Source organism: Primulina eburnea, chromosome 1 (genome assembly GCF_022965805.1).
Source record: "Primulina eburnea isolate SZY01 chromosome 1, ASM2296580v1, whole genome shotgun sequence".
Taxonomy (NCBI): domain Eukaryota; kingdom Viridiplantae; phylum Streptophyta; class Magnoliopsida; order Lamiales; family Gesneriaceae; genus Primulina; species Primulina eburnea.
The window spans coordinates 65,339,617-65,478,349 of record NC_133101.1 but is presented as its reverse complement, the minus strand read 5'-3'; the positions used below and the strand labels follow the sequence as shown (position 1 = coordinate 65,478,349).

General features: G+C 36.6%; 17 protein-coding genes, 1 long non-coding RNA gene, 1 other non-coding gene and 1 pseudogene across 41 annotated transcripts; 10 read left to right on the top strand and 10 right to left on the bottom strand.

The window, feature by feature from the left end:
- Nucleotides 1–5,339: 5,339 nt before the first annotated feature.
- LOC140842928 (uncharacterized) lies at nucleotides 5,340–8,525 on the bottom strand. 3 transcript variants are annotated; one of them, XM_073211141.1, is made up of 8 exons: nucleotides 8,344–8,525; nucleotides 8,131–8,230; nucleotides 6,964–8,018; nucleotides 6,808–6,857; nucleotides 6,400–6,654; nucleotides 5,951–6,311; nucleotides 5,746–5,827; nucleotides 5,340–5,663 (listed from the first exon to the last, which is right to left on the bottom strand). In XM_073211141.1, the coding sequence occupies exons 3-8, from the start codon at nucleotides 7,047–7,049 to the stop codon at nucleotides 5,472–5,474; spliced, it is 1,026 nt and encodes a 341-aa protein (XP_073067242.1). In that variant the 5' UTR covers nucleotides 7,050–8,018; nucleotides 8,131–8,230; nucleotides 8,344–8,525; the 3' UTR covers nucleotides 5,340–5,471. The 3 variants fall into 3 exon arrangements, with proteins under 3 accessions (XP_073067242.1, XP_073067237.1, XP_073067245.1); XM_073211136.1 differs by having other exon boundaries at nucleotides 6,964–8,525; XM_073211144.1 differs by lacking the exon at nucleotides 6,808–6,857 and having other exon boundaries at nucleotides 5,346–5,663; nucleotides 6,964–8,521.
- Nucleotides 8,526–12,197: 3,672 nt separating this feature from the next.
- On the bottom strand, nucleotides 12,198–15,593 carry LOC140842919 (uncharacterized). The gene is made up of 3 exons (XM_073211127.1): nucleotides 15,451–15,593; nucleotides 14,004–14,148; nucleotides 12,198–13,748 (listed from the first exon to the last, which is right to left on the bottom strand). Exons 2-3 carry the CDS (start codon nucleotides 14,143–14,145, stop codon nucleotides 13,039–13,041), a joined length of 852 nt encoding a protein of 283 aa, XP_073067228.1. The 5' UTR covers nucleotides 14,146–14,148; nucleotides 15,451–15,593; the 3' UTR covers nucleotides 12,198–13,038.
- A 691-nt stretch (nucleotides 15,594–16,284) lies between these two features.
- Nucleotides 16,285–20,618, bottom strand: LOC140842913 (beta-glucosidase 6-like). The gene is given in 14 exon segments (XM_073211120.1): nucleotides 16,285–16,580; nucleotides 16,697–16,805; nucleotides 16,893–16,995; nucleotides 17,078–17,109; nucleotides 17,211–17,434; nucleotides 17,565–17,680; nucleotides 17,793–18,048; nucleotides 18,137–18,161; nucleotides 18,164–18,223; nucleotides 18,695–18,766; nucleotides 19,116–19,191; nucleotides 19,325–19,383; nucleotides 19,521–19,587; nucleotides 20,134–20,618. Coding segments are annotated over 14 exon segments (1,521 nt in total). The 5' UTR covers nucleotides 20,281–20,618; the 3' UTR covers nucleotides 16,285–16,405.
- A 10,949-nt stretch (nucleotides 20,619–31,567) lies between these two features.
- LOC140814249 (PLASMODESMATA CALLOSE-BINDING PROTEIN 2-like) lies at nucleotides 31,568–33,589 on the top strand. Its single transcript, XM_073173170.1, has 4 exons — nucleotides 31,568–31,865; nucleotides 32,220–32,456; nucleotides 32,537–32,573; nucleotides 33,130–33,589. Exons 1-4 carry the CDS (start codon nucleotides 31,811–31,813, stop codon nucleotides 33,368–33,370), a joined length of 570 nt encoding a protein of 189 aa, XP_073029271.1. The 5' UTR covers nucleotides 31,568–31,810; the 3' UTR covers nucleotides 33,371–33,589.
- Nucleotides 33,590–34,058: 469 nt separating this feature from the next.
- TRNAN-GUU (transfer RNA asparagine (anticodon GUU)) lies at nucleotides 34,059–34,132 on the bottom strand. The gene has a single exon. It is a non-coding gene; the product is annotated as a tRNA-Asn (tRNA).
- A 59-nt stretch (nucleotides 34,133–34,191) lies between these two features.
- Nucleotides 34,192–36,729, top strand: LOC140842900 (pentatricopeptide repeat-containing protein At1g69290-like). The gene has a single exon (XM_073211109.1). The coding sequence runs from the start codon at nucleotides 34,262–34,264 to the stop codon at nucleotides 36,212–36,214; it is 1,953 nt and encodes a 650-aa protein (XP_073067210.1). The 5' UTR covers nucleotides 34,192–34,261; the 3' UTR covers nucleotides 36,215–36,729.
- Nucleotides 36,730–36,926: 197 nt separating this feature from the next.
- LOC140842908 (protein SPIRAL1-like 2) lies at nucleotides 36,927–38,668 on the top strand (annotated as a pseudogene).
- A 1,341-nt stretch (nucleotides 38,669–40,009) lies between these two features.
- LOC140842871 (ubiquinone biosynthesis protein COQ4 homolog, mitochondrial) lies at nucleotides 40,010–42,237 on the bottom strand. Of its 7 annotated transcripts, none has more exons than XM_073211074.1 (4): nucleotides 42,083–42,237; nucleotides 41,691–41,781; nucleotides 41,193–41,421; nucleotides 40,010–40,562 (listed from the first exon to the last, which is right to left on the bottom strand). In XM_073211074.1, exons 3-4 carry the CDS (start codon nucleotides 41,373–41,375, stop codon nucleotides 40,053–40,055), a joined length of 693 nt encoding a protein of 230 aa, XP_073067175.1. In that variant the 5' UTR covers nucleotides 41,376–41,421; nucleotides 41,691–41,781; nucleotides 42,083–42,237; the 3' UTR covers nucleotides 40,010–40,052. The 7 variants fall into 7 exon arrangements, with proteins under 7 accessions (XP_073067175.1, XP_073067179.1, XP_073067183.1 ...); XM_073211078.1 differs by having other exon boundaries at nucleotides 41,193–41,375; XM_073211082.1 differs by having other exon boundaries at nucleotides 41,193–41,397; nucleotides 41,692–41,781.
- An 11-nt stretch (nucleotides 42,238–42,248) lies between these two features.
- On the top strand, nucleotides 42,249–52,298 carry LOC140842859 (serine/threonine-protein kinase 1-like). Of its 2 annotated transcripts, none has more exons than XM_073211067.1 (18): nucleotides 42,249–43,186; nucleotides 44,288–44,376; nucleotides 44,463–44,570; nucleotides 44,782–44,889; nucleotides 45,234–45,324; nucleotides 45,567–45,619; nucleotides 45,882–45,944; nucleotides 46,083–46,127; nucleotides 46,264–46,299; nucleotides 46,941–46,996; nucleotides 47,503–47,584; nucleotides 48,230–48,364; nucleotides 48,544–48,682; nucleotides 49,075–49,147; nucleotides 50,373–50,556; nucleotides 51,083–51,283; nucleotides 51,814–51,899; nucleotides 51,989–52,298. In XM_073211067.1, exons 1-18 carry the CDS (start codon nucleotides 42,385–42,387, stop codon nucleotides 52,086–52,088), a joined length of 2,451 nt encoding a protein of 816 aa, XP_073067168.1. In that variant the 5' UTR covers nucleotides 42,249–42,384; the 3' UTR covers nucleotides 52,089–52,298. The 2 variants fall into 2 exon arrangements, with proteins under 2 accessions (XP_073067168.1, XP_073067162.1); XM_073211061.1 differs by having other exon boundaries at nucleotides 49,075–49,228.
- A 4,962-nt stretch (nucleotides 52,299–57,260) lies between these two features.
- On the bottom strand, nucleotides 57,261–63,676 carry LOC140842854 (protein BIG GRAIN 1-like E). Its single transcript, XM_073211052.1, has 2 exons — nucleotides 62,943–63,676; nucleotides 57,261–57,664 (listed from the first exon to the last, which is right to left on the bottom strand). The coding sequence occupies exons 1-2, from the start codon at nucleotides 63,559–63,561 to the stop codon at nucleotides 57,333–57,335; spliced, it is 951 nt and encodes a 316-aa protein (XP_073067153.1). The 5' UTR covers nucleotides 63,562–63,676; the 3' UTR covers nucleotides 57,261–57,332.
- Nucleotides 63,677–65,938: 2,262 nt separating this feature from the next.
- Nucleotides 65,939–69,317, bottom strand: LOC140842843 (transcription factor BIM2-like). Of its 2 annotated transcripts, none has more exons than XM_073211037.1 (7): nucleotides 68,970–69,317; nucleotides 68,700–68,784; nucleotides 67,910–67,979; nucleotides 67,721–67,816; nucleotides 66,663–67,078; nucleotides 66,270–66,399; nucleotides 65,939–66,125 (listed from the first exon to the last, which is right to left on the bottom strand). In XM_073211037.1, exons 1-7 carry the CDS (start codon nucleotides 69,067–69,069, stop codon nucleotides 66,030–66,032), a joined length of 993 nt encoding a protein of 330 aa, XP_073067138.1. In that variant the 5' UTR covers nucleotides 69,070–69,317; the 3' UTR covers nucleotides 65,939–66,029. The 2 variants fall into 2 exon arrangements, with proteins under 2 accessions (XP_073067138.1, XP_073067143.1); XM_073211042.1 differs by having other exon boundaries at nucleotides 66,663–67,039.
- Nucleotides 69,318–77,904: 8,587 nt separating this feature from the next.
- On the top strand, nucleotides 77,905–81,312 carry LOC140842825 (N-alpha-acetyltransferase MAK3-like). 4 transcript variants are annotated; one of them, XM_073211024.1, is made up of 6 exons: nucleotides 77,906–78,103; nucleotides 78,285–78,341; nucleotides 79,871–80,062; nucleotides 80,191–80,311; nucleotides 80,700–80,755; nucleotides 80,865–81,312. In XM_073211024.1, exons 3-6 carry the CDS (start codon nucleotides 79,892–79,894, stop codon nucleotides 81,087–81,089), a joined length of 573 nt encoding a protein of 190 aa, XP_073067125.1. In that variant the 5' UTR covers nucleotides 77,906–78,103; nucleotides 78,285–78,341; nucleotides 79,871–79,891; the 3' UTR covers nucleotides 81,090–81,312. The 4 variants fall into 4 exon arrangements, with proteins under 4 accessions (XP_073067132.1, XP_073067125.1, XP_073067106.1 ...); XM_073211005.1 differs by having other exon boundaries at nucleotides 78,267–78,341; XM_073211014.1 differs by having other exon boundaries at nucleotides 77,907–78,103; nucleotides 78,210–78,341.
- Nucleotides 81,313–82,073: 761 nt separating this feature from the next.
- On the top strand, nucleotides 82,074–85,115 carry LOC140842818 (outer envelope pore protein 24B, chloroplastic-like). The gene is given in 4 exon segments (XM_073210991.1): nucleotides 82,074–82,314; nucleotides 82,316–82,453; nucleotides 82,582–82,941; nucleotides 84,773–85,115. Coding segments are annotated over 4 exon segments (642 nt in total). The 5' UTR covers nucleotides 82,074–82,251; the 3' UTR covers nucleotides 84,854–85,115.
- Nucleotides 85,116–86,019: 904 nt separating this feature from the next.
- LOC140842810 (tRNA(His) guanylyltransferase 1-like) lies at nucleotides 86,020–101,407 on the top strand. Its single transcript, XM_073210978.1, is given in 15 exon segments — nucleotides 86,020–86,148; nucleotides 86,269–90,454; nucleotides 90,527–90,658; nucleotides 90,744–90,788; nucleotides 92,574–92,743; nucleotides 92,825–92,910; nucleotides 98,734–98,844; nucleotides 99,101–99,357; nucleotides 99,820–99,951; nucleotides 100,035–100,079; nucleotides 100,268–100,375; nucleotides 100,377–100,435; nucleotides 100,579–100,664; nucleotides 100,949–101,062; nucleotides 101,232–101,407. Coding segments are annotated over 14 exon segments (1,590 nt in total). The 5' UTR covers nucleotides 86,020–86,148; nucleotides 86,269–90,350; the 3' UTR covers nucleotides 101,373–101,407.
- A 913-nt stretch (nucleotides 101,408–102,320) lies between these two features.
- On the bottom strand, nucleotides 102,321–105,805 carry LOC140842779 (protein SICKLE). Of its 7 annotated transcripts, none has more exons than XM_073210923.1 (4): nucleotides 105,649–105,779; nucleotides 105,422–105,530; nucleotides 104,044–104,360; nucleotides 102,321–103,396 (listed from the first exon to the last, which is right to left on the bottom strand). In XM_073210923.1, exons 3-4 carry the CDS (start codon nucleotides 104,315–104,317, stop codon nucleotides 102,612–102,614), a joined length of 1,059 nt encoding a protein of 352 aa, XP_073067024.1. In that variant the 5' UTR covers nucleotides 104,318–104,360; nucleotides 105,422–105,530; nucleotides 105,649–105,779; the 3' UTR covers nucleotides 102,321–102,611. The 7 variants fall into 7 exon arrangements, with proteins under 7 accessions (XP_073067024.1, XP_073067058.1, XP_073067033.1 ...); XM_073210957.1 differs by having other exon boundaries at nucleotides 104,044–104,378; nucleotides 105,441–105,530; XM_073210932.1 differs by having other exon boundaries at nucleotides 105,422–105,553; nucleotides 105,649–105,773.
- Nucleotides 105,806–106,003: 198 nt separating this feature from the next.
- On the top strand, nucleotides 106,004–107,872 carry LOC140842775 (uncharacterized). The gene is made up of 3 exons (XR_012120483.1): nucleotides 106,004–106,129; nucleotides 106,226–106,255; nucleotides 107,596–107,872. It is a non-coding gene; the product is annotated as an uncharacterized lncRNA (long non-coding RNA).
- Nucleotides 107,873–108,752: 880 nt separating this feature from the next.
- Nucleotides 108,753–110,537, top strand: LOC140842762 (ricin B-like lectin R40G3). 2 transcript variants are annotated; one of them, XM_073210899.1, is made up of 4 exons: nucleotides 108,753–109,258; nucleotides 109,342–109,464; nucleotides 109,966–110,194; nucleotides 110,386–110,537. In XM_073210899.1, coding segments are annotated over exons 1-4 (804 nt in total). In that variant the 5' UTR covers nucleotides 108,753–108,808; the 3' UTR covers nucleotides 110,388–110,537. The 2 variants fall into 2 exon arrangements, with proteins under 2 accessions (XP_073067000.1, XP_073066992.1); XM_073210891.1 differs by lacking the exon at nucleotides 110,386–110,537 and having other exon boundaries at nucleotides 109,966–110,269.
- A 408-nt stretch (nucleotides 110,538–110,945) lies between these two features.
- On the bottom strand, nucleotides 110,946–117,429 carry LOC140842750 (lysophospholipid acyltransferase LPEAT1-like). Of its 2 annotated transcripts, XM_073210879.1 has the most exons (9): nucleotides 116,752–117,429; nucleotides 115,247–115,366; nucleotides 115,106–115,143; nucleotides 114,684–114,748; nucleotides 114,099–114,167; nucleotides 112,992–113,125; nucleotides 112,435–112,575; nucleotides 111,694–111,757; nucleotides 110,946–111,330 (listed from the first exon to the last, which is right to left on the bottom strand). In XM_073210879.1, exons 1-9 carry the CDS (start codon nucleotides 117,250–117,252, stop codon nucleotides 111,311–111,313), a joined length of 1,152 nt encoding a protein of 383 aa, XP_073066980.1. In that variant the 5' UTR covers nucleotides 117,253–117,429; the 3' UTR covers nucleotides 110,946–111,310. The 2 variants fall into 2 exon arrangements, with proteins under 2 accessions (XP_073066980.1, XP_073066971.1); XM_073210870.1 differs by lacking the exon at nucleotides 110,946–111,330 and having other exon boundaries at nucleotides 111,360–111,757; nucleotides 116,752–117,424.
- A 1,143-nt stretch (nucleotides 117,430–118,572) lies between these two features.
- Nucleotides 118,573–123,130, bottom strand: LOC140842737 (NEDD8-conjugating enzyme Ubc12). 2 transcript variants are annotated; one of them, XM_073210849.1, is made up of 6 exons: nucleotides 122,958–123,130; nucleotides 120,177–120,290; nucleotides 119,432–119,540; nucleotides 119,212–119,290; nucleotides 118,988–119,104; nucleotides 118,573–118,904 (listed from the first exon to the last, which is right to left on the bottom strand). In XM_073210849.1, the coding sequence occupies exons 2-6, from the start codon at nucleotides 120,283–120,285 to the stop codon at nucleotides 118,767–118,769; spliced, it is 552 nt and encodes a 183-aa protein (XP_073066950.1). In that variant the 5' UTR covers nucleotides 120,286–120,290; nucleotides 122,958–123,130; the 3' UTR covers nucleotides 118,573–118,766. The 2 variants fall into 2 exon arrangements, with proteins under 2 accessions (XP_073066950.1, XP_073066959.1); XM_073210858.1 differs by having other exon boundaries at nucleotides 123,006–123,098.
- Nucleotides 123,131–125,016: 1,886 nt separating this feature from the next.
- LOC140814240 (uncharacterized) lies at nucleotides 125,017–126,232 on the top strand. The gene has a single exon (XM_073173161.1). It carries the CDS (start codon nucleotides 125,172–125,174, stop codon nucleotides 126,141–126,143), a length of 972 nt encoding a protein of 323 aa, XP_073029262.1. The 5' UTR covers nucleotides 125,017–125,171; the 3' UTR covers nucleotides 126,144–126,232.
- The last annotated feature ends 12,501 nt before the right edge of the window (nucleotides 126,233–138,733 follow it).

Genomic DNA, 138,733 nt, shown 5'->3' with positions numbered 1-138,733 from the left:
ACATAACATCGTCGAGAGGATTTCTGATCCCCCCCTACGACTCCTACTTCATTCCCCACAGGATATTTCAGCTTTTGATGATAGGTAGAGCTTACAGCTCGGAAGTCGGCCAGGGCAGGTCGGCCAAGTATTCCGTTGTAGGAAGAGGGGGCATCCACCACAGTAAAACATGTCATTTTTGTGATGCGGTGAGGTCCCGCCCCTAGGGATAAGGGGAGCATGATTTGCCCTACAGTTTGGACCGCATGTCCTGTGAAGCCAAATAAAGGCGTAGAGATATGATCAAACTCGAAACCTTCCACTTTCATTTGGTCCAGGGTTCTTTTGAAAATAACGTTAACTGAGCTTCCGGTGTCAACAAAGATTCTTGCGACGTCATAGTTGGCGATAGTAAGAGTGACTAATAAGGCGTCGTTATGAGGTGCCACAACACCTTTCATATCATCCGGCCCGAAGCCAATGACGGGGTCATCTTTGGGGGCAAGGTCTAACCCCAAACTTTCCAATCTCCGACCATGAGCTTTACGAGCTCTGCCCGAATCTCCGTCGGTGGCGCCGCCCGTTATCATGTGGATTATACCTCTGGTCGGATCATTAGCAATCTGCTGGACCTGAGGGCCTTGATGTCGCGGGGGGTCATCTCGACCCCCGCGGTTGGGTCGGTTCTCCCGGGGTTGTGGCCTCTGATTAACCCCAGGAGGTCCTCGATCCCTTCGATCATCTCGATATCTTCCTTCTGATCGAGCTAGGAGGTTCTTCATGTGAGGGTCTCTTTGCATGATTCTTTGGACCTCTTCCCCCAATTTCTGGCAATCATTGGTGACGTGACCGTACTCTTGATGGAACTCACAAAACTTTTCTGAGGGCGGTAAACGCGGCCCTTTCTCGGCTTGTTTCGGTCGCTCCAGCTTTCTTCTTTCTTCACAAATGGCCATAGCTCTTTCCAAGCTCATTGCCAACGGGGCATAAGGGAAAGGTCCAGAACCTCGGCTCCGTTCCTCTGTTCTTTCTGCAGGCCTCTTCCTACTTGGTTCCATTTTCTCTTTCCCCTTATTTTTATCATCGGGTCGGATATCCACTCGCCTTTGCCTTTGTGCATCCTCAAGATTCACGTATTTCTCAGCTCGGCTCAGGAGCTCATCATAACTTTGAGGGGGTTTTTTGACTAAGGAGTTGAAGAATTGTCCCCCTCGGAGCCCTTGTGTGAAAGCATTTACCAGAGTTTCCGTTGCTGCAGCTGGGACCTCCAAGGCCGCACTGTTGAATCGCCTAATGAAGTCCCTCAGTGAATCTGTATCTCCTTGTTTCAAATTGAACAGACCCAATGAGGTTTTCAAGTATTTCTTACTTGTAGCATACTGGTTTATGAATAGGGTGCTGAATTCTCGAAAGCTGGTAATGGAATGTGGCGGGAGCAAATCGAACCACCTCTGGGCGGGTCCCACTAGGGTGGTAAGGAAGACCCGGCATTTGACCCCATCTGAGTATCGGTGAAGCAAAGCAGAATTATTGAACCTTCCGAGGTGTTCTTCGGGGTCCGTACTTCCATCATAATCCTTGACGGTCGGTTGACGGAAATTAACGGGGAGGTCTTCATTTAGTATCTCGAGGGAGAGTGGGCTTTCTCTGTCCAATACGGGAGGTCGGCCCCCCATCCGCCTGCCAAGCCTCCTGACTTCCTCCCAAATGGCTTCCATATGCTCAGGAAGAGGGGGAGGAGGGGGAGGAGGAGGAGGAGGTTGTTGTGGCGGTGGTGATGGAGTACGATTTCGACGGAGGGCCTCATTCACAGACCTATTAATCAACTGGGCCAATTGGTCTAGACTAAGATCAGCCACACCTCTGCCTTGGCCACCTCCGGGACCTCGGTTGCCATCTGCATGGCCCTGGTTGCCACCTCCGGGACCTCGGTTGCCATCTGCATGGCCCTGGTTGCCACCTCCGGGACCTCGGTTACCACGCGCAGGGCCTGTTCTTATACCTGTTCGTCCCCACATGTCTACGTCTTCTCAGTATATTCCCACAGACGGCGCCAATTGATATCGCTGAAATCGGTGATGCTAGCTGGGAAGTCAGATCCCTGCTTGGAGAGCTCGGACCAAACGTTTGAACGCTATCTGGGAGGTCGGATCTTCCCCTTGGGAGCTCGGATCAGACACCTCGAAATCCAGAAACACAAACAAGAGTGTTAGAAGGGGGCCGGAAGGTTGTTCCGGCGTAGCCCCTCCGACGCTCAAGTCAGAAAACTGAGAGAGAAAACTGTGTGTGTAAAGAGAATGTGAAAAAGTATGAATTGAATAAAACAACGAACGGAACCTGGTATTTATAGGAGAACAATAGAGTCCTAGTTTTGGTAGGTTTCGATCTCCAGAATCTCCGGAAGATTTGATTAGATCTTCACCCAGATTTGATTTAGATATCTGATGGGCTTTACTTTTCTGGGCTTTGATCTCCGTGGGCTACGCACTTCGCATCTGAGGAAGGGCTATTGTAGGCATGAGCCCACGTGAAGCCAGGACCGCATGGGAGCTCGGCTCGGGAGCTCAGCCAACGCGTCTCATACCGTCCCGATATCGCAACGTATGAGGTCGGCTCGGCATCTTGCTGGGAGGTCGGCACGGGAGATCGGCATGGGACCTCGGCCACCCTCTCTAATCGACGGTCCTGCTGACATGGGAGGTCGGTTGGGATGACCTCCCGGATGACCTCCCGCGGATGACATCAAGCGCTCCTCTGAGCGCTGGGCTTCCCACGAGATGGGCTATCGGGAGTGGGCCGAGCCCATCCTCCATCCGGGGGTATCAACAGCCGACATCAGTGTCGACCCCTACCACTTGATCAGTCCAAATATACTTTTCATCGATCCTTTTTTGTCAGTGTCCAAATTTTGAATTTTAGATGCTCACCATTAAAGTTCATTTGATATCTTAAGATCGATTGGTCCCAATAGAAAATGGAGAACATATACTATGCAAGAAAACAAACATTTCCTGCAACTGACGATGTTAACAACTTTAAACTTTTGAAGTGGATTGAGACATCCATGAAATAAAATAAATCATGATCTAAAACTAATTCAGATATTCTAGTTAATATTTTCATATATTTCTCCTTTACAAAAACTTCTATAAGACTATATATTTTATAAGTCGTTTTTTTAAGACGACCTATCTATCCAGCTCATTTCAGATATGGATCGGGTAAGCCCTCACAAGAGACCTACTTTTTCTACTTTCATATCTCATGATTTACCCACCCCCCTCTTGATATCCTTGACACTCATTATGAACACATATGCGATCACAATTTACTTGACGTCTATTTATTGGATATACAATAGCGGAACCAGGAGTATAAATCTACCTATGTTATAGTTTAAATTCTGGAATCATTTATATTTTGAATCGAAAAACCAATCTAATATCAAACTAATATTTAATTTTTTTAAAAAAAATTGGGTAACCCGGATATCTATATACATGGTTGTGCTATTATATAGATATTCAATTTCATCACATCTAATACGTGAACTTCACCCCGCAAGACTCACATAAAATCCCATAATGGTACCTAACAGTCAATTATATATACTCACACTGCATATTTTCGTAAATTTGTACGAAAAATTTGTTTAGTTTCATTTTCTTCCCATGCATTAATGCCACATTATCTTGATATTGGATACAATCCATTTGTAAGGCCAATGCCACGCGATATCTACCCTCACAAAACACACAGTTGGAATATCGAAAAAATATCCATTTCCATGTGTATATATATATATATATCACTGGTTTCCTACTATTTCCACCACCTCAAAGCATACTTAAGCTTCTTCTTTCTCCACTTCGTTTCCAATTTCTATATACTAATTTCTCTTTTGTTTACCAATGGATTTCTTCTCCAAATTTCAGAAAACTGATCAAGCCAATCCAAATTCTGATGACCAGAAGCCAGACTCCTCAAGCTATGCCCCTGAAACCACCGCAGCCACTGACACTTATTCAAGTGGCCACGTTACCAAAGGAGCTGATGCAAGTGACGAGTATGAAAAGCCGGGGTCCTATGGGGATGGCACCACTGAGGTTTACTCAGACAAGCCATCAGGTGGTGGGGATGCAGTAGGAACTTACGGAAGTGAAGAGTATGATCAGTCTGGAGGGGGATATGGGGAAGATACGGAGGATGGTTATTCAAAGAAGCAGTCATACGGCGGTGCCACCACTGGAACTAATGAGTATGAGCAGCCCGAAGGGGGTTATGGGGAGGATACGGAGGAGGGTTTCTCGAAGAAGCCGTCTTACGGTGGCGCCACTACTGAAACTGATGAGCATGATCAGAAGCTTGAAGGAAGGTATGGGGAGGATACGGAGGAGAGTTTCTCTAAGAAGCCGTCATATGGCGGCTCGACCACTGGAACCGATGAGTATGAGAAGCCTAAAAGGGAATATGGGGAGGAGGCAACGGAAGACGTATCAGCGAAGCCATCGGGAACAGAAACTGATAACTATGGAAAGTATACGTCGACGGAGGATTTCTCTTACACTCCGTCAGGAGACGACGCTACCACTGGAGCTGATTCTGGAGAGGGGTATAACGCCTTCGATGCATCGGAGAGTTACTTAAAGAAGCCGTCAGGAGGCTACGGTGCTACCACTGGAAATTATGCCAGTGATGATAAGTATAACGAGTGAGAAGCTGGAAACGTCGAATTTCACAAAAATGGCTGGGGATTCCATGCTATAACATACGTATTATATATTCCAACAAAGAAAAAAGAAACAAAAATGGAGTTTTCATTAATGGTTTATGATTCTATTTTGCAAGTTTGTGTATTGCCTTGTGTGTGTGAATTTTATTTTTATATGTTTTAATTTGTGTATCGATGTTGTGTTGTGCCTATAAATAAAAAATTATCGGAATATATTTCACAGATCAATTTATTTAAGCTTCGATTTGTTAATATTATGGAGTACTGGCAAGCTTGTGAAGCACTCATGCAAAAGGCAATTAGGATGATGGTCTAAACTTCCAACAACGCTCACAGCGGCATTTAATTCCACACCCAAGTTGAGGGCTGGTGACGGTCAAATTTCCAAATATAACTTTCATTTAAAATTTAAAATATATTAAAAATTAAAGTTATCATGAATTTCTGTCACCTTATTCACATTTCCAAAACCAAGGATTTCTAGATTCGCCAATAATCGATTGTTTAAAGTAAGGCTGCAAAAATATTGAGTTTCGGTCCCAATACCTATATTTTACCACTAAAAGACTTTTGGTGTGATGAAAATATGCATGCAACCATGTCACACAGTGTCTCGTGATGAAAGTGAGAGAGTATGGTTAAAGAATGTTGTTGCATTTGGACTGAATACATATGGTTTGATGTTATATGCTCAATCAAATAAGTGTTTCTTCAGTGGTTTGGTTACACAACTGCAAGTTTTGTGAATTTCATTTAGAATTCAAAAGCACAAACAAGTAGCTGGAAGTTTCCCTGTAGATCTTATTTTATTTGCTCTCTCTTTCGCTTTGAACTCCTCGTTTCTGCGAGTCTCCTCTGCTTGTGCTTTAGCTCCTCTTGCAATCCCTTCGATTCTAGTGATTGAATCACGGTATCTTTGCATGGCTTTAAGTCTTCTCCTGTCCAATTCAGCCTGAAAATTTGTAATCTATATATTCAGCTTCTAAGTAATCTCAAGTACTAGTGAGTGGATCGAAGGGTTGAAAAGAATTAACCTCTATTCTTTCTATTTTGCGTTTAGCCTGTGCCTTCTTTTCAGTCCCCCAGTTTTCGACATTGGCCATCATCTTCTCATACCTAAAACAACTTGCATTATATGCAGGTCTAATTTGTAGTATCTGTAAGGTTTTTTTAAATGTTCACTCACACCGACACACACGAGCGTGCAATACTTGTCCTTCAAACTAGAAATAACAATACCTTTCCTTGATGCTAACCATCTCGGTCTTTTCCCAAGAATCTGCCTTAGCATTCCCAGGTCCAGGTTTTATTGCTTTCTTTATTCTGTTCTGATTAACAGGTTTAGTCATGGACGATCCTATTGGTGGATGATCAGGTATTGGCAACGAGGTCTCAGGCTTTTTCCTGTCTATCATATTCATATCCAAATTTTTATCTGCAAAAGATGGAGACCTTGCTGTGGACTGGGCACGTTCAGCTGCCCTCCCTAGTGCTGGATTTTCAGGTTTGGCAGTAATATCTTCAAAACTTACTTTCTTCTTGACGGGTGGGGCTTTCTCAGGTATCCTTTTATCTCTGAAACCTGTCTTTGGACTTTCCTCTGCGTGCATAATTTATCTCTTGATGCCAGAAGACAGAAAAATGGTAGTTCACTTGTAGCCCGGAGGTAGGTCGGATTAGAATCTTACCAGATAGTTTTAGTGAACTTTTGCGTGGTTCAGGCACAATTTCTGCAACTTCTGCTTTGCTATTCAACGAGTTTAAGGGCTTATCAGGGTCATATGTTGTCCCTTTGTGGTCCTTGGTTCTTGAATCATCAAGTGATTGAACAGCAAAAGCTGCTGCTGCAATTGCTGCGGCATAATCAGCGGTGCTATAATCGTAATCCCCACTCATTTGTCTAGCAAAAGATCTCCCAACCCAGCTCAGGGTTCTTTTCTTCTCTGCAACACATAGCACCAAGTTATGTTCATCGGTTCATGACCCATACAGAATTACTAATTTTCTTTGAAACAGCATAACTTGCGCATATATTAAACTTGAGGATAATTGGCCACATAATCCATTTTTCAGTTTCATGTTAAATACTGGAATACCTCGAAGGATTGTGGATTTCCCAATTAGTATGATGTTGTGCTGCTGATCTCTTCTGTGTTAATTTCTTGTTTACCATTAAAAGACCTTTCTCTAGAAAATGACTGTGGTGATAGAGAATTAGTTTATGAAGGCAATATATAATATAGTCGAGTTACCTTGTTTGCTCGATCAAACTCTCCGTTCTTTGCGAAGGGACATTTTTCTGATCTTTGTTAGATGAAAAAGTATAGGTTATTCCCATGGTTCGTTGGGTTATTTGAAGGACAAACAGTTTAAAGAGATTACGTAGTTGGATGAGTGCACTGCTATAACAAAGTTTTGGAGGAAAGCAACATGGAATATGTGCTTTGGATGCGAGGATTGGTTTTGAATCTTAGAACTCTTGATGAACAAGCATCCCTTTCCTCTTGCTTTCGGTCACTTGCAAGGGAAAAGCCTATCAAACTCTTTGCGCTAATTCCCAATTACGTTCTAAACAAGATTTGGTTCCAATTGAAAGCCAGTGGATTTAAGAATTAGAGAGCCAAAAAAACATTGTAAAGTATAAGTAGAATTTATTCCTTCCTTTTGTATTTCTTTAGACACATCAAACAAGGAACATCCAAAGATGATTCGTCAAGAGTGAAACATAATCTCATATGCTACAATTAGCGTAAAATGGTGTTCGAGGTTGGCACAAACCCACCCCCACACCTAATTAAGATGAATGATAATGATGATGATAATATACAAAACCAATAAGTTTTAAGAAAACCATACCTTTAAAAACTACTAATTCTATAATTAAAAAAAAAAACTTGCTAACTAGTTTCTAGAAACTTGAAAATTTAAACTGAAAAAACCTAACAAATAGTCTAAAGTGTAAACCAAAATTTTCCTAGTTAGCACATGCTGAAGCCTTGAATCCTTTAATTGTAGCAAAAACTATAGAATCAGGAGCCACAGATGGGTGGCGCATTATCGACAAGCTGCGGATTCATGTCGGGAATTTCTGATGATTCAGTGAGCTTCAGCGGTGTTCCATTCAGCAGCGACACATCACTCTGAATATTGCCATCTTGGGGAGTCGAATGGTACTCTTTCCTCTGTGTATTGTCCCCGTTATCTTCCAACTACGTCCGGTATTGAGGTGTAAGTTCATGTCATTCATCACTGAAACTTCAAAGGTTGTAGAATTTGACATGTTGATGAGCATTGTTGTGATTCCATCCTAACAAATTCAAGCACAAAAATTTAGGCCTTGCCGGAGCAAGAAAAGAATGTTCGACTCTTCTATTAGAAATTAATTAATAAATTATGGGTTGCAAGAAAATCCAGCTTACCGAGTTTTTGGAGCAATGAGTATAGGCGCGCAAGTAAGGGGAGCTGTCATGAGAGGTAGCGAGCACATTTTTTCCCATCAAGTGGTGCCACAAAAGAGCACTGCCAAAAAAAAAAAAAAAAAAAATCAGCAATCAAACGAAAATGTTAAAATTATGAAATGAATCTTTATTTTCTTAAAAGGACTATGAATCAATGCAAGCTTTATTACTCACCCATAGTAATCTGGATTAGGGATGAAAATAGTTTATGGATGGACAGTCATCAATTTAGTCTCTTATCGTGAGACATGTACATTTACAAACATAGAACAGAGAGAAATAGATGTACAAAGCAGAATCCATTAGCAAAAGTATGAGAAACATCTTTGCCACCACTGTTGTAAGCCCCTCCTGCTTCCCCGACCCATTAACATACTCTGGCAACTTTAGTTTACATTAATATTTATATGAAGTGATTGCAGAAGGATAGATAGTACGTAGAAATACTACATGGAGAAAACTAAACACTCTGTGGACATTAAATTTTATGCAAGAACCTCATGGGATTCATGACTTTCATTAATTTCAATTTCAAATTAAAAAGTGAAATGACCATAGGATAGCTAGGCACGAGAATTCGTTTATACGTACGTACATTCACATACTCGTAATTAAACAAACTAAATTAAATGCTTTGTTACAAGTGGTACTGTTACGTCGGTAGTTAGTCTGAAAAATCAACTTATATAATCTATAATTTATATAAATCAAATTTCATATCAATGTTAGATATTCCTAATATGCATTCATTAATTAAACTCCATTTATTTGTTGATGACATTAGGCATACCTTCCCTTTTTTCTTTTTTTCTTTATATATATATATATATATATATATATATACACAAAAATATTCTTTATATTTCTTTTCTGTTCGTTGCAACGAGGATTTGTGTAAATAAGTATAATGGATGTAATCGCAGACACTATCACCTCAACTTAGGTTCATGGCCATTCCTTGATTCACATACGTAAGTCAGAGATAAAAAGAAAACAAGGTAAATAAATTTACATTAGATAGATCCGACAGTTTCCAGACTATATTTTGATCTTCCGAGCTACCTGCTCCCACCTGCTAGTTTGCTTTTTCTTCGAATTATTCAAAGAATGCAAGCGCGCAAAACAGGCCTGGAACAGCAATTCCAAATGACCGTGCAATAAAAAAGAAGAAAAAGAAAGAAAGAAGCCCAAACACCACCGATATGATGAAACTTTGTGAATTCTGAGACAATATGATCTCAGAAACAGAGTCCACAATCCCCATTACGAGTCACAAGAAAAGGTCGAGAAAAGGGCACTGATTTTCTTTTCTTTTCCTTCTAAAACTGTAAGAAATGGAAAGGGCACGATCGTGATTGATGACGGGTTGACGGTTAGTTGTGAAGAGGGTTGGGGCCAGAAGGGACTAATCTTTTCTCAACACCAAATCTTGGGGCAACGTCATCTGGCGGCTGTCGTGGACAGAAGCATATTCTATGTAGGCGGTAGCATATGGATGGCGGAGGTTGGGCAGAGAGGGGGTGGCAAAAATGGTCGCGCCACCCTGCATGCAGAAGGTTGTGGTGGTTCAATTTGGATTGGGACTGGATGGAGGAGACGATGATAATTATGAAGAGAAGAAAGAGCATAAACACAAGAGTATTCTTCATGATTGACGATGTTTTGTTTGTGTAAAATGGTTGTGTGTATTTGTATGATAGTTGACAACTAGCCATTTGAAATGATCTAAGAAGATGCTATATCATAAATATATTACCTTTTTCTTTATCATAAATAATATAAAGTATTAAATCTGAAAGTTTATAATCAATAACTACCGCCCATAATCAGCTATCCTTTCTGTACTTAATTTTTTCAGTTATCTTTTTTGTATTTAATTTATGTATACTATATCAAGCATGAGGATATTATAGTTTTAACACAAGATAAAACTATATATGTTGTAGGTGAAGTGATTATTTTAAGAACTTACTCTCAATGGAAAAAATTTGGAGTTAAGCGTGGGTAGACATGAGATGCATGAAGGCATATAGTATTCCATCGTTGAGCTAATGTCAAAGAAGTAATAGAGGCACTAAAGAGGATGAAACCGGAGAAAGCAGTTGGACTGGATGAGATCAATTGAGGTATGGAAGTGTCTATGCGAAGATGAGATCCAATTGCTGACTAGCTCTTTAATAAGATTTTAGATACCGTAATAATGCCAGAATCTTGGAAAATGACATCAGAAGTCCTACTATGAGATAGAAGAATGCCTGCGACATTAAAAACAAAATGTTATAAGACTATTCAACTATGCTTTATGACTCGAAGTGTTGGGCCACTACAAGACTACATATACATAAGATGGTGATAACAAGATGTGCATGTAAAGATGTATGCGTGAGAAAACATGCAAAGATAAAATTATGAATTAAAAGATTACAAGCTATTTAGGTGTAGTCCTCATAAATGATAAGATTAGGAAAAGATGTCTAACATAGTTTGTTCATATGAAGAGGAGACCAAACACAAGCGACCCTAAACTAGAGAGTCTTGACCAATTTGAAAGATCGTTTACTGTAGTTGAAATAACTGAATTTCGATTGTTTGATCAAGTAAATGAAACTCAGTGGACCTCAATCTGACATAATATAGATTGTCATGTTATAGAAAAAAGTAGAATAAGAGGTGGATTATTGAAACTTAGATAAAAAATGCTTAAGGAGGATATCTTATATCTTAATTTAAGAGTTGTCATGTGCAAAAATAGCTTAGTTTGGATAATCAATATCAATGTAGATGGCCTCACTACTAGCGAACATGTATGATGATGATGAAACATGTGATTTCGTACCCATAAAAATAGAATTCATAATATTCTATTTCAATACGTCATTTGAAAACTATAAAAAAAAATATGATATATATAATATATGCGTTTGGGCCGGTAACCATATGTAGATATGTCCATGGAGTAGGACTGGGTCAGGCTTGCTGGTAACTATACGTGAAGGACATGGGAGTCAGGTCAAGGGCAGATTCCGAGCCTAACCAGGCCTGGGCTGCTGGCCTACCACTACAACCGACCAATTCCGGGATGGGGTTGCTGTCAATATCCAGAAAGGAATTTGACAAGTCTACATACATGCCCTTTATTATTGTCTCATAAGGGACCAAACGATGGCTTGAAGTCTTAAGTGTGTGGTGTGTGTGTTATATGATTTGAACTTTGACGAACAGCCTCCATATCTAATATAACAGAAGGGGAGAATATATATCCCACTTCCAATTCTATATAATAACTATTGCTAATAAAACTTCTCGGGTATGATATCATAACTTCACATTAATGAAGATAAAGGGAATTTAGAATCTACAAGTAAACGGAACGCAATCATGACACGTGAAAAAATGGGATGGAATTAAAACTTATAACTAAGTCCGAAGGCTTGCTGTTTAGCAATATTTCAAAGCGCATTAGCCTGAATCTTTGAAAAAACCAGCTAGAAAAGAACTGGCAATGACTATCCTCCTCACTCTCTACGGGAGCTGGAAAATTAAGATCGAGTAGCTTAGGCGTCGTTACAGGACTTTGATCGACATTTTCCATGCGACCACCGATAAAATGGGTCCTCTTGTGTCCACCTAAAAGCCTGACCATTCTTGAAAACTCTCCTGCAGAATGGACAAACATGCCCTTTGTTTTTCTGAGGATTGACAATACTCTAGGCATATTCAGATGGAACGTTACCGTTTTTTCTGAAATCAGTAGAATAATCTGGGTTCGCATTTCTTTCATATACGGATTCATTACTTCTCTTAAGGCAGGGTACGTGCCCTCGGCCGAGAGCATGGCAAGAGTTGAAGGTCTTTTTGCAGTTCAAACACGCGGATCATACTTGCATGTTTGAGATTTGTACTACTTTACTTATTATTGACTCATTTTCAAAATTTGAGAATACGCGAGATGATAGCTATATTATAGATTGTTAAATTTAGTCAGATATATTTTTATGTTGTATTGAATGAAGAGGCGAGGCAGACGCTTAATTAATTTTCTTTTTTGAGCAGAAAAATCATTAATACATTTTAATAAATTGTTACAAACGAAACTTGATACGATTTATTTTTTCGTTTTTATTTACAATGCGGGGAATTCTAAGTTTCCAAAGAAGCAAGTGACGTTTTCTTTATCTCGAGCCGAGAAGATTTGGCGAACCAAATTTGATCCACCCACGAAATAAAAATTTAAAAGAAAAAAAAAATCTACGTCAACGGCTTCTGCTATCAAATTCCAGAAACTCTTATTTATCTACATGGCCATTGCCATTCCAAGTTCCGTCGCATTGAATTAAGCTATCATCTGCACAGATATTTTCCGACTCAGACGACGTGCTTTGCCCACGGCTACAATCCAAATCTTGATTACCAGACGACTCAATTATGGAGTCATCACGTGCCCCTCCAACTTCACATAATTCTCCACAGGCTCCCACTTGTTCATCATCAGCAGCATGGTCGTCATCATCATCATCATCATCGAAGTCATCTTCATCATCCATATCTGAATCCATCAAATGCGATCGGTTCTCACACAAATCTCCTCCATGACCATCTTTCCACTCATCGTCATCACTATCTATCTCCAGCAACAAAGACCGGTTTTGTGTAGCCCGCTTCCGGAGCATGAAGACATTGAAATAATAACTAACTATTTCATTTTTCGTTCGCGTTGGGAAAGCTGCACTGAGGTGTTTCCAAAAATTTCTACCACGTGACCTGGGATTAGAGAATATGATCTCATGGAAAAGGTGCTCATCATTTGCATTCCACCTGCATGCCACTTCCTCACCCATGTCATAAAAACCCAGCTCTGAGAAACTCTCTTCACCAATGACCTCTCTGAATGTTTCTCTCGCCCCCTTCACATGTTGACGCACACATCTCAATGGATCCCACATCTGGGCAGCAACAATCTGTTCTGCCTTGTCCAACTTTAGCTCCATTTACAGTTGAATCATCAGGCATTGGAGTAACACAAGTTCCCATAAGCCTTTGCTGCCTGACATCAGAACCCAAACAATCTTTATGAAGGTTCATGTCCCATGGCAGAACTTCAGCTTGATGATCTGGTCCAACAGAAACTTCTTTACTAACAGAACTGAGTAGAGATGATTCAAAATTTGAATCATCGGGGATTGGTACAGTACATGTTCCAGTTGGTTTTTGCTGCGTACGGTTGCCAGAATTGAAGTAATGTAATGAATCAGTAACATTCACACCCCAAGGAAGACCTTCAGCTTGACGATCTGGTCCAATGGGAGTTTCTTTTCTAGGAGAACAATTGAAAAACGAAAAGTATGGATTCTCCAACTGTTCTGGGAACTGGAAAGGTATGCTGAAGTCAAAATATGGTCGAAAATAAGACCCGAACGTGGCATCCTCCAGCCCTGTATCTTCCTCGCTACTGCTGCTGGTGACCCATGATAACGGAGCACTTGTCTCTAATTCCTTGTCATCCACAGGTGCAGTATCAGTGTGGCTATCGTAGAGCCTCCTATCATGTTGTAACTTATAATAGCCGCTATCAGCTTCACCTGGCACGCAGTAAAATATGATGAGAAGATAAATAAAGATTGTTCAAATGTAGTAAGAGAAAAGATTAAAAGACAGACATCAAAAACTAGTGCAGATCAGATTTTATGCTCATAAAGCAGAAAACCACAGCCTTCTTCTAGTACAAATTAAGAGGAGCATATTCTTAAAAAGCTCCGCTATAGAGAACCGTAGCCTAATAAGCTCCGGATAAAAAAATACTAATAAAAAAAACAACGTCAAGAAGCAGACTTTACCGAAAGAGTCAGTGTTCGGAGAAGTAAAAGCAGAGGGAAAATCCTCTTCACAAAGAATTATTTTATTTTCCTGATCGAATTGTTTATGTTGCTTCAAAGAAAGCTCCGGAAATTCTTCTTCAAAAGGACGTTTCACTCCCATCCTCTGAAAAGAAAGCCAAAAGGATAAACAACTCTAGACATAGACAAATAGTCCTTGTTAAACTATGATGAAATCGGTAATTTTGTAAAAAAAATGCAAAGGTAGAAAAGATCAAGTAAAATCTCATAAATTGCGAGCATAAATGACCTATAAGAGCAAGTAATAAGAAAAACAAGCCACAATCCGACAGAGATCCAAGATATGTCCAAAACCTCAAACCATGAATTTGAATTTGGAGCAGCAACCACCAAACAATTATTCTCCGTTATATTATATCGTACAGTAAAGACAGAATAACTCAACCAGCCATATTTGGCTACAGCAATTTTATAATTTCAAGCCTTGCTGCCAATTAAAAAACACAAGGTAGCGACTCATTGTGTATACAAACGTGCTTTATTTTCTCAGCATCAGATAACAGTTAAAAAAATTGTTCTAATCATGATTCAACAACATTTGATTTCACACATTATATCAAGTGTGCAATAGCTCCCATGCAAAAAAAAAAAAAAAACCAAAAACAAAAACAAAAAGATGCACAAGGGAATGCTCCATCATTTTATGTCAAAGTAATAATGAGGCATAAAGATCAGTCACTAACAAGCAGAAAAAATAATAACAATAAAATCAATCAGTTAAACCCAGATCGGACAGCGGACAGCCAGTGTTTATAGCATGCAAACAAGGACAACCATGCTAATAACAAGCAGAATTAAAATAATTAATATTTAAATAAATAACATATATAGTTTTTAGATTAATTACAAACATAATAATAAACCCAATTATTTAGAATAAATATTACCAACAGATTAACAAGCCTTCCAATCAATTTATAGCAGAAAGAAACAGATCTTAGAACCAGCCCCAATTTCAATTTCAAAAAAAAAAAAGAAGCAGCAGCCCCAATTTCACGAAAAACCCTAACTCTAGATTAAAAAATTCGACACCGAAAACAGCAAAAAGGATATCAAAATGCAATTCAGAGACAGTCAGATCAGAACCCTAAATCAATTTACGAACATAATTAGCTATAATATCAGTAAAACAAATTGAATACGCAAACCCTAGATGGTAAAAGGTATCCGAATAAAGCTGAAACTTTTGAATCTAGTAGCAAGGGATAGCCCCTAGAATAAAGATTAGAAATGAAAAAAAAAAATCCAATTAATTGATTGATTTCGGGGATAAAGCTTACGGATCGAAGAATTGAAATCCAAAAACCTAGAATTCGCAGAATCAACGGCTTGAGCTGCAAGAGGATTCAATTGAAAGAGAATGAAATGAATTGAATTAAAAGATTACCAGATTGAAATTATAGGAACAAATTGTTCGAAATTTTAGTCGACGACGTCTAGATTGGATGGAATCGAGAGCGATTTGGGAAAAGTAAAACGCGGTCGGTGTCGTTTTGTAGATGGAGAGGATCCGAATAAGATGACCCGTTTTTAAATTCGCACATGTGGTTTATATGGGATACGGACTGTAGTCCGGATGAGACACTTGAATTTATTTATTTATTTTTAAAAGCAATTTAATTTTCTAATAAGCTTTCACTTCTAATTAAAAAGCATTAAATAACCAAAAAATAGTATAACAAAGAATTATATTATTAAATTATTTTTATTTGTTTATCTATAATTTTACATAATTTATTCGTAAATTATTTATTTCATTCTAATTTTTTTATCTCTCAATCCAATATTATCCACAATTCAAAGAAATTTATTCCACTATTATCTCCCTTGATTTATTTTATGTAATTATATTATTTATTGAATATTAAATTAAAATTTTCAAATTATAAATATTAAAAATATGATACTTATGTACACCCAATATCGCTTGTATATACTGATTAGATAGTATATATACTAAAAAGTAAAAACCAATTAATAGACTTTAAAAACAAAAACAATTGACTTTCAAATATGAGCGATCAATCAAATATGAATTTTTTTACATGAAAACATTTTTTTTTCATCTCCATCGTTTGCTAGTACTCGTTTTTGAATTTAGAAGAAAAGTCAAATGAGAGCAAAAGGTTAATATTTTTGAGTGATTTACTTTTTTGCTGTTGAAAGTACAAAATAGAAAACCTTCAAACTACATGATTAGCTAGTTGAAATACCTTTTACATCATCAGCAGGCTTATAATTATATATACAAAATGAAATATCCCACGTGCACCTTATATGTTGCATGTAGTGATGTAAAGCTAGCCATGCTTTGTTTTGTTTTTCGTTTATACTATTTATTTCTAGGAAGCCAACAAATTCTTGAACCATTTGACAGAATTCTTTGCGTATCTTTTGAGCTGCTTGTCGTGGTAATCCACGTAGTACAAACCAAACCTTGAACTAAATCCAGCTCCCCATTCCCAGTTATCCAACAAGGACCACACGAAGTAGCCTCTCACGTTGCAACCATCTTCCCTGTATACAGTACATAATATCAAATATCGATGAGCCCGCGCCTACAGACATATATGTAGAAAGAAGCAACCAGAAAAGGATTAAACAAAAATGGTCTTCACAAATAATCTTCTTACCTGATAGCTGCTAACAAGTTTGTTAAATAGTCGTTATGATACTTTATTCGCTTCTCGTCTTTGAGCGCATATTTAATGGACACGAATGGGCTGTTTCCGTCATCCATCCCTGCTAAAAAACATAAAAATATTTCATCTATGAATCTTGTTTTGCTAAGTATGAGAAGAAAACGATTTGTTTCTCAACTATAATTACCATTCTCAGTAATGATAACAAGAGGGTTCCTATATTTTTGTCTGATGTAATTCATCAAACTTCTGATCCCGTGTGGCACAATGTACAACCATATAGAATGTGCCTGCCGTACGTCAAACTTAAACGTTTAAAGATCTTCACACAGTAAAAGTAGGGTGTATAAATTTGGTTTTGCACATACATACCCTGTCAGCTATAGGTCTTCCATCTTTAAATGCTGCAAGAAAGAAATTAAAGGACACAAGAAAGTTAATTAATAAACAAAACAACCCCATTAATTAAGGCCGTATTCGAGCACACTTGTTATAACGTACGTACGTAATGTGACAGCACCAGAGTCCGCAAGGGAATCGTTCAGAAGAACCCCGATTAAATTTGTGTTGTTTATGTTGGCATACCAAGTGGTATAGTGATTGATGCCGATGAAATCAAATGAACCCTTTAACAGATTGGATTCGGCTTCAGAAAACTTTGGCAGGCGGCTTCCTACTCTCGTTCTCATTGATTGTGGATAATCTCCTTTTATTATTGGTTCGATAAACCTAAAATCGAACAATTGGAAGACATCCCACGATCAGTAACTGTACGCAGTTCCAAGCAATAGTCTGCAGAACATTTTCTCAATATGTATGTCCAGCTGTACTAAAAAAGAAAAAATTCTTAGTCTTTTACCATCCCAAGTGAAAATCCAGCGCTCTTTGTGTTGCTTCAACATCCTCTGATGAGTTTGTTGCTGGTTCATACCAGAAAGAATCCAAAGCTATCCCGATTGATCCACGTTGTTTTGGCTGAGACAAATAAGATCACACACCACACCACACCACACCACACCACATTATATTAAGATTGTTATCTTTTTGAGATCAGAACCTTATACGTACGATATGTATTTTAATTTACCCGGTATTTGTTCTTATAAATTTGTACCACAGTAGCGTGTGAAAGAAGCACGTTGTGACCGACTATATAAGGCTCGGTTGCTGAGTTTCCAGCCCTGCAAAATGATCGTAAAAGGATGGAGCAACGGCTGGGAGCCTGAAGCCCTACGTCGTAGCCTTGTACAGCAAATGTACGAGGCTCATTGAACGTGATCCAGTGCTTTACCCTGTCGCCAAATTCTTTAAAGCATGTTTCGGCATAGATTACAAAGTCTTTTCTGGTGAAAAGAGTCACAAGATGAAGTTTCGTTTTCCCGAATTTATTTGAATTTCATTGTTGGAAGAAGAAGAAAAATAATCATTTACATGCTTTGTGGGCTCAGCCATCCGTGTATCTGTCCTCTAGAGTTTGAGGAAGATCCCAATGGTAAAGTGTCACATAGGGTTCGATTCCTGCAGACACACGTGTACAATGCAGATATTTAGTTGAGAGACATATTATTTCGTATATTTTAACTGGAAATATATATTTTTTTTAGCTGGCTTGTTCAATTTTGAATTTTGATCAAAAATTTGGTTTTGGCATACTGATTTTTGGTTTTCAACTATTTTGGTCAAATTATTGTTGATGTGACACCAAAAAATGATGGGGTTACTTTAAAAAATATTGACATGATACCAGAAAATGATGAGTTACTTTTGAAAATGATGACTTGTCAAGCTGTTAAGACAATAATTAGATGAAAATAGTCGAAAATTTAAAGTTAATAATAATCAAAACTTGGAACGCTCAATCACATTTTTAAAACATATTATTTAAGTAAGATTATATTTATATAGTGTTTCAAGACTGTCCTGCTAACCTATAACTATATTATTATATATTTATCTAATAATATAGTAGCAGGATTAGGAATATATTACCATTCTCAAGTAATGCGTTGATGAGATTATTGTAATGATAGACACCGGCTTCATTTAGTCTCCCAGTTCCATCTTATAAGAACACATGTAATAAGAATTTAGTAAAAAGCTTCAAATCACATGACATGGTAAATATATATTAATTCACAGTTAATCATGTCTTCCAATTTACGGACTAAGAATCCATGCATTAAAATAATCGAAATATATAACTAAATGTCGACATGCATCAATCGAGCCAATTATCGAGATAGTTGGGAGTATTAATGAAAACATGATTTCGATATGTCGTATATTTGGATACAAATCATATAAATAAAATTTTCATTCTAAAACACAGAAGCAAGGCTAATTAATTCTTTACCCCCATTCCTACAATGATGATGTATTATATATATGCATGCATGGAATTTAATCTTACTAGGGTAAATCCTGGACCAAGCAATGGAAAACCTGTAAGCATCCATTCCCATATCTTTCATAAGCTGTATATCTTCCTGAATTTACCAAATCATAAATTGTAATTCTTTAAATCCTCGTTAGAAAATTAAATATTTTCTCTATTAATTTCACATATTAAGTTAAATTAGTTGGTTTAATAAATTTTGAAAGGGGGAAAAATTCCCTTACACGGTAGAGGTGATAGTGATCATTAGCTACATCAGCATTGCTGTAATCAAGAACTTTTCCTGCCACCGAAAATTTATAATAATTTAATTAATTTTCAAACAATTATCATGGTTTACATTAATTTTTTTCAAAATAATTTTAATAATAGCTTAATTTTCAGAATATATTAGATAAATTCTTCTGTTGTTCTTGTTACCAAAAGTGTGAGCGTATGTATCCCAGATTGTTTGACCCCTTCCATCTTCTTTGACTGCTCCTTCATACTGAAATTCAAGCCAAATATAATTAATCGAGAACATTAATAATAACGGAAACTAATTGTTGTTCAATGATAATATAATACAAAAAGCGACAGAGGGTTGTCTTGTTGGAAAACCAGCTAAGTGACTGGAATAACACACAGTAAAAGCCGACAATCCTAAAATCCAGATAACACACATTAAAGCCGACAATCCTAAAATCCAATAAGGTAATTAAAAGATAATTTATCTGTGATTTCGCACATATAATTAAACATAATATTCTCATGTTAGTTACTGCACGTAGCTCTCTGTGACACTATAACAGTAGAGGTGTCAAAAATGAAACTGACCCATTCGCCAACTCGACACTTGCCGACACAGAAAATACCGGGTTTGGGTTCTATGATTTTCGGGTTCCGGTCGAAACGTAGACCCCAATTCAAACCCACGATATTTTCAGGTGAGTTCGGTTTGACCCGACCCATCTTTTTTCAAAAAAAAAACAAAACAAAATTATATTATACACGCTCTTTCAATTTTTTTTTCGGTCTGCAACGAAATGATTACCTGATAAGCGGAAGATGCTGTCCCAAAAACAAAACCCTTTGGAAAGCTTCCTCTACTGATGTTCTTTCCACAGCATGTTTGAATCCCAAGAGCCACATTAAATGCAAATATCGAAATTAATATCCCTTCTGTCGCCATCTTCCTCATATTCAAAGTTAATTTTTCTGAATTAATACAAAATAAAAAGATGTATATATATATGGATCGAAGCTCTGGTTTTCCACACTACGGAATTATATATAATTATCGGAATTGTTGCGTACGGTAGCTGAGAAATGAGAGAGAACCTTTGTGGTGGTGATGGAGGAGTGGGGGAGTCACACTCGTCGCCAATTATATATATATATATAGAAGCACCCCACGATCGATGATTTCTTGGGATTTATGCTATTTGTTTTGTTTAAATTGTTGTCATCCCCCTTGCCGCCTCATTCTTTTTTCTTGCAAGCCTTGTTACGTCTATTTGTTTTTTTGGACTAGGTTTAGCTTAATTGGTGTGCGCTAGTATTCGATGATCTTTTCGATGTAATCTTCGGTAATTCAATTTCGTATTTAATCATTTCAAAAATGCTAAATTTCTTGTAATTAATTATTAATGAGATTACCTTATAATGAAATTCGGGTAAATGGATATGGGTCTTTTTTTTTCCCGGCACTGAATTAAGTATTATTAAGAAGTCTAGAATTAGGGATGTAAATGAGCCGAACTGTTCGCGAGTTTTTCGGATCTCGACTCGTTAAAAAGCTCGTTCGGGCTCGTTCGCTAAGCTTATCGAGCCGAGCCCGAGCCTTATCTTGGGCTCGACAATTTTGTCGAGCCGAGCTTGAGATTAATGATGTTCGATAATAGCTAGGTTCGTGAGCTCAAAATTGAGCTCGGCTCGTTATGCTGGTTCGTGAGCTCGAGCTCGAGCTCGGCTCGTTTAAGTGGTTCACGGGAGTTGCTGGTATAAAAAAAGGGATATCAGCGACGGTTTATTAAAACCCGTCGCTATTATAGCGACGATTTACATAAAACCGTCGCTATAATAGCTACTGTTATGAGTAAACCGTCGCCGATTAATATCAGCGACGGTTTTAGCAAACCGTCGCTCATAGCGACGGTTTTGGGGTTTAGGGTTTAGGGTTTAGGGTTTTAGCAAACTGTCTATAAATTGTCGCGTTTAGAGTCGTTTGTAACATTTGTACTTAGTCATCTTGAGTTTTTATTAAATGGATATATCCGTTGTCCTTACAATCGAAAAAAATGTCAGAACAAACCATATTTAGACGAAATTACAAACCATTTTTGTTTTCTAATAAAAAGTACAAAATTGTGGATGTCAATCGAAAAAAAAGTCTTGGATACTAAGAACCATTTGTGTTTCCTACGCAAGCCTCGCAAGTTGTGTATTTGACTTATTCAACAACGAAGAGAGCAGAATCAGATTGGATGCATGTGAGTACTCTACGTAGGCGAGCTTATGTCACTGATGTTGAGCCAAATACTGAGCATAATCAAATTGATGCGAACGATGCATTTCAAAACAACGAAAGTGGACCTCATGATATCTCAACTCAATTTCTTTTATCGTCTCAAAATCTAGTCGATGTTAATGTTATGTACGACAACGAAATTGATTTGAACTGAAAGTGAAATAGAAGAGGTTCAATATTCGAGCGACGATGTTCGTGACATTTATTGAATTGTACTTTGGAAAAAATATATATTTCATTAATTATAAATGTTAATGTTTTACAATTATTGAATTTATTTTAGCGAGCACGACATGGCAGAGATCCAACGTCATGGGAGCTATACGTTCACACACATCGACATGCAGATGGATCTTTCGTTGACACGCGATTCGCCTGCTCCACGTAAGTTTATTAAATTTCGTTATTCTCATCAACGTTACATTAAGAAAATTCAATTTGATTCATTTTAAATCAACATCACAGGAGGAGATGTAGCGCTACATGGCTGATTCATTTTGTATGAAACACTTGTATTATTATTTGCAGATTAATAATATGATTATATTTCTCAAATTTTGTTAATTTTTTTTCGATTATACAGCACAATATATTTTTATTTCAGATTTAAATAATTATAACATTTTAAAAAAAACATTTAGCGGCGGTTTTTTGTTCAAACCGTCGCGACATTAGCGACAGGTTTTATAAAACCCATCGCTAATGGCGACAGGTTTGACATACTATCGCTATAATAGCGATGGTCTAAAATAACCGTCGCTTTTTGGCGACGATGTCTGTAACTAGCGCTATTTGCGACAGTTGTAAAAAACGTCGCCGATCAGATCGGCGACGGTTATGCATAACAACGACGGTTTAAGAAAAACGTCGCCGATCCAAATCGGCGACGTTTTTGTAAATACCCGTCGCTATTAGCGACGTTTGTGTCAATACCCGTCGCTATTAGCGACGCTTTTAATCAAAACCCGTCGCTATTAGCGAACCCGAGCCAGGCTCATTAAACAAGATAAACGAGCCATTAACGAGCCGAGCCAGAACTTCATAAATTCCGAACGAGCCGAGCCCGAGCTTCAAACCCGAGGCTCGTAACGAGCTCGAGCCGAGAAAATAATGAAACGAGCCAAGCCCGAGCCAACTACGGCTCGGCTCGGCTCATTTACATCCCTATCTAGAATTATTGTTCTTTTAAGTGAAGTAATATTGTTATTATCTTAACGTTATAGACAAAAAATAACTTAACAAAGTTGGTGAATTTTCATGGACAAAAAATTAATCAGATCGCAATCTAGCTTTCTTTTGGTTAAAAAACAAGGAGAGCAACATATTATCTTTACGTTTTATTCAATATATATATATATATATATATATATATATATATATATATATATATATATATATATATATATATATATATATATATATATAGTGGCGGAGCCAGGAATCAAAATCTACCCGGGTTAGAATTTTAAACTCTAAAATCCTTTAATATTTTAAATTGATCTACCCGGGCTAATATCAAATTTATCCAAAATTATACCAAAATTTACCTATAATTTTTTTAAAAAAAAATTAGCACCACCCGGGCTAAAGCCCGGGTGAAGAATACATTGGCTCCGCCCTTGTATATATATATATATATGTATGTATAGAAATAATCTATAATATATTATAAAACACAAAAATTCTTTGAGATCGTCTCGTTGATCAATTATATGAGACGAATCTCCAATACGATCTGACCCATTAAAATATTATTTCTGACTATATGTATGGATCAAATCGACCGGTCTCACCAATATATATTTGTGAAATCGTCTCACGATAATTTATTCATTATAAAAAGGGAGCACTTTAAAAAAACCATATTGGTATGATCACTTCAAAATTGCAAATTCGCCCTTAACTAATAGCTTATCTAACAAATTTTCTAAATAATTAAATTAAATTTTTTAGATAAATATATGAATAACTTGCAATTTTTTTTTAAAAAAAAAAAGATTAAAAGAATATTAGATCCCTCCTGAAACAAAATATGATAATTGCCCAAAGTAAAATTTATAAAAAGCAACAGAAGGAAGATAAAGATTGGTGGATGAAGACAAAGGAGTAAAAGAAAAGACAAATTGATGTTCAAGTAAAGGAGGAGTGTGTGCATGCATGGCGTGGAATATAAACCCGACCATCATCGCAAAACCATTTATAACCTCTATGTTAACTGCTATACCAAGAAACTTACAAGGTTTTGAACGAAATCAACCAAACTTGTGAGAGTTGTAAACACACAAATATGGGAAACAGAGGCAGCCAAGAAATTTATAATCATGCGCATGCAACATTGCATAACTCAGTGACAGAAACATATGAGCGTGAACTAATAAAGAATGACTCGTATCAACAACATGATTGTTGAGACGTAAATGGTCAGGAGACCCTGTGCCAAAATTTGGAAAAATAATAGTGATAGGCAAACCTGCAGAGTCATCCCCCATTTGAATTTGCCTTCCGCCAGAGTACTCAGAACCGAGAGAGGGGTTGGCAAGATCACTGGTGACATGATGAGAAAGAACTCGAGCCCCAAGCCTCGAACGCCAGCCAACACCTGGAGTTGCCAGAAAAGAAAATTTTCGTCGTTAAGTTTAACAAAATTAATTGGATCCGCCGGATTAACAAACATAAAATTAGGATTAGGAGAAAACACAACATGAGCTTATTTCGTGATCGGAGATGGCTTCCTCCTGGCTGGGATACCAAGTTAGGAAAATTAAACAAGCTTCAGAATAAAAAAAATTGGATAAATCTTCTCTACATAATAATGTTACATTATTAATTTGATGCATGTATAATAAATAAATTTTATCATTAAATTTCACTAATATAACTTTTAGCATGCATGAAAATTTGAGTAGTCGGATAATTCAAGAGGCATGCGATAAAAAGTTAAAATGGCGGTGATATCATAATATGAGACATTAATTTTAGGATAGCCAATTAAAGAAATATTTAATATTGAATAAACATTAAAGATTCAGAATCATTAATCTATTACTCTTAAGAAATAGGAAACTTGCGCTTGGGGCATAGCATTTGCGAATGAAAGAATACATTCATTTTCTGAATATATAATATGGAAAAGCTTGCTGTACAAACTCCCTAATTGTTATATTTATACTAACCACTTTTAAGCTAAAGATCTTAATGTAAAACATGTTTTTATTTATTTACAACAAAAATTTTAATACTCCGGTCCCATCAAGCTTGGAATAAATCAAGCATTACAAGCTTGCATAATGAATATCGGTGATGGCCCTTACTCAACGCCTTTGTGAACAAGTATGCTAGTTATTGCTCCGTAGATACGTGCGCTGTCTAGATTAGCTTGTCCCGAATCTTTTCTTGAACTAGTATATGCTTCATTCTTTCGTGATACCATGGGTTTGCTGCATCCGTTGTCGTAGCCTTTAAAAACTGTTGTAACTGAGGGTGTTGTTGAAAGTTCGTTCAACGACAACGGTTTTTACCCGTTGTGGTAGGTAGCATTTGCGACGGTATATAAAACTGTCGCTAAATTCATTCACAACCGTCTACATATAATAATCGTCTCTAAATTTAGCGACGGTCTACATATAACAACCGTCGCTAAATTTAGCGATGATCAGCATATAAAAACCGTCGTCGTCGTAACATTTAGCGACGGACTTTAATAATGCATTCCGTCGCTAATTTGTTTCGAAAAATAAAAAAAATTCTTTTAATAATTTAATAAATCTAAAAGAAACTAACAATCGAAACTATAATCGTGTAAAAGAGAAAAATTTTAAGTGTTTTAAATGTAAGAGAAAAAAATTTTAAGTGTTGTGAAGAGATAAAATTGTGTATGAGAAAAAATTTAAGTGTTGTGTGAAGTGATAAAAATGTGTATGAGAGAAAAATTTAGTGTTGTGTGAAGTGATAAAAATGTGTATAGAGAAAAAATTTTAATGTGTTGTGTGAAGTGATAAAATGTGGTATGAGAGAAAAAGTTTAATGTGTTTGTGAAGTGATAAAATTGTATATGAGAGAAAAGTTTAAGTGTTGTGAAGTAGTGATAAAAATTTAAGTGTGTGAAGAATGGGAACGTGGGTATTTATATACAGTGAGTTGGCGACGGTTTGTTGTTAAACCGTTAAACCGTCGCCAAAATTTAAATTAGCGACGGTTTGGATTTTATCGTCGCGAAATTTAGCGACGGGTTTTGAAATACAGGTCGCATGTTTTAATTTGGCGACTGTTGCAATTCACACCGTCGCCAAATATTGCGACGGTGTTTTAAAAACCGTTGCTACATTTAGCGACGGATAACATTAAACTGTCGCTAATTTTAAACATGCAACGGTTTGATTTAAAACAGTCGCTATAATTAGCGACGGTTTATTCAAACCCGTCGCTGATCTTAATTGCGCGACGGTTAATGTCAAACCGTCGCTAAAATTAGCGACGGTTGTTTGAAATTCCGTCGCTAAATTTGACAACGTCTTCCCTACCGTTGTTATTTGTCCAAAAACCACACTATTCGACAACGGTTTCTTAAAACCGTTGTCTAGTTTCCAAAAAAACACGCTAATAGACAACGGTTCATAGAACCGTTGTCATTTACCCTAAAACCGTTGTCTTTGACCCCCCCAAAGACAACAGTTGTTTAAAACCGTTTTCTTTGGCCCCTCAAAGACAACGGTTTTAAAATATCGTTGTCTTTGATCCCCAAAAGACAACGGTTTTGGCTAAAACCGTTGTTAAAAACTCTACGACAACGGTTTTGCACAAAAACCGTTTTCGTATGTGTGTTGTTGTATGGCGTTTTTCTTGTAGTGACATATGTCTGGGCGTGCGTGTGACTGTAAGGTATATCAGTCTCTCAATCAACCTACGGTATGAACCAGGGTCATCGAGCGAAGGATCAAGTGAACTCTTTTGCCCAAAGCTATCATCATATTCTTTGTAGCCAACTTCAGATTCTGCTCCATGGGTGTGTCAGAGATCTTAGCACTAGCAAGTCCCTGCTTCTGAAATAAGTTCCAAAGTATACTTCTTTTTTTTCAAACAAAAGCCATTATTCGACCGAGAAACTTCAATTCCAAAGAAGTACTTCCATACTTGTTCCCAAATCTTTTATCTTTATTTTCGAATGCAAGTACTCTTTTAGGCTTGAGATGGAAGGCTAATGATTCCCTGTTATAACTACATCATCAAAATAAATCAATAAAATGGTGATAAAATCATGTTCATCTTTATGAACAAGGAATGATCGTGTTGTGATTGCTTAAAACCAGCTAGCCTCATATGTTGAGAAAATTTCATGTTCCATTGTCTCGCAACTTGCTTGAAACCATACAAAGATTTAGTTAAACGACACACTTTCTCCCCCTCACTTCGAAGGCTGCAACTCTCCCCACGCTGACTTCGAAAACCCTGAGGCCAGGGACGGAGCCACCCCAAAGGCTGAAGACGGCTCCAGCCCAGGCTAGATTTTTGGGCCTAGTAAAAAATATGGATGGATTAGCGACGGTTTTACTATATCCGTCGCTAAATTTTTTGAATTTATTAAAAACTTTAGCACATAGCCCACACTACAAAAAAAAACGGATGGATTAGCGACGGTTTTGACTAAATTCGTCGCTAAAAGTCCGACGGTTTGAACGCAACCGTCGCTTTAGCGACGGTTTTACTATATCTGTCGCTAAAATTACGACGGTTTAATTATAACTGTCGCTATATAGCGACGGTTGCTTACAAACCGTCGCCAAGATCGACGACGGTTTAATCAAAACCGTCGTCGATTTAGATCTGCGACGGTGTTCGGAAAAACCGTCGCTAGTAGCGACGATATCTGTCCGTCGCAACTAGCATTCAGCCCAGTCTCAAATTATTTCCTAGCTACGTCCCTGTCTGAGGCAAGGCCATATAAATTCCCCATCAAGATCCCCTTGGAGAAAAGCATTTGTTGTTAGAGTAGATGCCCTGCAAGCCAACGGTTGGCTAGGAAATTTATTGACTCAAGTGAAATAAACAATCTTTATTTTAATATAATTTAACTTTTAATGGTTTTGTTATACTTTATCTGTATACACATGCAAGCAGCATAGATAAAGTCCTTGATTATGCTTTAATACAAATGAATCGTAATTCGATGTTGAAACTCATTTGTAAACACTGCATATTCTAAATTCGTTCCTAGTCAATTCAGCCGCCTAAAACATGGATAAAGGTCGCTTGAGCTCGAGACTATCATCTGTGATGTTGTGTACTGCGTTTCTTGGTAAGGGCATAGAGATGTCCAAACATACAGATGGGTAGTCATATGATGATTATACCGAACAACCCTCCCTCGGACTTTCCAAGTGGTTATCATTCATCGAGAGGATAAGTTCGTGGTTATGATTGTACACCATTAGTCCTTACGACCCGGGACAACACTGAGGCTCTATATGCTAGGGCTGTGCTTTGACTCGTTTACCGGCTCCAGGAGAGTCATCAGGTGGCGAGGTTGGGTACAGTTGCGACACATATAGGAGCCAGTGCATTGTAGTCGGGGATTCACCGCTCACCTACGGGTGTGGATATCCTATGTGATCTAATGAAATAATAGTGCATGGAATCTCTGGCCAGAGTACGAGATGTACGTTGGAGAAGGAGTTCTCCAAATAGTACACGCGATGCCACTATTATAGTTATCACATAGTTATCGAATTAATATGCAACCCTCGATGAACCAATGGTTGCAGATTCGATCGAGATATATGAGATGAAGGGACCGTACTGTACGTTAATCATAATCGACTGGTTCTTGCAGGCACTATCAGTGATACCTAGGGGATCATGGGGCGATGCTACTAGACGCTCTTACCATGATCCGATGGGTGCAATCAGAAATGAGTTCTTACATTCTTAATCAAGGTGTTGATGAAAAGAATGGGGCTAACTAGGGTAAGCCCGAATAAAGGATTATGTCCTGAATCACAAAGAGTTGTGAACCCACGGCTAGCTGTATCCCTGAACCATTGAGGGTCACACAAGCACTGGATCGTTTATTTCTGTTGAGAGAATAAATTCAAGGAGTTGAATTTATATTATGATATAGTAAATTCAAGGAGTTGAATTTATGATAATTAAATTTTGAGAAAATAAATTCAAGGAGTTGAATTTATAAGATAGTAAATTCAAGAAGTTGAATTTATGAAATTTGGAGAGAATAAATTCAAGGAGTTGAATTTATAAAATTTGAGGATTTAATTTATTAAGCTCAAAAGTTGAGTTTATTAAATATTAAATTTTGGAGGTGATAAATTAAGGAGTTGAATTTATAATTTAAATATTAAATTCAAATGTTGAATTTATAAAGGAATTAAATTAAATGTAATGGGTATATGTATAATGAGCTTGTAGGAGTACAAGATCAACATACATATTATTAAGGATCTTAATTGGACTTTAAAAGATTAATTAATTAATTAAACTAGTTGGACTAGAATAATTAATTGATTAAGCCCATTAAGTATTTATTAAGTTAATGGGCCCTAAGCTTATATATATATATATTAGGCTTAGAATTTAATTTAATTAATTCATAATTTTTGAAAACCCTAGCCTCCATCTCCTAAGGATTTCGAAAACTCTCCCCTCTCCTATCAAAGAATTTCGGCCACTTTCTTTTGAAGAAAAGTTTGAGCCGTCTCTCGTTTTTATCTCAACGTAAAATATCTTCCAATTTTCTAGTGCAAATTGGAAGAGGAATAAACCATCTAGTCGTGGACCTAATTCGAAGTAGATCGAAGAACGTTCGTATGGATTCACGAAGAGCTATCTCCGTTAATCCCGGAATAGTTGGAGCCAAGTGATTTAATTCACAAAGGTATAATCTTTAACATCCTATGTATGTTTGATTATGAAAATCATACGAGCGTCCAAACATATTTTGATTGTCAAAATAAAATAAAATTTTTAAACTTCCGCTGCGTTTGGGCGTGTAGAAAACCGGGATCCAACATTTGTAACGTTCATTTGGTAAAGAGACCAATTACAAATGGCAGCAACACTAAGCAAGCAACGGACATTGGTAATCTTAACAACGTGAGAGAATGTATCATGGTAATGAACCCCTTGAAGATGTGTATAACCCTTGGCGACAAGGTGTGCTTTAAAAGGGTCTACACGCCCATCAACATGGTATTTGATTTTATAAATCCATTTGTTTCCAATAGCAATCTTACCAGGAGGCAACTGAACAATGTCCCATGTGTGGTTAGCATCCAACGCCGCTAATTCCTGGGCCATAGCTTTTTGCCAACGGGAATCAAGCATCGCCTCTTGTTATGTATGGGGTTCCTTGACTGAAGAGATATGGGACAAGAAGGTTTTATAGGAAGACGAAATATTGGAGTAACTAACATAATTCTAGATGGAATGGTGGGAACTAGATGATTGTTTCGTGCGGTAGAACAAACAAAATCTTGGGTCCAAATGGGAAGATGAGAAACACGAGATGATCTTCGAATAGGTGGCGACGAGAGAGCAACATGAGAAATATTATTCTCAGGGATGAAGGAAAGGTGAGGAGACATATCCTCATGAAGAGAAAAAGAAGGCAACGAAAGAAAAACAAATGCAGGAACTGGGGTGTAAGAAAAAAATTATAGTCTCAATTAAAAAATCTAACATCTCGTGAAATAAAAAAATTTTGAGTGGCAAGATATTGAATTCGATAACCCTTTTGTGTAAATAAGTAAGCAAGAAAAACACATGCATCAGCTTGAGGAGCAAATTTGTCACCTTGAGACATGACAGAAGCATATATAGCACAAACAACCTAGTACACACAAATGAAAATATAGTTTTTTCTGATGATAACTTAAACCAAATATTTGAAATATAAAGATATGATACTTGTAGCTCGATTGTTAGTATTTTATTATATTTAAAAAACGACTATTTGAAGGACAAGCTCATGTCATTTCATGTGCAAAAAGTAGATGACATATATTTTTTCGATCTGTATAAATAAATTAACAACATACCTGCTGTTATTCTACTTGTCGAGTCCTTCCAAATCAATGCAGAAGAGACAATCATAGTGAGCTAGTTTATAGTGACACCTCACCAAGAAATTTATAGCAGTGCAAAAGCAAAAGGCAAAAGCAAAAGCAAAAGCTTGTGTGGGCACTTTCTTCGCAAAATTAGTCTGACTTCAATTATTTTTTCGAAGAAAGAGGCAGTTAAAATGATTTACTTTGTTCATTAAAAATGATTTTTTTAGACGGATAAAATTTCAAATTACTATGCATATAACAATATCAAAAGAGACCTAAAAAAAATCAACTTTATAATTTTTATAAAATAATTATGCGTATGAAGTTAAATAAAATATTTCATCCTATATATACAACTCCAGAGAGAGGATATGGTTGAACTCGATTGATATCCCATATTTTAAAATTAATAATTTATAGTGAAATTCAAGCACAAATGAAATTTGTTTTATAATACAAAGTGAAGAACATTGATTGAGGTTTATAAATTTTTGAAACAAACAAGGGGCTGTCCGTAGGACGTGTCAGTCTGCTGGTTATCATGTGAATGTCTATCTATTACTGTTTATTTCCAGAAATTTGTTTGTCATATTCTGTTTTTATGATTAAATTAACAAAATATTAAAATTTTAATTTATGACACATGCAATTTGGTGGACAGCATACTGAAGATCCAGTTCAATTCTGGGAGGCAACATTGGTTTTCATGTTTTTTTTTAAAACTTTCATGATCTTTATTTAAATATTAATCAAATTAATTACACAAGTACATTTTTTTCCCTTTTTTGATTTATTATTTTGAAATTACTTTAACTATAATATAATTTTCATTTGAATATAAAAAAATTGATTATAAAAAGATTATACCAGAACGCAGCATGTAGAAGAAACTTCACGCACTATCTTGTATAAATCACCACTTCCCTTCCTGGGCACTCTCATACGCATACGGCATACCCGCTTGTATCTAGAAATCTCCATTCCACCATTAATATTTCACTTTTCCTCTTTACTAAAAATCTTTCCTAGCTTTTCACCCTTTCTTTGTCTCCCCTGCATTTTCTTTTTGATTTTTCCGATTAAGGTGCACGAACCATCTCGATTTAGAAATATTTTTTGTAAATTTCTCTTTGGAAGCAATCATGGCAGTTTTTGTACTTGGTTTACTGTTTCTGTTAGCCATGGGCGACCATTCAGGTTAAGTACTGTTCTTGATCTTTGGTTTATTTAATTTTTTCAAAAGCATTATTTCTTCTCTTTTATTGTTGAAATAAAAGGTTCCCGAAAGTGAAATCTTTCTCGTTCTTCGTTTCTTCCCCCCCCCCCCCCCCCCCCCCCCTTTAATCTTTCTCGTTCTTCGTTTCTTCCCCCCACCCCACCCCCCCCCCCCCTCCCCTTTTTTTATGCTGGTCACCCCAAGACTGGGACTTTGATTGAACCCCCTCACCGTTTTTACTTCCGCACATATTTTAGTGTGAAAGGAGGGCCATGAATTGTGCTGTTCCCTGGTCAGTTTTTCTAATTTTTCTTTAAATTTTTAATAATGTGCAGATGCTGCTTATTGCGTTTGTAGTAGTGGGGGTGAGAGTGCATTTCAGAAGAATATCGACTATGCTTGTGGAGCTGGAGCTGATTGTTCAGCAATCCTTCAAAATGGGGCTTGTTTTAACCCAAATACCGCGAGAGACCACTGCAGCTATGCTGTGAATAGTTATTACCAGAGAAAGGGACAAACTTCTGGGAGCTGTGATTTTGCAGGCACTGCCACAGTGTCTCCAACCGCCCCTAGTATGTATCATTTGTTCTTTAATCCGTTAATATCAGCTACTTTACCTTAATTGCTGTCTTGTTATTTGTGTAATTTGCAGATGTAGCTTCTGGCTGTGTGTATCCATCCAGTCCAAGGTTTGGGGTTTCTCTCTCTCTCTCTCTCTAAACTAATCGAGGATTCACGTCATATTTAGATCTTGCAATTCTTGAGTCGTAATTGAATTCTACTGAGTTTTTGTTTTAGTACCCAATATTCTTGTTTATCTATATCATGTTACTTGCATCTGGGAATGGATGTTCTTTGAAGAGGATATGGACAGTAATATATGAGAAATTTTCTTATCCAATTCCATACCCGATCGAGTATCTTTAATTCCCAGTGAAGCCCAAATATACCAAATTAGTCGAGTGAATTGTCTTTATGTGGATGTGTAAATGCCGTTAGCCTTGGTTTTGCGACACCTTCATAGCAATTGAACTTCCTTCTCGATCTACCCGTACGTGCATATTGACCCGATCCTCGGGTTTGTAGTTACTGCATTATAATTTGCGATCAGTGTGTAATTTTAAATGTTATGCTAGTTTCTTTAAAAGAGTCAAATTTTCTGTCAATTCAATTAACTCGTCCTCGTATCCCCTCGGTGGGATTCCGGAATTTGCTCCTGATCCTGAATGATTCAATTCATTACAGCGGAGGCAGCACAACACCAACAACCAACCCGACTTTCGGAGGAACACCAAACTCGAGTACCCGTGGCAACACAACAGGTGCAATGCCAGGCTCAAGTTTTACTCCTGGAATTGGTCTTGCACCCACAGGAACTGGATTTGGCAGCCCTGATGGTAGCTCAGCACTGTCACCTCATTTCACTACTACTATCTTTATGCTGTTGTCTTTCTCCTTCGCTCTTTTATTCAGCCCAAGAATCTAACTAAAGACAAGTTACGAAGACCGATGCCACGCGTTTCTTGAATGGACGGCAGTCGGTTGCCCAAGGGATTTGGTTGTGTAGGGATTGTTGGGGAAGATTTTGCTTTCATTTCTAGTAGGGGAGGAGAAAAGTAGAGGAATTTGGAGATGTGGTATCCGCTCTTTTTGTGTACAATATTTCCACGCACATCCTGGTAGGGAGGCAGTGCAGTTTTTTCAATATGGTTTTATTTTTCGTCACTCCACGTCTCTTGCGCACTTGGGCTAATTTGTAGTCTAATATCATATACATTTTTATCAAAGTTAACGGCTGCTTCCTAGATTTTTATACCATAAATCAAGATCTCGTCTACAGAATGAACAAAAAAAGTTCTCTACACAATGAACAATTCATTCTTATTGAGAGTGAAAATAAAAACCAACATATCAAGTTGTGATTCACTAATATAATTTTAATCGAAGATCGACCTGCCTCAAATGGTTGACCGCGTGCAGTTTCATAGAACTTGGTTTTCATCAAAATATATTTATAGTTGATTTTCTCGAGAGTTATTTTTTCTGATCAAATAAATTCCTTTACCAAAAAATACTATTAGCGAAATAAGTGCAAAAACAGTGCCAACGTTTTGATATATATTTAATAACAACACTTATTTAAAAAGATGGACGGAGTCTCGAAAATTAAATTACGCTAGAAGGAGGGCTTGAACCTCCGACCTTGTGGTTAACAGCCACACGCTCTAACCAACTGAGCTATTCCAGCTTCACGTCCAGATAATTACAATTTCTATATATGTACACATATATATATATGTTTGTGGTCATCTAATTGATCCGGAGAAAATTAATGGCATGGTCTGCCTGCTTCCTTCGGCGGCAGAGGTGAAGAGAAATGTGGAGAAGAGCCGCGTGTCTGCTTTCGAGAAGAGGCTTTTCATCGGAACAAGAAATCCCAAGCCTCTATTCCTTCCTCCAACCATCGATTTTTGCACTGAGAAGAACAGCTTCTCAACCGCAAGCTACCCTTTCAAAACCTCAAGAAAACTCCCTTTCACAAGCTCAAAGATCCAATCTTGAGACCAATCTTCAACAATTCCTTTTCGACCATTACACAGACGAGGCCTGGAAAACTTTCAAGACTTTCACCAATTGTTCTTCTTTTCCGAGTAAGTCGCTCACCAACTCGTTAATTATCCACCTGTCTTCGCTATCTGATGCCCATAATATCAAGAGAGCATTTGCGTTGGTGGTTTATTTGATGGAAAAGAATCCTTCATTGTTAGAACATGAAAGTGTGAAGAGCCTTTTGGATTCTCTGAAAATTGCCAACAGTGGCGCGCCTGCTTTTGCATTGGTGAGAAACATGCTCAAGAACAGGTTTTTCATGCCTTTCGAAATGTGGGGCGTTGTTCTTGTTGATATCTGTAGGCAAAACGGGAGCTTTGCTGCTTTTTTGAGTGTTTTCCACGAGAGTTGTAGGATTTCTATTGATGAAAAGCTGAATTTATTGAAACCTGATTTAGTTGCGTGTAACGCTGTGTTAGAATGTTACTGTCGTGAGCTTGAATCTATAAGTGATGCCGAGAAAGTGATTGAAACTATGTCGGTTTTGGGCGTTAGGCCGGACAAATTTACTTTAGGATTTCTCGGGTATTTGTATGCTCTTAAGGGGCTTCAGGAGAAGGTAATGGAGTTGGATAGTTTCATGGGTAGGTTTGGTATATCTGATAAAAAGGTTCTTTCTGATAATGTGATCCGTGGGTATGTGAAATCAGGTGATCTCCAGTCAGCATTGGCTACTATTCTCCGCTATTTGAAAGAAGGGGAAGAACAGTGTTTTAGTGAAGGAACCTGTAATGAAATCGTGGAAGGGTTTTTGCAAAATGGGAATTTAAAAGGTTTAGCGAATTTGGTCGTGGAATCTCAAAAGTTGGAACCTGCATCATTTGAAGTGGACAAGTCTGTAGGTTATGGAGTCATTACTGCCTGTATCAATCTTGGCTTATTGGACAAGGCCCAGAGCATTCTCCATGAAATGAACGTGCAGGGAGTTTCCGTTGGACTTGGGGCCTATGTACCAATTCTGAAGGCTTATTCCAGAGAGAAACGAACAGCTGAAGCTGCACAATTAGTTTCCGAAATCTGTAACTTGGGACTGCCTTTGGATGTTGTTACATATGATTCTTTAATCGAATCATCCATGTCCTGCCAAGATTTTCGGTCTGCGTTTTCTCTATACCGCGACATGAGAGAATCGAGAGTGTGCGAGTTGAAAGGCAGTTACTTGACAATCATGACAGGTCTTACAGAGCATCATAGGCCTGAGCTGATGGCTGCTTTCATGGATGAAGTTGTTCAGGACCCTCGGGTTGAAGTGGGAACACATGACTGGAATTCTATAATTCACGCCTTCTGTAAGGCCGGTAGAATGGGAGATGCTAGGCGGACCTTCAGGAGGATGATTTTCTTGCAGTTTGAACCTAATGAGCAGACATATTTATCCCTCATTAATGGATATGTCACCATGGAGAAATATTTTAGTGTTTTGTTGCTTTGGAATGAAGTTAAGAGGAAGGTTTTCGGCGAGGGGGAGAAAAGGTTGAAGTTAGATAATAGCTTGGTTGATGCATTTTTATTCGCGTTGGTCAGGGGTGGTTTCTTTGATGCTGTGATGCAAGTAGTTGAAAAATCTCAAGAAATGAAGATATTTGTTGATAAGTGGAGGTATAAGCAAGCATTTATGGAGAACCATAAGAAGCTGCGAGTGTCAAATTTGAGACGAAGAAACTTTAGAAAATTGGAATCACTTATTGCCTTCAAGAACTGGGCAGGGTTGAGCACTTGATCCAGTGTTGCAATGGTATCTAAAGGTTTGTTCTTCTCTAGTTTCTGCACGGAGATGGTTTATGTTATTGTTTGAAAGTGGCACGGTAGAGCTAAAGAATCCGAAGATGGTCGTGGAGTTGATTGAGAAGGTGGTTTGAGGACTTTGGAGTATTGAAACTTAAATATAGGTTTTGATTTTTTTATTCATCTTACCGGTCGATGTATTCAGGTAGGCTCTTGTTTAAACCAATGTGTGGTTGTTGGCCACCTCGGCCGGAGTGTTAGGTCATTCCCCATCAGGATCCATGCTTGGACTTGATCTTTCCAGCTAACAAGAACAGGAAACACAGCGCTCTATAGAAAGTTAAAATGGCTCATATTTTAGACAATTTTTATTCCTATGTAGGCTTTCAGCTGTTTAAGATTCAGACAGGATGTATGACAAATATCCGTGTTCTGTTTCTTGTTATTAAACGATATATCTACCAATGCCTTTTGATGCATTGGTGGTTTCAAAGAGTACTTTGATGCCTATTTCATGAGCTGGATTTTTTTATGCATCTAATTTTATTTTATTTTAATTTTACTATTGAAAGATCTTTTAAATTGTTATGGGGAAAAGTGATTCTTTTTCTTTTTCTTTTTCTTTTTTTTCCTTGAAGATGGTGTGATTCTTTTTAAAACATGCATGATCGTTTTTAAGTATTGAATATATTTAACCACTCGTATTCGTTCCTCTAGATTTTAGTATCTGTTGCGTTTCTCTTGAGCCATCGGGGGTTGAATCTGGTTTTTCTGTAGCTAATCCCTTTACAATCGAAGCCACGCTATTGGTTGAATTTTCATTGTGTTAATAGTAGGGGAAGAAAATAGCCCGTTTGAAGAAATTTTCTTATACTATGCTGTGCTATGGGTTTTATTTCTCATACTTAGCAGCCTACTTCGATTGGAATTTTATCAAAAATTAAAAATTTTGTTTCTCGAATTTAGCAGAGTAATTCGATTGGAATTTCATGGAAAATTAAAAGTTGGGTTGTGTTTCTCATATTTATCCTCAAATTATTGTTACTATTCTAAGAACAGGTTTTCCTAAGGAGTAACTATGATAACTATGGGGCAAGAGGGTTGAAGGAGGGATAACTGTGATATTTATTCCATATCCTGAAATGACTCCGAAATTGGCTATTTATAGTACAAGAGAATCTTCAAGTTATATGATATATATTAGCTTTCGCATTAGTTTAGTGGCATATTATGGAAATTTTTTGAATTTTTGGTTCTTGATTAAATTGTTGTACATTTGATACCCACAGCATACAGGCTAAACCGGCTAATTTTTTTGAGTATGTTTGAGCTTCCTGACAGGCCTCATATTAACCTGCAAAGAAAAAATGACATGGGTCGTGGGGTGAGCAGTGGTGGAGGACAGAGCTCGCTTGGGTACTTGTTTGGAAGTGGTGAGGTGCCAAAACCGTCACCGGAATACCGGATAATGCCAAAGACGTTGCAACTGAAAGTCGGGCTTCACATAAAGATCATGCACCAAAGCCTAATGCTGCTGATCAGCCTGTGGATGATAGTAAGCAAATTCCTGCGGGCATTCAGAGTAGCACGATGAATAAGCACTCTAGATCTGGTGGGGGCAACATTTGCAATTTCATCACGGTATGATCTAGCTCGTCAAACTATTTTTATGAGGTGCAGATTAATTTCTTTTTGTGATAACCGAAAACAAAAGGTGCATATATACAGGGACATGTTTGAAAAATACTTGTGTTTTCTAAGACTTTGAGACCTGTTTTTCTCTCATATTATTTGTTCAATGTTCTTCTCTTCGAGAATGTACAAACAGACATCCTATTTTTACCTCTCTCCAGGAATATGAGTTCACGTTTCTCTTGTTTCTTGATTTCTTGGCCTGTTAGGCTGTTACTGGTTGTAACTAGGGAGGATTTGTCTCAATTAATGAAAGAAGGGCTACGTGAGCCATTTGATATATTTTTTCCATCACAGATACACTTTCTTCAACATGTACATAATACCTTACATTTATTCCTAATTTGATATGTTGCAGGATTGGCCATCAACAAAGGTCCAGGCTGCTCCTGGTGGAGGTTCTACTCTTGGATATCTATTTGGTGGCGGCAGCAAATAAAATAAGATCGCCTGAAATCTTGAGGAAATGTTTATTCTTGTTTTGTGCTGTAAAACGTGGTTGTGTGCTGTGCCGCATGTATATGGAGGTGATTTCAATGTGCATGGCCTCTGGCCAAATAACACACAAGCTTGTGTGCTCAACCACCGATGCGGTAAACTCTGTAAAACAATTCTGTTAATTTCACTCAGGTACAGCTCGGATGTACAAGATTAACGTTGTATTTCTCAATGTAAGGACCAAATACCTTGTCATTATTTCAAATTTACTTAATCTTTTTTTTTAGATCAGGATTACAAACAAGATAGGCTTGGATGACCGCCGTTGTTGTCCTTTCGCAAATTCATTCTCACTTTCTTTTTTCCCCTCAATCTAACTTGTTAGACCAAATATCTTAGTCTTCTTTTACAATTTTTTCGATGCTTTCACTGGACTTCTCTTCCACCTCCAGCTTCGAAAATAGAAGATTTTTCACAAGCCTCTTGTGACCTGAAATCGCTCTGACCGAGTGAATTTCCTATACAAGTACCTTAAGTAAATTTACTCGTAGCTGTGGGTATCACCATGAGTGAGTTCGAAATTACGTTCTGTATTGGGTTAGATGTAAACCCCCATCTCTTCCATAGTGACGGCATTACCAGAGAACATTAGATTTTGTGCAAAGCTTTTGATTTTCTTGGGATTGTATTAAGATGAGAGAAAGGGCACAATGATAAAAAAAAAAAAAAAAAAAAAAATTATTCAATCCAAGTTACCTTGCATTTGAAGATGCATGACATGATGGGGTTAGGAGCCTTCTATCACATCAGGCTTTGTAACTTAAAAATGAGACGCACAACACACAAGGAGTGATTACAAAACCCAAACCATATCATCACATGCACCGAACATTGCCTCAGTGTTATATGCCATCGATGACGAACAAGAATATTGTTTGCCATGGCCCAAGCATCGGTGTAGGTCATAGCATAGCCTAATAATCATTATCCTTAAGGCTGCAGGTGAGGGAGCTACCCATTTCTAATAGCTCAGATACCATTCAAATAGCTGCTACCCCATTCAAATTCTAGCTAGTATCTCAGACACACTGCACTCAGCCTTGATTATGAAAAAATATATATTTTTACTAGCCGATTCTATAAAATATTGAGTTATTTTAAACTATAAAGTGTCTCAAATTTGAACATGCTTGATGCTGGTGAATAAAATAAATTGAACTCCAGTTTGAATTTGTTGAAAAATACTTGATTTGAGCTCGAGCTTTTAAACAGGACATTTGACTGGAATGCTTCGTGTATCTCTCTTTGAGATAACTTTTAGGATGAAGTCAAACTCTAGTTCATGATCTTAACATGCTATTAGAGCTCAAACTCACCGTTGTGTGTTAGACTAACTGAATAGATCACCCATTAATGTCTTGTAAACTTCTCGGTCTATTTGTTCATTCTTAGATGTGAGAGAGTGCATTAGATATCAAACACCGACTTAATTAAATTCTTGGAAGTCGTATACATAAGCTTGGATAATAGTCTCTCACCATTCATTTTTAAGTTTAATTCAATTTACCAACAATCATTTGGATAATGAAGCAATTGAAATGAACTCGTAGAGATAAAAATAAAAAAGGGAAGAAATAAAGAAAACGGGATAAAAAATGTTAAACAAGAAGTTGCAAAAGGGGACCAATGTCATAGTTTACATTTCAGATAGCCTTCGGTTGAGTGGAAGGTCGTGGAGCAGGACTGATTCCCCATCTCCTACGAACGTCTTCCAAGTCGTCTTCAAAATGACGCTCATAGTATACACACATCAAGTCTGTGGATCTCATGCCGGCTCTAATAGCCCAAGGGAAGTAATGCCGATAAAACAATTTCCTCTGCCCCTCACTGAATCTAGCTGTGCCTCCAATGACAGATAGAGCACACATTGGAAGTAGCATTTGCTCGAACTCAATAACCTTCAGTGCTGATTCGCCAATTAAATTGGTAGGAAGGTCAAAGAGGGTGTGCCAGAAATCGTGTACCTCACGAGCACGTGTTGCAACGTATGCTAGCTCTTCAGTTTCCATGAACCGGACTGGTGGTCGATCATCTGGGGAGAAACTCCGAGATCCCATAAAGTTTGCATATGCAGCACCAAATGTGTTAGATGGAAGGTCCCATGCATGTCCTACACTAGCAGAGATGACACGAGGGCGCTCCAATAGCATAGCCTGCATGGGAAATACGAATCGTGGGTTCTTACATAGAGTGAAATGATATGACATTCAAGATGGATTGTTGAACCATATGATTGAACTAAAAAACACAAGTCAATAATCAATTCTCCTTTCGAATATAAAATCATCAAACTTCCCATTACCATGAGTCTAACTATGCAAAATTTGCAAACAAGATTGCCTAGTTTCATGTACCACAAGCCAAAATTGGGACAACTGTAGGAAATCATGAGGAAAACCAACTTCAAACTGAACGTCTGTATCTTCGTAACATCCCGGTCCATGGCCAGTTATAAGCATCTTTTGGCGAACAGACTCAACTCCAATTCCCATTAACCAACAAAATGGTACATCAAAATCATGACCACATGCAAATAATCATCTCCAACTCACAATATGTATTTTTCTGATGTTTAATCAGTAACCCTCGAGTCGTGAATATTAAAACTACAGAGCGAACAAAAGTTAAAAATTCAAATTCTTGAATCAGAGTTGATAATGAGTTGGTGACGATAATGAAAAGAGTTCTAATACTGCGTGCTGTGACAGGGCCAAATTAAGAACACTGAACGCTTAAATGTTATACGTTATTGTTAGGCACTCAAGCTATGAGTAAAAGCTCACCCTGCCTTCAGGGCTTCTCTTCATCCTCTCTAGGACCCGCTCAAATGCATGCTTTCCAGTGGTCTCTCCTAATGCAGCAATCAAATCCGCCCTTCGAGGATCCAGCAATGCTCCTACAGCTGATCCAACTGCAACAGCAGTCTGTTGCCAGCCCTTCAGTCTTACGAGTGCACCTCCAATCATCTTAATAAAAATTTCCCGAATATGACAGATATTTTAAGAAAGGATGCTGTAAAGTAACAAAAAGGGCAACGGCATAAAAATAACATATCGTAAAAATTCGAAAAAACAAAACAAAATAACCAATTTTGACGATGCTGTTAACTAACACGAAGTAATAGAAATTGTAAATAAATTATGTTAAATGTAACCAAATATTAAGGACATGCATTGATAATTGTATTGGAAAATTTACCATTATAGCAAAAAAACTGATAGTATACCGTATATCATAAGAATTTTTATGTTAACATAAAACTAAGGAAAATACGATCTTACAGAGAAATGACTATGGTGGCCCGAGGAAGATAATGGCGGCGGTCGCGCGTAGAAACGGCGGTGGCGGCTGCAGTGAGAAAGAACCGATGTGCTGTATTCGAGAGGAGAATAGGTTGAAAGGGGATCCGAATCGCCGTTAAAGTTTTAACATTATTTAACAATGTATCTCTAAAGTCTAGTTGCTTTGAAATGATTAAGGACGACCACAAACAAATAGTGTTTATCCAGAAAAATCACATAATCTCGATTAACTCAAATTAACCAACACTTCGCAAAAAGTTTGACATCCACCCGCAAGTAATTACAGGAATATATTTATATATATATATATATATATATATAAATATTTTTTAGAAAAAAAAACGTACAAACCAAATTCCGTTACCACTTACCAGCCAGAAAAGAAGAACGGAGGTGAAAACGGAAACGAAAGCCCCCAACTGTTGATTCTAATCACGGTTTGAGCATCAGCGCCGAGGCGAGACGATTGGCGGCAAATCTTCGTCGCGGGTTGGAGGGGTATGCGAAGCTTAATGAATTGTTCGTCAAACCAGAAGTTGCTAAAAGACAAAGAAATCGCTGTTTGCTATAAACGTTTAGCGTTTTTAAAAAAGTAAATCCGTGGTGACTCAAGTAAAATTTAAAACTTGGAGCTCTGTTCGTCTCGCCCTTTAACAGAGTTGAAACATCAGCAATGGAGTTCACGCACAGGTCGTGGCGAGCCGGGAAGCCCCCGCCACCGAAGAATTCCGACCCTTATTCTACGATCGTGATCCATGATGGTTCCAGAGACAACGTGTCGTCAAGAGATCCCGAACCGGACTCAGATTCAACGGGTATATATGCGACAATGATATATAAAGATGATGCGAACGAGGAAGAGGAAGATTCACTCCCTCCGCTGTTGAAACGACTTCCCAAAGACTTTGGTGGAGGCGGGGATGACATCATGGGGTCCGATGATGACGACGCGTCTGCCTCTATTTCTGGGACGATGATTGTGAAGACTGACAGAAGAATGTCGAATTTTTCGGATAGAAATATGAAGGTCTCTTCGCCTTATGCAAAGGGGAGGAGCTCGGTGACGCCGTTTAGGGAGAGGAGAAGCCCTAGAGGAAGAACTGTTGATGAAGAGGAGAGTACGGGTGATTTTTCGACATTTGTGGTTAGGGGGAGAGATGAAAACGATGAAAATGGGGATGAGGATGAGATGGAGGACGGAATGGGGACGGTGGTGAGAAGGGGTGGCGGTGGTGGAGGTGAGACAATGAGGAAGGCGGTGGAGAGTATGCAAAAGGTGGGAGTAATGGGATATGACACGAGGAGGAAAAGTAGCGGCGACAGTGTTGGGGGGAGTGGCCGGGGCGTTGGCGAGGGAAGTGTTGGGGGAGGGATTAGACAGCTGAGGCACCAGGGGTACGTGTCCTCTAGCTCGATACCAGAGAGCATGACAAGGGAAGACCCCTCTACCAAGTACGAGTTGCTCCACGAACTTGGTAAAGATTGAGTTTAAGTTCAATTTGTTTGCTTGCTATCAATGAAATTATAGTTTTTTTCATCCAGTTGACCCATTTTTTTCCCATATTATTGATACGGATAATGTTCTTGTTTCTTGGCTAAATTATGTGGCGGTATTTCTTTTTCTATCTCAAAACTTCTACTGGTGTTGCTGTTGTTGAGTCAAATGTGAACATCCTGCTTAACTAGAAGTAATAGCTGATACATAACTTTTTCCTGGTTTTGAGTGTAGATTATCTTTTAAGGAATGTGAATCTGTTATTGCATTAGTATATGAATGAACTAAAAGCACGAATCATTGGTTACAGAATGTTTATTGATAGATTTAAATCATACTTTTTAGGCATTTATTTATGCCAGAAGAAATATAAATCAGTGTTGTTATCTGCTAACCTGGCTGTTGCTAAAATTTAGAACAGTAATAAGCCCTGCAGTAACTACTGACAGAGATGGAACATAAGGAAAATGATCTGAATAAATTTCAAAGTAACTCATGTTGAATCAGAACTAAACATGCGATGGTAGTGAAAACATGTACCTCATGAGGCTCTCAAAAGTGGTGGGCACCACATGTGGATGATTTCCGGAGAGCAAATCCTCCACTTAACTTAAGTACGCAAATTGGGCATCGAGTATACTAGCTAACCTGTATCATATCATAAAAAGGAAATTGATAACTTGTATAAATACCATGCACTTACGCAAAGCATGTGGGAAATCTTCTCCTTGTATTTAACAGGTTGTACTTTTTCTATTGCCAAGTTACTCTTCTTTATATGGAAGATTTGGGTATTGACTTCTTTAAAATTTAAGCATACTTGTACAAATTTTGTGGTGTCAGAGGGCACGGTTTTTGTAGCTTTATTTCGAATAGTCAAGGTATTGATATCATGGATATATTTCTTTACAATTTTTAAAAAATATGAACATGGTATTACAATCCTCATCTAGGCCACGTAATGCACCAAACAATTAGAATATGAACTTTCTGCATGGTCTTTCTTTTTTCGTCTCATTTCACATTGTTACAAATTGGCTGGTGAAATTGGGCTGACTTGTGGAGAAATTCCGGCGAACAGGGAAAGGTTCATATGGAGCAGTGTATAAAGCTCGAGATATAAGAACTTCAGAATTGGTTGCTATCAAAGTTATATCATTGTCTGAAGGGGTATGAACTCGATTAATTGTTTTTGCTACAGCCTCTGATATTTTTTTAGTGAATTATTTTCAAACATATAAAGGATGTGTTATTAGGAGGAAGGTTATGAAGAGATTCGAGGTGAAATTGAGATGTTGCAGCAGTGTAGTCATCCAAATGTTGTTCGCTATCTTGGGAGCTACCAAGGAGAGGAATATCTTTGGGTATGACAAATATTATACGTGACTATTGTATTTTTTAAATATACTCATACGATGAGCAGTAATCGTGGCCCTTTGTTTTGTTTTGTTGTTTGTTTGTTTTTTTGGTTGTTTGCTTGGATTCAGTTCTTGGATTTTACTACTATCCCCAGCCTTCAAGTGAGTGTGAATTCGATTAACCGTTTGAAGTTTGCAAATTTGGACTTGTTGGCAGATAGTGATGGAGTACTGTGGGGGTGGAAGCGTTGCTGACTTGATGAATGTTACTGATGATCCTCTCGAGGAGTATCAAATAGCTTATATTTGCAGAGAAGCATTGAAGGTGCCCTTGAATTTTATAAGATTTGGTTACTAAAGTTACTGATGGTTTATTTATATGATAGTCAATGGGATTTTTGCATTTAATGATAGAAATAAATGGTCATTTGCATATCAAATAGTTTGGCATCTGTATTAATGCATTCAATAATTGGCATGCCTAGTATAATTTGTCCTTGTATGTCTGTTGGTTCTGCCTGGCTTTTCATATCAGTGCGCTGCTTTTGGATTGAAAAAGTGAAAATGCATGTACCCATCACCATTAAAGAAAACAAAGATCTGTAGTTGTGGTTATTTAGGAATGTTCCACAATTTTTTTGGGTCTCATATTATTTCTGTATTGTGCAGGGTCTATCCTATCTGCATTCAATTTTCAAGGTGCATAGAGATATTAAAGGCGGTAATATTTTGTTGACTGACCAGGGAGAGGTCAAGTTGGGTAAGCCTTAAGATTTTCACTTCAAGTATATGTCTCTGGCAAAAACATCAACCTGATTTATATATTCTCCTTTGGATAGCCTTAAAAATTTCAATCCTAATTTGTTGGACAGTTGACATGAACTTCAATATGACTGTATTAGTGCATTAATGCTCATAAATTTGACCAATATATTTTACTTCTTTGTTGTGTGCTGGTCACTGTTTATTTCAATGGAAATTAAGGACAACTAACATCTACAGGTGATTTTGGTGTTGCTGCGCAGTTGACAAGAACCATGTCCAAGCGTAATACGGTATACCTTACTTATTCCTATTAAATTGGTACATAATCTCTTTTAATGTTGTTCCCTGATATAGACTATAATACCATAAAAAATTAATTTTTGAAACAAAATTCACCAAAATTATGATGGTCAATGCTGTTGAAGAGGCTCTTTCTCTTTCGATTTTTTGGCTAAGAGTGAATATTGAAACATTATTGTCACAATTTTTAGAAGACAAGTGTTTTGTTGATATCTGCTTACTAATTTTAGCACACCCCTGATATTTTTTCAGTTTATTGGCACCCCTCATTGGATGGCTCCTGAAGTTATCCAAGAAAGCCGTTATGACGGCAAGGTATTTGTGTTTGTTGATGATTTTTGACTGAGTGGAGCAACTAATTTGATGTTTATTCTACTTCACAATTAAAATGATGTTCTGAATAGAAGGATGTGTAGTTGCTGGCTTTCAAATTTCACATTTCATTTTTGTCAGGTAGATGTATGGGCTCTTGGAGTCTCTGCTATTGAAATGGCTGAGGTATGCTTATCAATTTGTCTAGTTGAAGAACAGCTATATTCTCTTGTTTTACTTAATGCCAACTTTATCCCCTATTTTGGAAGTAATTCAATGTTATTAATACTGCTATCTTGTTGTTCCTTGACATTTTTTCCAGGGTCTTCCTCCAAGAGCTACTGTACATCCCATGAGGGTAAATTTACAAACCGACTGTTTTACATTTATTTTGAGTTGAACCGTCATGTTGCAATTTCAGATTCAAAATATGAAGTTCTGAGTATCCAGGTTGAATCTCATTTGCTTGAGGGACAATAAAAATTAATCTCCAGGGAACACCGAGATGAATATGCATAGATTTAATGCATATGAAGATGGAAAGGCTCAGACTAGAATCCGAAGTTGTGATAGACTGCTATAGCCATTGTAGGAAAATAACTGAAACATGGAATTGCTGTGAATAAGGGACTGTGCAGTAAGATTGTTCAATTAATTAAGCCAAGAGGTTGGAAACGTAGAAAACTAAGCAATAGCAATAGTCATTATATCCTGTCCTTTGCTCTCATCGGATTTCATCTTATACAAAATAAAATATTAGCAGAATGTGAATGGCTACTTTGGGTTATCCTCTGAATGTAAATTATCCTGCACAAATAATATATACTTGATCCTTGAGGTGGACTCTGTTAAAAGGTTGTATAATTGAGCCCGGTTTTCATTCCAAAGTAGTCTTTTTTAGTATTAAACTGACTGGACATGTCCTTTATTGCAACTGTCTTCTTTCTATGATAAGATGTTCTAAATTTGGTGGTTTAACATTTTTGAAATTTGTGGTAGGTATTGTTTATGATTTCCATCGAACCTGCTCCAATGCTTGAGGATAAAGAAAAATGGTTTGTCCTGATATTTCTTTTAATTTGTGGCATCTTTACCTATAAACTTTCACCACACACCGCTGGCTTATTGCAGAAAATTATAAAGCTAAAATGCTGATTTTTTTTTATATTTGAGGCCACTGTTCTCACGTATACTGTATTATATGCCTGTTCTTTGGTTATGTTGATTAGCCAAAGAGTGGTGGCTACTTCCAAAATTGCCTTTCCTTAGAATAGATTACTTGCAGGAATATGGCCGCTCGTCTCCTATTTTCCTATGACAGTTGCTTAACTTTGCTATACTCCGAGTATTTCATTTTTGAGAATCAACATCGAAAAAACTTGCGAGTTTCAATTTTCTGCCAAACGTGCAATTATAATGATTCACAGATTAAGAGGGCACTCTATTTTATTAGTGGTTATTCCTAGGTATTCATGTATTGAAATTGATTTAAATTGTTTTTCTGTGTTGTTCCCAGTAGTTTTTTTATATCCATTGAAGCTTGAATAGCTTACTATTGCAGGTCACTCGTGTTTCATGACTTCATTGCAAAATGCCTTACTAAAGACACGAGGCTTCGACCTACAGCAACTGAGATGCTGAAGGTACTCATAATATATTGGTTTTAACTTCACACAATCCAATGAATCAATTATAAGATCCGTTGATTGTTCCGCGTTGAAATCTTTGCCAAAAAAGTTAGTTCATTGTGAAACTCTTAATATATAGGCTTCTGCAAAAGTGTATAATTCAAACATAGAATAAATTATATGTAGGCTTATATTAGGAGTATCAGTATGAATTAACTTTTCTAGTGAGTTGGGACTTGTAGTTGTACATATAATTTGTTCTATGTTTGAATCAAAGGGTTCCTGTCTATTATGTGACAAATTAACTAATTCCACGACTACATTACATCATACTTGATAGTAGAGAAATCCTGGTGATTGTAAGTATTGAGTTTTCTTTTTATCCAGGACGCAATGTTGAGATGGATGATATAGCCACTGTAAATTTCAAATTTTGCATGTTATCTCCAGTGTGTCTTCTTTGAGTTCAATTCTTCAAAAAATATGTGAATTTGACAAGAATGCTGATACAGATAGCAATCAGTGAAGCTATAGGAAAAAATTACAATTCGGATTGTTTTGGCGTTATGTAAGGTTTATAACTATAAGCCGTTATTTGCTTGAATGAATGTCGAATTTATCTTCACTTGGATCTCTCTTTTACTGCCTTTGCTCTTGTAGCACAAATTCATTGAAAAATGTAAAAGTGGAGCTTCGGCAATGCTGCCAAAGATTGAGAAGGCTAAGCAAATAAGAGCATCAATGGCTGTGCAAGCTCACGATATTGAATCAGGAACGATAGTTTCAAGAGATGGTGTATGGTTTATTTCTGTACTATTTTATTCAACGTCTATTCGTTCATATTTCTCAGTGTAGTTTTAAAAAAACTAGCGACTCTGTTCTCTTTGAAAATGTAAAACAGGAAACACCCTTGATTTTCTATTTTCTAGCGTGTAATTTACTTAATTGTATGCTTGCTATTTCTAATGCTGCAGCCTCTAGAAAATCCAACCTCTCATGAAGCCATTGTTAGTACTGTTCCATCTAGGCCTCAATATGATCAGCATACTACTCGTGCTATTAGCATAAAGGATAAAGAGTACCCATACAATGAGGTACAATCTGCTATGGAAGGTAATCATGCCGCACAACTTCTACCAAAAATGATTTTATTTTTATTACATTTTAGAGTAGAATACAAGTGTAGAACCTCATGACTTTACAATTTGGGACCTTCGGGCATGTTCCAAAAACTTGACTCGTAATTTAGTCTCTTCGTATTTAGCATTTTTGGGTTTGAGTTGGTACTAGTTGATTTAACTAGCAAAAGAGTAAAGAAAAAGTATGGTTGCACGATTACCAGGTTACGTGTACACTGGTATTTGTTTTTCCAGTTTAAAACCATATAAATTTCATATTAACTGAATTGTGTGTACGGACTGTTATTTTTCTTTTGTTAGACATTAACGTTGGCTGCTTGATGTGGTGGTATTGTAAAATGCACTGATCTGAATATGTTTGACTAGGTGATTACGGCACTGTGGTTGTTCATGATAAACTTGAGATTGATAAATTGGCTACTCAGGCAGCATTGATAAGGTCAGACGAATTCTCTGCTTTTACAAAACATGCTGGAAGTCCTTCAGTCAGTGGGCTTGGAGATAAAGCAGTCGACCCTTGGTACTCTACTGAATTAGTAAATAAATAAATCCACACACACACACACATAATTTCTTCAATCATGACACCGCGATATCCTATATTGGACTTTTTGTCACTTTTCTGTTCCTTTTCAGTTACCTACACTTGCGAGTGTGTGTTGCTCGACTGAGCTTCTCTGTAAAACTGAATCTCATTGTGGAAATACCTTCGTTTAAAGTTCTGTTATGCGCGATGTGGATGGCGGTACTTAATTTATGATCATCAATCCAAATGTTTGTCCTTGCCTTCATTTTCTGGTGTAGGATTTGGTTTGATTGGCGTGGTTTTACGAACGTCAAATTAGACTCGAAGTTTTAGTTTTACAACCAAATTAAAATATTTATTGCCATTTGCTTGAGACTGGGAAGTAAGTGATATGTGTATTTCCATATAGGGCAACAAATTTTTTTCTGGGCCTGGAAAATGAGATACCCACGTTAATAGCAGGTCTAACTCCAGCATTAAATAGATCGCCCGATAAGAATATTTGTCCATGCATTGGTAGGAATGTATGGATGACAGAATAATAGTACCATGGCATTTGTTTCCTATAAAAATAAAAATAAAAATAAAAAATAGTACTAGTGCACACTTCAAATTTTATAAGATTTCCAGTTCCCCAAAAGATATTCCTTGGTCTCCATGAGCAAGGAGCACGTGAAAGGGTTCATGTGCCACACTTGTGGGAGGAGATTTTTACTCTGGACATAAGCATACAGTAGCGCATTTCCAATCTATAGAAGCATAATGGTTGTATTTTTTTTAAGGTTTATCAGCTCATTCATCGCAATATGTTTAAGCATGATAATTTAAACATCCAAAATTTATATTTCAGCATTGCAATTTCAGTTTCCTGGAAACTTGTCTAACATAATATGTTTTATTGAAATTTCTTAACCTCACAATGGTCTTGACACTAAGAAGTGGCAGAATCGAGGGCCGGCCTTATCTCTGAGTCCTCTGATGCAAGGAATTTCATCCTTAGTTTCTATTGATCTCGTGACTGTTCATCTTTCATCTTTCCGCCTAGGCCGATTTTTAGACAGTTCTTGTGCAATATTAGTTTGGTTCCTTGTGCACGCAACATTTTATTTTATGCTACTCATGCATGTTAACCTGTCAGGATGGACATCACTACCGATATAGGAACCCCAACTGAAGAATTACAAGAACCTCTGACTTCATCTGTCTCACCTGAGCAAAACCTTAAGGGCAATAGCATTCCCCAAGCAATGGTTGGCAAAGGTGATTGCTTGAATGATGCTTCACTTACTAGTGAGGCCATCAGTAGAAAAGCATTGGATAAGGTATTTCTGACCCCGACTTCGAAATCTGTCTTTAATGCATCAAATAATGGAAATCTCATTTTTTTGGGAACCAGCTCATAGTGGACTCTGATTATTACTGAAGTAAACGAAACTTTGTTTGAGCCACAACATTGAGAAATGGGAGTTGCAAGCATTTACCTTTAGACTCACTGATTCTTCCATATTATGTACTTTTTGTAACTTTGTCGTGCCTTTCTTTTTTGTGTATTTTTCCAAATTCCAAGAGTGAATATTTTATTCCAGGTAGGGACAGGTCATGAATATGGTTTTTAAACAGGTTTTATCTCTATAAATTAGTTTAGAATGTAATTATTGCAACTTTGAATTTGTTCTCGATTTAACCTCTCATCTGGGAAGCCTTGTTCTGCCTAATATTAGCTTCAGTAACATCCCTTCTATGATGGTTGAATTTTGAGCATCACTTTGGTGGTTGCTCTAAATTGTTTTCTTTTCAAGTTACATCATTATGCAGTGTTCAGTTACTTTGGTATTAAATCTGCAACAGCTTTGGTCCATATACTCTGCTGGTAACACCGTGCCAATTCCATTTCTGAGGGCAACTGATATATCTCCCATTGCACTTCTGTCTGATAACGTGCTCGGAGGATGGCAGAGGGACAATGGTGGGAATGTAGCCATGGAAGCCATGCAAGAACTTTTTTCCAGCGATGCCCAGCCTAAAAAGGGTAGAAGCAGACAAAATGAGGTCCTCTCTGTTTTCCTGGTTCTATACTATCTTGTTAGCATTTATTCTGGGCTCACTAAACTGCTATATTATTTGCGATGCACTTAACGTTACCATTCTCATATGTTCTCAGGGGTTGTCAAAAATTACTCATTAAAGAACCAATTGTTTAGGAACTGTGAATGTGTCAAATCCATTGCAATTTTTCTGCTCCCCAGTATGTTATATTTAATGTTTTGTATCTGTAAATGGTGATGCTTTTATTAAATAATTTACAACTTTAGTTTAATCACTTATTTAATAACAGGAGAATATAGGCCACTTCCTAACAATACTATGCAAATAATCTTTTTTCTATTGCCTTATTTGAAATTGTTGTTACGATAGTGAACTCAAATTACCTATGCATATCGCGTATGCATAATGTTTACTCTCTCTCTCTCTCTCTCTCTCTCTCTCTCTCTCTCTCTCTCTATATCTGTGTGTGTGTGTGTGTTCAAGACATATTACACTCAGACATGTTTGGAGTGGCTTATGTGCGTAGTATTCAGGTTCCCCTTCCTCCCAATGTATATCAAAGGCTTACTTCAAGTCCAACTCTGATGAATCTTGCCCAGGCATTAGCTTACCACAAGATGTATGCTTTCGTAATATCCTTTCCATACTTGATTACGTTTTCTTTGAACTTCAAGAATTTTCTTCACATCTCCGAAATATTTTGTTCAGGTGCTATGAAGAAATGCCTCTTCAAGAAATTCAAGCTGCACAAGAACAACAAACCATTCAAAACCTCTCCGATACCCTTAGAACTATTTTACGATTGTAATAATCTAAATTCAACATAGTAGTTTAAGATTTCTGGTTTACTGGCATTCGAGCTTATTAATGTGTAGTGCATTTGTCTAAGTTACACTTTTCTTTTTTGACTTATTGTGCTCATGATACGGACAACACAAATATCAGCCTTAAAAAAAATGTGGACGATGGCCAATTTTGTGTTTATGTCGTGGTGACTGGTGAGCGATATATTTTTTAACCATGTTAAAATAAGAATTTTAATTTACATTGACGGCATTAGCAAAAGACATGATATCAAATCAAGTAGTAAATTAGCAATAATGTGATGGAATCTTTATTACTTTTTTACTATATTACAATAAAAACTATATATTTTAAAATTAAAAATATATAATATCTAGGGGTGGGAAAAAATACCGAAATACCGAAAAATCGTACCGAAAAAAATATCGAACTTACCGAAAAATCGGGATACCGAAAATTTCGGTTCGGTATCATACCGAACCGAAATTTTCGGTATCGGTATTGGTATGTAATATTTTTTTTTCCGGTATTTCGGTATATACCGAAATATCGAAAATAATTCTTTTTATTATTTTTTTTAAATTTAAGTTCGGTATACCGAAAAAATGTCGGTATACCGAAAATGTTTTCGGTATACCGAAAATGTTTTCGGTGTCGGTACGGTACCGGTATGAATTTTTTTCATACCGGAAATTCGGCATACCGCAAGTGCGGTATACCGAATTTCCGATATCGGTATCGGTATGGAAAAATTCCATACCGATATTTTCGATACGATATACGGTACCGTAGTTCGGTACGATATACCGTACCCACCCCTAAATTAATATCATCTGCTAGATATGTGTCAATGTCATTGGTGATGAAGCAATGGAGAGGCATCATGAGTTACTGGTTCATACCAAACACACAATTCTTTCATTGAAATAGACATTTATTTATGAGACCGGGCTTCTAGCCCAATGGTCTCACTCGTCGGATTAGCTGGCCTCCCACCCCGGGTTCGATTCCCCTCCCCTGCGTGAGTTGTAATCAAAAAAAAAAAAAAAGACATTTATCCACAAAAAAAAAAAAAAAAGACATTTATCCACCGTAAATGACAAAACCTTATTCCTTAATTTGAAGAAGGAATTTCATCCCCCTGCTAGGATATGCGTCATAGGAGAGAGCTCCAACTCCCTCTTTATGCCAGTCACTTAATATCTGATATTTAAGATTCACATAATTTTTTATAATGGCACAGGGTTCAATCAAATATGCAGCATAAGATGGTTGCCTTTCCTTTTTACTAAATGCAGCATCTTGGATAAAAACTGGAAAGTTCCGCTTGTTAAACTTTCACTTCCTTACCATGTCAGGTGCCTATTATCCACAACCACATGCATTCCATAAACGACTCTATAACGGCACGGTAGAGGACTATGAATTTGTCATTAGACAGCTCGTTAGGACACGTGTGATCAATGTTTCTGAAGTTTTCGACTGTCAAAATTTGACCTTGTCCTCCTCGGAATGGGACGTGGTGGCAATATCGCATCTTTATTTCCTAATCACCCTGCGCTACAAGAGAGAGAATTATGGGTGACTTTTATCACAGACTCCCCCAAGCCTCCACCTGAGAGAATCACTTTTACTTTGCCTGTGACTGACAAATCAAACCTCAAACCTTGAGCACTATAACTCTATAAATACGTTAGCAATACCTATACTGGTGATCATCTTCTTCATCACCAATGAACACAGAATCATCTCCCAAAAACACCATGGATTTGGTTCGATCCAGCTCTGAGCATCTTTGCTATGTCCGATGCAACTTCTGCAACTTGTTCTTGCGGTATATATAAATATATACAGCTAACTAGCCCCAGGATTTGCATAAACATATGTATTTATTCCTTTATTTAACATTTTTCTTCTGTTTTATGAGAAACATCAGTCTTCATTAGATCCACTCTTGTCTCCATCAATAGTTATTTCAATGAAGTTAGTTTCTGTTGGATGTTAAGGAATAGTGTACATGGTAGCATACAATATAAAAGAAATGTTTCGTGGCTTTTGGGGCAAGCTAGATAAGAGTTTATCCTTTGGTCCATTTTTAGCTTCATAACTGTCCGACACGAATCGAACCCAGAAATCTTTACAAATATGGTACTTTGATGGGTAAATCTTTGTTCCATAAACTTTCGTCCATGAAATTAGGTTCTCTAATGAAGTTGATCAATCCATTACTATTTAATTTGTACGTATATATTCGGGCTTCCAGAATTAGGGATTTCACATAATATGCTGCCATGTTGGGATTCCATGCAAGAGGTCGTTGGATACGGCCATCACAGTGAAATGTGGGCATTGCAGCGATCTTTCATTATATTTATATATGAGAGCACCAGGCCCCCGGCCTCTTCCAGGACAATGTTGTGATCATCAAACAACTTCTCACCAGGTAATAACGCATCATAGGAGATCGACAGAGTGAGAAAATTATACCATTTGTGATTAAGAATTGTACTTTAAGGGGAATATATATACAAGTAAGGTTCATGAAGTAAGGTTCTTATCTTATATATAAGGTTGTATTTAGAGAACAATACATGTGATCTTAAATTCATACTTATTTAATTACACAAAATATGATGAATTTTAAATAACTTCATTGTTCAGTAAAGTTGAAATCAATATTAATTAACAATATGAAATATTATACCTTTAATTTAAAGTTTATAATCTTTCTTATTTGAATTACAAATATACGTTTGAATATATTTGAAATCCATCCATCCAAACACCAACTTAAGTTTATTTCACAATAATTAGATTCACTTTCAAAACAAAATTTACCAGAAAAATCTGCGAATAAACGTTTACAGAGAGGAAAGTCAGCGCATCAAAACCGCAAAAAATGTAAGCTTAGTTTCCCTTTCTGCGCATTAATTCAAGATTTATCTTGAAAGCCAAATGTATGATAAAAACAAAATTGTAACAGTGGGCTACGTACGTACATTCCAAACACACCACGAGGCTCCATTTCAAGCAGTAACAATGTAAGCATTAAATATATATATATACACGATATCTTCAAACATGTTATATATAATAATCATGTAAATGCAATTTGTTCCCGGTCGCTCATTTCTTTTTTTTTTTTTTAAAAAGAATTTATGGTAGGCTTAACCAACGAAATGGAATAATTGCTCGAGGAAACAGAATTCGACATGGAGGTTAATTAGCTAGTTTAAATATTTCTCAAGTTTTTCCCATGGAATCTGTGCTCTAGAATCTGAAGTTATGAATTTATTAAGGAATATTAGATGTATTCTTAATTTGGTAAGTTGTAGTTTCCTTTTTTCTATTATCACTTATCAGTATATATATATGTGCGTCGAAGCCCATATTATATTTCCACCAATTCTAGGAGTACAAGAAACTAGTGCTAACATACATATCAACTTAGTCGAAGGCTTGTGAGTTAATACATGCACTGGTTATTACTTCTTTTTTTTCAACATTTATTTATACATTGAATATATGCGGCTATATATAGCACGCCCCTCGAATATTAATAATAGCTAGCTTGAGCTCGATTCGAAGGTTAATTGTGGAGACTTCCGAGAGTGTAACTTGAATTCTTGATATATGGACGAGTAGATTTAATTTTAACATGAATTTAGATTTTGTCTTTATAACAAACAAACTAAAATAGTGTCCATCATTCTTAAGTTCATATATGACAATGACGCATGCCTATTTTATTTTTATTTTTTTTGGCTATATGTGTAATGCGTGTTTTTATAGATTAACTAATATTTTATATATGCACGTTAGTTCAATTTATAATCATAGTTTTCTTATGTACTTGTACTATCCCTTCAACAGTTCAACGAATTATAGATCCACACATCTTTATTTATGAGACGAGTTAATCATACCGATATTCACAATAAAAAGTAATACTCTTAGCATAAAAAGTAATACATTTTCATAGATGACCCAAATAAAATATTTGTCTCACAAAATACGATCCGTGATATCGTCTCACACAAGTTTTTGCATCAACGAACAACAATTTTTTTTTAAAACAGATTAATTAAGGAAATTTAATTTTTTATTTGCATATATTTGTATGAGACGTTCTCACGGATCGTACTTTGTGAGACGGATTTCTTATTTGATTCATCCATGAAAAAGTATTACTTTTTATGCTAAGAGTATCATTTTTTATTGTGAATATCGGTAAGATTAACTCGTCTCACAGATAAAGATTCGTGAGACCGTCTCACAAAAGACATACTCTATAAAAATTTATAGCTGCATATAATTACATGAAAAATGAAATTGCCGTCAGAAGCTACATATCTCTGTATATCTTGATAAAAACTTATGTGAGACGGTCTCACGGGTAATATTTTGTGAGACGGATCTCTTATTTGGCTTATCTATAAAAAGGTATTATTTTTTATTATGAATATCGATAAGGTTGACCCGTCTCACAAGAGACTTATCTTTATTTGTACATGACAAACGAGATTAATTAAGATCAAAGGATGAGGTTGAATCACATCACATGCAACTCCCAAGTGTGTGTGATGACTGATGATATTTCTTTTTCTCCATTAACACAGTCATCTTGAAAAAGTGGTACCCGAAATTAACATTTCTCCAATATGTGGTCACCGTAGTTAATTTTCTTTCGTATTTCTCGACAAATTTCCTATCATACAGCTTTTTTGATCCTCATCATATTTATCACACCATGTTTTTTTTAATTCAAATTTACCAATTATCCATTTTTCACAATCATTAAAATTATATATATAATTGACTATACAGCATCCAACAAATTAAAGGATTAGATGTAATTTCCTGTTTTCCTAAAACCATATTTTTAAGAGAGAGAGAGAGGGGAAGAAGAAGAAAGAAAAAAAAAAGGTGTCCTTATCTATATATAACAAATTAAATAAGGCAAAAACTTGTGTGAGACGGTCTCACGGTCGTATTTGTGAGACAGATCTTTTATTTGGGTCATCCATGAAAAAATATTATTTTTTATGCTATAAGTATTACTTTTTATTGTGAATATGAGTAGGGTTGATCCGTCTCACAGATTAAGATCCGTGAGACGATCTCACATGAGACCTACTCATTAAATAAATAAAATTCCCCACACTCGAGCATAATAAAGGAGTTTTATATGGACCAACGATTAATAGAATTGTCAATCACTAATAATAATAATAATCCAAATAGTTGATTACGCAGTTGCAGTGCTGGAAATTAATAAACTTTTCTTGATCCTATCCATTTGAGTTGTTTCATAAACTGGCAAACCAGTGCTTGAACAAAAACCCAAATCGTAATTTGGCAAATCGAACAGATCAGAACTTGAATCACTATCTCCACCATGGCTGAATTTTCGGAATTCCTGTCCTTCAGATGAATAATTTTCAACCCAATAATTCGTTGAACATTTCTTGTGATCTGAAGCTTTGGAGCTTCCGTTTCTGACAACTTTTGTGGAAGACCCATTTCTGGAACTGGGTTTCTCATCCGACGAGGCGTAATCTGTGTTTGTTTTCACATCATGTTGGGAAAGATAGCCAAATTAAATAACTTTTCGTACAGCGGAAGTGTTGAATCTTTTCCCTTTAGCGATAATATCAGATCAAAGTATTTCCACGATATCAACAATGATAATAATTATGAAGAAAACGACACAAGGATTTTTACGTGGAAAACCCAAATTAGGGAAAAACCACGAGACCGAAGTCCAACAAAAGAAATCTCCACTATATCAATAATGGGTACAAATCGTTCCTACAACAATAGGAGATAACAACAACTCTCCCTAGAACAACTTAGGGGACACCAAGAACTTCAAGAATAATTATTCTTGGATGAAACACACGCAATCTCACTTTCAAAGTGGAACTAACACAACTCTAATCACATAGAAAATTCTTTCTGATGTGGAAGATCGGACATTGCCGCAACCACAGAGCATACTAAAATTTATCTAAATGACTAGGCTATACAACACTCAAATGCTTGTGCTTTTGGGATGTTTTTGGGATGGATTGAATGGATGCAAATGCATGGTATTTATAGGAAAAATTTTGGGGTTGGTGAAGTGTGAATGGAGGATGTGTGTTCAAAGTTTGGTAGCCAACTTTGAACCAAACTTTAAAAAAATTGTTTGAATAAAAAATGTGCTTGAAATGTCAACAATTCTCCCCCTCAAGCTTCATTTTGTAGATTCAAACAGACCTGCAATATTTCTACAGTTTTCCAGCTTTTCTTTGGACAATGACTTCGTAAACATATCGGAACCATTATCATCGGTATGTATCTTCTCAAGATGTAACAATTTCTCGTTCAACGCATCCCGGATCCAATGATACCTTACATCGATATGCTTTGACCTTGAGTGTAAACTAGAGTTCTTACTCAGATGAATTGCACTCTGACTATCACAGTAGAGCGTAAATTTGTCTTGTCTCAAACCTAACTCTTGTAGAAACTTCTTCAACCATAGTAGTTCTTTACATGCTTCAGTTGTGGCTATATACTCGGCTTCTGTTGTAGACAATGCCACGCACTTTTGAAGTTTTGATTGCCATGATACTGCTCCCCCTGCAAATGTCATCAAGTATCCGGATGTGGACTTTCTAGAATCAACATCTCCAGCCATATCTGCATCAGTATAACCTTCTAACACAGTTTGACTAGTTCCGAATCTCAAACAAAACTTAGAAGTACCTCTCAGATATCGGAATATCCATTTCACTGCTGACCAGTGATCTTTGCCAGGATTAGAGAGAAATCGACTTACCATGCCAACTGCGTGAGCAATGTCAGGTCTCGTACATACCATTGCATACATCAAACTGCCGACTGCTGAAGCATAAGGAACCCTCTCCATTTCTTTCTTTTCTTCTTCACTTGTGGGACATTGAATGGAACTTAATTTGAAATGACCTGCAAGTGGAGTACCAACAGCCTTTGCTTTATCCATTTTGAATCTTTCAAGAACTTTCTCAATGTATTGTTCTTGAGATAACCATAGTTTCTTATTGGCCATATCCCTAGAGATCTTCATTCCAAGAATCTGTTTTGCTGATCCTAAGTCTTTCATTGCAAAAGACTTGTTAAGCTCCCCCTTAAGCTTTTCTATCTTGCTTGGATCATGACCAATAATCAACATATCATCAACATATAACAATAATATGATGATATCATTCTGATCATATCTCTTAACAAATACACAATGATCAGAATTGGTTCTGCTGTACCCATGATTCATCATGAATGTATCAAACTTCTTGTACCACTGTCTTGGAGCTTGTTTCAACCCATACAAACTTTTGTTTAGTCGACACACCATATCCTCTTTGCCTTTAACTATGAATCCTTCAGGTTGGTCCATATATATTTCTTCATCTAGATCACCATGAAGAAATGCAGTCTTAACATCGAGTTGTTCTATTTCCAGATCCATACTAGCTGCAAGTCCCAGAACAACTCTGATAGAGGACATCTTCACCACTGGTGAGAAAATTTCATCAAAATCAACACCTTTCTTCTGGCTGAAACCTTTCACAACTAACCTCGCTTTGTACCTTAGCCGTGATTTATTTTCTTCAGTCTTCAACCTGTAAACCCATTTATTTTTGAGTGATTTCTTACCTTTTGGTAGCTTTACTAAGTTGTAGGTGTGATTTTCATGAAGCGATTGCATCTCTTCTTTCATTGCTTCGATCCACTTATCTTTTTGTGTACTTGATACAGCTTCTTTGAAACTCTCTGGTTCTCCGTCATCAGTGATCATCACATACTCATGTGGGTTGTATCTCGTAGAAGGTACTCTTTGTCTGGTGGACCTTCTGATCTCTGTTTCTGAAGGTGGAGTTGAAGAGTTGTCTTGAGCATCTATTGGCTCAATTATCTCATCATGCTCAGTTTGTGTTTCTCCCCCGTGATCCTGAATTGTGGGGAAATAAACTGGATCTAAATTTACTGGAAATTCTGAATTGGATGATTGTGATTGTTTGTTGTGTTCCGCATCAGAACCAACTTCATCTTCGAGGAATACAACATCTCGGCTTCTAACAATCTTTTGATTCAATGGATCCCATAATCTGTATCCGAACTCTTCATGGCCATAACCCAAAAATATGCACTTTTTGGATTTGTCATCAAGCTTGGATCTTTCATCTTTTGGTATATGAACAAAAGCTTTGCAACCAAACACTCTCAAGTGTTTGTATGAGACATCTTTCCCTGTCCAAACTTTGTTAGGAACATCACCATCTAACGCAGCTGATGGAGAAAGGTTGATCAAATCAATTGCAGTTCTCATAGCTTCGCCCCAAAAGGAATTGGGCAATTTGGATTGTGATAGCATGCACTTTATCCTTTCACAAATTGTCCTGTTCATTCTTTCAGCTAGACCATTGTGCTGAGGGGTTTTTGGAACACTTTTCTCAAGCCTGATACCATGAGTTATACAGTATTGCTCAAACGGACCCCTGTATTCACCACCATTGTCAGAACGAATACACTTCAGTTTCTTTCCTGTTTCTCTTTCAACTTTTGCGTGAAAATGCTTAAAGACCTCAAGGACATGATCTTTAGATTTCAACGCAAAGCACCAGACCTTTCGTGAGAAATCGTCAATAAAGGTCACAAAATACAGCGCACCACCGAGAGTTCTGTCTTTCATGTAACACAAATCTGTGTGTACTAACTCCAAGCGTTGAGTTTTTCTTGATGAAGAAAAACTTTGAAATGCAACTCTGTGTTGTTTTCCGGCCAAACAATCAACACAAGTTTCCAAATGCATACCAGATACTTCAGGAAGGAGTTTTCTCTTAGCCAAAGTTTCCATTCCCTTTTGGCTAATATGTCCAAGTCTCTTGTGCCACAACTCAATGGATGAGGTTTTTGTAGATGCATGAACCTCTCCATTTGATATTTTTGCTTGCATGAGGTAAAGAGAATTTTGCTTCATACCTCTAGCAATAATAAGAGATCCTTTGGTGAGTTTCCATTTTCCTCCACCAAAGTGACTGGAACAACCATCATCATCAAGCTTGCCTGTAGAGATGATGTTAAATCGAATATCTGGAACATGTCGAACATCTCTGAGAACGAGATGACACCCTGTATCTGTCTCCAAGACAATGCTCCCCATACCAACGACCTCAGTCAAACCTTGATTGGCCATTCTAACTTTGCCAAAGTTTCCACTTGAGTAGGACGCAAACATATCTCTGTGTGGAGTAATATGATATGAAGCTCCCGAGTCAATCATCCAATCAGTTTGCTGGTATGATATACTGACACATGCATCATCACCAAGGATGATAATATCTCCATCGGATGTAACTGCAGTCGTGTCTTTCTCTTCCGACTTTGTCCCATTCCTTTGATCTCTCTTCTTTTTTCTGCATTCTCTTTCATAGTGATTTGGACCTCCACAATAATGACACTTGAATTCTTTTCTGGTTTTGGACTTTCCTCTGGATTTGTCTCTTCCTTTATGAGGTCCTCTGGTGTAATTTCTTCCTCGATTATCAACTATTTCTGTAACTAATGCCTTAGTTTCAGAGTTGGCTACTTGCTCCTTTCTTCTGGACTCTTCATTTAGAAGACAATCTTTGACTGTTTGTAATGTCAGTTTTCCATCAGGAGCAGAATTACTGAGCGACACCACAAGAGTATCCCAACTATCTGGCAAGGAGCTCAGTAATAATAGTGCCGTAACTTCGTCATCCAGGGTAATCTTCATGGTGATAGATTGGTTGATTAGACCCTGGTAAGCATTCAGATGCTCTGTCATATTTGCATTTTCTTTGTATCTCAGTCGTGCAAGATTTCTGATAATCGAAGCTTTGTTCAAGGCATTCTTTCTCTCAAACATAGCTTCAATTTTGGTCCACAGAGCATCAGCTTTATTCTCGTTCGCGAAGTGATGAAATATACTGTGTTCGATAAAACGTCGTATGAAACCGACAGCTTTTCGATGCAGTATAGTCCATTCTTCGTTTGATATGTTTTCTGGCTTGGCACTATCTCCACTCAATGGCAAATACAGATCTTTGCAATATAGCAGGTCCAACATGCTTGGCTTCCATATGGAATAATTTGATCCGTTGAGTTTAAACATTCCTCCAATAGATTCTTCCATGTATCCTAACCTGGCTCTGATACCACTTGTTGGGAAAGATAGCCAAATTAAATAACTTTTCGTACAGCGGAAGTGTTGAATCTTTTCCCTTTAGCGATAATATCAGATCAAAGTATTTCCACGATATCAACAATGATAATAATTATGAAGAAAACGACACAAGGATTTTTACGTGGAAAACCCAAATTAGGGAAAAACCACGAGACCGAAGTCCAACAAAAGAAATCTCCACTATATCAATAATGGGTACAAATCGTTCCTACAATAATAGGAGATAACAACAACTCTCCCTAGAACAACTTAGGGGACACCAAGAACTTCAAGAATAATTATTCTTGGATGAAACACACGCAATCTCACTTTCAAAGTGGAACTAACACAACTCTAATCACATAGAAAATTCTTTCTGATGTGGAAGATCGGACATTGCCGCAACCACAGAGCATACTAAAATTTATCTAAATGACTAGGCTATACAACACTCAAATGCTTGTGCTTTTGGGATGTTTTTGGGATGGATTGAATGGATGCAAATGCATGGTATTTATAGGAAAAATTTTGGGGTTGGTGAAGTGTGAATGGAGGATGTGTGTTCAAAGTTTGGTAGCCAACTTTGAACCAAACTTTAAAAAAATTGTTTGAATAAAAAATGTGCTTGAAATGTCAACACATCATACTCGTTTTTTGAGAAACCCGGCTTGAAATTTTCGTTGGACGTTTTCGGCACAGAAATTGCATGCTGAAGGGGATCAGAAAAGCTGCTGAATTCTCTGTATGATTTTGTGGGAGTGTTTGCATGAACATGATCAGTTGTGAAACCGGAACTTGAAGTTGAATAAATAGATTTCGAATCAACAGCATAGTTTGTAACTGGAAAATGGCTGATACTGCTGCTGCTTCTTCTCCTCTGATCAACGGGGTTTTCTACTTCAAGATCGTCAATGGTGCCACCTGATTTCAATTTCTTCTTCTTTACAGATTTTTGATTGAATAAAGATTTCAAAAAACTGGCAATCCTTGCTCCTGGAGAGCTTGGCTGTTTGTTTTTCTTCTTTTCTTTCATTTGATTTTTGGTGACGTGATTCTGTGGAGAAATTATATTACTTTTCGGCAAGTCTAGACTCATCCGTCTAACATTTGTTACGCGATTTTGCTCAAGATTCGGAGAAATGTAACCTGGAGTTTCATTGGCGCCGGAGAAGTACCGCGTCGCCTCGAAGACGTCGAGCTCCCCGGAATAATTCCTCCATTGGAATGAAATCTTGTTGAGTCCTGAATGGCACGTTACAGACATGGTTTAGTCGGAAGATAATGGTTCTAAAGGGTCCTTTTATAGCGATAAATGCACTATATCAATATCTAAAGTAATTGTATATATTTCATTCTCCTGTAAACAGTTTTCCGAATGAACTAGTCACATAAAGCTTGTTTGATATGGTTTTTCTAACTATATTTTCCAGCGAGTTATCTCGTGTGTCGAAAGGCAGCTTTTGGAATTCTCACGGTATAAAAAAAAAATTGTATGTACTATTAATCAGTTTTGATATATTGCATATCTAACGTGCACGTTTATGTAAGTAACGATGTGGTGACACTCACTTATTGAATGTAAAAATTTTCTGTGTTTCATAACATTCAATAGATGAGTGTCACATCATCAGTGTTTATGCGCAGTGAGTGTACAATATTTTATAGCAGTATACGCATTTGTTGATTTTAATTTTTCTGCTAGATATTCTTAGTATACATTTTTTTGTTAAAATTATACATTTGCTACTCTAATCAAACTAAATATTCTCGACTTGAAAAGAAATTGGACACCTTTAAAAGTTCGAGTTGGTTTGATCAAATATCAAATATCAAATATCGTATATGAATTCAATTTGAATTACGCAGTCAAAACGAGCTCCAAGTTTCTACATGAGCTCCAAATGTTTTTATTAAAAAAAAAATTATTGATAAAGCTGTAGTTTAAATAATACTAAAAAATTTAAATTAAATAAACTCGAGTGACTTTTGGCTTAAAAATTAAAATTTGCGTGTTTCTTAGACTCAGATTATGCGTTAACTTCTGCATAATTTAACTGAAATCCAAAAGCTAGTGGGTTGTGATTTTGATTCTGCAAAAGTGAGTCTAGTAACAAATTATAGAATCAATTATTTATCTAACACCACAAACTTCTCGTTTCTTCTTTTCATTTTTGTTTTAAAACACTATTAACTTTTGATTTTTTTCAAATTTGCTTCATAATTATTAAATTTATTCAATTCTTTGAAATCATAATGTATTGTAAACATTTCCTAAAATGGCTATACCTAAATCCGTAATATCCATCTCACAATATATACCCACCAATAAATAAAAGCGAATCTATTCAATAACTTGGTCGAACTTACCGTTGCAAATAATGTTGTGCTTCCTTGGATGCTCTTCCTTCATTATTTGGTGGGATTAAAATTTTTTTCAAGTGGTGTTAGCATGATTATGTTTTGTTTGTACAATATTCACTTTTCTTTCTTTTAACATATATAAGTTTAACAAAAAGCTGTTGTCGAAAAAAATAAAAAAAAAAATATGAAAAGCGATAAATCTAGAGCCAACATCAGAAATAAAAAATATTTTGCTTAAAATTTAAATAACTCGATTTTTTTGGTGAACTAACTCGTTTAATTTTGGGTTTTATTCGATTAAATTTTCAAAGTTTAGTTTTGATACATTAAATTTTATTTTATTTTTACGAAAGATCGAAAATACGATATCTTTCTCCTCCCTACTAGAGTTAGTTATCTTGAGCGTTTCTCTCGAAAATTTACTACGGTACTCGATGATCGCCTCTCTTAAACATAAATATTCTAACAACAAATTAATTAAATTTCTCGTTTTTGAACGATTTGGGCAAGAGATTTACCATAGGTAGCTAAGTTGCATTTATTAGTTTAGGCCAAAAAAAATAATGTAAGTAGCTTCGTCCAAATTAATTATAATAAATTATTAATTCAATTACCGAAGATGCCTAGCACATATGACATGCTACTAAAACAGAGTATATTTTTGTTTGTAAGTTCAGTTCCTGGCGAGAAGCATACGTATGCTAAAACTCGAAATATCAGTACGCAACGCAACAAACGAAGTGCGCTTTCAGATGCGCGCGCAGTTTATCTTTGATCATGAACAACAGAAGCCACGATTGGACAATAGTTCGGTGCTATTAAGACCATCAAACTTCCATTTCAGATTTTGGCAAAAACTTATGTGAGACAGTCTCACGGATATTATTTGTGAGACGGATCCCTTATTTGGGTCACCCATAAAAGAGTATTACTTTTTATGCTAAGAGTACTATTTTTTATGGTGAATATGGATATTGTTGACCCGTCTCACAGATTATGATCCGTGAGACGGTCTCACATGAGACTCACTCTCAGATTTTTTAGGAAAAGACGTAAATATCGTCAAAAATAGAAAAGAAAAGATATGTACGGATATATTTATTTATTAATTTTGCAATGAAATATTTTTTATTATTGATGTGTCATTTAATTTTGAATTGGTAATGATAGGTAATGCTACAATTTACATTGACCCACTTTGAAGAATTATCCACCACATACATATCGAAGGATGACATTGTATTACGAGCATAAAATTTCCGCAATATTATTAAAAAAAAAAACACATAATATACAATCAACTACAAGCCTACCAACGGATAAAAGAAACCCCTAGTCAAGAACCGACACTTTGAAGTCACGGTAGTATTGTCATATCTTCATCCTTTTTTGAGCTTGATCAAAGTCTTCACTGTAAGTTGCATCATGAAACGATCCTTTTGGTTGGTGTCCACAAGTAACATTATCCTAACGTACACTTCGCAATTTATTACATGAAATTTTGAAACACAAACTGCTGCAGTTTTAAAGGTTTGGACTCTTGCTATCCTGGAATCCTTGAGCAGATAGAAAGTACTCGGAAAAATCAAATTATGAATTAAATGTGCATACCTTGGTTGTTGAAAACAACGGAATTGATCCTCTATTTGATCGTTTTCCAAGATTGATCTGTACTGAAATGTTGGCTTGAGACAAATCCAAACCAGTGCTCTGAAGTGCTTGTGTTAATGAGTTCAGTAACCTACACGTGATCGAATTTCAGACCAGTTAAAATTTCTTAAATAAAGGGTTTCATGGAAGGAAGCCACCTAAAGTGAGATTCCTCAATCAGTAGCTTGTTGTTAAATGAATATAATACTCGACCACTGCCATAGATTGGTAAATTCTTCGTTGGGCAGATATTATAATTGTTTAGTTTATCATATAGATCGGTCTGAATGGGGACAGAGAAGAAAATTACAAACAAAAGTTCATTTCAACAGAATGTAGTAGTGTGTTAATTACCCTTGGGAATAAGTACTTGAAATGCTGATTGTTCCCCCCTCTACTGTCAGTTCATCCTGATGATTAGTAGCGTCAGCAGCCATAGAATACTCGGGTAACTGTGCATCTGAGGCTGTCACTTTTAACGTCTGGGAGATTCCGCCATCGTTTCCACTCGAAACTGGCATACTTGCCTGGAGAGGCATGGGTATGCCCACTGCTTTGCTGGTAAGTTCGGATTTTGGTTCTACTGATCTACATGAGGCATCTCTTATAAGATCAGGTTCAATGGGATGGTGATGACTAGTTTGCATGCTTCTGGGGACGATCACACAATTTTCATCGAACCGACCAGGGTATGTTGAACCAGGGCTAGATCCATTATTTGCATTTTGTGTCTGGCCAACAAAATTTTGAGAACGCCAATGACTGTTTCTCTATCCAAAGCAAAATGAGGGATATAAATTATTCAGACATCATCCATCCCTCCCCCTCAAACAACCCCACCACACACACACACACACATATGTTTCTTATAATTGAGCATCCTTATATTCAATTAACAATTTACCAATCACGAGGTTGCTAAGAATGATAAAAAACAGGCAAGGCCTATGAGTGATGGAAAAAGTAATCAAATGTGTTCTCTAAAACTCTGTGTAGCATTATGTTAATTCTTGCACGAGTCCAAAGTAAAATTTACGTAAGCAAATTCACAAAGACGAAAAAATATATAAATTTCAATAAGTAATTGACAACTTCAACGACCTCAACATTACTCTTGGCCTGGGAGAGTTCTTTCTTCAAAATTACAGTCTAAGTCATCACCAGAAACGAAGTCCTTCGAATTTCCTAGCCACAAAATAAACCGTGGACTAACAAAACTCTATCAATAAGGTGAACCTAACTTCTATAAGATGGAAAAACCGAGGGGATCAAAAAACAAATGAGGGTCAAACTTTGGCTATCAATTTCACCCACAATATCTTAATGGATTAGCTGAAAATAGTTCGTCAATTGGAGAACAATGTAATCAAACATTTTGGATTGTTCTTGTTAGGTATACACATAAAACTTACCCATGGCATCAGCTTTGTTGGCTCTGAATTCCAAGGTTGGAATGGCCCCTCATACTTCTGCACCTTTTCCTGCAAAAATTGTACATACTGAATCACCTGCATTTGAAAAACCAATAATTAGCAAAACAAAATTCAAAGCAGGTTGTCCTAACAAACCAACTTTTGTATTTGAAATTATAAATGTTGCACCTCCAATAAAAATGAGGCTGTATCTCGCTTCTGATCGCTGTTGGGTATCAGTTCTCTCAATATCTGAAACCTTAGGTTACACAAGAAATTTTTTGTTTACTTGCATAAAGGAGCTCACATGAACAAGAAATGTTAAAAACCATCTTCTCAAATATCACTACGCAGTCAAAAAAATGGCATCTTAAAAATAAGGATGTTTTATATCTGATAAGAGAGAGTGGCATAAGAAGGCAGAAATCCAATACATGCATCATTCCATTACGATTTTTTCAATTTTAAACCCACAAAGTCACATATATTTCTAAATATGGCCCATCAGCAAAAATCCAATTTTAGCACAACACCATCTATCAGTGAACATCAAAAGTTGCAACAAGCAAACAATTGCTGATTTGTTGCATAAAGGTGAAATATTCTTCCATGGACCTTTTCAACCTACACAAGATTGTTAAGCATGACGATCATAACCTCACCAAAAAAAGTTTTTTCACGTGAATTGAGACGATCACATTTATTGTTAGAGTCAATTTTACCAATTTTTATCATTCAAAATATACACCAGAAATTTCTATCATTTCGCTTGCAAGCTTTGATTAGCAATTTGGCGGCAGTGCATCTCGGTAAATTGATGATATATCTATTATCCACAAAAAATTTCCTTTAAGAAGCACACAAATTGTGCAAGCTTGATTATACAAAAGACTACTTTTGCACATCCACATTATCTTTCTGAGCACATGAGTGCTTTATTTTACTAAAAATTTGCTTGAGATTGGACAGAATTATTCACCTCTCGTTGATCTTGCTCCTGCGACGCTGCTCTGTAACCGAGTGCTTTGACCTTATAGCATTCGTCTTGTCACTGTTTTTCCCATCTGCCGCCACATAATACATACAACAGTATTATCGCAAGATTACAATCTCATGAAACAATCGATCTATACAAAATTGAGTTCGCCATAAAACAGCCCGCCCCTGATACCACTCAACGCAATCCCAACAGAAGGGTGGTGGGGCGGATCAAGATTGAGGCTTAAAGCAACACAAGAATAGTGCGCACCTTTGGTGTTATTGTTGGGTGGAGGGGCATCTTTCCTGGTGACAAAATCTTCGTACACATCTTCATCCTCCTCCTCCTGATGACCCTTTACAGATTTCATTTTTGCCTTATCTTCTTTCAAGTTTTCACACAGCTGGAAAAAAATGTAATCTTGAATAATTTAAGGGTTCGCAAAACTCATGGAAAGATTACAGCTTTTGTTGAATGTGAAATTGGGATTGGTTTGGAACTTCAGATTTTGGGGTCTTTCAAAAGCAAATAGCAGTGGTCACTGCTACTCCTACACCAGCTTTGTGGTTTGTAGGTGCGGTGGACATTGTCGAAAATGAGCTGGTATTTTGAGTTTTGCCTGCTTTAGTCTAAATAATTTCTCCTAAAAAAAAAGTCTAAATAATTTAATTAATATTTAAGTACATATCTGTCGATAGATAACGATGTGATAATTAAATGATTAATAATTTGATTGATAAATGATTTATATGATAAGATATATAATTTGAGTGATATATTGTAAAATCCGGGATTTTGTATAATCGGGATCATATCAGATTAATATCATAGTAATAATTAGAGTATGCTTGGGTAGAGTAATATTGGATATTATCTAATATTTGAGTTGATATAGAGATACCGTGATAAAAATAAGGCAAATGATAAAATTCCTAGAATTCGAAATTAATCAGTAGATATATATATATGCAAATTTCGAAATTTGTATGGGATAAAATATTTAAATTTCGAACAATATCGCGGATAGATCACGATTCGAGATAAAAGATTTAAGTCAGATTTTCTTCGCGATATCACTCGATCCCGATAGCAGCCAACCCCTATAAATAGGAGGGCCTTGTAGACTCGAAAATCACACCACATTGCACCCAAATTTTCGAAAATAGTGCCTAGTCTTCTTAGGAATTTTCGAGCACAGCGAAGCGCTGCCGCCGTCCAGCCAGAGAAGTAGGAATTTCGAAGAACCCTAGTTTTTCAAGAATTTAAGGTAATTGGGGTGTTTTAAATTTCGGTTTTATGCATTCGAAGGTTTCGCGTTTTGATTTTAAAAATTCGGTTGAACACCGTCTACGTTTTTAAATCTTGTTACGTTTTTACGTTGGCACTGTGAGGATTCCCTGAAAATGGGTGGAATTCCAACATATGGCCCTTAACAGTGGGATAGAACTGTTTTACGGCCTCGCCCCCTTAGAGGATCAAAACTTAGGGACTGATATCAGTAAACCATGAAAGGTGAAAAATCGCAGTGTTATTATGTTATGAATATGATGTTACGATTATGAAAAGCATGCTATGTTATGATTCGAAATTATTATAAAATGTTATGTGGTATTCAAATTCCCCCATTTACCGAGTATTTCTCAAAATACTCACCCCTTACAATCTTCCCCAGATAAATCCGAAGAACATGTTGAAGAAGAAGAATCTGAACAATTTTGGGGATGGTGAATTTTGCGATTTAGTTTAGTTATGTTATTCTTGTTTTTTTGAATTTTAGTACTTTCATGTATGATGCTTACGCATTAGTTATTTCAGTTGTAAAGACTTTGGTTTTTGAGATTATGATTAATAAACTGGTTTTCGGTTTATACTATGCTAAGAGGCTGGTTGTTTTCAATCGTGTGATTGTTAAACGACGCCGGTGTCAATCCCGAGTTTCGGAGCGTGACATTTTAGTGGTATCAGAGCCGCCAGGTTCATAATCCGAGTGGGAAAAATCGATTTTCAAAAAAAAAAAATTCGGAAAAATTTCGGCCAAACAGGCCCTTAACGCTCGCGCCGCTTCTCCGCCGATTCCGGCCGCTTCCGGTACTCTTTATTCGATCGGCGACCAGTTCCAGAATCGTCTCGACGAAACAAACAAAAGCCCTCAACCAATTTTGGATTTCGTGTTCGGGTGAAACCGGAATTTCGGATCTACGAATATGGCGTACGAACCCTAACGCCGAATCTTATTTCGTCCAATTACCCTACCAGACCTACTCCGATTTTCATTTAATTTTACCCAAACATTATACTATCCATGGGTAACTTTCCCCAACAATCAATTTTGAGATCGGATCAATCAATCGGGAACGCCCAAATTCAAGTGAGTTAACCGAGTTTTAGTGAATTCCGGCCAAATTAAGTAGCTTTCCGACCGATTCTGGCTGTGCCACCACCGGTTCTGTGATCCTGACCCCTTCACCGACACACGCCTTTGCTCCGACCATACTCCGGCGAGTCAACCCGGCGAGTCAACGAGTCAACCCACCAACATTATCCTTCTATTTTCGGAAATTTTCGAAAATATATATATATTTCGATACCCTGCTCTATTAGTTCTTGATATTTTATTTTGTCCTATTTGTGATATTATGAGCATTTCCTTTCTTTATTGATCCCGGAAATGGCTCGTATGCGTGTCACCGCTCGTAAGAAAGTAACCTCGATTACTCATAGGGAGTCAATTCCGTTAGACGATCATCGATCTCGCACGCACACTCAGGCTGTTATACGTTCGAACGAATTGGCCCTAAGGAACCATGAGAAGACTATCAGAAGGCTGAGAGCTAATAATTTCGAGAGGAGGCAACAAGTGGAAGACTTAACTACCAAACTGGAGGCAGCAGAGAAAAGAATTGACGAGGTCTTCCAAATGTTCGAGCTCACTAAGGAGCATAATTCCGAGCTTCGAGACTCGTTAGGCACAGCATTGGGTCAAGCCAAGCGGGCTAGGGAAGAAATGGAGAGGCGCACCGTGGAGCTAACTGAAGCACGACTTAAGGGTAAGGAGAGAATTGAAGAGTCCTGGAATGTGATCATGCAATTATCCGAGAATAACCAAAGGCTATCCAAGGAGGTAGACGAATGGAAAGCAAAGGAGAAGGAGCTCATCCAGAAAGATAAAGCAAACTGCGCGCATGCAAGGAATGAGTTGAATAACGCGATAGGAAAGATTATGACCCACATGGAAGAGATTGCTGAGTTGGAATCGGAGAATCAGAGCCTTCAGATGCAGCTTGCAGAGTTCTTAGACCCAGGGATGCCTGAGGATCCCGAGGAGGAAGAAGCCCCACCTGACATAGCCGAGGGAAATGGAGAGATATCAGATTAGAGCATCTTAGTGAACCGTTTTTAGTAGTTTATTTCCATTGTCGCTACGTTTTTATCCAGTACATTTATTTCATTAGATTGGTCAAGTACTTTTATTTCATTCAGATTGGTCGTGTTCATTTATTTTCTTGCTTGAGAAATAAATAAAATATTTTATTTGTTCCATTGATTTCAATTTACTTCTACGCAATCTATTGCATAAATCCTACTCGTACAAATTCTTAGAACTTGCGATTATAGGAAATGGCCGGCAGACCCCCCGAGGCTGAACCATAACCCGTGTTACGCTAATACCAACCGTGAAGGCGGACAGGAGAACGAGCAAGGGAATGGACCCCCGCCGGCAGTCAACTTAAGCCAAGCTGATCTTATGGCCATAGCCACTATTGTGGCGACAACACTACAAGGATTGGGAAATCAGAACGCCAATCAGCCACCACCACCCCCACCACCAAATGGAATCAAGTTCTACTATGAATCACTCCGCAAGAATAGGTGTCCAACCTTCAGTGAAGCCGCTGACCCTGAAGTTAGCCAGAGTTGGCTGAAAAGTGTAGAGACTCAACATCGCCTATTGAAAGTTCCTGAGGCACTGAAATTGGACGTGACTGTGTCGTTCCTGGAAGATAAAGCAGGAAAATGGTGGGAAGCAATCTCGCCAGCCATGACAGCTGCAAGACCAATGACTTGGCAGCGATTCCGAGAAGCCTTTCTGAAACAGTAATATCCAGCCGAGGTCAGACTGCAGAAACTGAGTGAGTTTGAAAACCTCACTCGAACTCCGGATACGTCGGTTGTGGAATACACTTCCAAGTTCATTGCCCTTGGATCTTATGCTCCGGCAATCATGACGGACGAAGTTTTGAATTGCACCGCTTCAAGAAGGGATTGAACAGCAGGATCCAATCAGCACTAGCAATCTACCAACCCGCGAATTTTTCAGATCTTATGGGTGCAGCTATCCGAGCTAAAACTGACATCCAGCGCAGAGAGAAGGAATTCAAGAACAAAAGGCCTATGAATAATCAGTCCTCACGCAACGATCAGACTTTCAAGAAGCCTAACCAGTCCGGTGAACCATCCAAAGGGCCTTCGCCTACCCCAAGCTACCAGGATATTAAGCCTTGCCCAACTTGTCACTTACGACACCTGGGGGAATGCCGAAGAAACATGGGAGTATGCTTCGGATGTGGGAAAGCGGGACACCGAATTGCCGAATGTCCTACTGCCGCCAACCAGGCAGCCGGGCCCAACAAGGGAACTGGACCAAATACAGGAGCTAACCCCAATAAGCCAAAGGAAGGCAAGCCTAACGCTAGGGTCTTTGCTATGACTCAAGAAGAGGTCGACGACGCAATAAAGTCGTTTCAGGTACCATCCTAATTCAAAAAGTGCCTGATTATGCGTTATTTGGTTGTAGTGCTACGCATTCCTTGGTATCTAAGAGATTTGCTAAGAAACTAAGACTTAAGCCGAATCACTAGCTGAAACTTTCGAATAACCACACCGAAAGAGAAGCCACGTGGGAGCTAGAAGAAAGGTTGAGAAACCAATACCCGTACCTCTTCATAGACCAAGTCAACCCAAGTTTCGAGGACAAAACTTCCCATAAGGAGGGTGGGATGTAAAACCCGGGATTTTGTACAATCGGGATCATATCAGATTAATATCATAGTAATAATTAGAGTATGCTTGGGTAGAGTAATATTGGATATTATCTAAGATTTGAGTTGATATAGAGATACCGTGATAAAAATCAGGCAAATGATAAAATCCCTAGAATTCGAAATTAATCAGTAGATATATATATATGCAAATTTCGAAATTTGTATGGGATAAAATATTTAAATTTCGAACAATATCGCGGATAGATCACGATTCGAGATAAAAGCTTTAAGTCAGATTTTCTTCGCGATATCACTCGATCCCGATAGCAGCCAACCCCTATAAATAGGAGGGCCTTGTAGACTCAAAAATCACACCACATTGCACCCAAATTTTCGAAAATAGTGCCTAGTCTTCTTAGGAATTTTCTAGCACAGCGAAGCGCTGCCGCCGTCCAGCCAGGGAAGTAGGAATTTCGAAGAATCCTAGTTTTTCAAGAATTTAAGGTAAGTGGGGTGTTTTAAATTTCGGTTTTATGCATTCGAAGGTTTCGTGTTTTGATTTTAAAAATTCGGTTGAACACCGTTTACGTTTTTAAATCTTGTTACGTTTTTACGTTGGCACTGTGAGGATTCCCTGAAAATGGGTGGAATTCCAACATATGGCCCTTAACAGTGGGATAGAACTGTTTATGGCCTCGCCCCCTTAGAGGATCAAAACTTAGGGACTGATATCAGTAAACCATGAAAGGTGAAAAAACGTAGTGTTATTATGTTATGAATATGATGTTACGATTATGAAAAGCATGCTATGTTATGATTCGAAATTGTTATAAAATGTTATGTGGTATTCAAATTCCCCCATTTACTGAGTATTTCTCAAAATACTCACCCTTACAATCTTCCCCAGATAAATCCGAAGAACATGTTGAAGAAAAAGAATCTGAACAATTTTGGGGATGATGAATTTTGCGATTTAGTTTAGTTATGTTATTCTTGTTTTTTTGAATTTTAGTACTTTCATGTATGATGCTTCCGCATTAGTTATTTCAGTTGTAAAGACTTTGGTTTTTGAGATTATGATTAATAAACTGGTTTTCGGTTTATACTATGCTACAAGGCTGGTTGTTTTCAATCGTGTGATTGTTAAACGATGCCGGTGTCAATCCCGAGTTTCGGGGCGTGGCATATATAATATCATGTGTGGTGTGAAATTAATGACATGGATAAAATCATGATAAATGTATTATCGACCAAAATACCCTTTTAATTAATATTTTATTTATTAAACCATTAATATTCTTTCCTCCCCCAAACCTAGAGGTCGTCTTCCGATAAATCATAGATCAATTGAAAACCTTCTCACTTCTCTTCGTCTGTGAAGACTGAAAGCTGTGGCGAGATCCATGAAACATCTTAATCGAAGAGGCCATAGGGTTCGCTTGAGCATGTTTTTCTGAGTTTAATTTTCTTTCCTTACAGGTGAGATCAGACATGACCATCAATGACTGCTTTTGTTATAATAATTTAGTCGTTTATCGCAGTAATATATAGAATAGACATGACCATTCCGTGAAATTGTGATGGAACTTGGATGAAGGTAAATGCAACATGCACCGTGGCCGCTCTTGTAAAGCATGACCACCATTTGTTGGTCAATCAAGCCAACACAATCTTACTGATGAACAATAACTACAATAAAAAATGCATCATTTTTTTTTTTTGGCAAGTTATGCGATCTAAAATCCAATTATTCACCACCTCTCGCTGGTTTCTGCTCGAATATAGAAGCCAAACATGGATTGATAAATAAACTAACACAACACCAGAAGCATTCGTGAATTGAAAAAAAAACAAATCAATCAAGTAAACTAAAAATGAGCACATTACGTTTGTTCTACACATGATCAATGAATTATACGCAGAGAATAGTATAATAACACCAATTTTACAGATTTCCCAGTAAAACTCACAGTCGAGCAAATTGAATAGCGTTGCCACCAACACCAGCGAAGGCATCAATAACAACATCGGCACCGGCACACCTCTGCGCGTGCCAGGCGGCGATCTCCTCCGGCGTCACGGAGAACCGCCCTTCTTCATCAATTTTGACAGGTCAAGGGCACACACGAACGCAGATCCTCCTGTCAACTTCAAAATTCTTCAGCACCGGTCAAGGGCAAGAGTGTACTGATGAAGAAATTAGGAAATACAGAAATGCAAATTTGATTTTATAAATCAGGGGTATTTAGGACATGACTCTGTACTGGAGTTGTGGGATAGATTTTATCCTTCTTCTGTGACTGGATCTCTTGTCCAACACACACAGTGAAAGCTGTCCCACAATTAGTCAATGTGAAGTTTATAAATCAAAGCAAACAAAACATTAATAATTTATCCACCCTTAATCCTACTAACCAAACTGGGCCTTACTGTCTGTTTGGATGTTTTAAATTTTAGATTCAGAAATAGAATTGAATTTGGAATTGGATTTAGAAATCCATGAACTGAAAATTTCATATTGTGTGTGGTTTGAAATTTAAAAATTGTATTTAGAATTCATTTCTTGTTTGGAAAAAATAAGATTTGAATTTGAAAATTAAAATTATACTATTTAAAACATATTATTCATAGTATTAAAAAATTGAAAATTAAAATTAAATTTATCATATAATTCTCTTATCATTTCAATTATATATTTGTGTTTTATAAACTACATAAACTCTTATTTAATTAATTACTGTTAATGAATACAAAATGAATTATTAAAATAAAATAATCAAACATAACATCTAAATATTCAAATTTAAATCTTACGAAATAAATTATTTTAAAATTAAATATTCAACAACATCCTATTTTTATAAATAAAAAATTAAGTTATTATTGAATAAAATTTTTTTAATATTCACGACAACTATAAGAATAGATATCAAAAATCAAATATATATAAAATAAAAAATAAATAAATTTGTCATTTAATCCAACCATAATATATAAAAATTATAAATTGAAAGTTCTGAAGCATTTTCGAAGATGCGTAGTTCTGTCTATTTTTTGAGTGATATATGCTGATCCAAATCCGATCTCCCTTGATCATATATTTTGAATATCATATCTAAAATAAATTCAAATCCAAAAGTTAGTTTTCTGTATATAGTGTTCGTTAAAAACTGCACAAATTATATGTACGAATGATATACCTACGATTTTTTCCCCATCTCACAATTTATTTACTTGAAAATGAGTGTTAATTAATTAGATAATCCTATCAACGGAAATAAAAATGGTCGAGAATAATTATCAAAAATAAAGAGAGGTAGTTGAACCGAAATTTTCAACAAATATACTTCTTATTTTATTTTAAATTTTTTTACGTATCTAACATTGAGACTACTTAATTATTTAAATTATAGTAGTTACCAGTTCAATTCAAAATATCATTACTAAAGAATATACAATTGGCAATGATATTCATATAATACAGTTTTGATGAAACGATATCTGTATTTTTATACATTATATTATAACTTACATCGTGCACTTGTGATTATTTTGAATTTAAACTTTTCAATAATTTTTTTTTAAAATCTATAATAGAAGAAAAGTTCGTTAAATCTATAATCAAAACCGACACAAAATATTTAAAAATTACAAATCAATTTGATTAAATATATCAATTTTTAAACGGCAAAAACTTGTGTGAGACGGTCTCACGGGTCATATTTGTGAGACAAATATCTTATTTGGATTATCCACGAAAAAGTAATAATTTTTATGGTAAGAGGATTACTTTTTATTGTGAATATGGGTAGGGTTGACGCGTCTCACAGATTAAGATCCGTGAGACGGTCTCACATGAGACTCACTCTTTTTAAACATATCAATACTATCTATACTATATTATTAATTGTGAGGACATAATAATAACTACCTAGAGAGGACACCAACTTTTTTTCTTAATTTTACCGTTATATGATACTAATTTTACATTTTTTTTTAAATTTCAACACACACTTTTATTTTTTTATTTTTTTTATTTCAACCATTCAAATATCAATTTAATTATTCTATAATTTGTCAAATTTCACTTTAATCTGTTAATAATGATAAGATTACATACATATATCGCGTCTGCAGAATAACTGGTTATTACGAAATATAAGGCGACATGGTTGAAACAGCAGACTCATTATTAATAACAAAAGGAAACAATCGTTAAAAACCAAAAAAAGAACAACAGTGTAAAATCGATAAATCATTTACAACTTTCTCCTCGTTTCCTCTTCGCCGCACTTCTTCTCTCCCAATCGCTTCCGCCAATCTTCCCCGCCTTCTCACATCTCTATTTATCGATTCAACCGAAAAACTTATCATGTGATTAAAAAGAGAAGTTTTGCAAGAAACATTTTGTTTCCTATTCAGGTATTTGTAATTATTTTATTTAAAAAAGTAAAAGAGAAATCTGCTCTGATTTGGTGTCGGAGAACAATTTTAATAGAAGCTCGAATTATTTGTTTGCTGTTTGTAGAGAATACTGTGTTGCTTTCTGGATATTATATATTTAAGTGCTATTTTTGTTACTAAGAAACTTGAAGTGGATCAGTTCTTGAATGTTCGTTCTTGCAAAGATAAGGCCTTGGCTTGGAGGCAAGCTATCCAGGTACATAATATTTATGTTTTGCTGTCTTTCATCTGTTTGTTGAACGTTCTCTATGAATTTTAGATGGTTACTTTTCACGAAATATACAAGTACGTGACTTTATGTGCTTTTGTCGGATAGGAGACTTTCGGTGCTTAGAGTTGTATTGAGCTAATATATCTGCGCTCTTAATATGCGTAAGTGGCAAAACAATCACGGATAAAAAAATATTACTAAATCTTTTCATTCTCTAATAATATGCATGGACATGTATTCTTTTTACATACATATTTTTGAGTCCCTCCACTCCAACTCAAACAAGCCATTTTACCACATCGCAGTTGAAGAATCAGTCTTTCTTATTTTTCTTAGTCAGCATACGCAATACATTCATAGTTTTAAATGAAATTGTTGTATCAAATTTTTTTCTTCCTTATTCTTCATGCCTTTGTCTTTATCATAGTTCATCATCGCTATCTGCTTTTTCTGTTTTCCTTTAATCTGCTGACTGCTGCTAACATCATCTACTATTTGTATTTGTTTTTCTTTATTATTTGATATCCCTATGGGGCAAGTCTCTCTCTCTGAACCTTTCCCTTGTAAGAGTAACAATCTTCTCATCTCCAATTTCAATTCTTGTCTTGATATCGTCATCTATTGTTTGTGTTCTATTATCTGTATTTCATATCTTGTGAGAGTAGCAATCTTTTGAGCATCCCCAATCTCAATCTCCGATGTCTCATCTACTAATGATGATAATGAAGAAATGTGAGCGTTTATTATCGATCCCTTTCTTTAGCTTATCCCTCTCGCAAGGACATAGGGATATTAGTAAGCATCTGGAATAAATAGAAGAAAATCGTGGAGCTTCATTCAAGCAGAATAAGGAATAGCCTGTCATTGACCTGCATATAAATAGTAATCATAGCAATTTATCATCGTATTGGCTCTTTTTGATAGTAATGCGCTCCCAGACGAGAACTTAGCGCTGTTCTGGTATGCTTGGGAAGAATTGTATGAGCTGGGATATTCTGTTCGAACACTAGAATCTTAACATTTGGTGGGAAACGAGGGATTTCTGATACCAATATTCAATTCGTTCGGTAAAATACTTAGAAGAGAGTGACGAGAAAGAGATTGGGCGCTTTCCCTAGAATTTCATATCCATATCAAAACATGGAAAACTAAACTAGCTTTACAAGGAACACAATATATGAACTTAAACTAAGTTTTAGGTATTTTTAATGGGCAAAAAGTTACATGGCTTTTTGTTTGTACAAATTGAGATAGAAAGAATACTCGAAACCAGAAAGATGCGTTAAAAAATCGAGCCATTCTTCATAGTAATGCAAAACTTGAGAAGTAGGGAGTAATACAAAGGAAAGAAGAGACCATAGTATGGGGTTATGCGAAAGTGGGCAAACGGCCAGAAACTTATTTTGGGAAAGTAGAAAGGCATTCATTCCAATGAACCTTAATCATCCAACCCCATGAAAATTAGAAACGAAAAAATCTTCAAGGCTTTGCTGTAAGTTGTTCTTTTCTTGCAGTGACGGTGGCTCCTGCGGGAGATGGAGCAGACAAAAGCAGATTTTGATGCGTCGGAGATAGAGTATGTCAGCTATGGTGGAGAGCACCACCTGCCCCTCATAATGGACTTGGTTGATCAGGAGCTGAGTGAACCCTATTCCATCTTCACTTACAGATACTTTGTCTATCTCTGGCCACAACTGTCTTTCCTCGTAAGCCGTGATATTAATTTATATCTCTCCTGCATTCATCGTATCAATTTCAGGAGATTTTTTTTTATTTTTATATCTGACTTAACTTGGTTGATTGGGGAATTTACTTGGATTATATTTGTCTATAGGCATTCCACAAAGGCAAATGCGTGGGGACAGTAGTGTGCAAGATGGGAGATCATCGCCATACTTTCAGAGGATACATAGCCATGCTTGTGGTTATCAATCCTTACCGAGGCAGAGGAATTGGTGTGTATTATTTCTGTATAGTTCATGTACACTACAACTTTTTTTCCCATTTACTTTTTACCAGCGATCTCAATATGTGATATAATTAAACCGAGTTGAGATGTCTAGGTGAAGATAGACAACTGATAACATATTGGATACTATTTTCTAGTTTCTTGATAACGATTTTATCCAAACTTCTGTCCTAAGATCGTTAATTTATAGCATATGAAGTTTGGTGCTTGATTTGGTTGGGACCATTACCCCTTTTTTATTTCCTTCTATCAAAGACACCAATGGGGTGTTGATTCCTAAGCAATACACTACTGAAAAGGTTTGATCAATCCAACTAATTTTTTTTTCGAAATGGAAAAATACCCTAATCAATAGATATTTTTTATTTTGGCAGCTACTGAACTTGTTACTAGATCAATTAAAGTGATGATGGAATCAGGTTGTGAAGAGGTATTCATATATATAAATTTTACGAACACGGCTTCTTAATTGATTGTGTAATAATATCTACTCTGGTTGTTGATGCAACAATCTCATTCCTGTATGTGTCTTTCTATAGGTGACATTAGAAGCAGAAGTTACAAATAAAGGAGCACTAGCGCTATATGGTCGTCTGGGATTTATTCGAGCGAAGAGGCTTTTCCGATATTACTTGAATGGGGTTGATGCTTTCAGGCTCAAGCTAATGTTTCCTCGCATGGACTCACCAAACTACCACGAGCCCACAAACACAACCGCCTTGACTGATCACGGAATGACACCTGAAGAAGATTCAGCTCACTAATGCAGCTCGAATCTCAAAGGCTGATATGGGAACTGAAGGTTGTACACGCTTGATATTTGTGTCTCGGCGTGCACGAACAAAATCTTCTTCTTCTATCCTTTTTTTAATGAAAAGGTACTTTGTGAAAAGTTTTTGTTATTTTCTTTTATATATGTCGTATCAGATATTTATCGCATTCCTTCGACAAATGTATAATTCAGTGTACCCTTGCTTTTATGAAGAATTCTTCCGTATAAGTTACCAGTTTAGTTTTGCATAAGAACTCTGAAAACCTCGAAGAAAACCAATTTACGTTTTATAATTCTAAATATATGAAGTCTCTAATCAGTTAGTCATACTCTAAAATTTGTACATCATATTTTCTTATTGTGGCGAGCTACTTTTTATGAACACACATATATTTTCATGAGAAAGGAAGGAAAAAATATTTCTGCCAATCTATTGAATTGTCGGAAGAAAATATTCAGAGATGCGGAAATGAGATAAAAACTTGAAAAATAATTTTATAAAAGAAAAAGTTCTCTCAAGTCAATTCTCAGTCATATGCAGGAATTGTTCAGATAGTTTAATTTTATTTTTTATATATATGAAAAGCGTAAAAAATCTAGAGATTATGTTAAAATTTTAAAATTAAAAAAAATGAATTTTTATAATAATTATCATGTGATTTCGAAAAAGAAAAATTATTTTTATGTTAAAATTGATTTGATCATTTAAAAATTAAAGTATAGATAAAAATTTAAAAAGTATATTATTAAAATCTAACCTAGGTTTTTATGATACATAGAATTAAATAAAAATGGAATGTTTTATCGACATAAGAAGATAGGTATTTTTTTATTTATCAAAAAATGATCATATTGTATTTCTATATTTATTGCCACTATTGTTCGAACTGGTGTAATTTTATTTTATTTTTTAAAAAGGGGAGTAAAAAATAATATAAATAAAATTATTAATACGCATATAAATTTTAAAAATTTAATCTGGAGTGAAAAAAAAGGCGAAAAATATGAATGAGGTGGGATGCCGGTCAGCCAGCTGAGACCAAGCCAAATTCCATCAACCTCACTTTCTTTGTACTGTACCCTCTTTCGCTGTAGAACCATCCCTCCACTCCACCATCAAAATTATCGCCCAGATTTTCTAGCAATCCCAAAAAATGATGAAAGCTTCGTTCAAAGCGAGATATGAGCCCGATAAGGCCTCCGCCGCCGTCACTGTCCACCGTTAACGCCGGCGATTTCAAGCTTCGTGCGTCCATGACCGATGCCACCGTGCTCAACGGCCCATGCTTGAACGGCTTAGCCTTAGCCGTCGAGAAACCTGGCTTCTTCATTGTCGACTACAACGTCCCTAAAAACGTAAGAGCGAATAAGTAGCTGCTCCTTTAACTATTTTGTATCTGGGCATTGTTTGCTGCGTAAGAAAGTAATTCACATGTTTGGAATTTTACATTGATAGTCATGGAATGAGATTTCAATTATCGCAGGATATTAGGTTTCAGTTTATGAATACGATTAGGGTGGCTGAGAAACCGTTGAACTTGACTTACATTCACAGCAAATGTGATGAACGGACGATAGTGGATGGATGTTTGGTGATTGATTCGGTCAATAAAGTTTCTGCTAATCATGTGCTTGCTACTGGCAATGCCAAGTTGAAGTATACTTATTTGCATGGAGGGTTGACGACTTTTGAGCCCAGCTACGATTTGGGGAAGAATGCTTGGGATTTTGCTATTTCGCGCAGGGTTTATGGTGATGACGTGTTTCGGGCTACATATCAGACCTCTAGCAAGAACTTGGGGCTTGAGTGGTCGCGGAGCTCTAAGTTGAACGGCTCATTTAAGGTATAAATTTATTGTTTCAATTAATGTCATCCGCTGGTTGTGTCGGAATGCAAACTTGGCAAAGCTCTATGCTCGATTAAATTGTGTCTTAGGACTTACTGGAAGAAAATTAAATGATGGTAATGGGTCTTGTGTTGACAATAATTGTTGGTGCTTATTGAAGTTAATATTAGAGCTCACGGATAGTAATATGCATCGTGTGAATCTAGATGACAAGAATGATTGACTGATCAGATGTGAATCAATGGATATAGGTCGAGAGGTGATGTGAAATGTTACTTGTAGCACATATGTTATTTCTTAACGAAAACCATTGCAAAACATGGTTAAAGATTTTAAGAATTTGAATGAAGACATCTTTGGTTCTACGTGTTTTTCTGGCTTAGTTTGTTCGTGCATAATGTGTTCATAGAACGCAATATGAATGATGCATATCTATCACCTATTGATCTTTGAAATAACTTTGTCATCGGGGAAAGGGTTCAAAGTAGTTGAGTCGTTTGTGTTTGAAATTGTTAAATTCAAATCAATATTTATCACAGCTATAGAGATGCTTGTGCTTCTGAAGACTGATACAGGTGGCCAGCTGTCACAAGTGCCTTTTCCATAGAATGTGAAATTTAGATACATGCTCTTTCTTTCTTCTTTTTTTAAAATATTATTTTAGATTAATGAAAGTTCCTATACGACCCTTGATAAAGTCGATTCTTTCACCCTTTTAGGGATTCTTTCTTAGTAGGAGAATTATAATAGCTCTTTGGCAAATAGAGGTGAGAATGCCACGCCATGAATCGCTTAACCTAAGTTGCCATGAAGGCCTATAAATCTTTTAAATATCTCCCCAACCCTATCAGGGGGAAATGAGTACTATGAGGAACACTACCTTGTCAGGAGTCATAGTATTATGGGTGAAGGAAATTCGTCACTATGCTTTAAAAATTCAAGTTCATGTGAGAAGATACAATCAATTGTTTTACAATTTATTACGCCGTGTGTGTGTAAATCGAAGATTAGTAGTATAAGCTCAGAATTAATATCTGAGGTAGGGATGTAAACGAACCAAACCGTTTGTGAGCTATTCGAAGCTCGATTCGATAAAAGCTCGTTTGAGCTCGTTTAATTAGGCTCGTTAAGATAAACAAACCAGACTCAAGCTTTACAGTATTCGGCTCGTTAGCTCGTGAACATGTTCGTTGGTAAATTCAAGAGTAATCTTTTAGATGAAAAAATAATAGTTTTGATATTTGATTTATTGATTTTGCATATTTTTTATGAAATATATAGAAAAATATATTAAATTTATTTATTATAATAAATTTATAAATTTTAATAAGAATAATATATTTTTCTTTAAATATATAATTTATTTTTTAATTAATTTAATGAAAATTTAAATGTATAATTCATATTTATTAAGCTTGTTTAGGCTCGATAAAGGCTTGAATAAGCTCGTGAGCTATGCATATATTCGTTAAATAAAGCTCGAGCTCGGCTCGATTATAAATGAACCAAGCTCAAACATTCAAGAGTTCGACTCGGCTCGACTCGATTACATCCTTAATCTGAGGCATATATGTATAAATGGCAACGTGTGAAGAAATATCTCAACATGAGAAATAATGGCACCAGAGTCTCAACTCTGTAACTATCCCTATTTATGATATAATGTTCAAGTTGTTTGAACTAAAAGCTCAACTGCTCAAGCTAATATGAGGGAAATAATCAATAGTATGCTTCAACATTAATCTGGCACAATGTACAAAATGCATGGATTTCTCAAGAGTACTGTCCAGGGAAGATCTTTCATGTTAATTACCTCAAAATCTTGCAGATTTCAGCATCTGTCAACTTGGCGGAAGAACGAAAAACACCCAAGCTGTGTGCTGAGACTGCCTGGGACTTCGAAATGTGATTTTCCTCTCTCATATGCTGCACGCGGTCAATATGGACAACTGATTTATAGATTAAAGAATAATTTTTCCTGACTTTCGTCATTGCCGTTATACTGTTCATCTTGAGGTTGTGCTGATTGACAATTTACAGCAAATTCTTCAGCTCTTTGATTCAGTTTGGATTCATGAGCATAAATTTTAGCATTTATCAGCTTCAATCAGATTGTGATTGAGTTTTTATTTGTCTGTGTCGCGTTATTAAAAACAAAAATTGTGCCCAGACTACAATTTTTTTTTGCTCCAGTTGGCTCCAAACCAATATAGGCCCATGAAGGTAGAGTCCCTTGTCCCTCTCTTCCAAACATTCTTTTGCAAAACCTTTCATATTATTCCATACAAAAATTCAATGATTACTGTACTGAAGAAAAAATCAACGATTAGTTTTTGTGAAAAAAAAATTCAGTGATTAGTTAATAAGTTAATACGATACAACTGTCAATATTTTTGAAGAGAGCTGACAAAATTCTCAAGAATTCGAGTGTTGTGGAATGTCGGTGTTTAATCAAATTTCGTGATAAATGCTATTCAATTTACAATCACATTTTATTCACATCTTTTTACGGGCTAAATAAATGAAAATAGGACCTGCACTAACATGAGCAAGAAGCTGCGACGGTCTTAATCTATATGGGAAATTGCAATTTTAGTGTGATAAGTAGGTCTATTTTTTGTTTCAATCTTGTAATTTATTGATTTGGATTTTTTCCTACGTGACTCATATAACAAAAATAAAATAATATATTATACACGTTAAAACTTATTTAAGCAAAAATAATTGGAAACAACAAGCATTTTTCTTCGAAATATCGAGTGTTGCTTTGTTTTATTCTTACTTTTTTGTTTAGATTTATTTTTGATATGTGTAATATAAATTTGTTCTTGTTACAATAACTTCATAAAAACAATATTCGAAAGAGTCGGTAACTTTTGACCAAAAAAGTCCAAGTTAATAAATTAAAAACAAAGATAAATTATATAACTAAAACACAAAACAAGCTGATTTACATAACTAAAATGGTAATTTTGCCAAATCTAAATTCTAAACCCCTACATTTAATTAAATAATTAATAAGTTATTACATTTATTGATTTATAATAATATCTTGACTTTGCCCTCACCAGAGTTACCCCCGCCTCGGCTTTTCTTTGATTTTTCCAGCAGTCTATCACAAAAGTTCCTCTCTCTCTGTCTCTATAGCTTCAACAATGGCTCACAGGACTGAGTTCGATTCTCTCCCTAATCAGATCTCTAAAGGTCCTTTCACCCTCGCATTCAACCGATTAGTCTAATTTTCTGATTTTATTTTCTACCTATATATCGTCTCTATCAGTTTTTTTTAACAGTTGTTTTTTATATTAATTTTTTGTTCTTTAGAGATTTTCTTGTACGTTGACGCGTAACCCTACATTAAAGCCACTGGTATGCTTCCTTCTGTGGCGTTATTATGGGTTTAGGGTTTTAATTTTTTATTGATGATTTTATATGATTTTTGTTTATTTTGTGATTAGTTTCTTATATGAGAAATAAAGGTGTAGTTTTTCTTGGTATATTCTAAATTTTTCGTTTTTAATGTTTTATTGCGGTGTTGATCTTTCACTGTTAACCTGCTGCTAAATTTTGGTTTACTTTTTGGGCAACTTCAGTACCTAAATATTATCAACTTTGGTTCTACTACCCTGTTTCCCAAAATACCCCTCAACCCCATTATTAAATAATTGAATTTTCTCTTTAAATTTAAAGGTCCATCATGTTTCCGTAAAATAAAATAAATCTTATATCTCTTTCACCGGAGTTATATCCATCGTATTTTACGAACTGCTTCTCACAGTCCAACCACACGATCGCAATCGATGGTTACCCACTCAGATTCCTTCAGCAGCACTTGGCACAACCCTAATTCGTTTTCTACTTTAGGGTGTACAGTAGAAGATAAAATTTTGAAAATAATATATGAGAAGGGCTAAGAGCAAAGATCTCTTTATTCAAACACAAACATTTATTATTACGTTGAAACCTCCTGTAGAGGAGGAGAAACTTGTTTAGCTACTTATAGTAGCCGAACATGAAAAACATATAAACTAGAAAGATAAATATTACAATTTATTTGTTGAAAGAAATGATGAAAATGTTCGATGATCTTCACTTCTTTCTTTCTTATTTATAGAAGGCTTCTTCGGATTTGAAACTCGATTCCAAATCTTAATAAGCTTTTATAGCTTGCCTTGGGACCATGTAGTGGTTGAGTGGTCTTTTAAAATGGTCCCTCTACTTTCTTGAATTGTCTTTTTCTAGATTATCAATCTAGAAATCAACTTCTCATCTTCTTTTATCTATCCGCAATACCAATAGAGAGTTTGTAAGATATCGGCGGTAATCTCATTCTTTTTTTCTTTGAAATGTAGGACTAGCCATTTAAAAGCTTCCCGCTGATCTCTCTTATACTTGATTCTTCTCTTTAAAACCTTTAGATATGTGAAATATATTTTCTTTACGTTTGTTTCTGGTGTTGTGTACTGGTTCTCGTTTACCCTTATTTATAATATAAATTTTTGGTCCAGTTCTCTTGTCCGAGAAATTCGATCTTCCTTGTAGCAATGACTGTATTCTTTTCTGATAGAACCAGTCCTTCTTTTTTACAGACATTGGAGAAAATCTCCAAATGTTTAACATGTTCATCCATATTCTTAGATGTTATTAAAACATCATCAATATAAACAAACATAAACTTAAAATAATCTTTAAAAAGATTATCCATCTTTCTTTGATATATCTGAGGTGAATTAGCCAATTCTACCACTTCCCAGATATAATGTCCTTGTGGTGTGGAAAAAGATGTGAACTTCTTGCTTTCTTCCTGCATCCGAATTTGATAGAATCCGGACTTACAATCAAACTTAGAGAATATCTTAGCATTTTGTATGCAACTAATTAGATGATTTCTACTAGATATGAAATACCAATCAAACTCTAGAATTTTATTAATTTCTTGGTAATTAATAACCAATCTGGGTTTTCCTCGTATTATTTTACCATGATTTCTTACCAGAAAACCTGGACTGCTATATGGTGACATTCATGCTTTGATTAAGCCAAGGCCCAAATGTTCCTTGATTATAATCTGCATATCCTTCTGATAAATTATATTCATTGGAATAAGCTTGCAGCGGACAAATTCATACTATTTGCCTTCCTTAATTTTAAGGCAAGCTTTAAGTTGATTTCTGTCCCACCATGCCAAGGGATCTTCATTATAATTTTCTTTGATCCTCTTCTTGACATCTTCCAGTGATACCTTGGATTCAAACTCTACTTCATTCGTATGTAGAGTTATCTTAAGGCATTCTATATCTTCTGGTTAGAGTTTTTTATCTGCTCTTAACTGGAGCATTGTTTCTCCAAATCGTCTTGAATACTTCATTTTTGGGTTTAGAATTTTTCTTTCATCACCACGCTTGCTGCGAAATTGGAGTGGCAATTTTCTGTAAAATGCCTTTCGTAGTCTCTGGACTATGATTTTGTAATCACATAGTGTTGTGAATACTAATCTTCTAGTCTCATTTTCTTGAGTATAGGACTTGAACATTTGTAGGAAATTATTTTCCAACAATATGTCAGCTCCTGTATAATGAAAATAAATTGGTGGTGTTTTTACCTTGTACCAAGGTGATGGTCCAGCACCAACAATCATAATTTCAATCATCTTAATCCTTTTACATAAGATTAAGATTCTTCTGGAAAAATCTCTTCCAGCAATCTTTGGTAATTCTTCTTCCAAATTATTTGGAAAAACTCTTCGTTTTGCTGTACAGATTCCAGCACCTGAATCAATATAAACAGCAAAATATTCTGCTTTATGTTTTCATATAACATTCCTACTGGAATGTATATAGAGAATGGACTTGTGGTCATTGGATTTTCCATATCTTATCCTCTGTCATAAACTCCTTTCCATACTCTAGACGTTTCAGAGGTTTGTGTTCCTCGAGAAACTCTAGTCCAAGAATCAGTCCATCTGATTCTTTCCCTGGAATTTCTTGGATATGGACTTCCAATTCTCCGATATTAATAAGTTCTTGGTAAGTTCCTATCGTAGGTTGTTCCAGATAGTAGATGGTATTACAAGGAAATTGATTCCCTTGTTTTGTAATATCAGACACTATTTCTACTTCTTTCCACCCTTCTGGACATCTAAGTTTTCCTATTGTAGAAAAACTTTTCAGCTCCTATTGGGTTTCTATGACAGGCGTTTTTCCCCACCTGTAACTTGTAATTCTAACTCCTTGAAAAGATAGTTTCTTGATTCCAATCTAAGACTTTGATTTCTTTGTAAAATCGGTTTGTCTTGTATTTGGATATCTGTTTCCTGTATTAAAGGAAACTCAATTCTTTCTGGATAAATTGCCTGAGCAACTTTTCCAAATATCTCATGTATTTCAATGAACTCATTTCTAATAAACAACTCTGAATGATGTATATTAGATAGAGCATATGAAATCTGATAAGTAATAGAATACGGTCTATTACCTTCTTTCATCATCTTTTTCTCCTTGAAATTCTGATGTAATGTCAAGGCTCGGCTAAAATCTCGATCCACCAGGTTGTGGGCTATCTTTGGATAGATTACTCCTACAATTTTTCCTGCACAGAGATTTCCTGAGATTGTTCCCAGTACTGAATCTTGAAGGTTCCTCATTCTTTTATCGCATATAGCAATATCAATGGCTAAATCAATTCCTTCTTTGAAAGTAGCCTTTATCATAATCTGGATTGCTCCAATATGAATCCAGGACATAGTCCTTGCTACTTCTCTCTTGAGTTTTTGTAGTTCCTCTTTAATTTATTCAGAAGGAATTAACTGCATCCCAAGTAAGTTCCATTGGGATTGTTATTTCCCTTCTAGATACTTTATATATTAGATGATGCTTTCTGTTTCTTAGGCCAAGACTTCATAAGAATTTTTGTACATGTCCTGCAGAGAATCCTTGATATCTCTGTAGACTAGGATTTTCTCTCATAATCCTTTAGACCATATTATGAGATGTGGTTGTCTAGCTGAAAAACCTAGACAAGTCTTCATGTGTTTTGTGTCGAAACACCTCGTCCCCAGTCAGATTCCGATTCTGTTCCATCAAATTCTTCCTGACTTAAGAGTTCTTCTTCTTCATATATACTTTCATCTGAGACAATGTCCTCAAATCGGTATACCTAAATAAGATTTTGGTAATAAACCGCTTCTTCGATATCCGGAGTTGGATCGAAATGTTTAATAAAGTTTATTTTAAATCGTTTTTCAGCTGCTTTTGTTAATAAATCTTTGATTGCATGAAAATTAAATGTGATTAGAGTAACCAGTCCTCACATCGAATGTGATTTAAGCTCCAACACTAACCTTGAAAATTTATTAAATATATTTCCTAATTAAGCAAACTGCACCTAGCTCGGGATAACTTATTGAAATGGCAAATAGCAAGTACGAGTACGTGAAGTTATATGAGCTGGAGGATGAAGTCATGCCGCCTAATATCATTGTAGTTCGTGTTGACGGCAGAAATTTCTCCAGGTATGTCATCAGTATCCAGTAAAATTTATACAGAAATATTTAGAGATTGTGCTGCTCCTGATATTCAAGTAGATTTTCTGAAGCTCACGAGTTTGTGAAGCCAAGTTGTAAGAAAGCATTGGAGTTGATGAATGAGTGTGCCGGAGTTGTTTTAGAGCACTTCCCAGATATAATTTTCTCCTATGGTTACAGTGATGAATTCAGGTTAAGAATCGAGTTGTTCTGGAAACTTAATTGTTCAGTGTTGGATTTTAATATTGTTGGGTAATCCATTGCTCTTTGGTTTCAGTTTTGTATTCAAGAAGGAAACCAAGTTTTATCAACGACGGGCCAGGTTGGTGCCTATTTCTATTGTATCTACGTGTCAAATCAATTTCTCTGTTAAAAAGATTTTATTGTCAACTTTGTGGTAGGTGTTGAATCTTAATTTGAAAGCATGTTTAATTCCAATTATTTTGGTTATTATATAATATATAATGTTGCTGAAGTTACTAAATGTCCCATTTAGAGTTGTTGGCATCTCATGGGTTTTGGATTAACTAGCGTTTCTTCACGAGTCTTACGTGGTATTTATGACTGATTCTTTATATTTTTTAAATGATGTTTTTTTTTAAATTTTATATGATATTGATGTGAGATGTGGTTTTATGCATTTATACGGTATGTTCGAGACGTGCACGAGATTATGGCATTCATGCCTTTGTATTTTGAGCCTTATTGTCTGTTTGATGGAATATGCATTTGTGAGGATCTACTTGAATTATTTTACAATGTGATTATGTATGGAGGGGTACACTGGCCGGGTCTTTGTATTCCCTCGATGATGTCTAGCTAGTCTTACATAATCTGTGGTGCACTGGCTGGGTAGTATGAGCCTTTGTGCGCGTCATATTTCGACCCGATGAGCATTCATATTTGTTTGTGTGTGATTCATGATCATCATGTCATGATATGTATGAATAGATTGTAATTATGTCTGTGTATGTCATGATAAGTATGTGGCTACGTGTTCACTCAGTTCGAGGAATCTAGTAGGAAACACATTGAGTTCTTTTTAGGCGAATCTTTCCAGGTCATGATGCTGGGTACAAATATGTAGAGGTTACTGAAGTTGTTGGAGATCATAATGGTGATGAGTGATGGAATGTGAATCAAACTTTAGACTTTTAGTTCATGTTTAGGGCCTTGGTTGAAATATGGATATTGGTTATGAGAGTTTGATATTTTAGATTATTAATATGTTTATTTTATGTCATGCCAAAGAGATTGTCTTTGTGCAACTTATGTCTTTATGATTTATTTAGTTTTGTTTGCGAACCAGTTGATTAATAATTATTTATTTTTAAAATGTCTAAAATGATTATGATGATGTATGGGATGTTAGGAAAAAAATAACACCAGTGGGATAGACTCATTGTAGAAACAAACAGATTTTCAAATGACAACTTGGTTAATAAATCGTTTCCACGCGTGCTTTCCCTAGTGTGAGACCAAAGGGCCGTACATAAAATTTTTGCATTGTTCTCACCAAGGGTGCCGAAAGGAAGTTTATCCCGCATGGTTACTTTCTTTGTAGATGCCATTTTAATGTCAATTGTTCCTTAGTACTTGCCTGATTCATTGTTGGAATGATATAATTTTTACATCATTATGCAACTTCAAGAACATTGGCCTCCTTTTCTCTCATTCTATGCTTGCAAGCAGTCTGCGCCAATAGTGGCATTAGAAACTGATGTTCTGCTTTAAGTGACTATTTAACAAACCTGTGCTTAAATGCAATAAAGATTTGAACACGAAGATCAGTTGCTTGATATTTTGGGATACATGATATTCCTGTTTTATTATACTCATGTGCATCCCTTCATACACATTGTTGAAAAATTGAATGTCGGTTTATGTAAGCCACAACTCACTTTAAGCTATAAATTTTTCCCCTGGATTGTCCCATGGCTTTAGGCGTAAAACATATGTCTCCATTGTTGACACAATGATCTGTACTTTTTGATTTTTATTATCTTGTATTTTACTAATTATGAAAGAGAAGTGCGATAACCAACTACGCTGCTTCCCTATTCAACATCAATTGGATTTATTTTTCTGAATGTAAATGTCTTTGCAGCAAAATCCTTTCCCTTGTTGCGTCGTTCTTTACATCTGTTTATGTCACTAAGTGGAAAGAAGTTTTTCCTGAAAAGGATTTGAGATATTCTCCTTCATTTCGAGCACGTGTTATTTTATGTGCATCTGTGGAGGTTCTTCAAGCATATCTTGCATGGAGACAAAATGAATGTAAGCCATAAATGGTATTTAATTTTTAATATGGGGAGGGGTTTTGCATTGATTACTTGAGACTCGTTTTTTGTTTGGCAGGCCATCTAAGTAACCAGTATAATACTTGTCTATGGCAGTTGATTAAGTGTGGAAAACCTGGAAAGGAAGCACAAGAAATGCTTGAGGTGAATTTTAGTGTTCTAATAACCTATATATTTATCCACCTCTTTAAATCAGTGCCTGAGGTGACAAAAGTAATTTTCTGGTAAAATTTTTGAGCTAGTGCAGGGCTCTTGTATAAAAGTTTTTGTGGTTCTTGGGCTCATCAGGGGTAATTGATCAATGACAATGAGGCTTTTTCACTTGTTTTTAATTTTTTCAGTTCATGATGACATTTTATTTCTCATAGAATGTAAATTATAACTGGCCTATTTGGGTTTAATTTAATTGACTCGTCAAATTGCACGTTACTGTGAAAAAGCAAGCAACTACATACAAGGTTTTTGTAGATTAGGCTCGTCTTTTAAATAAAATATTCTGATATTATTTAATATGGTAGTCAAATCTTTTAAGTTTAGTAGGAGAATATCATTAATTTCTGCGTCTTAGGGATTGTTTATTCATTGTTTGGTATATATATAGTTGTACTTTATTAAAAGAAAATATAACAAGAAATATATTTTTTTCCACTTTCTACATGGTATCAGAGCCTGCCACAATTAGGGTTTCAGTGATGCTACATGTATATCCATATTTGTACATCAATTTGTACAACACAAAGAACAATTCGAAAATTCAATTTGTCAAAATTTCACTATATATTGAATACAAAATCTCACGATATAACAATAAAATTTCGTGATATAATATTTGTAAATATCGCTGTAATGACAATAAAATTTCGTGATATAATATTTGTAAATATCGCTGTAATGATATATTGGTTGTACCTTTAGTATTATTCTTAGGGTCTAGGGTTTCTACTAGGGCTGCAAACGAACCGAACATGTTCGCGAGTTTTTCGAACCGGCTCGATAAATATTCGATTCATATTCGAACTTATCGAATTTGAGCCGAACTCGAACACGTTCGAACTTTTTTTCGAGCCGAACTCGAGCTCAAATTATTTTGTTCGATAGCTCGCGAACCTTAATATTTTATTAATATAATATAATTATATATATATATATATATATATATATATATATATAGCTCGAAATATTCGAACTTCATTTCGAGCCGAGCTCGAGCCCAAATATTTGAAATTATCGAACTTCGAATCGAGCTCGAACTCGAATATATCTATTTCGAGCCGAATTCGAGACTGACTTTTTTACTATTATTCGGCTCGATTCGGTTCGTTTGCACCCCTAGTTTCTACGGTGTGCCGCCGCCCACCCGCCTCGTCTGTCGAGTCTAAACCCTTGCCGCCACTGTCGCCCAATTTTTTGCTACTCTAGTTGCCGCTCACAATTTTTTTCACACAACCATAGCTTTCTCCAGGTCACACATCTCTGCTATGCGCAACCCTAGCCGCCACCGTATTTTTTTCGAGCTGCTCCTGCAAGAACCCTAGCTTCCACGTACGTCTCTTAGCCGAAATCCGATGTGAAGAAATCCGTCGCAACGTTATGCTTCCTGATGATATTGCTCCTCCCCAAACTCTTACATCTCGGCCCTTGCCTCCACTAAAACACCTTTGGGCTGCCGTCAAGGCAAATGACCTTGGTGCGATTACTGCAATCGTCCCGGTCACACTGAAGACAAATGCTGGGAGATTCACGGCAAACTGACGGTCATGCAGCTAAAGAAACGGCGTGGCCTTCAAGCTGAAAAATATACCCAAGTACAGGGCAGGCCCTTGGTTTCTCAGCGTATTTTCTAAGGATGAGATTGAACTAATTGAACAATATTGTTGTTTCCTCTAAGATGTCTCTGAATAACACTCCCGCTGCCCCTGGTGCATCGTGTTCGGTCGCCCGCACTGGTGATATCCACTATGTTCTTAGTTCTTAAGTTTCTTATTGGTGGACTGTGGATTTTGGAGCTTCTGATCACATGGCTGGGGATTTCAGCTTGTTTTCCCCCTATACTCCCTGTTCTACTCCTATTATTACTATTAAAATAGCCGATGGATCCTTAAACTACTGTTACCGGGATTCCAATATCTCAAAATATTGTCTAACGTTCTGTGTTTCATGTTTCTTCTTTGACATGTAATTTAATTTCCTTTAGCAAATTTATTTGTGATAACCGGTATGTTGCTAAATTCCTTCTTTTCTCGCGTCAATTCTAGGTCCTACCATCGGGGAAGATGATTGGCAGTGCTAGGATTCACAATGGTCTCTACTACCTTGAGAATACTTTGTCTTCAAGTCAACTAAGTATGTCCTATATTGTGTCTGCTTCTGATTCTAGTATTAGGAAAATTATGTTGTGGCATTATCGTCTTGGCCACTCTAGTTTTGCTCATTTGTAACAATTGTTTCCTCCTTTATTTGATAATAATATTCTTCATTTACTTGTGAATCGTGTCAATTGTCTAAGAATAGTCGTTCTACTTTTGCTCCAAAACCATATATACACCATATGCTCTGTTCGTTTTGATTCGCAGTTATATTTGGGGTCCTCACCAGTTACTATGTCTCACGGTAAACATTGGTTCATCACGTTCATTAATGATCACAATAAATATGATGCGTACAAATTTTTTAAAGAGTTCCATAAGACGATCCAAACTCAATTTCATTCTCAGATCCGCACCCTTCGTACCTATAGTGGTAAATAATACTTCAATGCACTTCTTGGTGACTATCTTTTAAACAATGGAATATTGCACCAAAGCTCTCTTGTCGACGCTCCACAATAGAATGGTGTCTCAAAATGAAAAAATCGTCATCTTTTGGAGGTTGCTCGTGCTCACATGTGCACTAGCCATGTTCTTGAGTATCTGTGGGGGGATGCCATATTAACAGCCACCTATCTCATAAACCGTTTACCCAGTCGACCCCTCAACTTTAAGACACCTTTATCTACTCTCACTTACCATTTCCCTCATATCTCCCACTCTCACCGTTCGCTTAGAACCTACGGGTTCACCCTGTTTGTCCATAGTCATAATTCCAACCATGATATGCTTGACCCTCGGGCTGTCAAAACTGTTTTCGTTGGGTATTTTCTTATTTAGGAGGGTTATTGGTGCTATTGCCCTATAACCAAACGCCTCGTGTGTCTCGAGATGTTATTTTTTGAACATGCCTCTTATTTCTTTCCAACTACACTTGGGGGTGAACTCTAATAAAGTTTGTTAGGATATTCCACCTCTCCTCGGCATTAACTTAGACACTGATGTCACTATTCTTCGCAATCTTCTCTGAACCAATATTAGACACATGGGGATAATCAATTCCTCAACCAGAACTACAAGTTTACTCCAGGCAAAAAAATCTCAAGGAATATCGATGTTGTGAATCCTACCCAGTACCCACTATCATGAACCCGAACCGATGGTGGATGCTCATTCAGGTATTTCCCATTCTCTTGAGTTGCATATAGCAGTAAAAGAAAGGTGCAAGTTCTTGTACTCAACATCCCATAGCAAAATTTGGTTGCCAGGGGATTGACCCAAACCTATGGAATAGACTACACCAAAACTTTACTCCAGTTGCAAAACTCAATACTGTAAGAATACCACTCTCTATAGCAGCTAATCTTGATTGGCCTTTCCATCAGTTTGATATAAAAATTGTCTTCCTTAATGGGGATCTTGAAGTGGAAGTCTGTATGAGCCAACCATTAGGATTTGAAAAAAAAAGGACAAACAAGTTGTATGCAGACTCCACAAGTCTCTAAATGGATTGAAGCAGTCTCCAAAAGCTTGGTTCGACAGATTTTCTAGGGTTGTAAAAGGCCTTGGATCTATGCAGGGACAAGCAGACCATACATTGTTCATTAAACACTCAAAAAAGTAAAATTATCATTCTCATAATGTATGTTGATGGTATAATAGTCACATGGGATAATCATAGTTGTCAAAGGCGAGCGCCTCTCGCCTCAAGGCGAGAGGCGCCACCAGGCGTGGGCGTTGCGCCTGGGGCCGTCCCAGGCGCAACGATTCCCAAAGGCTCGCCCAGGCGCGCGCCTGGGCTTGCCTTGGAAAGACTCTCGAGTGCGCCTTAGGCGCGCCTGAGTTGCTTTTTTTTTAAAAACAAATTCAGTAACAGAGAAGTTGCATTTTGAAAATACAACTTCTCAGTTTTTTTTAATAGTAACTTAAAATGTAAAAGCCCAAACAACCCCAAACGTAACTTCTCAGGATGATTGAAGAATTTTAATTGTGTTACTTATTGTTATGAACTTATTAATTATTTGTTGTTTTGTGTGATATTGTGACTAATTATTTCATATTTTAATATATTATTATAAGCTAAATATATTTTTAAAAAAAAATTAAAAATGTGCGCCTTGCTTCAGTAAGAGGCGCGCCTCGCCTCGCGCCTCGCGCCTCAGGCTCCAGAGCCTTTATGCACCTCGGTGCGCCTTGCGCCCTTGACAACTATGGATAATAACAAAGAAATGGAGAATATCAGCAGGTATGGCAAATGAGTTTGAAGTCAGGATCTAGGTGAGCTGAAATATTTTCTATGGACGGAGATAGCAAGAGCAAGAAAGGTATCTCGGTTTTTCAAGAAAATAGACATTAGATCTTTTAGAAGAAACTGATATGTTGGATTGCAAGCCAAGCAAAACGCCAATCGAGCTTGAACAAAGGAAAGAATTTTGAGGGAGCATCAGAGGCAGATATCAACGTCTCGTTGGGAAACTCATCTAAGTAGCCCATACTCATCCAAATATTGCCTTTGCTGTCAGCTTGGTGAGTTAGTATATGCATTATGTCAAGGTCACCTTAAGGTTGTATATAGAATCTTAAGGTACTTGAAACAAACCCCTATGAGAGGACTTTTCTTTGCAAAGAAAGATGATTGAAGTGTGCATGCATTCACTGATGCAGATTGAGCAGGTTCCATAACTGATCGAAAGTCAACCTTATGATATTGTACATTTGTTTGTGGAAATCTAGTAACTTGGCGTAGTAAGAAACAATCAGTTGTTGCTAGAAGTATCTAAGAAACAGAGTTTAGAACTATGGCTCATGGAGTGTGCGAACTAATCTTGATAAAAAGAGTAATGAATGATCTTAGAATGCACTATGGTGATCCTATACAACTTTATTGTGACAACCAATCAACCATCAGCGTTGCTCACAATACAGTTCATCTTGATTGAAGTCATCGAACCAAGCATGTTAAAGTTTATCGACACTTCATTAAAGATAAGTTAGATGCAAATATTATCAGTATTGAATATGTGCCTACTAATCATCTACTGGCCGATCTCCTTTCAAAATGACTGTCAGAAAAAACTCATTAATTTCTTGTTGGCAATCTTGGTTTAATTAACATCTATAGCCAAGCTTGAGGGGGAGTGTAGATTAGGATCAGGTCTTGTAAATAAAATATTCTGATTTCATTTAATATGTTAGTCAAATCTTTTAAGTTTGGTAGGCCAGTCTTTGGGATTCTCTATTCATTGTTTTGTATATATAGGTGTACATTATTCACATAAAATATATACAAGAAATATATTTTTCCCACTTTCTACAGTTTTGATTTGGGAGTAAATTTTCGTATAGTGCTCCTGAGCCTACTGTTTCAGTAGATAAATGAAAGTGCTGAACTGGCTAAATCTTTCCACGGCTTTGGCTTGTTGATAATGCTTTCATCAATTCAATATTTTATTTTCTTTTTTCCATATGGGGTGGGGGTTGCTTGTTCCAAATAGTGTTTCTTCATGTCAAAAGCTTGCTGTATTTCATATTTATGATGGATTGGAAGTGAACTAGAATCTATTTTCTTACAGGTTTGTATTTCCTATTATTTCGTTGAATTCCATGAATCACGGTGCTTTAATTGACATTTCTTGAGGTTTATCTTAATTGTTTTTCATAGGGATCTCATAAGCAAGACAAAAATGAGTTGCTTTACCAATGCTTTAATATCAACTATAAGAAAAGCATTCCACAGATATTTCGCCAAGGAACATGTGTTCTCAAGACAGAGGTATATCCTTATACATGGTTGCAAAGCAGTTGCTTATGGATTTCTGATGGCCTAGTTTAGAATTGGGGTGCAATCAACATAGCTTCTGATCCAAAATTGCTTCTGATCCAAAATTGTTTGTTTGTTGATGTCTGTTGAATTAATCAATTTTATCTTTTTTGTCCATACATGCACAAACACGCTAATTGGTATTCTTTATAAAGTGCTAATTGCAAAATCAAAACTCGCCTAAAATATTTATCCTCTTGTTACGTAGGTTGAAGTTTGTGTGAAATACAAAGATGATTGCTATCCCATAAAAAGATCCAAAAGGAGGGTCACAATAGTTCACGTGGAAAACATTGCATCGAGACGGTTCTGGAATGATCAGTTGTATCTTTTGAAGGAGCTAGGTCATTTCTCTAAAGATGTTAATAAAACCAAAACTGAGTATCTCAAGTCTTTTCAGTACGAGAGCAGGTTGTTGTTGTCCACTTGGATTGTTATTCGTATTGATGGTTGCCATTTTCATAGGTATGACTGCTTATGCTTATTTTATAATTCTTTTTTCATCATGGCATCGAGGGTTGTTAATTCTAGAGATGGTATTTTCTTGGTGATGAATATTGGTACACAAATCTGGGAGTCCAATCGTTCCGGTTAAGTGCTCAAGTTACTCAGAATATTAATGTAAAAGATCATGGAAGTTTTCTTTATTTTTTCATATTTTTTCAATATATATCTTTGGATGAATGATCCTAAATTGGTGTAATCCTAAATTGGTGTACTTTTAGTTAATAGAAGTAGTACTGTAGTTTTTGGCTGAGAAATGGTTGGAAAATTATATAGGCTGAAGCGTGAAACCAAATTTGAAAATAAGTAGAAAGACAATAAGAGAAATACACGACTCTGCTGATAATTAATTTCTTGATCTAGTTATGGTGTTGTAATTTGTCTGAATGGTTTTAAATTCTAAATTTTCATACGGTGTTGTAGGTTTTCTGAAGTTCATAAATTTGAGAAGCCAAATGATGATGCAGCTCTCAACCTCATGAATTCATGTGCAGTCGGCGTGCTAGAAGAGTTTTATGATATTGTCTTCTCTTATGGGGTTAGTGATGAGTACAGGTATTCGATCAGCTTCCACACCATATTACCGTTCTTATATGTGAATTTTTTTACTTGTGCCTGACGGTCTTGGTAACCCACAGCTTTGTTTTGAAGAAAGAGTCCCAACTATATGGAAGGCGTGCTAGGTATCACTCCCATATGAAAATAATCATCACTGCTAGCAGTTGGCAAGGACCTTTATGACCTTTTTGGTTCCTTGCCTCAGTGCTGAGAAGAGTTTTTATAAAGAGGCAACCATATTAACAGTTGACTAAATCACCTTAAAGACTCAATTGTACATTCACTGCTACTTTTATTTCGTGTTATGTTGCAGTGAAATAGTTTCCGCAATAGTATCTTATTTTTCATCGATGTACATCATGAAATGGAAGAATTTCTTCCCTCATAAAGAGATGATGTACGCACCATATTTTGACGGCCGCTATCTGCTACCCCTCCTCTCAAATCCTTCGAGATTATCTAGCATGGAGACAAGTTGATTGTGAGTTTTCTTATTTAATTTTTCTACTCGGTTGGAGGGATATCGGCCGGTGATATCTACACAGCGCTGCTTCAGTGGCTGTGATATAACTAGAAATAAAAATATCCGAAGATGTTTCAAACTAAAGTTACAAGAATTTGCAGGCCACATCAACAATCAGTACAATACGTGTTTCTGGATGCTTGTGAAGTCTGGAAAGACGAAAAGCGCAGCTCAAACTTATTTGAAGGTGCTTGCTTCTTTTCTGTCTTCTTTCTAGATTAACACAGGGTTGGTCTCCTGTTGAGTTTCAAGGGATAGATACATCATGCCTCCTATAGTATCTTGCAAATTTTTTGCAACAATTCAGTACGACATTCTTTGTAAAATTGACTAAATATTTGTCTTGTCCATATATTTTTGACCTTTATGTGTTTATAATATAAATAGTGACGATCATTTGAATTATTACCAAGTTTTAAGTGTTTGTCTGTTTGAGTTCCAGATTATCATTCTTAATTTGCTAATCTGCAGGGTACTCAAATTCAAGATAAAAAAGAACTTCTAGCTCAGTTATCCGGTACTACCGATTATTACAACAAATTACCACCAATGTTCCGCCTGGGTTCATCTGTTTACCGCAATAAGGTACACTTCCTGCTTCTTCAGGGAATGGCTTAAATGTATTATTTTTAAACTTGAAAAGCATTTGGGACTAACATTTTCGTTAAAGGGAGTTGAAAATTGATCACTTGATCAATGACAATCATGAAGATAAGGTATGAAAATTTGGAACTTTTATTTTTCTTTTTCGCAGGAAGAGAAGAAAATCGTTGGCGATGAAGAAGAAGGGGGTAGTATTGATAAAATATGCGAAAAAGTTGTCATTGAATATTGCAATATAATAGAGCCAAGCTTTTGGGAAGCACATTCTGCCACGATTCAGATCAATGGCTAACTCACTGTACCTATCTTATTAAAGTTGAAATATTCTCAATTAATTGGTGAAGCCACCGGTAGAACGTCGGAATTATCCTTTTCAATTTTGTTGTTTTTTTTTTCTGCGAGGGTGTTATGTTGTCAATTTCATAAATTTATTTTATTTTCTTTTTTAACTATAAAGCCATTTTCTTACTTCTCGACGGTTTCCATTTTCCCCAACATTTTTTCTTCGTTTGTGGTATGATGAATTAAATCCTATTTTCCTAACATTCTTCTAATTTTTTAAATCGTTTTTCAGCAGCTTCCTTAAATAAATCTTTTTAAAAAATATTTTGTTGTAAAGAAAATAATAAAAATTGCATTTTGTTTCGCTGTGGATAGAAAAATATTGCATAAATGATTTAAAAATATATATTTTTTATTTGTATTCTATTTTTGAATAAATTTGACACATGTTTTATGTATAGAGTGAAATGTAGGTATCATAAAATAGAGTGTAAGTTTTAGAAACCCAAGTTATTTGATATGAAATTTGGTTTGAAAATTTAAGGTAAATGCATGCATGCGGGAGGTGTTCCTCGTTATTAGCTATTGGAGTGAAACTAACAATTTATTTCGTCCGTCATTGGACTTTTGACTTGGAAAATTAGACCGTTAAATGGAGTAAATTTTATTAAAATAAAGTGTAAATTTTAGAAATTTTAAGACAAATATTCGGTTGGACCAGATTTAAGGCGCCAGCTAGAGTGTGCCATTAAATTTGTTATTCATGGAAACCGGCTCTTAACACATAATTTCTGGTAAAACTCATTTTAATTTAGGTCTCATGTCCACAAGTAATTGCACTATTTTGTTGTACCCAACTATCCTCTAGTTATGTTCATTGAAAATTTAGATAATTTGTGCACTATTTTGTTGTACCAGATCTTTTAAGATTATTCATGATTAAAATGCAAAATTTCCATCTTAAATAATCTGAAAAGGTCATTAGAAAGGGCGTAAACTCAATTATATTGTGTTCTACAAGTTCAAATGGAATAAGAGAACACATGTACAGAAAGCTAATTTCGTAATAATCTCCATTTGACATACCAGTCGTAATAATCTCCATTCGATCCCCAGACCATCGTCTCTGATAACCAAACCTCCTTTTCCAAATCACTGTTTGAGGGAGCAACGTGAAACCAAGTTTAGAAGTGGGTTTCAAAACACCATCTTAAGATCAGAAGCTCTCGAAACATAAAGTGGACTGTTTTTACGACTCCTTTACTTCTGATTGCTCATGTTCTTCATGTGTTGGCTCGTTAACAGTATCATTCAATGTGGCAAGGTACTCGGCAAGGCTGGGTTGAGAAACTGACTTGTGTGAAGCTTCAGGAGAAGGTCTGGCTTTCTTCACGCTAATAGATTTCGGAAGCCAGGAACCATCTGAATTTGGGCCCTTCCAAATAACAGGAGTCATCGCTTTCCATGGATCTTCTAACATTTCTTTATTGTAATACAAGTCTGGACGCAACTCTGCTGACACAGGATCCTTAGAATCTTTTCCTCTCCTAGCACTTGGTCCCACACCCCTGCCTCTCCCCCAATCAGAATAATGGCCGGTACCACGTCGTGAATCATGGTGGGAGTGGAGTTGGGGGCGGGGGCTGTTGCTGTATCTAACACCCCTGCCCCAACCATGAACAGCATTAGGAGAATCTCCCCAGCCGGCACCTGAATTTGGAAAGTTAACATCTAGCATATTTGGTGAATCACGGTGGGAGAGAAATTGGGGGCGGGGACTGCTGCTGTATCTACCACCCCTGCCCCAACCATGAACAGCATGAGGAGTATCTCCCTGGCCAACGCTTGGATTTGGAAGGTTAACATCTCGCATATTTGGCGGATAGTTGTAGTTTAAGCTGCTGTATGATCCTCCCCAAGTATTTGAAGTATATCCTCGAGGTTTGCCCAAAGGACCTGCTATTCCCATTGGGGTTCCGTGAGAGGAAGTCTGACTGTGAAGGTTTTCGGGTGCTTGGGGGGATGAAGTCATATCTGGATAATTAGGGCGCAAAGACATTAATAAATTAGAACTGTAATCACACAAATGTTATCTTCAAGTATAATAATGCATGCATTTATACATAACAAACAGTGGTTGGCTAAATCATGTTAATTTGCATTGATTTTTAATGCTGAAACTCAATCCAGTTCAGAAGGTTGAAGAAAATGCATGAAATGATCTATAATTTAATTCCATATCATCATAGCAACTACGTCATTTCAAAGACCAGCTAACAATAGGGTAGCAAAAACCCTTCAAAAGAAAGACACGACCACTTTCTTCCAAAAAAAAAAAAAAAGACCATTACATCATAAGCTATAATTCCTTATTTTTTTTCCTACTTCCCCTGTTCGCAACAAGTTGAAACTAGTACTTTTCCATGAGAACGTATCCGTGTGCATTGGTAAAGCTTACTGAATGGACCAAAGCAAATACTAAATTCTTATGCTAAGATTTGATTGGAAAATGTAATTTGCTGTTTTCCATGATTGAAATATCAACGGATTGCAAAACACAACCACATGTGCACAAAAATTGAACAGGCCAGACATGTTCAAAACCAAAAGTTAACAAAACAAAAAACACGTACCGGCATCATAAACATGAAAACTTAATGCAGTAAATAGAAGTCAATTACTTGGAGGCATGCTGGAATATCCCTGCGAGACCTGATGCGAGAAGTTATTTCTCCTTTTATCTGCAGAAAAAGCTGACATAGGGTCTGTATAATAATCAAATCTCGGACGAGAATATTGTACCGCAGTTGAAGGAGCAGGTTCATTTTCAATCAGAGGGTTGGATAGGCTATGAGATAGGATTCCAGAACTCTCAGAGTCAATACTAATATCTGCTATAGCAGCTTCCATTCGCATAGCTTTCAGTCTTTCCCTTCTTTTCTCTGATTCTTCCATGGTAAGTGCTTGAATACTATAGAATCCAACTGCCGCGTTAAGCCTTCATAGCAAAATAGTGCTTGTTAAGTACAATGATGCAGGTGAGATGAATGGGGGAGACCAGATGAATTTCGAGCAACACAAACTTGAACCTTTTACCAATATACATATAAAATTTAATTTTTTAACCGTTTAGGGACCAATCATATCCCCAGTGGATCCAGAAAGTGATCAATCGGGCTGGCTTGACATTTCTTGTTCCCCCAAATTCATCAGAATAGTTCACCAGTATTGAACTAACCAATAATCATAAGAAGTAACCAATAAGAAAGCCTAATCAATATGTTTATTAGCTAGTGTGACAATGAGGTTTATTAATAAAAAAAGATGGGAAAGGTAAAAGAGAAATAACTAAATTAGCTGTTGTAACTCGTAACCTATCCGTTTCTTTCAATTTACATACGATGATACAAAACAAACAGGAGAAGAGGGGAACAAACGCCAAAACCAATTAATAAAACACAGCAAAAACTATCTTCAGGTGTATCAAATTTACATGAACTGGGAGACTTAAATGATAGAGAAGATTTTGAATTCTGCGAACTTACAATTGTCATTTAATATAACGTCACAAGAAGGAAGTCTTTCTATGAAATATGAGTAGTAATTCCTGAAACATCAGCCATTCTAACTTTATAATTAATTTCATGACTCGTGATTTTATGTCGCAATTTTTTGAAAAAAAGCAACCATTTCACAGCGCATCAGATTTCTATAAACCATGATAATTTTCAACAACATGCACACTGACAAAAAACTATGCCGCTTGATTCAAACTCAACTACAACATTCTAATTCCCAGTTTCTCCCAAAAATTCAAGCCATGAGTTTCTGCCAAAAATTAAAAGCAATGGCTCTGATAACACAAAGGGCCCTCGATCTCACACTTACTAGCTACTCCTGCACAAAAACACTTAATTATCAAACAACTTAACTTGAAGTTTACTCTGACCCCGGGAAAAAACAAATACATTTTTTGACGGCTGATTTTTTTTTAAAAAAATTGAGTCAGGGCCATCTTTTCAAGAAGTTTTTTTTTGGGTTGTGGGCAGTGACAGTAACCTTTTAGTTCCAAAAACACCTTATTGGCATTCAATCTTTGCGCAGCTGCGGACAGCCCTCTTTCGGGCCAGTCCCACTTTTTCCCCACTTGTACACACTTCTTACGACCCTGAAACAGTCTCATATGAATTCCTATGCGAGAAATTCATATTTCAAGCGAGAGAAATTTTGAAACAAACTCCTAAAGGAAAATTGAAAAATTAATAAATAAAGCCAACAAACTATACCTATTCGAGGCCTTGGAGTTTCTGAACTGACCTATGAATCGTCGCGGCGCTTGTGGGCGTGTGAGAGGATGCTCACGTTCGTTCTCGTGGGTACCGGTTCAGCTAACCCGTTTCTTTTTGTTTGCTCCTCGAAGAAGCCGGGGTAGCATCCCCGGGCCTTAAAAAATTACAAATGGGCTTCTTCAAAAAAATTAGAAATGGGCTTATTTAAAATAGGCCCATTTCTTAGTACCCAAAAAAAAAAAACAGAGATGCATCTCTCATCAACATTGTACACACAGCAGCTTTGGGAGATGAACTGGATTCAACGCAAGATCTATGTTTACAACGTCACTTTCGGGCTTTATATGTTGGATTGGTGGGAGCGATATCTTTTCAGTATCCTCATTTTTGTTCCTGTTTTTCTGACATTCAATTTGTTTAACTTGGATTTGAATCACTGGGTCCATGACTTGTGACGTTTTGGTGATTTATTCTGTAGGTATTTATGTGAATTTTTGTTCTTCAAATATTGTTTTTCTTAACGTTATTGAGATACGCTGGTAATTGTTTTATTGTGGTTTATCTTCTACAACAGTTCTCGATACGTCACTGATTTCTGCCGAAGGTCAGCTCTCAGAATTCGTATTTCAGTTTGTAATGAATTTTCGAGTGTGATCTCGTATGCCTTATGTTTTTGAATTTGGGGTTTAATTGATTGTCAAATTATTCCTGGTTCTGTCAATGAACATATGAATTTAAAATACTAAAATCCGTTTTGGTTGAGTAGGTCTGTGTCTGTGATACTTCATTCGTTTTCGGTCAGAAAAGACATGTACGAAGTACTTAATAGTCCTGCACCATGATGTTTACATGAAATTGGGCAACCACAAGTAATTGATTAGTTATGTTATAGTTAAAGTAGTTTTTACTGGTACATTATCATCATTGTGGTATCATGAAATTTGGCATTAAAATACAACTATCTTATATGTAGTACGTGGATGTTGGTGGTTCTAGTCCTTCGTAGACTGCTATACGAGGATGAGAAGCAACTTAAAGGAATAAGTAAAATGATTTTGCCTAGTATCCAGATGAAATTACGGTAAGGGTAAAGGTTGTCAATCATCACTTCTGTGGAGGAATATATATGGCCATGTCAAAACTCTTGTGTAATTGTAATTTGTGATTTATCAACCATGTTTTCCAGCTTCAGTTCTCAACATTAATAAAACATGGTCTCAGATCATTACTTCTGTTGTCTTGGAATTTTCACTTAAAACTGTCCTTATGCGTGACTCTACTTATCCCTTTGGTATGCTCATGAAGATTAAAGCATGATCCTACGTAATTCTGGAGGCATTTTCTTCATCTCTAGTGCCTGCACTTTATGACTTCTTATTCGTTTCTTGTCCTTTTCACGCACTTTAGAAAATTCATGAATTTTATTTCCATAGACTTGGTTCTTCTTTTAATTCTCCTTTGTATCTTATAGCTTATCTCTTCAGCTTCATTCATTATATCTGTAAGCACGATTAGCTCAAAGTCAGATGTCCCAATTGTCCATTTAATGTTGGATCACATTGATTATTCTTTCTGTTGTATCCCTAAATACTTGGAACATGTGCTTGAATCAAGTTATTTGAGATTATTGATCCATTCTGATAAGGGGATTTCAATGTATTCAAAATAGATATATATGTTTCAAATCGTTGCTGCAAATCACTTCCCAAATTAAATTTCTGTATCCGAAACACATCTGAATATATTCCATTTCCCATTTAACAGGAGTACAGGACATTTGGCATATTGAAACGGAGACCTGTGAAATTTTAGTTTAGAGTTTCTAGATACCCTTTAAACTAACAGCTTCTGTGTTGCCAAAATAATCTCTTTACTAATCTTCTCTCCAGTTACTGGTTCTAAATATTTGCTCTCTTTTTTTGCTTTGATTTTATGTTTGTTCAGGCATCTGCAATGAGGTACGCTAGTGTCCTTGGAAATCAGCGCAGCATCCAACAACGATGAGAACGAGTACATAATAATGTAGTGATAGCATGGTTCCGCAGCAACTCACTCATTCTATGTCTGATTCGTGAAGTTTGTCGCTCATTAAGAGCCACTCGGGACTTGGTTCGTGAAATCTTGGGTTCTTGTTTTGGAAGTTAATTATCATTTTGTCCCAAGTGAAGACTGGGGTAAAGCGCCTTATCTCCTATTTAGAAGAGTTTTATTTTATTTTGAAGTGATTTTTTTTTTTTTTGGGATTCAAACTTAATTTTTAGTAAAATGATAACAATATTCTTAATTTATATAATATATATCTATTTCAATTATGTAAATTTAGGTATGAACACTGTCAGCAATATATTTATTAATTTTTATTATTACATTTTAAATATATTTATTTAAAAAAATAAATGTTTGTAATAAAACATGATCGAAATTTTACGAAACTCCAAAAAATTTATATATAAATAAAATTTAACTTTTTGAATACTTACTTACGGCAATGGCTCGAAATTCTCATCTATTTGCTTACGTGCCTCTGAGAAAATGAGGTACTTGTCAGACTTGCAAATTTATACGTGCTTGCTTGGTAACATTCGATTTGGCGATCTTTGTTGCTGTTTGGGAGGAAAGATAGCATATTGTATGATCAGTAACATTATTATTAATAATAATAAGCAAATGGACGAATTATTGGATAAATGATGTGTATGCATGCTATGGGCTTTTTTGTATTACAGCCCCATAAGCTTACCTCTTGTTTTCTCTTGATGGATCTTCAACGGAGATATTATTCATGATTGAAAGTTGATAAATATAAGAAACTGCAAAAGCAATTTTCCCTTGATACATACATACGTTTTAGGCGGCCAAAAAAATAATGAATCAAGGACATATTGTCATCAGCCTAATTATTAATTAATTAAGAGAAAAGCACGACTCACCACCAATTTATTTGTATCTAATTTAGATAACTTATCAAACAAGTCATGTCGTGACAGATGGCGTGTTTCCATTGTAACACGATGTCACGAAAATTATTGACTCTCTCCACCACTCACACTGCAGCGCGTGTCACCAAACCCCTTCCAATTATCGATAAATTCTCGCTTTTTGCTTTCAGTCTTCACCAGTAAACCATACATTTTGCTTTTCATCTACGCATTATCACATGGATTTCCCCCACGGACGCCACCACGAGCCGCACCACGGTCGGCACAGGAGGGAGGAAGAACAACAAGACTACCCGCAGCCTCCACTCTACGGGGACGAGCCACCTCCTCCCTTTTACGGTCTGAACGAGCCGCCGCGCTATAATCAGTCGTCCGAAGTCTATCACACCTCGCACGTTGGGCCGGATTCATATCGTCCTCCGCCTCCACACGCTTCCCATGATTACGATCCACCGCCATACGTGCCCGCGGATAATCGGCACCAACACCACCCTCATATGCCCCACTTCCCGTCTTCGGATCACCACCAAACCCCCCACCACGAGGGTGGCGGGATCGCTGGAAAACCCTCTGTTAAGGTTTATAGCAAGGCGGAGACTAACTTCGCGTTGACCATTTATGATGGAAAAGTTGTTCTTACTCCTTCCGATCCATCAGACCCTCTTCAGGTGCATTTTTTTATTTTGATTTTTCTGCATATGTACGTCTGTATTTCAGGCTATAATCGGGTAAATTGTACGGATAATTGCAGCACTGGATCAAAGAGGAGAAGTACAGCACTAAAGTGAAAGATGAAGAAGGATTCCCCAGCTTTGCTTTGATTAACAAAGCCACTGGACAGGCGATAAAGCACGCTATTGGTGCTACGCATCCGGTATGTTCAAATATTCACTTTTCTGATTATGTATATATAATCTTTTATGCGTAAATGATTTTTAGTTTACCGTATATGATTCTTTACAATTGATGTTACGATTATATTTTTTTCCGATTACAAGTTAAGAATCTGTTGGGCACAGTGGGTGAGGTTGCTGATGCATTAATTTACGTAAACTTGATATTTTATTTTGTCGAATGTTAAAGTTTATTCGGCTGATATTTATGTTTATTTCAATATAACATACAAAGATTACTCTACAATTATGGATATTTTGCATCCGCCATTAATGTTAGTCGACATAGCAAGGGAGCTCAATATATGGGGCATATGTAGCCTGCTGAACAGCAATCACCTTCTTAATTACTTGACCAAAGGTTTCATTTTTATTAGTAGATTCAATGTGTGAAGCTGATACGGGATTCAAGAATGCAATTATGTCATTAATTTTTTAAATATTTTGGTTTGGTTTCTCATCGCTTCGGTTTTATCTGACAGGTCCAGTTAACTCCTTACAATTCTGATACCGTTGATGAATCCATTTTGTGGACTGAAAGCAAAGACTTAGGGGATGGCTACCGAACAATAAGGATGGTTAACAACATTAAGCTCAATGTAGATGCCTTCAATGGCGATAAAAATCATGGTGGTGTCCATGATGGCACCACAATTGTTCTTTGGGAATGGAAAAAGGGTGACAATCAAAGGTGGAAGATCGTCCCCCACTGTAAGTGATCTCTCAACACCACACGTGAAAATTGAACAGTCCCACTCAAATTTCTTTAATATGATCAAAATGATTTTTTTTTAAAAACGTGTTGATCCATTATGAGAAATCTGGCATCTCGGACATGTCACGTGTTTTCTTCGTTATCTTTTTTGTTCTTTGTGATCCAAACTTGTTTCCATGTTTTCTAGGATAAATGCTCGTGGGCTGCTGTTATTACACGCGACTTTAATAAGATGCATAAGTGGGATCGTTGTTGTATTATGCATATGGATGTAATGCACGGATTTTCTTTTACATGATAAATTATTCGTAATGAAAGTTAGTAACACGAATTTTAACTCGTCGGCAATTATATGCAACATGCTATTTCAGTCCAAATTGACATTGTTCGATGAATGATCACCTCACGAGCACCGACAATGATAAGATACTCGCTGATCGATGACAACTTAGTCCTGTATTTTACTCAAACTTGAGATGAAAATCATTTAGCCCGAATGTCCCAATACTCGTAATTGGGGACGATCGAAAATCGTATGTGAAGCTCGCCCTAAATATTGGTTGTGGGTCGGCTATCTATTTTAAAAAAATAACTAAAATGGTTCATCTCCATTTGAAGAGTCCAATATTATTTCACAGGCATCTCTACACCACAGCTCTTTACTTTGAAATTTCAAAAAAAAAAAAAAAGAGCGTTTGGTATCCTCCGATCATGCTAGAACTGACTCTCGATGTTGCAAGAATAAAATAGTAAAATTATGCACCAGCATATCAGTCAATTATATAAAAAGAAAACCTGAGTACCCTCGGCATTCAAATTCAATGACACGATATAGATCCACAATTCTCCTTTATATATCAGCTTCAGAGACCTGTTAAACTAAACTTCATACTACGTCTACGTCTAAAAAAATATTCCATCAAAGCTGCAGCGGTATCAGGACAGACCATTCAGAACTAAGTCAATCACAATGATCTCTTCCACCATATTTATCTGGCATTTAAATATGCCATGTTTTTTGTGTGTGTGCTTTCACTCGTGTGTGTGTGTGTGTGTGTGTGTGTGTGTCAAACCATTAGATATATACAATGAATATATATGGCAAATCCGGACTACTGTTGGCAAAACAAACCTGCAGGAACACCAAAGAGATCTCTCAGATTAACCAACCATGTGAATGGATTCTATACCGAGCATGCAGAAAATTATATCAAGCACAATTCCTGATTCCGAATACCAAATCATACAGATAAGTTAAACAATGGATCATTGATGACAACCCATTTATTAAATATAATTTACAGAAGTGTTATAGGGCAGTGACATGTTCTTGTTTCCAGGGGTGAAAACCCACTCGTATGATTCCTATTTTTAAAATGGTGCACCGAGCATAATAGGAATCCAAGACCAAGATGGACCACATAACTTTTGAGAGCCAGACCATGAAATTATCAATCGTCTTTCTGATGCAAAACAGTAGGCATGCTAATATTACCATTTAGAGCAGCATGATACACGCGTTTCTCTGCGAGGCTGATATCTGAAAGAATCAAATTACCCTGCATCACAACAATGAAGAACAACATCAAAGGAGATATTTTGCCTCTATTACACCCTAAGCACCAGTCGTATGGTGGTTTCCCGTCTTTCTTCTTTTTTATTTCTTTCTACAGTATTTGGATGAGATAAATTTGAGGTTACATAGTTCTAAATCTTTATTTGCAATCAACCAAACTTGTTCGGATAATTATCAAATTCATGGATTTGAATTCGCTAACTAGTAACTACAGTATAAATTTTTTTTAACCACCATGAAAGATTTTAATCCTTAATTATTGAAGTAATCTGAAATTCATTCATCCAAACTCAAACTTCAAATCAAATCCAATTAAATTTGTATCAACGCTACTAGCCAAAAGTCAGAAAATGCCAAGTTCAGATCTATCAATATAGTTTTGCTATGGATTTCATTAGTTTAAAAACAGTCGTTTGTGCACAATATATGCAGAAAGAAATTGAAAGCCTGCATTGATATTGCAATATTTACACCACTAACTGGACATCCAGAGATTGTAGTCGAAAAAAGATGAAGGTTTTGGATAGAGAAAATAAACTGCAACAAAGTTATCTCGATTGAAGTGAGCGAGGAGGAAATTAATAAATCTAGGAGAATATAATAATGATCGACATTTTAAAAGCTAAAAAAATCAGAGACTGAAATATAAGTATAAAGTACCTCATGAGCCATTAGCTTTCGAACATTCTCGGCATAAAGCTTTGGATCTTCCTTTTCTTGTTCCGAGGGGTGATAAACAGGTAATTGCATCACTTCAATGTAATTTACAAACTGGCAGAGAAGATAAATCAAATGCCGAAGCTGCATGAGGTTATATTGAGTCAGCATTTGTTAGTCATAGAATTGATTGCGCTAACATAAGGCGGTCCTAAATTACATACAAACTGCCGTGACAGATCAACATAACAATCAAACTCGAGAATTAAGGTTCCTAAATTTATGTTTCTTCATTCTGTTCCTATCTGAAAAGAAATCTTCTTCTATGTAATCTCTGTAATTAACGGTGAGCCAAAGAAAAACTAAAATAAAGCAAAATTCAATCTGCATTGCTTCCCCAGTTAAATTTAGAGGAATGGCAAGTCAACCAACTAAAGTAAGAGGAAAATAAAACACTTTCTGACTCAACATTTGCAACAATGACACGCTGGCACCGATATAAATACAACCAGGATTCAAGTAGAGAAAAAAAACAAAAATTCCAAAACAGAACAACTCACCCCTGAAATACTGTCCCATGCAGGACTAAGTCTCTGGTAGGGATATCTTAATATAACAGGAAGTAAAGGAGCTTTTGCCAAAAATGCACCAGATTTAAATGGAAGGATGTAACCTCCATTTGTAGTTGTGCCTTCTGTTAAAGGCCAAAATAAATGACATTTTTAGACATGTATAGAATGGATTAACAATACAGATATATGCATCATTTTTCTGGCTTCACATAATTATGAGGGTCCCATAAAAATTTAATGAGATTAAAGGTAGAAACATGGTCTGCCAAATTTATAAGGCACGAGTAACCAATTTTAGAGTTACAATGCAATGTTCCACCCACCCCAGACAGATAATCAGAGCGTTTAACATCCAAGTTTTACCTGGTCAGCACATTGAATGAATATAGACATATAGTTAACCTCAAATGCGATATCAAACACTTTCTTCCTTCAAGTCGGTATAGTATAGAGAATCATACAAATAATCCAATATAAATTGCAATACATGACATAAAATGCCAAACACAACATCTAATTTCAAATGTGCAGCATCAACAATAAAATCTATACATATCCTTAAGGAATCTAGATGTAATTGTGTTGCGAAAAAAATTCTCAATCGTGTTTTTTTAAAAACAAAAATCCTTTAAGCACACGATAAATCTATTTCGAATATTTTAAAAACAAAAATCCTTTAAGCACATGATAAATCTATTTCGAATAAGTTTAGTTACGTAGGGATTGGTGGACAAAGGTGACAAGGATTAAAAATCTGCTACCCAACCCATCATCCATGCTTCGCAACAATAACGGCGGATAATTTGGGATTCCTCTTCTGAGCAAATAGAATGATAGATTTTACAACCATACTTGGGACATTTAAAGTTCACCAAAAGAGTTTACCAAAAAATAAAATAAAAAAGTAAAACATCAAAAAAGGTTTTTCGATATTCACAGATTTTCAGAACCAAATCAATTGACCCAAAGATAGCCTTAATGCCCATGTAATCAAAGATAAAAATATAGCAGGTGGATAGACGAGATTAGTAAGAGGACTGACATCACATGGAAAGAGATTAAAACAGAGGCTGGCAACAGCATAAAAAACAGAACCTGGAAAAAGCATAAACTTAGGAGCAGACTCATTCTGATGAGCTTCCCAAATTCTTTCATTTACAACACCTGCAAACAATAAATGTCTAAAAATGAGAAGAAGAAAAACAGTTGACTGGAAGAAGTCCAGATATTAGGTGAAAAAATAAGAGGAGCTAAGATGGGGTTATAATCCGACTAAAAAAAGATGCATGGTGAGTGGATTTCTTATAATGACAAACTGTGTGTTTCTGCATATATACTGCAGAATTTAGAGTTTCAAGGGCAATATGCCATGCTAAAAAAGGGTTAAGCATTTTATTGTTTCGTAGATTCTGAATATCTTCCATCTTAGGATACATTCTATCATTGGTAGTAATGTTCGCTAATTGATGTCAGTAAGAGAAATCTAATGGAAGATAACAACAGTCTAATCACTAATGTCACCAGATAACTTTTCTTTTTCTTCACTTAAGTTTGATTGTCCCAAAATCAATATTAATTGATACAGCCAAAATAATTTGTTTTGAACTTCATGCATACTCCTTTCCAAACATGGACTTTGTGACATAACTAAAATGTTCAGAATCAAACAGAAAATAATACCTGAGACACCCTTGAAGTCTGATGATTTCAACTCTCTCTGTACATACACACAACCAAGACACTTGCTGTAATAGAAAAATAATAAAAGCTGAAGCATCTGTTGCACAATTTAAATGTAAAATGCATGGTCAGGGGAAAAAAACTTCACATCATGGGACAATTATTTTCAATACGCCAACTACTGCAGAACATAATGATATGGAAGTCGATGTAGAAAAAATAAAGTTTAGGCTCCAGCATTATGATGTAAATGGCACACGTTATGCAAGATCAATAAATTTCATTTGTACTTTCAAATCTAAAAGTAAACGGCTAACTACAATGTTCAGTTTACTTAAATGCAATCAAACATACTGCAGATGAAAAGGATCCATCCGTGATATTTCAATTTGCATGATAGCTAAAAGATCAAGGGGACCGACCTGATCAGACCAACAAGTGGAAGTTTGGCCACGGACCTCTTCGGTTACACAATTAAGAACACAAAAAGGTGAGTAAATGAAGGATTCTGTCAAATTGTGTCACACAATAATGCTCAAACCACCATGAAGAAGTTTACAAACCTTCGCAACGAAGCTTGGGAAAGAGGAAGACATGTGGAATAGAATATCAATATAAGATACATGATTTGAAACGATGGCCCCAGGCCTTTCAAACACATCCTTTTGATCCCTAGTTACTGTCTGAAAGGTAAGAAGAAGCATGAAGCATATATCACTACACTTTTAATCTGACACAAAGCCAAATATTATCCAAGTCCTTGTGACTAATATCTCCATCAAACATTAACCATGACAAAAATAACACCACCAAAATTTGCTCTCGAAGCAACAAGACGTAAAATGAAAAGTGATATCATATGAATTTTTATTTATCACGAGAAATGATACTGACACATGTTTGTCCTTTATGAAACATTATTCATTCCCAGAAACGGTACGATCACCAGAAAGGTAAGTTATGAAAAATGTTAAACGAACTGCCATCTCTATCGTACGCTCGTGTTAGAATGAACCAAAACAGTAGCCATATCAAATTCTCTTCTACATTACATGCCAAAACATTAGCCACATCAGACCCTCTTCAACATTATACACAGACATTCCAACTCTTACTGTATATTGACAGTTTAAGCCTTAAGGTATAAAAATGAAAATTCCTCCAACATAAGAATCTTTCTGGGGGGTGAGTGAAGGGATAATCAATGATTCAATAACCTCCATGTATGTACCTAGAGGAAACAAGTTCCAAGAAATTTGGAGGATACATCTGTCATATTTCTCCCTTCCACAAACGTGATTTGCCAGCCACCAACGCATCACATGAGAAATTTATCAATGTTTCGTTGCATTAATTGTTTCCCATCCGCTTGATATCATTAATCAACCAAGTACCCCCCAGAATGGTAAATGAATACCCAACTTATCAGATTCACTAAATTCTTCTATGTACTGGGTGACCCAACCGTAGCATTCTGTAAGTAGAGAGGTTGGTTAGGTTTTATCACTCAATGTTTTTTTTCATTAGTTGCAACATGAATGTTACAAACTGATTCAATACAACAACAAAAAATTCATTCAACACCAAATAGGGGTCATGCAATGCGAATTTATCCTATTATGGATAATCCCGTATCCAAGAAATACAGACACTGCATCCTCAGGTATACATCCAAACATGCTTGTTCACGGACATAAATATGTTAGTTGTCCCACATCGATTAGGTAAAATCCTCGAGAGTTGCATATATGGATTGAAACAATGCTGTTATTTTGAGCTAGCTTTTGGGGATGAGTAATGTTTAAGTCTCAATCTTAACAAAATGTTTGCAAATGCTCCGATGCAGACTCATGACACAAACCGTTGATATTAATACGAACAAACAGTTGACATTAATAATCTTATTCATAAAACAGAATTAACCAATCATGAAGAACAAAACACATTATAAGCAAATCTCTATCGTTTCTAATGCAACCAAAGTCCAACAACAAAATAAATTTCTTATATATCCTCATTTTATATGCGCTAAGGAAAACCAAATCGCTGAGCAGCATGTAACGACTACCTCATGGTTTAACTGCCCATCAACCTGATTACCCGTGGTTCTTTCACGAATCCTATAGAACCCAAAAACAAAAAGCATAGACCGCGTCAAAAATCTCCCGCTCTGCATGATCACAGCCCTTCGCCAACCCCCCATATGTGCGTAATCCTCCTGCCCATCCTCCCTGTTGGGCGCCAAAAACGTCGTACAAACCCTACAAATCACGTAATAAATCACCAAAATCGCAATTCCAGCTACCACCCTCAAGGGAACCAATAAAACCAGGCCCAACGCAAGTAAAATTTTCTCGGTCCAGGGAAGCTCGCCCATCCCCATTGTCCCGTACACATCGTGCCGCACAAAAGCGGCATACTTTCTCTCTAACTCTTCAGTGCTCAGGACGTGAGGTAGGGCGATGTTTGGTTCGGGTTTAAGGAGTGGGCGGCCGTCTCCCACGGATATGACGGGTTCCGGTTGCAGTTCAATGGGCTTAGGAGATAAGATTTTAAGCTCCGACTCCATTTTATACCGTATATTTTTTCCGGAAAGATGTTGATTGTTTGTTACTGGGGAGCCATTGTTGTCTTATACTGAGCTTTTCGGTTTGCAAGTTCTTTAATATCGGTTTTATTGCCTAGATCTGATAGCTTGCGGCGAGGTGGGCGCGTGCATAAAATTTCTACGTTGGAGCGTGGGACCCGATTTCCCGGTCACGATAACTTGCGGGTTTTTTAGTGTTAACGGGTCTCCTGTATGTCATTATCTAAATGGGTTGATTGAATTTGCTTCCTCTCTTCCATTCGACCATTATTCATTGAAGTGAAGAAAATAAAATCATCTCCCATCCCTATACTACTACTACTAACAAATAACAATCCAAATCTTAACCATACAAGTTAATTCCAATACTATCCATCTGCCCTTAGAAAAAGGTACAAGAGTAGAGTCGCAATTTTAATATGTTTGAAGGGGAATTTGGTAAATATATTTTATCACTATAGATTATATTTCTTTATTAATATTTCTTATCATTCAATAATATAAATTCCAATCCGTACGTCAAACAAAATTGCTTCGTTGGTATTGGAATAGAGTGGGTCTTATGTGAGACCGTCTCATTGATCTTAATCTATGAGACGAGTCAATCATACCGATATTCACAATAAAAAATAGTACTCTTAGCATAAAAGATAATATTTTTTCATGAAAATAAGATATATGTCTCACAAATACGACATGTGAAACTATCTCACACAGATTTTTGTCATTGGAATAACTTGGGCATGAATAGAGAGTGTGTGTGACACATACTTTCTTCATGTTAAATCTAAAGGCAATAAATAAAAAAGTAGTGCTTTAGGGTGAAAAGTGAATCAATATCTTTTGTTTAGACGTTAACACATTTTAAAAAATATATAATTTGTGCTTTTCGTTCTCAGATTGAAATTTTAACGTTTTGAAATCCACACCCTTTCATTACTTCTACCACAAAAAATTTAAAATTATCTAAAATTCGTCCCCTAAAATCGCTTAATTTCAAATCAATCTAAACATATTTATTACATCTAAGCATAACTAATTTTGGACTTAATTGATAATTATCCTTGATCTCGACTATGAAAAACTGGCTTTTAGGTCTCAGTTAGTTCGTGTAATTGAATTCCAAAACCATTCTACTTGGTGAGGATAATTTTTATATTCCTTTTAAATTTAAGATTTCACGCAAAATTAAAATTAAAAGTTAATATCACTTAAATTCAAATTTTAAATCATTTCTCCAAATTAAATCCATCAACCAAGCCGTGATCTTATCACAGTGAAGTGGATACATCGAGAACCATTAAACAACAGCAGTCCACAATTGTCATACAGAGGTTTAGTATTCAATATCTTGCACAGTGAATAAGGTAAAAAAAAACATATTAACTTACAAAAGCTCTCTGCATTTCGGATAAATTTAAATCAATTTTCACATCTGTAGCAGAAAGACTAGATTAGAGATATCTGGCCTTGTCGTAGGTGCAAGTTTTCATGCACTATATGCACCGAGGGAAGAAAGTTTGTCCCACATAACCACCAGTCATCGCCCTTCTCACATTGGATTCAAACAATTTCGGGTTCTCTCTCAATACAGCGGCAGCATCGTGATTGAGAGGATCCTCGTGATTTGGTTCCTGCAAAAGCAGAAGCATCAGTAATAGAAAATTTCAATTTAGTCACAAAATAGAGCTTTCGTTAATCAAAGAAAAGGAAGTACCGTAAAAAGATGATACAATCCATAAATTATGGTGTTTATGTTTAGCACAGGTTTCCAATCTTCTCGGAGAATGTTTAGGCAGACGTTTCCTTCCAAGTCAATGTTGGGATGATAGACCTGAGGTGAACATGAATAATTTTGACTGTATATTATTATTGAGACACAACAGGATTTCACAAGAAGTTGTTGAAAGGCATTAGGTGTAAAACTTGGCCTTCGGTTACCTTTGTCTTGCATTTGACCTTTGGTGCTTCGTGAGGATAAATGGGAGAAATTTGGAAAGAGAAAACAAATGTCCCGTTCCTGATCACAAGGTACAATTGTCAGTGGATATGGAACCAATGATGGAAAAAATACAAAAGAGTAATATTATGAATAATTTAATGGCTGTAATTTGTGCTTCCTCGTTTATACACATAAAGCTGGATTGAAAAAAGTACTTACTGATAATATCCTTCATCAGGTCGAATGGTAACTTCAAAGTTCATGAGGTCATCCTTGCCATTAGGGAATGATATGCTGCATGTTTTCGGCAGATTTAGTTCGCTTATGTCTACATCAACACAGGTGCAATACAAAAAGTTAATGTTACTTGGTAAACAAGTTCAATATAGCATATAACCACACATCATCAAGGAAAGAAATCAATTCCTCAGGCAGCCATTTAACATTTCTATGACTTGTACATAAAAAGTGGAAGTGACATCCGAGGATAAAGATGAAACTTCTTAACAAATTAAGAAAGCTGTTTCAAATGATTCTGTGTATATGAAACACGCAATTGGAAATGGATATTTGACTCATCTTGTCATTAATGCGCCCTGATGATGAAGATTGAAGAATTCTGAGAATAAAATACTCAATGGAAATCCCGATTGAAAGCAAGAATATATGACAATGAAAAGTGGTTAGATAACCTTTCCCACCACATTATTAGATACTACTTGTCCAAATACCCGATTCCTTGCAAGCTAGAGCATATAACTTGTTAAATAAGCAAGCGAGTCAATACATATTAACCACAACGAGGGAGGGATGTTTATAACTGGAGAAAACATAAAATGAAAGATAAATTTATTTACAAGAAAGTTTTGGAAAGAAAACTAAAAATAAATGGTGATAAACTTATGTTTTTCAGGAAACAGACGAGCAGCCCAAACATATATCATCACTGAACATAGAAAGAAACCTTTGTGCAAACGTAATTCTCCAGCACTTTGCTTCTTGACTGGAGGCTTTCCATTGGCATTTTCAGCAAGTTCCCTTTGCTTTTCCTTTACTTTGAACAACTTAATCATTGTTCCTGAATGAAAACACATGACACAAAGTTTAACAGATTATCGAACAGCCATTTGCCAAACAACTGGCATAGTTAAACCTTCCATTTAAGTAGTACAATTTTTTATCAGAAAAATTTATCCATGATAATGGGACACTCTGTTATGATGACGGTAGAGAACTTGCCACTGACACTAAACTTGTGAACGTAGATCATAGCAGAGTAGTACTCAAAGCCAGAAAAAATGAAAGACAAGGGGCCCAGATTTACCATGGACCCAGGGGCGCCAACAAAAGGTATAATGACTTGGACCCCCTCAACTTCCAAAGTTTTCCTATTTTTCCCCTTATATCAAGTTCTTTTTTTACTAGAAACATATCGAAAATTTAGTTTTGACCCCCGACCAAATTATAATTTGCAATTTCGCACTTCACACCAGACCCCTGAGTCTAGGCTTCATCCTTGTGGCAGGACCAGTTGCGAAGAAAGAATTTTACGAATTACATTTAGCCACAAAATAAATTGATTTTACTACAATAATTAAAATGACAGCTGCATATATATATAAATAAAGTTTCCTCCTGTTCCAAGTGCATTATATACCAACCATCAATAACAGAAACAGGCTATCAGTATTGATATTGGTTAAGAACACAAAAAGTGAGAATTGTGAGGTAAAACATATCATGAACATAGAGAGCAGGAAATGAAGGGTGTCACGCAGATAAAAAAATCCACTAATAGATTTAAGATGCAAAATAGATAATTTAATAACTTTAGATACAAATCTAACCATTTAATGAGAAAACAAATGAACAGAAAATACTTCAAGCCACTACTTGTTAAAATTTGAACCAAAGACCACACTATCTTATCTGAAACATTCCGGATGTGCGAGTTTCAGACTGTGTGTGAGAGAAAAAAAGGTCGTATAGAAAAGGAATAACAGAATGGGTTCAAACTGTGAGACCATTTTTTCTTGTCAGATTTTTTTTCTGTCTTGTTGACTACTGCAGTAATTTGTTCCTTATTGTCAAGTTCTCTTGCCTGGATCAACTATGAAACCATGGATAGAAATTATTCGTAGAAACTTTCTACACCAAGACCTTCATAGAAACTACTGCACTTTTGTTGGATGTGAATTAAGATAAATGAGTTGGATCTCAATAAAATATTCTCACTTCAACAGCAATGATATTGTTTCAAAGTTAAATATTGGAATCTGGAGGAAAATTGTAACAAAACGTGAGAACGACGGGTGTAAAGTAAGGATCGACCATGAAGCAAACGAGTTAATGGAGCTCAGATTTTTTGTTCTTCAACATCGCATAACTGCAGATGATGAGAATATTTTGTTGAATCTATACACAGAAATGAGAATCGTGCATTCTGAAGAAGCATGGGAATAAAATACGTCCAAATCTAAAATTAAGGTGGTGTTTGCTCTATTTACAACTTGAAAGATTTGAAAGTGGCTTCTGAAATGTGTTTGATTATGTTTTGCAGATGTGAGCAGGAAATTTAAACCTTGATAGTGTGTATATGAGTATGTTTATGGGGACTGTGTAAATGAGAGAACTGTTTTTTAAAAAATAAGCACACGAAAACACACTAAGGAGAAACACACGCTCAAAACCACAAAACAAACACAGAACGATATCCCATTATCCCAATCAATAGAACAAGTGGATAGCGGCATGGTAGATAAGTTGGACGGAAAAATAGTACAAAATTACAGTTGTAGAAATAAGGAGAGAGGTAGCTTAGCATAAAAGAGTAGGTAGAAGTCAATACACGCGCACAAAGCTAACTTTCAGTTTTCCAATGGTGACCAATAACACCTCTGCCCCAATCCAAAGTCTTTAGTATGCAACTGTCATCCTATTCCATGAAAATTCATTTCATGGAATCTTTGAAAAGTACCCACCTCAGATGAAAAAGAAAAAACAGAATCGTGAAGGATAGGGGGATGATGGAGAGCCTGCTTTACCATTCGCTCCCTTTTCGGTCCTGAATGAATCTTGATGTCGAACTCTACAAATATCGTGAATGCCATCGCATTTGAAAAGTACCCACCTCAGATGAAAAAGAAAAAACAGAATCGTGAAGGATAGTGGGATGATGGAGAGCCTGCTTTACCATTCGCTCCCTTTTCGGTCCTGAATGAATCTTGATGTCGAACTCTACAAATATCATGAATGCCATCGCATTTTCCTCGACTTCACCATCCTTTAACTTAAAGGTCATAGCTTTTTTCGGGAAACATCACCGATTCACCGGGCATACCAAATTTAATAAAATAATATGTTATACCAAAAAGATAAAAATAAAAAAGCCCAAGTTATAAATCCATAATTATAGTACCTCTCCTGAAACTAATCCCATCATCATGCAATTAACTCAACTTCAAATTATCCGAATTAAAAAAAACTTCAAAATAATTTGACAAATGACAGTAATCAAGGCCAAAAAAAAAAAACAGCTCAAAATAAAGCAGCAACGAAAATAAAGGATAGAATAGGGGGGGTGTATGCAGTAATTAAGGGAATTAGAGGTAACAAATTGAACGATCTGATAATAACCAAAACCATCCGCATACATGGAAAAATCTACGCATATACAGCATGTATAAATGTAAAGAAACAAGTATCCGCGGATAAAGTTAAGCCCAATAACATGAAAAATTTATACCTGGTGGATAAAATGTCGATCGGAGTGTTTCAGAGCTTTCTCTCTTACCGAAATAGATGGGAGAATCTGAGAAAGGAGGCTGAAAGCCAGTATAATTTTGGGAAAAGCTTCTTTATTCTTTCTGTATTATTGTATTTTTTGAATCTGAACAAATAATGGACGATCTTTGTTTTTTTCTCAGCCCACCACTTTTTACGTTGATTGCTAATAATGTATCAATTATTTTTTACTATATTAATTAATTTATATTTATTTAATTTAGAAATATATTATGGTAATAAAATAAAGAAAAGTATTTTTTGGAAAATGTTTTTGACGATAAACAAAAAATCAGCCGTTGTTTGGAGTAAAAAATATTTAAAGGAATTATTAAAAACAAAATAATGTAAATTTGGTAACGTTTTAACTTGAGAGTATTTAACGCTTACAAATGTTATTTGCAAAACCGAGTCTTCATAAAACGAGTATAAAAATTTTAAATGTCTTAGTTATATTAGCATTATATAGTTTTTTCAGCATAAATTACCAGAATATAAAACAAGATAATACCAGAAGAAATGAAAATATGCAGTAGACATAAGATTGAATTGCTGGAAAAGTATGGGGAAAAAATTTCTATCATAGCAATTAAAGACAATGAATATCACCATTAATTCCTCCATTACCACTATTATGGTTTTTTTTACTGCTATTAATTTGTGCGATGCAAGAAATTAAATGATATTATTTAAAATAGATTATTATGCTGGCAAGGATTTGGTTCAATGTTTAAGGTTGAGGTCCAGAGACTTGTTGATTACATGTTCAAGTTTCATTGATTGCAGATAGTTTTTCTAATTTATTTATGTATATTTAGTTCTTTCTTTATACTTTCTTTGTCCAAGATAATTATCGGCTTCACACTCAAATCTTGTTAGAGTGGGTCTCATGTGAGACCGTCTCACGGATCATAATCTGTGAAACGGGTCAACCCTACCCATATTCACAGTAAAAGTAATATTCTTAGCATAAAAAGTAATATTTTTTCGTGGATGACCTAAATAAGAAATTCGTCTCACAAATATGTTCCGTGAGACCGTCTCAAACAAGATCTTGTTAATAGCACGATCAATTACATTATATCTTTGTAATCTGGAACAATATCATAATTGTACTTTAAAAAAATAGATTAATACTAAAAAAATAACAGATATTTAAAATGCAAAAAAAGAAAACTAATATTATTACAAATCATATAATAAAAACAATTTTTTTCATAAATTGTGAAAATTTTCTTTAAAACAATGTTTGTTATTGAATTTCTTTTGCTGTTATAACTATTACATATCAAAAATTTTAGATTCGTAATTCTAAATACAACGACATATAACTAGTATGACTAAAAAAAGTTTTTTCAAAAGAAGTTTTACATGAGAAAAGGATTGACTCTGACTTTTTTATTGTTATCGTACATAATTATATTGTTATTGTATATAATACAATCAAATGAAAATAAGTTGGAATTTGAAATTAGTTATTGGATCAAAAAGATTTAAAGACAATCTTGAAATAATCACTTTATCACCTGGCTATGTTACTTCAATTCAGAATCTTTTTCTTCCAAAACATTATTTTCAAGCTTCGTCAAAATCAACATAGTGTCATTGTATAATCCAGAGGAATGATCTATGAAATAATATAACCGGAGTTCCTAGCTTCAAGTTTATATCATGATTGTACTCCATGAAATTTATTGTATTTAAAACTTTGTGATGTGCACATCAATAGATAAACATTTCTATCTGAATGACATATCATATCAAAACTTATATATAATCTTCTCTCTCAATGGTTCACAAAAATCATGTACTTATTTACGGACTAAACGATATTATGAGTCGAGGTCAATGTAACTTTAATACCTCGTTACCTCCTAAAATAGGCTTTTTTAAGTTTACTTCTCTTAAAATAATTATTTATAAATAAGACTGTTATGTACTTTTACTCAAAATGCATTTTGTCTAAAATAAGTTTCTTGTTTGTATCAAAATAATTATAATTTTTTTAAACAAACAACCCTTTAAAAAACTTGAATTTTGTTGACATGATATTTACGTGGAAAGCATCCAATAGTCAACAAATTTGCTGGCTACACTCGCTTCATTTTGTCCCTTCAATCATCAGCTCTGCTCGTTCCATAATTTCAGCAAAATAATCCAGAAAAACTGCGGGCAAATGAAGGTGATGATACCTTTCCACCGTAATCGTTATGAGGAAATTTATTTCAGCGCTCCATCCAGCCCTTCTAATCTCTCGGATCAATTCTGCGATACTGTTTTCGATGATTTCGACAATAGCCGTTCCTCCGTCTCCGTCGTGCCCTTTGGCTGGGAAGAAAAACCCGGCACTCCCAAATCACCGACAAATAACGACGATTTCGAATTCGCATTTTCTGTTGGTAAAGTGGAACCGGAAACGGTCTCCCTTTCTGCAGAAGAACTCTTTCATGGCGGCGTTATCAAGCCTCTGAAGCCACCACCCTGCCTGCAAGTCCCGCCGTGTGAAAGAATCAAAGAGTTCACTCACAAAAAGAGTACTACCGCTATTTCGTTGCCATCGCTTTTATTAACTAGGAAGATGATACATGGCGCGCTATCTCCGCGCCATAAGAATAAAGAATCCGTCGACCCTTTTGAAATCGCAGCCCAGAAAGCCACGAGATCGGACGTGTGGGACTGGGACGCCAGAGGAAGAGAACGAAGCTTGAATTTGCAGAAATCGTCGAGCAGAAAGGCATCTCGATCGTTTTCTCCGTGTAGAGTCACCAAGTATGCATGGGAAGATAACGAGAAATGGCGGCCGTTGGACAGTGTGAGAATGTCGTCGCCATCATCCAGTTTATGCTCGGAAAGCCACAAGAAATGGAGGCTGAAGCATTTATTCTTCTCCCGGATCACCTCTAAAGGACGCGGCGCCGGTGAAGATAACTCCAAGAGGTACATGGCGACATTTCGGCGATGGAGCTTCAGAGATATCGGGCGTCCAGGGTCACGTCGCGATTCGTCTAGAGACGAACCGGCTTCGGTCCAAACAATAAGCCGGTCGGTTTCGGAGGATTTTGTTCATAAGAAAAAATTCTTGGCGTACAACTATGGGGTCGGCGTACTGGTAAGATGTGGCTTTCCTAGTAAAAAAATTATAAAATAATAAGTAATTTGTCGTTATATTTTTCCCTTTTTCCGACTATTATTTATACCGACAGAATGGAATTTAATTCTGTGGGAGTATCATATTGTATGCCAAACAATAATATTTATCGTATTATTACGTTGGTAGTATATCTATGTCATGAGAATAATTATAATTCATAGGAAGCTATTTAAGTAGTTATAGGGGTTTATTAATTATTGGTTTATTCGTATGCAGTTTGTCTACATTTTATTTATTTGAATGTTTACCAAATATAAAAATTATAACATAACAGATGTGTAAATATAAAATACATAAAATATTAAGATAGATTAATGCAAATTACCCATTTATTATTAGCATTGTTAATGCAAAAAGCTTGAGATTGATGCCGACAATTCTTGTCATGGTTTTTAAACTATGATTGCTAATATCACAAACATGATATTCAAAATACACAATACATGGTTCTACATGTGATTGTCTTGAAATACACGTTCATTAAAAACTGGGACAATTGCATTGATTTTAGTTTGATATACGAGATTTTTTGTCATTTTGTTCGTCTATGTTTCTAAATTTTACTTTTAGTAGGTTATATTTGTAGTTTTAAAATTTTAAATTTGGTTATTTTACCAACATAACATCGATGGAACACATACATAGTGATAGTCTAACACGAATATATTGTTTATGTACTTAGCGTCAAATAGTACACAATAAAAAAGATTAAAATTATCAAAAACCGAAAAATTTAAAATAAAGACAGTTTTAAGAACATAAAGAGTTCAAACTGCACCAAGATAAACATATATGTATGAGGCTGTACAATTGAGGAAGACTTAAAAGATAAACATATACATGTATTTTCAATTTTCAGTCATAATTTATATTGTCGATAACAAACTTAATGTGATACCCCGTTCAAGGATGAATAAGACCCCAAGACCGTGCATGTATGAGACATGTACAGTTAAGGAATACTTAAAAGATTCTATTGATACTACTTATATCAACAAGATGCATTTCTTTTCCAGAGTTCATTACTTAAAAACTCCAAAGTTAAGAGTATAATTGACTTGAGGCAATTCTGATATGGATGAACCCCTGAGAAGTTCATCACGGTGAATGTGAGAGAATACATAAACACACTATAAAGCCTTGTGTTGGTACATTGTGGACATTCATCGAATCTAAGAGGTTATATTGTGATATTATATACGGTCACCAACAGGAATACTGAGAAATAAATGCTATGCAGGAAACATGCTACATGGCATGGGAGTGAATACGCGGAAATAAAATGTTAAACGCACTGGAGCCAAACCCGTAAGAGCCACCTCTTAAACCCGTATGAGTCACCTCTATTCGATTTCTCGACGCTTGTGGATTGATGAGCGATAGACGCGATGAATCTAAGGCGTTACATAGTGATATCATATACCGTCACCGGCAGGAACAAATGACAATGAGAAATAAATGCTATGCAAGGAAACGTGCTACGTGGCGTGGAGTGAACATGCGGAGTAAAGTATCACACGCACTGAAGTCAAACCTGTAGAAGCCACATCTTTAACATGTATTAGTCACCTCTAGATTCTCGACTCTATGTGGATCAATGAGATAGACGCAACGAAGATGTCGCGCTGTGAAGGAGGGGGCTGATTGTGATATCACGTCTAAGAATGAACGGGAACGAGATTCAAAGACTCTGCATGCAACTCTTATGAGTCATATCAACAAGGATCATCTTCCTTTCAGGAGTTCACAACTTAAAAATTCTAAAGCTAAGCGTGCTTAACTTGGAGTAATTTCGAGATGGGTACACCTAAGAAATTTCTCAAAATACCTATGAGTGTGAATGAAAATATAAGCACATTGAAAAAACTCGTATTGATACAACAATCATCGATATGGGGCGGTACACTTAAATTAAAATATATTTATTCACAACCTCTAATCGATTATGCTTTAAAATGAGATAAACAAGCGATAGTAGATCTGAAATACTTCAAGCGAATCACTTCTCAATTGCTAATTCCATTTATACATTGTTATTCATCATGTCACTGAGGTTTTCGTCATTCGCAATAGCTATAAAACATAAAAATCACCATTCACTAACTTGAACAAATGTTTTATGTGTTAATAGGATAATTCATTAAAAAAAAAGACCTTTCATACGAAATTATCCAAAATTATTGGGCGAAAAGTAAAATAAGTGTCGTGGTCCATATATATATATATATATTCCCCCACAAGGAATGCGAGCCTTGTAATTGATCACCAACCACCAAAATGCTTGTTGCCAGCCTCAAGTTACTGAAATGCAGGTGTTGGAGTTTGAGAATCTTTTTTGGTAACACAGGACCCCTACATCAAGTAATGGACGTGGGTATTCATTCATAAATATGACAAGAGACATCAACAAAGGGATGCACTTAAATTGCCCATACTGTCCATTCGAATTTCCAAGCGTTTGGATCTAGTGCACAACACCGCACCGATTGGATCAAGTGAACCTGAGGTCTATATGATCCAACGATTTTATTGTGCACAACACCATTTCAACGCCTCAGTTTCTTCAACATTTTATCCCCAATCAAATCTTTGTTTCTAATTTACATCCGTCCAAATTCTTTTCCTTCAATTTGTTACTAATCGAAGGCTAGAAGCAGATTTACAAGTTTAGAGCACGGTCCATCAGATGATTGAATATATTAGCTAGCTAGTGATATTGTCTGTTTTGAGCACGCAGGAAATTTGGGCTAGCTCAGTCATTGTCTCAGGCCCTAGCTCCCTTGATTATAGGCAGCTTACTTCTCAACTCTATCAGATACATTAATTCGCAAAACACTATATAATTCAATTAGATGCCTTGTTTCCGATATCTATTTGAATCTCCATATATGTAGTACCCCACGATGACTTGTTCGGAGTAGGAATTCATGAAATCAGTGTTCAAATCAATCTCGTACGCTTGTTTGAATGTAATAATATCGTGCTCCAGTGTACATGCATGCATAACGTTTATATATATATATTAATATATAAACACACACGCTAGGTCCGAAACTAAACTAACTATTATGATTATCAAAAGTTATGTCAAAGATTTTCAAATTCTACAATAGCCAAAAGTTACATCGTGGCACAAATTTAAACTATACAAAAATTTCACATGGAACGATGGACCATTATATCCCCACCCATGATTAATGCATCGCGTTTCAGAAACTACTGTTGTAAATTAAAACCGACCAGCCAATTAAAATCCTCATTCTATATGTTCCCACTGAAAAGATATCCCATGATCTCCGGCATACATCTCACATGGTGTTGTCTATATATATCAATGCTATTCCATGCAAGATGGCATCTAGTATTGCTGGACATTAATATATAGCTAGCAGTCGTAAGAATTGTTTTATATAGACATTTTCCAAGTGCGGTGCATGTAAAAACAAGAGAACCAAATCATGCATGGGCCTAGAATTAAATTTCTAGCAATCGAAGGAATCAACACATGTTTCCATGTCTCAAAATCTTGCGTTTTTTGTTTCAAATATAGATAGGTATATAGACAGAAAAAAAAAGAATCAGATAAGATTTAGCCATAGTCGAGTCCCTAAGAAAAACTTCCTTAATCTTCTAAATGGGAAAATTACAAATTTAGTTCTTTATGTTTGCCTCGTATATACATTGATTTTTCAGTAATTAGATATCAAATTCATTTAAGTCGGAGAACCTAAAAACAATCATATATCTCTAAAATGCAAAAAATATTTAGTTATGGTAATCGTCGAGTTGTTGACATAGTAGAAGACACCGAGAACTAAGAGGGAACCCCATATCTTTGACAGATTATGCAGTTTAATTTCTTGAAGATATATATGTTGTGAGCCACATCCGATAGAACCAAGATTTTCAATTAAAAATAGTGGGTGAGGTGCATGGGGGCAAAAGGTTGTTTGTTCACTAGTTGAATCAACACACATAAAAAAAAATTTAAAAAGAAAAATAAGCAAAGGGGACCTTTCGTCCATTCATTTTCAGATTATTTTCCCGTTGACAGTACAGAAATTGCTCGATATATATAAATGTTGATCATTAATGAAGTTAAGAATAAAACATGTGAATTTATCGGCCCTTAATTAATGTTGACGTTCACCAATTGATGCAACAATATTGAAGAATAGATAATCATGCCTGGATTATATGATCACATTACCATACGTGAATATTTCCAATTAATAGTAGAGTATATATACATTATTTTTTTGACTAATTTAATCAAATTGCTTCCTCTTACTGATAGATCAGGACAATAACTACTTGTTGAACCAACTGCGCACTGATATTCTTCATACACTCCCATTGAGGGATCGAGGAGACGATCGATTTAGAGGCGTTCGGATTCTATAAATCTATACATTAATTAATATAGAAATAAAGAAAAATGGTCATTATTTTTGAATGCGAAATATAGAATAAATTGATCAGTTATGACTCCATGCATAATAGAGTATGGTTATCGATTAGCTAGCAAGGATGGATGAGTAACAAAATAATGAATTACGTACGTATAGCGAGCTAGCTAGGGTCATTTAATAGCAACATGAAATAAATAATGCAAGTTGTTAGGCTTAGTTTCAATCGCACCAAACCTGTCATGTCTAATTTAAGAAGTAAACACATGGAGAAGAAATTTCTGATCGTGATAGAAAAGGAAAATCACTTGTTTTGCAAACAAAATAAAAGTGGGATGAGTTGCGAAAAAATTTACTAGTGAAAAACCAATAATCTAGAAATTTCTGTACTTTTGCATTTGAAATTAGGAATCCACTTATACAAAAATTTAGCAAGCTAGAACACTATACGAAAATTCAAGGAGTACCACAAAAAAATTGGTGAGCGGGGAAGTTTCCAATTGTACGTTTTTTGGATACAATTTACCTTAATGATTTTCGTAATAAGGTTTCACATTTAAATCATGTATAGGGGTTATTTTGCACATTAATGCTATTCCGTGGCTGGTTTTAACAAATAAAAAAAATACGAGGGTGGTTTTGCAATTTACCCATAATAAAGTAGGAAATGTAGTTAATGAATGAATTGGGAAGGAAAAGCAGAACCTTTGTATGGGGTTTGTGCCTAATGGGAATATTGTGCAGAATAAGGGGAAATATGATGTTGATTGGGTGTACATTAATTTGTAATAATCTTTTTTCATTAAAGAATTTTTTTTTTATTTTTAACAAATATATAATAAGTCTTGTTTTTAAATTTATTAAATAAATTCTCATTTGTATTTTACCAAAATATCATCTCCCAAAAATCTATTAAATTGTCTTCTCATGCCCAATTTCAAACATTGGTTGGAAATATATATATATATATATATATATATATATATATATATATATATATATATATATATATATATATATATATGTTGATGGTGAAGCATAAATACAGGGGGAGAGAGGCACTGCACATGATCAAAAGGGAACTTTCTCTTCTCTCTATTTTTTTTCACTTTTCCCCACAAATTTTTTGTCAGGCTTGTTTTCCTTATCTCATCACAATTGACGTCCAATTCTTTTCATCTTTAAGCATTTTCAACATCAAATTTCAGCCCTACAACCCACAATATACATGTTCAAAAAGATAAACTTTAGCCCTTTTTTCCTCTCCTTCGGCTCCCACCAGCTACATATTTTTGCAATAAGTATAATATATCAATACACCATAATTAAATTACCACAAATTTTAAATATTATTTTTTATGTCAAATTTATTACTTGTTATTTTAAATATTTAGCAGAGTTGACACGTCTCACATATAAAGATCAGTGACATCGTCGCATAAGAGACCTATTACACTTAAATATTGTGACAATAAAATTTTCAATTATGAGATTAAGACTGCAATCCTACCTTCATAAAAGCAAATTAGGTTATTGATTTAATTCAGAAGTAATATATTTATTACAATGATAAGTGTTGGCATGGACTTGAATTAATATTTTTATTATCAAAATGTTTTTTAAATCTAGAAGTGCAATCGTAAAAACAAATAAATAGGTTATCGTAAGGAAGAAAAACTTCAAACATTATATATACTGGATCTGTCCAATCTAAGGTTAAAAATAAAAAGAAAAAAAAAACCATGACAAAATTTAAGAAGCAGCTTATTATTATTATTATTATTATTATTATTATTATACAGTGAAACTCATGTGAGACCGTCTCACGGATCTTAAGCCGTGAGACAGGTCAACCTGTAGTGACCCGTTCCAGAATCACCTACTAATCAAAAACTAAGCATGCAATTAACCTAATCAATTATAATCAGAGATAACAGCGGAAAAAGTCAACAAAAATAATGGTTATACAACCCAATCGAAGTCTAGAATAACTCAAAATAAAAATACCCAATACAACCATATCGAATCAAAACAATACCGATAAACTAAACCAACCAGCTACTCAACGTCCTCCTCCTGCTCCTCCTGAGCTGTCCAACCTGAAGCCTGCCCCGAGGGAATGGGGTGTCCAAGAATAAACAAAACCGAGGACGTGAGCGATAAGAACGCCCAGTACAAAAGTATGAGTATACAGACCTATATGAAATGCACATGCTATGATCATGATACCGGGGTAGTCAAGAAACAGGAGTCACAAAAGGATCTCAACAATGCTCAGTCTAGAGGCGCCAAGTGGATAGTGCCGCGCGGTACACCTCTGGGTCACTGCATCCACTACAAGACAGACGTGGACCTAAAATGTCCCGGACCACCGAAGCCCTCCCGACCCGTCGGCCACTGTGTACTCTCGGTGTCCATGCGTCCACAAGACAGGGCTGAGCGGCCCCAAGATATAGCTTATCTCGAAAGAGATACAGCTCAACAGTAAAGGCTATCTCGAAGAAGATACGGCTCAACATGAAATGCAACGTGCAGTAATAAACGTGACATAATAGCATGCATCATATGACATATATCAATGCACCACATAATCATGCAACACATATAAGAATGTATACTCAACCAGGATATCTCGGATAGTACTTTCGTACCTCTATCACAGCAAGCCTAGCCTTACGCAACACCGCTAATCAGGTCTAGAACAAGCCTACGCATCAAAAGCACACTCAATCAATACTACCATGCTCGACTAGCAAAACCAGTACTCCCTAGTACTACCAAAGGTTTAGGGTTTACCTTCGTCCGTCGACAGCCCTTTGATGTCGATTGCCTCGTAACTCAGACGTCGCTACGCTACCACTCCTGGCAGCTCCTGGCTATCGCTCGACCAACAACTACCCTAGAACCTTCCAAACTCTCCAAAATGAGAGAAAACTCAAGAAATTGGCAAGTCAAAAATGAGAAATCCGAGCACTATTTATAGGCCATGTTCGGATCCTCCGAACAGCACTTCGGAACGTCCGAACGCTACGTGTCCATTGGCTCTTGACAGCTCATGATCGGATCCTCCGATCATACACTTCGGACCGTCCGAACATGCACGTGTCCAGCTGCTCTTGACACCTCATGATCGGATCCACCGAACCTACACTTCGGAACGTCCGAACTCCCACGTGTCGATCAACTCTTGACACCTAATGATCGGATCCACCGAACTCACTTCGGACCTTACGAACTCTTCGGTGCTTCCGAACCATCTTCGGTCCGTCCGATCATGACTCGGTCAAAATTACACATTAAACCTTCTTAATCACCATTAATCCGTTAATTACCCAATTTGGAATTCGGGCTACTACATTCTTCCCCCCTTAAAAAGATTTCGTCCTCGAAATCTAGGCAAGAGAATAAAACACCATTGTAATACACTGCAAATATTCTTCATTACAACTGTATACAATTACATCCCAGGCTGATCCTGGTTCAGCGCAAAAACCTGACCTTGGGTACGAGGTCGAAGATTCGAACTACCCACTGCCTGACCCTGTCTCCTCTGCTGAACAGTCGTCTGGGATCCAGAACCAGATCCTGCTCCACCTCGCAACTGAGGACAATTCTTCTTGAGATGACCCATCTCTCCGCACTGAAAACAAGCTCCTGCTGCTAATCGGCATTGCTCCGATGGATGGTTCTTCCCACAATGCGCACAAGAATCCTTCTTCTCACCAAAGCGAACAACACCGCTAGACCTTGATCCAGATCCAGAAGAAGAAGAACCAGATTTCTTGAAAGACTGAGGTCGAGGGCTCAAAACACTCGGAGGTCTAGAAGAAAGAATAGCCCTACCACGCTGGAGACTGATCTCTGCTTGGCGACACCGGTTCACTAACCCATCATACGAAGTAGGATTATCACAGACAGTGACTCGATCAAAGATCTCCTGGTTAAGGCCCTGAAGGAAATGATCGTACTTGGCTTCAGAACTGCCACTGATATGAGGCGCAAAGGGTAACAACTCGAAGAATTTCTGCTGATACTCATCAACAGACATACTCCCCTGCTTAAGGTTCAGGAGCTCAATCGTCTTGGCCTGGCGAAGGGCTGGAGGAAAGTACAGCTGCATGAACGCTGCACGGAAATCGACCCAAGTCGCTCTACCCTGCGACTGAACTATCGGCGCAGAAGTCGATCGCCACCACTTGCGAGCACGGCCCTCGAGAAGAAAACTAAGGGTCTCCATCTTCTGCTCATCGGTGCACTGGAATGCACGAAAACAACTCTCCATGCGCTCTAACCAATCCTCCGCATCATCGGGAGTCTCACCGCCAACTAAAGGCTTAGGCCCCATCTGCATGAAACGATGCATATCGAAACGCCTAGGACCATCCCGACGATGACGATGTTCACGATGACGCCTACGATCGTCCTGGTCACCCCAACGACCTACACTTCCCTGACTACTCTCATCACCAAAGTGGTCAGCCATTGCTACAACATAGAATAGGGAAACTAGTAAATTGGTCAACGGAAATCCCAAAACAGAATCTATATCCCAAAATCGTATGCATGCTCTGATACCATAAATGTAGTGACCCGTTCCAGAATCACCTACTAATCAAAAACTAAGCATGCAATTAACCTAATCAATTATAATCAGAGATAACAGCGGAAAAAGTCAACAAAAATAATGGTTATACAACCCAATCGAAGTCTAGAATAACTCAAAATAAAAATACCCAATACAACCATATCGAATCAAAACAATACCGATAAACTAAACCAACCAGCTACTCAACGTCCTCCTCCTGCTCCTCCTGAGCTGTCCAACCTGAAGCCTGCCCCGAGGGAATGGGGTGTCCAAGAATAAACAAAACCGAGGACGTGAGCGATAAGAACGCCCAGTACAAAAGTATGAGTATACAGACCTATATGAAATGCACATGCTATGATCATGATACCGGGGTAGTCAAGAAACAGGAGTCACAAAAGGATCTCAACAATGCTCAGTCTAGAGGCGCCAAGTGGATAGTGCCGCGCGGTACACCTCTGGGTCACTGCATCCACTACAAGACAGACGTGGACCTAAAATGTCCCGGACCACCGAAGCCCTCCCGACCCGTCGGCCACTGTGTACTCTCGGTGTCCATGCGTCCACAAGACAGGGCTGAGCGGCCCCAAGATATAGCTTATCTCGAAAGAGATACAGCTCAACAGTAAAGGCTATCTCGAAGAAGATACGGCTCAACATGAAATGCAACGTGCAGTAATAAACGTGACATAATAGCATGCATCATATGACATATATCAATGCACCACATAATCATGCAACACATATAAGAATGTATACTCAACCAGGATATCTCGGATAGTACTTTCGTACCTCTATCACAGCAAGCCTAGCCTTACGCAACACCGCTAATCAGGTCTAGAACAAGCCTACGCATCAAAAGCACACTCAATCAATACTACCATGCTCGACTAGCAAAACCAGTACTCCCTAGTACTACCAAAGGTTTAGGGTTTACCTTCGTCCGTCGACAGCCCTTTGATGTCGATTGCCTCGTAACTCAGACGTCGCTACGCTACCACTCCTGGCAGCTCCTGGCTATCGCTCGACAACAACTACCCTAGAACCTTCCAAACTCTCCAAAATGAGAGAAAACTCAAGAAATTGGCAAGTCAAAAATGAGAAATCCGAGCACTATTTATAGGCCATGTTCGGATCCTCCGAACAGCACTTCGGAACGTCCGAACGCTACGTGTCCATTGGCTCTTGACAGCTCATGATCGGATCCTCCGATCATACACTTCGGACCGTCCGAACATGCACGTGTCCAGCTGCTCTTGACACCTCATGATCGGATCCACCGAACCTACACTTCGGAACGTCCGAACTCCCACGTGTCGATCAACTCTTGACACCTAATGATCGGATCCACCGAACTCACTTCGGACCTTACGAACTCTTCGGTGCTTCCGAACCATCTTCGGTCCGTCCGATCATGACTCGGTCAAAATTACACATTAAACCTTCTTAATCACCATTAATCCGTTAATTACCCAATTTGGAATTCGGGCTACTACATTCTTCCCCCCTTAAAAAGATTTCGTCCTCGAAATCTAGGCAAGAGAATAAAACACCATTGTAATACACTGCAAATATTCTTCATTACAACTGTATACAATTACATCCCAGGCTGATCCTGGTTCAGCGCAAAAACCTGACCTTGGGTACGAGGTCGAAGATTCGAACTACCCACTGCCTGACCCTGTCTCCTCTGCTGAACAGTCGTCTGGGATCCAGAACCAGATCCTGCTCCACCTCGCAACTGAGGACAATTCTTCTTGAGATGACCCATCTCTCCGCACTGAAAACAAGCTCCTGCTGCTAATCGGCATTGCTCCGATGGATGGTTCTTCCCACAATGCGCACAAGAATCCTTCTTCTCACCAAAGCGAACAACACCGCTAGACCTTGATCCAGATCCAGAAGAAGAAGAACCAGATTTCTTGAAAGACTGAGGTCGAGGGCTCAAAACACTCGGAGGTCTAGAAGAAAGAATAGCCCTACCACGCTGGAGACTGATCTCTGCTTGGCGACACCGGTTCACTAACCCATCATACGAAGTAGGATTATCACAGACAGTGACTCGATCAAAGATCTCCTGGTTAAGGCCCTGAAGGAAATGATCGTACTTGGCTTCAGAACTGCCACTGATATGAGGCGCAAAGGGTAACAACTCGAAGAATTTCTGCTGATACTCATCAACAGACATACTCCCCTGCTTAAGGTTCAGGAGCTCAATCGTCTTGGCCTGGCGAAGGGCTGGAGGAAAGTACAGCTGCATGAACGCTGCACGGAAATCGACCCAAGTCGCTCTACCCTGCGACTGAACTATCGGCGCAGAAGTCGATCGCCACCACTTGCGAGCACGGCCCTCGAGAAGAAAACTAAGGGTCTCCATCTTCTGCTCATCGGTGCACTGGAATGCACGAAAACAACTCTCCATGCGCTCTAACCAATCCTCCGCATCATCGGGAGTCTCACCGCCAACTAAAGGCTTAGGCCCCATCTGCATGAAACGATGCATATCGAAACGCCTAGGACCATCCCGACGATGACGATGTTCACGATGACGCCTACGATCGTCCTGGTCACCCCAACGACCTACACTTCCCTGACTACTCTCATCACCAAAGTGGTCAGCCATTGCTACAACATAGAATAGGGAAACTAGTAAATTGGTCAACGGAAATCCCAAAACAGAATCTATATCCCAAAATCGTATGCATGCTCTGATACCATAAATGTAGTGACCCGTTCCAGAATCACCTACTAATCAAAAACTAAGCATGCAATTAACCTAATCAATTATAATCAGAGATAACAGCGGAAAAAGTCAACAAAAATAATGGTTATACAACCCAATCGAAGTCTAGAATAACTCAAAATAAAAATACCCAATACAACCATATCGAATCAAAACAATACCGATAAACTAAACCAACCAGCTACTCAACGTCCTCCTCCTGCTCCTCCTGAGCTGTCCAACCTGAAGCCTGCCCCGAGGGAATGGGGTGTCCAAGAATAAACAAAACCGAGGACGTGAGCGATAAGAACGCCCAGTACAAAAGTATGAGTATACAGACCTATATGAAATGCACATGCTATGATCATGATACCGGGGTAGTCAAGAAACAGGAGTCACAAAAGGATCTCAACAATGCTCAGTCTAGAGGCGCCAAGTGGATAGTGCCGCGCGGTACACCTCTGGGTCACTGCATCCACTACAAGACAGACGTGGACCTAAAATGTCCCGGACCACCGAAGCCCTCCCGACCCGTCGGCCACTGTGTACTCTCGGTGTCCATGCGTCCACAAGACAGGGCTGAGCGGCCCCAAGATATAGCTTATCTCGAAAGAGATACAGCTCAACAGTAAAGGCTATCTCGAAGAAGATACGGCTCAACATGAAATGCAACGTGCAGTAATAAACGTGACATAATAGCATGCATCATATGACATATATCAATGCACCACATAATCATGCAACACATATAAGAATGTATACTCAACCAGGATATCTCGGATAGTACTTTCGTACCTCTATCACAGCAAGCCTAGCCTTACGCAACACCGCTAATCAGGTCTAGAACAAGCCTACGCATCAAAAGCACACT

What these genes read in the sequence shown, in the direction of transcription:
- LOC140842928 (XM_073211136.1), bottom strand. Translation starts at nt 7,049, where the DNA reads ATGGGAATAACCTATACTTTTTCATCTAACAAAGATCAGAAAAATGTC. An exon ending in GAAATCCACAATCCTTCGAG is followed by an intron (nt 6,655 to 6,807) that starts GTATTCCAGTAT and finishes TATGTGTTGCAG; the next exon opens with AGAAGAAAAGAACCCTGAGC. An exon ending in AAGTTCACTAAAACTATCTG is followed by an intron (nt 6,312 to 6,399) that starts GTAAGATTCTAA and finishes TTATGCACGCAG; the next exon opens with AGGAAAGTCCAAAGACAGGT.
- LOC140842919 (XM_073211127.1), bottom strand. Translation starts at nt 14,145, where the DNA reads ATGGGAGTGAAACGTCCTTTTGAAGAAGAATTTCCGGAGCTTTCTTTG. An exon ending in TCCGAACACTGACTCTTTCG is followed by an intron (nt 13,749 to 14,003) that starts GTAAAGTCTGCT and finishes ACTGCGTGCCAG; the next exon opens with GTGAAGCTGATAGCGGCTAT.
- LOC140814249 (XM_073173170.1), top strand. Translation starts at nt 31,811, where the DNA reads ATGGCAGTTTTTGTACTTGGTTTACTGTTTCTGTTAGCCATGGGCGAC. An exon ending in AGTGTCTCCAACCGCCCCTA is followed by an intron (nt 32,457 to 32,536) that starts GTATGTATCATT and finishes TGTAATTTGCAG; the next exon opens with ATGTAGCTTCTGGCTGTGTG. An exon ending in GTGTATCCATCCAGTCCAAG is followed by an intron (nt 32,574 to 33,129) that starts GTTTGGGGTTTC and finishes AATTCATTACAG; the next exon opens with CGGAGGCAGCACAACACCAA.
- LOC140842900 (XM_073211109.1), top strand. Translation starts at nt 34,262, where the DNA reads ATGTGGAGAAGAGCCGCGTGTCTGCTTTCGAGAAGAGGCTTTTCATCG.
- LOC140842871 (XM_073211074.1), bottom strand. Translation starts at nt 41,375, where the DNA reads ATGATTGGAGGTGCACTCGTAAGACTGAAGGGCTGGCAACAGACTGCT. An exon ending in AGAGAAGCCCTGAAGGCAGG is followed by an intron (nt 40,563 to 41,192) that starts GTGAGCTTTTAC and finishes TTTCCCATGCAG; the next exon opens with GCTATGCTATTGGAGCGCCC.
- LOC140842859 (XM_073211061.1), top strand. Translation starts at nt 42,385, where the DNA reads ATGGAGTTCACGCACAGGTCGTGGCGAGCCGGGAAGCCCCCGCCACCG. An exon ending in GATAAAGCAGTCGACCCTTG is followed by an intron (nt 49,229 to 50,372) that starts GTACTCTACTGA and finishes TTAACCTGTCAG; the next exon opens with GATGGACATCACTACCGATA. An exon ending in GTAGAAAAGCATTGGATAAG is followed by an intron (nt 50,557 to 51,082) that starts GTATTTCTGACC and finishes AATCTGCAACAG; the next exon opens with CTTTGGTCCATATACTCTGC.
- LOC140842854 (XM_073211052.1), bottom strand. Translation starts at nt 63,561, where the DNA reads ATGTCTGTAACGTGCCATTCAGGACTCAACAAGATTTCATTCCAATGG. An exon ending in GGGTTTCTCAAAAAACGAGT is followed by an intron (nt 57,665 to 62,942) that starts ATGATGTGTTGA and finishes ATCTTTCCCAAC; the next exon opens with ATGATGTGAAAACAAACACA.
- LOC140842843 (XM_073211037.1), bottom strand. Translation starts at nt 69,069, where the DNA reads ATGAAATCTGTAAAGGGTCATCAGGAGGAGGAGGATGAAGATGTGTAC. An exon ending in CAGCCTCATTTTTATTGGAG is followed by an intron (nt 67,817 to 67,909) that starts GTGCAACATTTA and finishes TTTCAAATGCAG; the next exon opens with GTGATTCAGTATGTACAATT. An exon ending in CAACAAAGCTGATGCCATGG is followed by an intron (nt 67,079 to 67,720) that starts GTAAGTTTTATG and finishes TGCTTTGGATAG; the next exon opens with AGAAACAGTCATTGGCGTTC.
- LOC140842825 (XM_073211031.1), top strand. Translation starts at nt 79,892, where the DNA reads ATGGAGCAGACAAAAGCAGATTTTGATGCGTCGGAGATAGAGTATGTC. An exon ending in GGCCACAACTGTCTTTCCTC is followed by an intron (nt 80,063 to 80,190) that starts GTAAGCCGTGAT and finishes ATTTGTCTATAG; the next exon opens with GCATTCCACAAAGGCAAATG. An exon ending in TTACCGAGGCAGAGGAATTG is followed by an intron (nt 80,312 to 80,699) that starts GTGTGTATTATT and finishes TTATTTTGGCAG; the next exon opens with CTACTGAACTTGTTACTAGA.
- LOC140842779 (XM_073210950.1), bottom strand. Translation starts at nt 104,317, where the DNA reads ATGGAAGAATCAGAGAAAAGAAGGGAAAGACTGAAAGCTATGCGAATG. An exon ending in ATATTCCAGCATGCCTCCAA is followed by an intron (nt 103,397 to 104,043) that starts GTAATTGACTTC and finishes CTAATTATCCAG; the next exon opens with ATATGACTTCATCCCCCCAA.
- LOC140842762 (XM_073210891.1), top strand. Translation starts at nt 108,809, where the DNA reads ATGGATTTCCCCCACGGACGCCACCACGAGCCGCACCACGGTCGGCAC. An exon ending in ATCCATCAGACCCTCTTCAG is followed by an intron (nt 109,259 to 109,341) that starts GTGCATTTTTTT and finishes GGATAATTGCAG; the next exon opens with CACTGGATCAAAGAGGAGAA. An exon ending in CTATTGGTGCTACGCATCCG is followed by an intron (nt 109,465 to 109,965) that starts GTATGTTCAAAT and finishes TTTATCTGACAG; the next exon opens with GTCCAGTTAACTCCTTACAA.
- LOC140842750 (XM_073210870.1), bottom strand. Translation starts at nt 117,252, where the DNA reads ATGGAGTCGGAGCTTAAAATCTTATCTCCTAAGCCCATTGAACTGCAA. An exon ending in AGACTTCAAGGGTGTCTCAG is followed by an intron (nt 114,168 to 114,683) that starts GTATTATTTTCT and finishes TATTGTTTGCAG; the next exon opens with GTGTTGTAAATGAAAGAATT. An exon ending in GAAAGCTAATGGCTCATGAG is followed by an intron (nt 111,758 to 112,434) that starts GTACTTTATACT and finishes GTTGTGATGCAG; the next exon opens with GGTAATTTGATTCTTTCAGA.
- LOC140842737 (XM_073210849.1), bottom strand. Translation starts at nt 120,285, where the DNA reads ATGATTAAGTTGTTCAAAGTAAAGGAAAAGCAAAGGGAACTTGCTGAA. An exon ending in AGAATTACGTTTGCACAAAG is followed by an intron (nt 119,541 to 120,176) that starts GTTTCTTTCTAT and finishes GTGTTGATGTAG; the next exon opens with ACATAAGCGAACTAAATCTG. An exon ending in CCTGATGAAGGATATTATCA is followed by an intron (nt 119,291 to 119,431) that starts GTAAGTACTTTT and finishes CCTTGTGATCAG; the next exon opens with GAACGGGACATTTGTTTTCT.
- LOC140814240 (XM_073173161.1), top strand. Translation starts at nt 125,172, where the DNA reads ATGAAGGTGATGATACCTTTCCACCGTAATCGTTATGAGGAAATTTAT.